This window comes from Mus musculus, chromosome 12 (genome assembly GCF_000001635.26).
Source record: "Mus musculus strain C57BL/6J chromosome 12, GRCm38.p6 C57BL/6J".
NCBI lineage: Eukaryota > Metazoa > Chordata > Mammalia > Rodentia > Muridae > Mus > Mus musculus.
In genome coordinates, this window is record NC_000078.6 from 23,858,762 (window position 1) to 24,002,940 (window position 144,179).

At 44.1% G+C, this 144,179-nt stretch overlaps 1 protein-coding gene across 2 annotated transcripts; it reads right to left on the minus strand.

Moving 5' to 3' along the window:
• Positions 1-25,982: 25,982 nt before the first annotated feature.
• On the minus strand, positions 25,983-110,691 carry Gm17330 (predicted gene, 17330). Of its 2 annotated transcripts, none has more exons than NM_001378694.1 (6): positions 109,959-110,437; positions 73,018-73,144; positions 72,757-72,817; positions 37,591-37,679; positions 30,809-30,927; positions 25,983-28,325 (listed from the first exon to the last, which is right to left on the minus strand). In NM_001378694.1, the coding sequence occupies exons 1-5, from the start codon at positions 110,082-110,084 to the stop codon at positions 30,845-30,847; spliced, it is 486 nt and encodes a 161-aa protein (NP_001365623.1). In that variant the 5' UTR covers positions 110,085-110,437; the 3' UTR covers positions 25,983-28,325; positions 30,809-30,844. The 2 variants fall into 2 exon arrangements, with proteins under 2 accessions (NP_001365623.1, XP_030102920.1); XM_030247060.1 differs by lacking the exons at positions 25,983-28,325; positions 30,809-30,927; positions 37,591-37,679 and adding exons at positions 67,916-69,125; positions 69,643-70,284; positions 70,372-71,420 and having other exon boundaries at positions 109,959-110,691.
• Positions 110,692-144,179: the final 33,488 nt, after the last annotated feature.

Here is a 144,179-nt window from a genome sequence, read left to right on the forward strand (position 1 = left end):
CTAAAGCCATGCTTCTCTTGTGGGGGCTGTGGGGGGCAGTAACTTTGACAGGAGCCAGAGTTTCAGGAGACATGAGAGAACTTCCATCTCATGTAGGTGAATTATCACCACTGGGTCCTGGGCTTACACCTCAGCTTGACTGGAGACCAGACTGTCTGTGTATAGCCCAATGCCCAACAGCACACAGGCTGATAAGATGACTAAGTGGGTAATGGTGCTTGATAACCTGAGGCTAAAACCCAAGATCAATGTAGCAAAACTGACTTATTCAATTTGTCTTCTGACCTCCACATTCACACACTCCACCTATGAAAGAAGTAAATGAATAAAAATTTAAAACAAAAGCCAGGCGTGGTGGCACAAGCCTTTAATCCCAGCATTCAGGATGCAGAGGCAGGCAGATTTCTGAGATCGAGGCTAGCCTGGTCTACAAAGTGAGTTCCAGGACAGCCAGGGCTATACAGAGAAACCCTGTCTCGAAAATCCAAAAAAAAAAAAAATTAAAACAAACAATTGAGCTGAGCATACAATTGCTGTGAGGTCCAACCATCGTGCTCCCGGGCAGTTATCCCAGAGACTTGAAAATTCGTGTTCACAGATACATCTTTTTGTAAGTGTTCACAATGATTGTGTGTGCCAGAAGCAGCTCTCCAGCTTCAATAGTGACTTGGTAACCGAACTGCCATGCATTGGTGCTGTGAAATGCAACTTAGCCATAAAAAGTGTCTAGGGAATTCTATGGAGTACAAAAATATCCCAAAAAGGAAGTGAGGAAGAGAGAGAGAGGGGGGTATATAATTATTAAAATGCAATGGGAGGATCCTGAAGGGGCTGGAACCATCTGGAGAATTTTTTGGACGGGGGAGGGGTTGAGACAAGGTTTCTCAGTATAGCCCTGGCTATCCTGGAACTTACTCTGAAGACCAGGCTGGCCTCCAACTCAGAAATCCACCTGCCTCTGCCTCTCAAGTGCTGGGATTAAAGGTGTGTACCACTACTGCCTGGCTTATTTGAATTTTTACAAGTGTCATTTATTTGTTTGTTTGTTTGTTTCCAGAATAAGGTGTATATACCCCAAAGTGGACCCAAATTTCACACTTGCTATACAGATGATGACAATGACCTTAAATTTATATTCCTCCTGCCTCCACCTCTGAGTTCTGGGACTATAGATGTGTGCAACCAGGCCTAGTTTTATGTAGCACTGAGTACCCCACCCAGTGTCATGAAAGTTAGGCAAGCCCTCGACCACCAACTTCACTACATGCCAGCCTGAATATGATTTATTTTTGTAACTACAAAGGAGATTTTGCTTTAAAAATAAACCTCTTCATATTAGTAGCAGTTGCTTAAGCCTTGCTAAGCTGGAGCCTGAAAACTTTCTCAAGCTGCTGAGGGTGATGAGAAGGTAGACACTTCTATTGCAAATGAGGACTTCTAAATTTCTACCCAACAACTTCCATCTCCACCTGGGTTGGTGACACATGGTTTCTGAGAGTCAGCCTCAAAAGCCACAAGGATGCCTGTACCTCACGAACTATAGGCACAGGTTCTTATTCTTTGCCCTCACCTCTTTCTAAAATCCCTGGCTGCGGGAAGATGTATTAACTGCTGGAAGATGTATCTGCTGCTGGAAGATGTATCAGTTGCTGGAAGATGTATCTGCTGCTGGAAGATGTATCAGTTGCTGGAAGATGTATTGAAAGACTCTGAAAGGAGCCCCTCGCTCAGGCCTCAGGACAATAGAGGACACCCAAGAACTCAAAATAGACCTAGCTTGATGTAAACCACATGAGGCTTTATTCGGGGAAAGCCAGAGCTCTGTGGACGATCATATCCCACGCAGGGGTAGAGGAGACGACCTCAAGGGGAAAGAGGTCCCAGTTTTTATAGGCCCTCAGGGGGGAAAGGAGAAGGGGGAGAGTAGGGGATTTCCAGATCTAAACAATGTCTATTCTCAAGAAATGGGTATGGGAGGGGTACAAGGAAAGAGTCTGGTGCAGGTGTAGCAACTTAGGATTGGCCGGGTTGTGGTTGCTGGGGAGATTTTCTGACTCTTTCTCTGCAACCAATATCACAAACACCTGGCAATGGGCTTCATCAGTGGGCACACACATGGGTTCAAGGAACATTCTAAACATTGGAAGACACACGGGTTCAAGGAGTGGACAGAACATTGTGCGCCTCTATTTTTCTAAATCAGTGAAGCTAGATCTGCTAACAGTGACATCTATCTTGCCAATTTCAGGGCTTCTGTGACCTTTTGCATTCTGTCAGGATCTTTCAGTATCTGCTGCTGGAAGATGTATCTGCTGCTGGAAGATGTATCAGTTCCTTACAGATGTATCTGCTGCTGGTGTTCCTGTTCATACCCATCTACAGGTCTTTTTATTATCTTCTCTGTCCCTCTCCTACTCCAAACATCCTCTTAGGCTCTATCAGGGCCAGGTCTCTGCCTGCTGCATAAGCATGACATGTTTGTTCTTCAGAGGTTGCCTTGCCTGAATATTGTAACCAGCTCCCCCAGGAAAGATAGGACCCATCTCATTGCTAACAGTTTTCCCTTCTGAATTCCCATGAGCATGTCTGTTCTGCCCATGGCTCAGCTGTATCTGTGAGTAAGGAAGAGAGTTAGTTAATACTTAGTTGAACTCAAGCTCTTGGGTGAGACTCTATGGGGCTTGTGTCTTCTGGGGCAAAGTCAAGAAGCAGCCCCACATGTCAGTGTTCACACATGCTGCCATGAGTGTGCTGAGAAAGCCTATTCATCAGTCTAGTGTAGACTGACAGCACCTCCTCTCCTGCCTCCTCACTTGGAAAATGTCACTGAGCTCGCTTTGTGGGGAAAGCAGGAGCTGGGAATTTCCTAGGTCTGTGCCACTTTGTGCGATGGAAGGGGGCCTGGCTCTTTTCTGATGATGAAAATAAGGACATGTTGCTGTCTTGGATTACCCACTTCTGGATCTTGTTACTATGGAAGAAAGGTTCTTTCTCAGCTGCAAGTGAGTAGCTCAAATGAGAAAGCCATGTCCAACAGAAGCCCACAAAGGAGGAAGGACAGGACACTTAGGACTTAATATGGAGGTGTCAAATGCGCTGTGGAAGACAGGTGATGAAATTGCTTCACATCAATTCTGGTTTCTGTTTTAAAACATTTGATTTGTTGCTATGAAAACAAATATATGGAAAGAATGCAGTTCGGTGACACAAAAGGCATTTCTTCTTCCTAACTTTAGATGCTGTTTCCCTCTACCCTTTGACAAGTCGCTGGCCAGCAGAGGAGACAGTTGTGGAAGGGCAGCAAATGCTCTTTCTGGAGAAGTGGCCTCAGCCCAAGCTCACAAGGTGTGTGGGGTGGGTCAGGTGCAATTTTAAACTAATTGATGAACTGCTGTGTGGAGTCTATTCATTAAGACACGCTCTTGGTACTGATGAAACCCTAAACTACAGGGACCAGGAGGAGGCTTAGAGACGCTGGCCAAGGGGACATCTTCATGGTTCTGTGTGACTCACCAGACTGTCTTCTGGGGACTGGGGACAGCCCAGTTTTGGTAGCAGGGAGACTCTCACTGTGACTGCCTGTCTATTTAAAGCTCATGAGGAAACCGAAAGAGGAAACAATTGTCCCATAGGATAGTCTTCTGTAATGTCACTGCTACAGACCCTTCTACATAGGACTCATTAAAGGTCTAGCTCTGAGGACCAAAATGGGGCAAGGGTGTCTGGGATGGAGGAGAAGTGCAGGAACAGTGTGGCCCCTCTAAGTCCCTCCCTTGGTAAAGAGAAGGTTTAACTTACATTGATGTATTAGGTCTATATTTTGCTGTGAGAAAAGATATACCATACAAATCAGAGACCTTTTAAAGCAGGTGGACTGTGGGTTAGACACTCCTAGGTTCCAAACTGGCCTCAGAGCACACAGCAGAGGGACAACTGCAGTCCCAGGTGAGCTCCCTAAGGGCCCTCTCCCCACCCTGAGGGAGGTGACTTCCTCATAGTCCCTGCCAGGATGGGAGCCCACCCCACCCAGGTACTCCTAGCAATGCCATCCTTTCTGAGACCAAATGTTTCTCTTTTCTCATACAAAACCCATAGACAGTCAATTGTTGTGCTTCCTCTACTGATCCCACCTCTCAGATAGGCAGGCCCACCTCACTATCAACTCTGGAGTAGGCGAGAGGGCAGAGGAGGCAGTGAGATGGGCTCGTGTGTGTGTGTGTGTGTGTGTGTGTGTGTGTGTGTGTGTGTGTGTGTGTATGTGTATTAGTGTGTGTGTGAGAGAGAGAGACAGAGACACAGAGAGAGATAGAGACAGACAGAGAGAGAAAGAGGTAGACAGACAGACAGAGAGCTGAGAGTACTGAGCACCTATCTCAGTGTGTCTTTAGAAATTCTTGAGACTGATTCTCCCTCTGTTACTTACTGGCCAGTCTGTGTTGGAGACCAGCAGTTGGCATGGTGGGAAATAGGATGGGATGAGTGGGCCATTCTTTACTTCAGCCCAATCTTCTCTCTCCCCCTCCCTCCCTCCCTCCCTCCCTCCCTCCCTCCCTCCCTCCCTCCCTCCCTCCCTCTCCCTTCCATCCCTCCTCTCTCTCTCTCTCTCTCTCTCTCTCTCTCTCTCTCTCTCTCTCTCTCTCTCTCTCTCTCTCTCTCTCTCTCCTCTCTCTCTCTTCTTTCTCTTAACGCAGACCAGGTCTCTCTATAATGTAACTTTAGCTGTCCTAGAATTCTGTATGTAGATTCAGGCTGTAGATCAGGCTGTATCTTTGTGTGTTGGGATTAAAGGTATATGCCACCGTGCCTGGCTTCTGCTTTTTTTAAAAGAGATTATTAATTTTATGTGTTAAGTATTGGTCTGCATGTATGTAGGTGTGCCACATGAGTGCAGTACCTCTGAAAGACAGAAGAGGGAGTCATTGGAGAAACTGACAGTTGTGAGATGCTGTGTGAGTGCTGGGAACCAAATGGGGTTGTCTGCAAGAGCAGCCAGTGCTCTGAGTCACTGAGCCATCTCTCCAGCCTGTTTTCTTTTTTTGTTTTAAATATTGTCTGTGACTGTTGAAGAGCTCTTAGTGACTGTCAGCAGCCCAGGACTTCTCAGAAGCAGTCACATTCCCCACGGGTCCCCACAGGTGTGCCTTCAGACAGTGGACCTCCTCCCAAGGTTACCCTTAAAGTCATGTTTGCTCTCCCAGCATTCCTGTTGCTCAGGAATGCAGTAGCTCAGTTGGCACAGAATCTGGGCTGGGGCCAGGGCAGCCTTCTCTCTGTGTGTTTTCAGGTGGCAGCTGGCAGGCCCTGTTTCTTGTGGGCTGTTGCTACCTGGGCCTCTCTATAGGGCACCTAACACTGGCAGGTAGCTTCCCTCCTAATAACGAGTGGGCAATAAGTTGATAGAGACCAACTCAGGGGCCTCTTTTATCACCAGACCTTAGATGTCACCTGTAGGTTGAAGTTGGAACCCTTGGGGACCCCTAAGGAGGTTGCCTCTCATCTCTCTCCTTTATTTCTATTATTTATTTGTTTGTTTGTTTGTTTATTTATTTATTTATTTATTTATTTATTTATTTATTTGAGATAGGGTTTCTCTGGGTAGCCATGGCTGTATGGGAACTCACTCTGTCAACCAGGCTGGCCTCGAACTCAGAGATTCAGCTACTGCTGCTCCTGTTGAGATTAAAGCCATGCTCCACCACTACCTGGTGCCTTATTCTTATATACAGAAGCATGCCAAGCTTTTTCATGTGGCTATTTAGATATATCTTAGTCTTGAGACTATATGTACCTATGTCTGTGTATCACACATTCTGCATACTGCATTCCATACCCCAAAATTGCTTGACTGCATCTCTCGCGATTGATATTCAGTACTTATGTCAAAGAATGCTCTAGTGAGCGTTTGCCAGTCATGTCTGTGTGGCTGAGGGAGAAAGCTCTGATGTCAATCTAGTCTCCTTCCTTTCTCCCTCTGACCTCTAACTGACTTGCACCCTGGCTCATCTCATAGCTTGTTAACAAGTACCAGCAAGGCCAAGGCAGTTGTTTCTCCTCCCCTCTCCTCTCCTCCTCTCCCCTCCCTTCTCCCTCCCCTCTCCCTCTCCTCCCCTCCGCTCTCCCTCTCCTCTCCTCCCCTCTCCCTCTCCTCACCTCCCCTCTCCCTCTCCTCCCCTCCCCTTTACTCCCCTCCCCTCCCTCCCCTCCCCTCTCCTCCCACTGATCATCTTTCTTCTATCTTATGCTTCTTGTTCTTCCCCAGGTGGCCCTGCTTGCAGCCTAAGCTCCATAACTCCCCTTACCAGCTTCAGGCAACCTGTATGAACATTCCAGGTCAGACTGGGCATCTCTCTTCCAGGTCCCACAGTGAGCTGAGCAGGGTTCCATTCAGAACTTGGAGGCTACCTCAGGACTATCTGCCATGTCTGTCTTTCTGGGCCTGGAAGATCTCCACTAGCAGGTATCAGCTGAAACTCCGAATGGAAGCCTTGTATAAACCTGGCCTTAGCTGCCATGCTCTGATACCTAGTGCAGGAATAATGGATCAACCACACCTTGACAATGAACACCATTGTTAACAGAGTTGCCTTTCAAGGCTGGAGACAAACATAGTGAACAGTCAGTTCTAAGTACTTGTGCAGTGTAATTGCATCTCTGGACTGTGGCTCTCTGACCTCCATTCCTTTTCCATGCAGCTCTGAGCACGTTAGAATTTTCTTCCTCCTTTGGTCCTCTGACATTGATTTCTGCTCAGCCCCAAGACCTGAAGGGGCCTTCATCTCCATGCTGAGTTACAGTGCCTAATGTTGGCCTTCCTCACTCCAAGGAAGTGACAAGCCATGCTCACAGTGGCTGCTGGTGGTAAGGAAAAGCATTTATCTCCCTGTAGGTAGTCTGTGCCCACTGGGGAGACACATTGGTGGCAACTTTTCTTCTACCCAAATTATAAGAATCAGCACAGTGAGGCTCAGTGGGCCAGGTATGGATGGAGTTCCATTGGAAGAGATTTGTGATTGATCCTCTGTGGTTGCATAATATTAGTTGTTAGTTTGACAGGATCTAGAGTAGCGATTCTCTTCTCAGCCTTCCTAACACTACGACCCCTTAATATAGTTCCTTGTGCTGTGGTGACTCCAAACCACAAAGTTATTTGTTGCTGCTTCAAACCTTTATGTTTTTATTGTTACAAATCAGATTGTAAATATCTGATATGTAACCCCACCCCAACCCCAAAGGGGTTGAGACCCACAAGTTGAGACCCACTGATCTAGAATCACCATAGAGCTATGCCTCAGGGTATGTCTTCAGGGGATTATCTGTTAGGTTAATTGAAATGGGAAGAGCAACCCACCTTAAATATGGACAGCAGTGTCCCCCCCGCCCCTCCGATAGATTTCCAGAGAGCATAAACAGGAGAAAGCCAGCTGAGTCCCAGTATTCATCTCTCTGTGCTCCCTGCTGCCATGATAGACTGCATCCTTTTAAACCATCTGCCATAGAAATCCTTTCTCCCATGAGTTGCTTTTGGAAGATATTTGGTCACAGACACCAGAGAAGAAATCAGCACACCCTGCCAGCTCTGGGTGCAGTACTCAATTCTCTAAGCTGAGGAACTATCTCTAAGAGATCTGCCCTAGGGAATGTCAGAAGGGGCTCAGTGAAGGACTGTTGGGAGCCATTAAGGCAACGCTATTGTCCTGATCTCTGAATTGGGCCTCTCCCCCCCCCCCGAGAAGAGGGTCAAAAGCGGGCCACCGACACATGGATTCCGAGAACCATGGGAGGTTCCAGCCCTAGGTCATCACCGATGTCCTGACCACACCCTGATACCACCAAGTTCCTGCTTCCCCGTGTAGCTGCCAAAAGAAAGAATTTCTATTGCCCCCCTCCCACTGATAAATACTTCTCCTTTTGCTTGTATTGCCCTACCCCTCCCACTGATAAGTATCTGTACTTCCCCCTTTGCTTGTGCATTTAAACCTTAGACCTTTCTCAATACATTGGGGTCTTGATACAACTTCAGAACGTTTCCGTGTCGTTATTCGTACAAGACCCTCGTCTCTCTCTACCCCCCATTTGGTTATTAGGAGGAGGTCCCCTCGAGATCCTCGAATAACTGGACCTGCTGGACGGGTCAAGTGGCGCCCGACGTGGAGCACGAGGTACGACTGCCCTCCGGACAACGGATTAAGGATTAAAGAGGTACCGCGCAGACAGAGAAACAGTGAGACAGTCCACTGACACTTCACTTGAGTGTCGAGTACGGACGTCAGGAGGTAAGCCTAGGCATTCAGTTGTTGTCCCATTAACCATGGGGCATTTAGTGAAGAGATAAAGGGTTCTCTTAAGGAGAGAGGGATAAGAGTTTTAAAAAAAGGGAAATTTAATAATATATTTTTGTTTTGTGGACAAGAGATGTCCATGGCTGGTATTAAATGGTTCTGAAACTTAGAATAAAGTAGGCAAAGAAATCAATAGTTTAATAAAACAAGGAGGAGATGTCCATGAGTCCTTTTTTAGTTATTGGGGAATCATCAGAGATCTCTTTGAGCAGGCAGAAAAGGGCGGAAAAGGTGCTCGCCTCCTAGCCCTTACTGAAGATTTTTTAGAAAACGACCAATCGCCATCTCACAAAAGCAAAACTAAGCTGCCAGCGCACAGTATCTCTATTGGAAGGTTTAGCAGAAGGCTACTTGGTACCCAATAAATGAAATAAAGTTATTCAGTCTGTCCTCACTAGAGGCCAATATTTAACTTGAAAGTCAGAGTTTGTGGAAGACAGCCTCCTGGACTGCTGACAAAATCTGTGGTTAAGGCAATTTCGCTACAGACATAAAACAATTAGGGCTCTCCCCTGGTGTCCTTGCCCCGGCCGCACAAGCGGCCCTGAGAGCTTGGCGCGCTGTCCCTGCTACAGGGGCACTAACTATGCCCCTAACCAAGATTATACAAGGGCCCCAAGAGTCCTATGGGCAGTTCGTTGCCAAATTGCAGGAAGCAGCTGAGAAAATTTTGGGACCTGAGGGTCTGTTAGTCCAACAACTTGCTCTTGAAAACGCCAATTCAGCATGTAGGGCTGCTCTGAGAGGTAAAACCAAGAGTTTAGATATAAATGGTATGATCAAGCTTTGTAATGAGGTAGATGTGTTTTCTCAACAAGTTTCTAAGTCTATTAACCTGGCCATTGGGGCTGCTCTAACTCCAGCTCCAAGATTGGTGTCAAGCCCCATTGGCCCAAGTTAAAAGTAGACATCTGTGTCCTCACATTGGGTATAGATGCCGCCTGGGGCACCCCTGATTATTATATGCCTCAATTAACAGCAGTTAACACAGGTAAATTTGAGCCCCCTCCCCAAAAGACGTTTTTTCTCATCATCGGCCGAGTGTCCAGACTTTTACAAGGCCTAATGGTGACTCCTACAGTGGTTGACACCGATTACCATGGGGAGATAAAAATCTTAGTCACCGCCACGCAGGAACCACTTACCCTTAGGGCTGGAGAGCGCATAGCCCAAGCCTTACCACTCCCACTATTCGGCCATTTCCCTTATATGAAAGAGGAGCGAGGACCTTCCTCCCTGGGATCCTCAGAAGTCTACTGGGCACAGAAAATAACTGATTCATGGCCCATGCCGACTTTGTTTCTAGAGGACAAACAGTTCAAAGGGCTCCTAGATACCAGGGCAGATGCGACAGTAATTTCCTCAACACACTGGCCTGCAGCCTGGCCCTTACAGCCCACTAAGGGATGGTGTAATCCACTGATCATAAAATTTACTGCTAAGAGGAGGAACTTAGAGGCTTGAAAAAGTTCTCGCCCTCTCACCTGGGGCCTAAGATTGTATCAAGATAACTATGACAATGGCCTGACCTTTAAGGTTCCGCTTCCTAAAACCATCCCTAATAATCATAAAGCAGCCATAGGACTTCCAGGCACCCGCCCCCCTGTTCCTGCCCCAGGGTGTGCTACGACCCTGTTTCGGCCCACTCTCCCTGCGGGGAGGCCCCCCTCTTCCACTGATTTACTGTGGTCTATATTAAATGCTTCTGCTTTAGCCTTGTTGTATAAGACACAAAGAGATAATGCATCAGAATCTGAAGATTGTTGGATGTGCTTTTCTGCTTCCCCGCCCTTTTATGAGGGCATAGCCTTATTTGAAAATTTTACCCTGCTTTCAGACGCTAGGCAGCTTCCCCTTGAGTCAGTTCAGCTTACCTTGACAGAACTCTCTGGGGTAAGAAGTTGTGTGTTGGGCCCAGGCATGCTTCGAGGCCCTTGCTAGAGATTTGCAATAACACATTTATAGTAAATAAAAGTGGGTTTTAAAGAGACTTCGTAAAGGTCAAAAAATTCATAGATTAGGTTTTATTGGAAGTTAAGAAATCATTTCCTAAAACTATATAATTCATTTTGTCAATGGTGTTTTTGTTGGTTGCAGAAAATAGAGAGCGTTTTTACAGATGGCTATAAATTATTTAACTAAGTGTGGACTGATAATGACTTCAAAAAAGATTTAGCATGGTAAACTTTTAGGTTATTTGAGACATTTAGTGTATAGAGATTGTGTGTTTTCTCAAAAATTTGCCCTCAGATTAAATAAATTAAAAGTTTTAGATGCTTGCCAGAAACTGTTAGAAAATCTTGGATTTTAATCTTGGTTTGACAAGCTACCTCTTACAAGCAGGAAAGGAAAGGAAGGAATAAAGGAAAATGGATTTTAGAACTCTCCCAGGGACAGAGAGAAATCGGGGGACGCCCTGTTTTATTCTCTCTGGCCCCTACAGGAGAAGCTCTCTACCCTCTTTTGCACCAATCACGTCAATTCATGTATGTTTTTTGTCTCGTTGTCTAAATGATTGTTTCGTTGTCTGAATGACTGGCTGTTTTATGTTTCATGTTAAAAAGAAGAAAAAAAATGGTTAAAACTTTACCTGCTGAATCACTCTCAGTATGCACAATTGAGGCTGAGAGGCCCTTCCCTTTAGCCAAAATCAAGCACAGCAGGAGAGGTCCTGCTGAAAAACTTCGAATCTACAACCTCTTAGTTCTAAGGCAAATAAGCTGATAGTTGTTCTTTCCTAAAAAATTCTCTGCAATTTTGTGATTATTGTATTTAGCAAATGACAAAGTGTGTTTTTATCTTATAAGTATAGCTATAAAAAGTAAAAGTCTTTAATTGATCTAAATTTATAATATTCGTGAAGCCACTTCATTTGGTTTTTGATTGGTCTTAAAGATATAAATATGATCTACATATTTTGGTCATAGAAAATTGGCTTATAAGTTATTTGGGTATGATTAAAAAGGTATAACACTGGTTACAAAGTTAGCTTAAGTAATAACTCAAGGCTAGAGTCATTTTCAAACAAAAGCACCTGGCATAAAACAGCCCAGAAAACTAGTCCTCTAAAGATACTCCTAAATTGAGATAAAATTTTGTGTAATTCTTATCCCAGAAAGTAGACTTATAGAGATAAGATTTTAAAACAATGTCTCTTTAATAGAACATTAAAATTTACACTGTCATGCATTCATAAATTAGCAGCCAAACTTTATAACATGATAGTGATGTTTCTAGTATTGACTTTAAAGAAAATAAATTGTTTAAAATTGGGTCTTGCTTTCCAAAAGTTATAGATATATTCTAATATTACAACGGAAACTTAAAAATTAGGGTTAAAATTGCCAGTGTTCCATTGACTGCCACTTGCAGTTTGATTACAAATTTAAGGTCTTTAATTCACCTGTATATTGTAGTTAAGATAATTATAAGAGTAATCATCCTTAAGAAAGAGTATCAAAAATTAGAGGCATAGATAGTTAAATTGTTCCTCTAAAACTGGTCCTTATTACAGGAGGGCCAAGATGCTCAGATTAAAAAATATTCTACGTTTAAGTTAATGTAGCCCAGAGAAGATTGCGGCCTTCTTTTATTTTTGCAAACAGTGCCTAAGAAAGTTTTTCCCTGTGTTCAAAAAAAAGTTCTTTTTAGCTTTGTTACAGATCTATTCAAATGTTTAAAATAATGCTTAAATTCAAAGAGTTTTACTTTTAGTGAACTGGTGATCACTAGATAATTTTGCCTGTAGGTATGGCTAACATAGCTTTACAATATGTATGAAATTTTTATTGTCTGCTTCAATACAAGAAACAAAGTTTAAATCTTTCAGTGTATATTGTTTCCTAAGTGAAAAAAAAGTATTCTATTAGCTAATGCCTCCAAAGAGAAGTTTAAAGTTCTGAAAAGTAATTGTTGCTCCATAAGATTTAGAGGCAACATATTTTTAATATTTAGGATTTTAGTTACAAAAAATCTAAAAAAGAAAAATTTATTTGCTTCAAAATTTTTATTTTCAAAACCTCCAAAAGATGTTTTGTCAACAATTTAATGTTACACATGTTACTGAGATATTTTATAATTCTCAAAGACAAGGTATTGTAAAACTTTAAAAACTATACCTTCTTTAAAAACAAAGAAGGGGGGAGGGAAATTATATCCCCGTGCACATTATTTGGATCACATATTTGTTTTGGAAAAACTGGATAAAATAGTGTCTATGGCAGATAAAAAGGATCCACTTATTGGCACTTGCCATGATCCTGTTCAGATACTTAATATGGGGAAAAGGGGGAATGTTTCTGTTTTTTCCACAGAATGCTACAAGAGCATACTAGCTTCCAATGTGACAGGCAGACCTGTGACCTGTGAGTGCCCTGACAGTGGTGACCAAAAAGCTGTGCTGAGTGCACAAAAGAGGAGAAATCGGAGAGCATCCACTTACAAACAGATAAAGAAACTTCGTATCTCCACCATGGGTTGCAGCAAGGAGTACCAACCTGGTGCCAACCTAAAATAAAAACAACTAAAAAAGCTGACTCATGAGGCAAAAAGACTGGTACAGAGAATGTACAAGATGCTTTCGTCAGAGACACTGTTTTTGAGCATTCAGGCCAGCTCCTTATAGCTATGAAAGTTTGTACCTTACCTATATGCTTATTGTTAGATAATTTTAAGAGTTAAGATCGCCAATCTTGGAAAGTCTTTTCATATTCATTGTAATTCTTGTCAATTAACTAATTGTGTAAATCCTAATTTAGATAAGGAATCTACTGTTATGTTTTTGTAAGAGACCTGCTTATGCTTTGCTGCCCATTAGAGTTAGAAAATGATCCTTGGTTTTAAAATCTGAAAATGCAAACTTTAAAAAGGTATCTACCACAGCTTTAGATCAGCAGCTACATACTGCCCATTTTGCTAATGATAAGCATAGGGATATTTCTATAGCTTTGTCAGAGCAACATATTATATAGATAAAAATTTAGAGGCAAAAGATGTCTTAAAAGTAGTAGTCTTAGTAAGAAGACAGGATATAACATACATTAAGGCTAGAAAGGTAGAAATTTTAGACATAGCCAAGCCTTGACCGGTGTTCCACTGTCCTAGAAAGTCCTTGAGCAGACCATGGGCTTAGAATTCAGGAAGAAAGTTGACTATTCAGTGACATTCAGAATTGCCTCTGGCATTACACTATCACTTTAATAAAAGCTAGGTCACTGCCTTACACAGGAATTTAGCATCAACTAGGAAAAAGGAAGTTTAAGACCTAAAGAGGAACCAGAGTAGATACTTAGAACTGTAGATAGCTGAGTTACACCCATACACAAGTATTTACAATGGCCTAGAGGAAAGGTGAACTACCAAAACTGGTTTTCAACCTCCCCCTGGCTTTCGACCTTGTTGCCCTCCCTTTTAGGGCCCCTATTGGAATTCCTATTATTGATCTTCGGTCCTTGGGCATTTCAGAAATTGACCCGATTTGTTAAATCTCAAGTTGATTCATCTCTCTCAAGTGCATTTGTTTCAGTCCATTACCATCGGCTGGATGTTGGCGATAACAAGCAGGTTACTGGAGAAGAGACAGACTTGGATACCGCTTCATCACCCTCTTCTCGGGGAGAGAGACTCAATTTCCATAAAATGCTTAGTAAGATCATTCCCCTCCCCCTAAATTCGGCCATCAGTCTCATGCCACAAATCATTTATAGATTGCCGTAGTCTGTGCTTCCGACATGGTAATATACGTTCTCGCCACATTGGAAACTAAACAGTCATCCCAGGCTAGACACATCAAAAAATTAAAACTTGAAGCCGTCGCCCGTGAGAGTTGTAAGACTAAGTACTGCACAGAGATTAGTCTGAAAGCTGTTAGACAGTCTCTGAGAGGCATGTCTGATTGCATAAAGGTTGAGTGCCCCAGGGACCTTTCCCCAGAAAAAACGGCACAGGAGCAGGTCAGGGTTACTCTGGGCAAAAATCTGTGGGCCTGAGAGTCAATCCTGTACATGGCCCCTAACATTAAACACTGGGGATCAGACCTCTACCTCTACCCACGGAGCTTGCTTCGTTCCTAAATCCCTTGGCTGGCCCAAGTTATACCCAACAGACTGGGACCATTAATTCAAGCCTCATAGATGACTTGTCCTTGTGTCCTTCGTGGTTTTAGAGAATCATCCGGTGAGCAAACAGACGTTTAGGTGATCGTTAAAAACGTGGCTACAAATTTATTATACAATATGCCTTTATAAAAATATTAAAACGGGGGAGATGTTGGGAGCCATTAAGGCAACGCTATTGTCCTGATCTCTGAATTGGGCCTCTCCCCCCGAGAAGAGGGTCAAAAGCGGGCCACCGACACATGGATTCCGAGAACCATGGGAGGTTCCAGCCCTAGGTCATCACCGATGTTCTGACCACACCCTGATACCACCAAGTTCCTGCTTCCCCGTGTAGCTGCCAAAAGAAAGAATTTCTATTGCCCCCCTCCCACTGATAAATACTTCTCCTTTTGCTTGTATTGCCCTACCCCTCCCACTGATAAGTATCTGTACTTCCCCCTTTGCTTGTGCATTTAAACCTTAGACCTTTCTCAATACATTGGGGTCTTGATACAACTTCAGAACGTTTCCGTGTCGTTATTCGTACAAGACCCTCGTCTCTCTCTACCCCCCATTTGGTTATTAGGAGGAGGTCCCCTCGAGATCCTCGAATAACTGGACCTGCTGGACGGGTCAAAGGACTGAGTGTTTAATTGCTTGGAGTCTCCATTAGAGTGAGGGATCCACTCCCAAGCATCATTCCTCAAGACTTTGCTCTACCCCTTCAGAGACCACATCCCCACACACTATAGTTTTATATTACAGCTGACCTCCCAATGTCCATTTCCACAGTGGAGCCTGAACTCCTGACAAGAGCCAACATTGTAGCACGGCTATGGCCTCTGAGCACAGTGTCTGTTGAATGGACTGACTCTCTTCACTGCTGACCTCCTACCCAAGCTCCCTGCCACAGTTAACCCTCACTGTGCATCTCTTCCGTGCCAGCACCATTCCAGGCTTAACAAAAGCCATCCTAGTTAGTATCCAACTGGCCACAGTGAAGGAAGTGCTGCCCAGCCTCTCTTTACCCCCATAACCACTGATCTTTGCTAGTTATCTTGACTTCATCTGGCAGCAACTAAAATCCAAACTTGTTGGCTATGTCTGTGCACCAGCAGATTATACAACTGCAAACACAGATGAGAGAGTTAGGGTGTTGTTGGTCCCTGCTTGCTCTTTCTGTCCTGCATCCCAGCCTGCACATCTGTGGGTTTGAGGTAGACTGCCCCACCCTGGCTTAAACAAACACCCTCCAAGATGGCCAGGACATCTGGGAAGACTAGGGGCGGGGCTGCGTCATCCATATGGCTATGGAGAAGAACTGGTCCCTGCAGGATAAAGGCTTTCTATGTGTAGCCTTTTGGGTGAGGAGCACCCACACTACTGCAAACACCTCCCACTTATGTTCTCTAAGGAAGCTCAATAAACTCATTGGCTTTACAGAATGAAGTTCAGCAAATCTTGTTTCCGTTTGACATGGAGACCTTACGGGGAACTGTAACATTTTGTCTCCCCAGAGGAAGGATTTTAGTACTGCATGAGTTTAGTTAGTTTCACTTCACAAAGGAAGGAGCAGAGATTTGGAAAGTTGTGTGACTTGTGGGCTCACACATAGGTCACACGTGTCCTAGTTGTGGGTGAGAAGAGCAGCTGAGGTACAAAATGTCCTTAAACTCCAAACTCCCCAATCACATGTCCACCTGCTCCCGTGGAAGCTTGCTCCAGGCCTCTTATCTGGTGCCTAAAGCCTGAGAGGTGCTGAGTGGACTTTTGGAGCCAGCCCTGGCTCTGGAACCAGAGGATCAGGTTTGGCTAGTTCGTTCTGACCAGATAAAACCTGGTCTCCCTAGAAACTGCTTGTCTTTCAGCCTGAAACTCTCCTTAAATTTTCATGTCTTTTGCTTCAGACACTTAGTTTGTCTAAAATTTCCACAAAATAGGAGATCATTACCTACGGAGACAAACCCTGTATCCACCATAGGGCTACCCTCTAAGGCAGGTGCCCAGCCCACAGGGAGCTATGCCAGGTGATTTTGGTGCTGGGAAAGGCTTCTGGCCAGGGTGATGGGTCTGGACTTTGGGTCTATTCTCAGTGTCGATTGCTCAAAAAAACAATTGTCAAGAGCCTGAAGTCTTGCCAGATCTAAAGATGGAGAAACTAGCCCCAACCGGAGCAAGGCAGATTTATCAGTTCTCAACCTGAGGGTTATGACTTTTTGGAACCCCTATATCTCCAAAAATATTTATATTAGAATTCATAATAGCAGCAAAATTGCAGTGATGAAGTAGCAAGTTAAATAATAATTTTTTGGCTGGAGGTCATCACAACATGAGGAACTGTATTAAAGGGTCACAGCATTCGGAAGGTTGAGAATCATTGTTTTAAGTGGACATAGAAGGAGATGCTAAGGAGGACTCCAGTTTCTAGCATGGAGTGGCCCTGAAATTCAGGACCAAGACAATGATAGGTTTCCTTCATGCCAAGCTAGTTGGAGAAAGCAATATGTAGAGTGGAAAGGGCCAGATATACAAACCTCAGCTGAGGTCAGAAGAATGGCTTGGTCACAGACTCATGGGCCTACAGATTTCTTTTCATTTTTGATTTTAATGTTTTTGCATGTGTATGCATATGCACTGTGCATGTGTATTTCCATATGTATGGGCACATGTGCATGTGTGGGCAGCTCAGGGTAGACATTGGGTGTCTCCCTACCCCACTCTCCACTGTATTTATTGAGGCCAGTTCTCCTGAACTGTAGCTTGCTGATTCCAGCTAAGCTAGCCAGGCAGCTGGCCCAGAGGATGTCCCCTCTGTCTTTCAGATGTTGGGATTACAGGTAACTGCCATACCTGCCCAGCTATTACATGGTTCTGGAGATCTACATTCCGGTCTTCATGCCTACACAGTGCATGTTTTAAGCACTAATCCATTGTCTCCCCACAGCCCTGTTTAAAAAAATAAAATAAAAGTTTTGATGTTTGAGTAATGACAGACCCAAGGGAAGCTGCAGCTGGGTCCATGCATCTGTCCTTCAGGTTCAGCCCCTGGTCCTGTCCTGCACAGCTACAGTGACATTGAAGTCAGGGATAGGGACACTGCTACCATCCACACAGCTTTGTTATTGTCATGATTGTGTGCACGAACAGGCACATGCATGCTGTGTGCATGGTATCTGATGCAGTTTCAGAGCAAGTGTAGATCTGTGTTGTCACTGTCACTGATGGCTCTTCCAATGGTTAGAAAATTGCAGAGAAAATTCTGTGGAGAGGTGACCCTATGGTCTCCTAATAATGAACCTTCCTGCCCCATCCTCGGCTCTGCACCCTTCCTTCCTGCCCCATCCTCCTCTCTGTACCCTTTGTCCTGCGGCTTTCTGCTCAGGCTCACTTCTGAGTACCCTCCCCCTGTGGTCCATCCTGTGGTAAATAACCAGCTTAGAAATCACAATGGACTAGTTTCTAAGCTGCATTTACCAGAAAAGTCTACATGTCTTGAAGGCTTTGCTGGGCCTTGTGTTAATTTTAGCTTGAATCAAAGAAAATGCACTTTCATGATTTGTCGATTACATTTAACAGCTGCAGCTGACGCTGGAGTGACCCTGAAGTCCGTGTCATGAGGTTAAAGCATAGCTCTGTACACAAGTGACACCATTGGTGGTGCTTCTGTTTTTTGGCTAAATTCTACACTTTGAGGGGTCTTTCCTTACTGAGACAGTCTCTGAGAAACCTAGTAAGTGAACTCCCACAGAAACAAGGGGGAGGGAAACACCCATTCTTTTTGTTATCAATTTTCTGCTCCACATATTTTTAGTCACTCAGTAGCATATAAATTCTTCCATCCATGAACTCTGATGTTGGAGGTCTGTAAACAGAAGCCCCAGACTCACCCAGTGGAAAAACAGTTCTGCAAACTGCAGAAGCAGCAATTGAGTAGTGCACCACTGCCATCTAGGGGTCACGTTTAGTGTTGCCACATATGATGGCTCTTGAGTATCTTGTTAGTCTGTTCCTGGGCCTACCAATGGGAACTATTCAGTCAACTTCAATGGCTCCCAGAAAAAAGAAGTCTAGTGTGGAGAAGCTGGGGTCAAGGGGACCCTGAGATGAAGCTGACAAAGCTTCCCACACTCTTTGGAAGGGGACAGAGGCAAGCAGTGGTGACAGTATCTAGGGGCTCTGGGTCAGGCAACACAGGGTTTGAGTCCTGAATCTGTCCCTTGTCAGTTACTGGACCTAGAACAAGCTACTTAGGCCTCTTCATTCATTCTATGAGACAGGGTGTACTTGGGGATGCAAACATGGCCGCAAATTTGAGATTCTTCTGCCTTAGCTCCTCTAGTGATGGGATTGGAAGGTTGAACCATCATGACCTGACCACTTAAACGTTTGGAGATTGGTGGTTTTAATACCTAGTGGGAAACAGGACTAGTGATTAGGCCAGCATGGCCATTAAAAATATGTGAACCACGAGGAACATAATAGAGCCTCCAAATGGAAGGCATATATAGTTCTTACTGACTGGTAGGTAATAAGACTAAGCAGGAGAGGTATGGGGGACAGGGAAGGCTACACAAATGAGACAAAAAGACAACGTTTCACAGGGTCAGTAGGAGTTCTCCATTCAAAGGGTAAAGGACAATCAAGATGCAGGAACCGTGTGTAAAAAGGCATTTTAGTAAGAATGGTCCCACTGTGCTGAGTGCATTTCATTGAGTTTGGCCTGGTCTAAGCTTAAAGTGGATGAGGTGTGGCTGGAGAGAAGCTCACCCACAGCCACAGAAATGCAAAAGCCACATTCTGCAAGGCTCACCAAGAATTTGTCCCTTTTGGGTGGTGCTTCCTTCAGGTGCTGAATGGCCCTGGCTTCCTGACAGGAAGTTGATCTTTAGATTTGAAAATGGACTGTGGGATTGTAATCTTAGGGATGTGTTGGTAGTGTCCCTTAGGCTATGAAAGCTGATTAGCACCTTCACTTCCAACAAGACATCCTGTGGGTGTTCTGGGGTCCCATGGAGAAGGCTAGCTCAGGGTTTGGCCACAAGACAGCTTCTTCCTTGAATAAATTCTTCCTTTTCTTTTTAAAGGTGTATCTAAATTTATTTCACAGGCATTGGTGTTTTGCTTGTATATATGTCTGTGTGAGGGTGCCAGATCACCTGGAACAGGAGGTACAGACAGTCTTGAGCTGATATATGGGTGCTAGGGAATTGAACTCAGGGCCTCTGGAAGTGCCACCAGTGCTCTTAACCACCAAGTCCTAATAAGTCCTAATAAGTACTTCCTATGATAATTTTCAGATTTTGTTTTTGAGACGGGGTCTCACTATGGAACCCTGCCTGGCCTCAAACTCAGTATGTAGCTAGGAATGGCCTTGGACTCCTGATGTGATTGACAGGTCCCCAGACTGCTGGGAATGTAAGCACAGCTGGAGGCCAGAGGACAACTTATGGGAGTCGGTTCTTCCCTTTTACCACGTGTGTCTAGGAGATCAGACTTGTTCTCAGCTCTTGGATTTTTGAGCTGAGGTCTCGCTATGGAGTCCAGGTTGTCCTAGAACTCATGACTTTCCTGCCTCAGCCACCCCATTTCTGTGCTCTTATTTCTGCCCCTCACTGTACTCTCACATCTTGTTTGTCTTTGGGATCTCCATTCTCCATTTGAGAAGACTACCAAGGCTGGAGAGATGGCTCAGTTTTTAAGAGCACTGACTGCTCTACCAAAGGTCCTGAGTTCAAATCCCAGCAACCACATAGTGGCAGGGAGGGAGAGAGAGAGGGAGAGAGGGAGGGAGAGAGAGAGAGAGAGAGAGAGAGAGAGAGAGAGAGAGAGAGAGAGAGAGAGAGAGAGAGAGAGAGAGAGAGAGAAGTCTTCATAACTGGACAGAAACATTCATCAATTCTCTTATTCCCCATTATTTGAATAAGTGATCCTGAACTTGCTGGATGACATTATCCTGAGGGACTGTTTCTGTCCAATATCTAAAACACCTTCTAGCCAACAGCACCTTTCTTCTTGAGGTGAGGTGGGAGCAAAGACAATGTCTGGCCAATCTCAGAGTCTCCAGTGCTCACCCAGGACAGGTGCTCAGTGGGTGCTTCCTGAACATCTTCAGACGGTCTGGGGCTAAGTCTACAGGTTCTGTGGCTTTAAGCAAGAGGGCTAATGGCCTTGTTGTGTGTGGATCCCACTTAGTGGTGAAAGGCTGGCATGGAATACTCTCTGACTAAATTCTCTGCTGTTCCATACATTCAAGTAATTTCCCCATGTCTACCACTTACCTGCTTCATCCCCACACTCACTGGAGAGTGAACCATGAGCAGGGTGCTTGGGGCAACACAGGAAACTCACAGACCTTGGTTTATTTGATCATTTTAATATGCCAGGTCAATGGAAAGGGAGGACAGAGCACACAGGCATACCTGTGTTTGCAGGAAGGAGGGCAGATGTCCACAGCCTTGGGCATGCATGTATCTCCTGTGTAATTAGACAAATGACTATATAAATACCACAGCACAGCCATACTTGGGGGTGGGGAGAATCACAGGCCACAGGGGACCATGCTTTAACAGCAGTCAGAGGCTTTAAATACAGGGGCTGAACCTTCTCACTAAATACAAAATGTATATATTAAAAGTAAGGATACCACAGTATATACATGAAAGCAGCTTTGGTCAGAGCAAATGAACAAGGGAGGTGGAGCCATGCACAGGAAGGGCTTGCCTGTCTACTCTCCATCTTCTTCATCCTCACAAAGTCACCTGGGATCATAGAATAAATCAGCTGGTCTACGTAAGATACTGAAAAGTCCTGTCTGGTGTCCTTAAGGGCCTCCAGGCCCTCTGTGGGCAGGGAAGGAGCCCTACAGCTGAGAACACTTGAAACCTTGGAAGGAACCAGCCTGGACTGGATGGGGAGGGACATCTATTGGATCAGATAGAGGAGGGAGCTGCATTCAGCCAGACCAGGTGAGTGTGTTATCCTGCCTGGACCCAGGTCCCTAGAGAGGAGGAGAATTCACGGAGAAATCCACTTTTGCAAGCAAAACTGAAGATGGCAGGTCAAGCCTGTGTTTCTCACAACTGTGTAAAAGCCCATTCCACTCAGAACTGGCTAGCACTGCTGGGATCACACTGCAGCAACCGGACAATGGATGAGTCGCTCTTGGCACCTTTGTTGAATTCTTTCAGGAACATTTTAGCTGAGGAATGGAAGAGGGAGACTTAGGATTAGCCAGTGCTCTGTTTAAAGTCTGGAACCCTCTGGAAAATGGACAATGTCCAGACTCTTCTCTCTCTCTCCCTGTCTCTCTACCTCCCTCCCTCTCTCCCTCCTTTCCTCCCTTTTGTTTTGTTTATTGAAACAGGGTTCCTCTATGTAACAGCCTGGCTGTTCTAGAACTCACTTTTTAGACCAGGTCAGCCTTGAACTCACAGAGTGCCTCCTGTCTCCTATGAGCCCCGATTAAAGACATGTGCCACCATGCCTGACCAGAGGGTATTTTCTTAACTAATGATTGATGGAGCAGAGCCCAGCCCAGTGTATTGAGTCGCTCTTGGCACCTTTGTTGAATTCTTTCAGGAACATTTTAGCTGAGGAATGGAAGAGGGAGACTTAGGATTAGCCAGTGCTCTGTTTAAAGTCTGGAACCCTCTGGAAAATGGACAATGTCCAGACTCTTCTCTCTCTCTCCCTGTCTCTCTACCTCCCTCCCTCTCTCCCTCCTTTCCTCCCTTTTGTTTTGTTTATTGAAACAGGGTTCCTCTATGTAACAGCCTGGCTGTTCTAGAACTCACTTTTTAGACCAGGTCAGCCTTGAACTCACAGAGTGCCTCCTGTCTCCTATGAGCCCCGATTAAAGACATGTGCCACCATGCCTGACCAGAGGGTATTTTCTTAACTAATGATTGATGGAGCAGAGCCCAGCCCAGTGTAGGTGGTACAACCCTGGGCTAGTGATCCTGAGTTCTATAAGAAAGCAGGCTGAGCAAGCCATGGGGAGCAAGCCAGGAAGTAGCAACCCTTTCATGGTCTCTGTATCAGCTCCTGCCTTCAGGTTGCTGCCCTGTTTGAGTCCTGCCCTCATTGCTTTTGATGATGAACTGTTATGTGGAAACTGTGAGTGAATAAACCCTTTTCTCCCCAAGTTGCTTGTGGCCATGGTGTGTCATCAGAGCAATGGAAACCCTAACTCAGACAACAGGGATGAAGCCTACAGCTCAGAGGGTCTACTGACAATGCCCATGGTTATAGAGCCCTAGGAAGGGTGCAGGATGCAGGCTAGGTGTACTGAATTCTAGTCTCCCTCCCTCAATCAGAGCTGAATCAATTGGGCTGGAAAGGGCAGGCCTGCATAGGGCAGAGGGTATATCCCAAACACCTCTGTGCCATCAACAGTTTCACAGGCTCATCTACTCCCCTCTCCCCACCCCCATCCCATCCCCCCCTAGTCCCCTCCTCCCTCCCCACCTGCTCAATCCTGCCATGTTTCCTACCATCTTTGTTTGTGTCCATCTGTCTGAAGATCTTGTCACATACACACACACGATATGACTAAGCTGTGTGGATCGTAGCAGTGTCCCTATCCCTGACTTTAATGTCACTGTAGCTGTGCAGGACAGGACCAGGGGCTGAACCTGAAGGACAGATGCATGGACCCAGCTGCAGCTTCCCTTGGGTCTGTCATTACTCAAACATCAAAACTTTTATTTTATTTTTTAAACAGGGCTGTGGGGAGACAATGGCTTAGTGCATAAAACATGCACGGTGCAGGCATGAAGACTGGAATGCAGATCTCTAGAACCATGTAATAGCTGGGCAGGTATGGCAGTTACCTGTAATCCCAGCATCTGAGAGACAGATGGGACATCCTCAGGGCCAGCTGCCTGGCTAGCTTAGCTGAAATCAGCAAGCTACAGTTCAGGAGACCTGGCCTCAAAAAATTCAGTGGAAAGTGGGGTAGGGAGACAACCAATGTCTACCTTAAGCTGCCCACACATGCACATGTGCCCATACATATGGAAACACACATGCACAGTGCATAGGCATACACATGCAAAAAAATTAAAATCAGAAATGTAAAGAAATCTGTAGGCCCGGGTGTCTGTGACCAGTCCATTCTTTTGACCTCAAGCTGAGGTTTGTATATCCGGCCCTTTCCTCACTACATATCCCCCAGACTTCTCAAACTAGCTTGGCCTGAAGGAAACACATCACTGCCTTGGTCCTGAATTCCAGGGCCACTCCATGCTAGAAACTGGGTCCTCCTTAGCATCTCCTTCTACGTCCATTTAAAACAATGATTCTCAACTTTCCTAATGCTGTGACCCTTTAATTCAGTGAGGAGATGACGGCCCCTTCAGGTCTTGGGGATGAGCAGAAATCAATGCCAGAAGACCAAAGGAGGAAGAAAATTCGATCGTGCTCAGGGCTGCATGGAAAAGGAATGGAGGTCAGAGAGCCACAGTCCAGAGATGCAATTACACTGCACAAGTACTTAGAACTGACTGTTCACTATGTTTGTCTCCAGCCTTGAAAGGCAACTCTGTTAACAATGGTGTTCATGTTCAAGGTGTGGTTAATCCATTATTCCTGCACTAGCTGTCAGAGCATGGAAACTAAGGCCAGGACTGTACAAGGCTTCCATTGGGAGTTTCAGCTGATACCTGCTAGTGGAGATCTCCCAGGCCCAGAAAGACAGACATGGCAGATAGTCCTGAGGTAGCCTCCAAGTTCTGAATGGAACCCTGCTCAGCTCACTGTGGGACCTGGAGGAGAGATGCCCAGTCTGACCTGGAATGTTCATACAGGTTGCCTGAAGCTGGTAAGGGGAGTTATGGAGCTTAGGCTGCAAGCAGGGCCACCTGGGGAAGAACAAGAAGCATAAGATAGAGGCAAGATGATCAGTGGCAAGGGAGGGGAGGGGAGGGGAGGGAAGGGGAAGGAGGGGGAGGGAGAAGGGAGGGGAAGAGAGACAACTGCCTGGGCGTTGCTGGTACTTGTTAAGAAGCTATGAGATGAGCCAGGGTACAGGTCAGTTAGAGGTCAGAGGGAGGAAGGAAGGAGACTAGACTGACATCAGAGCTTTCTCCCTCAGCCACACTCTGGCAAATGCTCACTAGAGCATTCTTTGTCCTAAGAACTGAACATCAGTCCTGAGAGATGCAGTCAAGCAATTTTGGGATATGGAATGCAGTATGCAGAATATGTGATACACAGGCATAGGTACATACATTCACAAGACTAAGTATATCTAAATAGGAACATGAAAAAGCTTGGCATGCTTCTGTATATAAGAATCAGGCACCAGGCAGTGGTGGAGCATGGCTTTAATCCCAACAGGAGCGGCAGTAGCTAAATCTCTGAGTTTGAGGCCAGCCTGGCTACAGAGTGAGTTCCCAAACAGCCAAGTCTATCCAGAGAAACCCTATCTCAAATTAAATAAATAAATAAATAAATAAATAAATAAATAAATAAATAAATAAATAAATAAATGAAACAAAGGAGAGAGATGATAAATAAATAAATAAACAAATAAACAAACAAATAATAGAAATAAAGGAGAGAGATGAGAGGCACCCCCCTCCCCAAGAGTTCCAACCTCAAGCTACAGGCAACTTCTAAGATCTGGTGATAAAACAGGCCCCTGAGTTGGTCTCTATCAACTTATTGCCCACTCATTATGAGGAGGGAGGCTACCTGCCAGTGTTAGGAGCCCTATATAGAGAGGCCCAGGTAGCAACAGCCCACAAGAAACAGGGCCTGCCAGCTGCCAGCTGAAAACACACACAGAGAAAGCTACCTTGGTCACAGCCCATATTCTGGGCCAGCTGAACTAATACGTTCCTGAGCGACAGGAATGCTGGGAGAGCAAACATGAGTTTAAGGGTAACCTTGGGAGGAGGTCCACTGTCTGAAGGCACACCTGTGGGGACCTGTGGGGAATGTGACTGCTTCCTGAGAAGTCCTGGGCTGCTGACAGTCACTAAAAGCTCTTCAACAGTCACAGACAACATTTAAAACAAAAAGAAAACAGGCTGGAGAGATGGCTCAGTGACTCAGAGCACTGGCTGCTCTTGCAGACAACCCCACTTGGTTCCCAGCACTCACACAGCATCTCACAACTGTCAGTTTCTCCAGTGACTCCCTCTTCTGTTTTTCAGAAGTACTGCATTCATGTCGCACACCTACATACATGGGTACCAATGCTTATACACATAAAATTAAACAACCCCTTTAAAAAAAAAAGGAGAAGCCAGGCACGGTGGCATATACCTTTATTCCCAGCACAGAAAGATACAGCCTGATCGACAGCCTGTATCTACATAGTGAGTTCTAGGACAGCCAAAGTTACATAATAGAGAGACCTGGTCTGCTTTGAGACAGGGAGAGGGAGAGGGAGAGGGAGAGGGAGAGGGAGAGGGAGAGGGAGAGGGAGAGGGAGAGGGAGAGGGAGAGGGAGAGGGAGAGGGAGAGGGAGAGGGAGAGGGAGAGGGAGAGGGAGAGGGAGAGGGAGAGGGAGAGGGAGAGGGAGAGGGAGAGGGAGAGGGAGAGGGAGAGGGAGAGGGAGAGGGAGAGGGAGAGGGAGAGAGGCCAGTTTGGAACCTAGGAGAGTCTAACCCACAGTTCACCTGCTTTAAAATGTCTCTGATTTGTATGGGATATCTTTTCTTACAGCAAAATACAGACCTAATACATCAATGTAAGTTAAACCTTCTCTTTAACAAGGGAGGGACTTAGAAGGGCCACGCTGTTCCTGCACTTCTACTCCATCTCAGACCCCATTGCCCCATTTTGGTCCTCAGCACCAGACCTTTAATGAGTCCCATGTAGAAGGGTCTGTAGCAGTGACATTACAGAAGACTATCGTATGGGACAATTGTTTCCTCTTTGTGTTTCCTTATGAGCTTTAAATAGACGGCCAGTCACAGTGAGACTCTCCCTGCCACCAAGACAGTGTTGTCCCCCTGGTCTCCAGAAGACAGGCTGGTGAGTCACACAGAACCATGAAGACTGTTCCCTTGTCCAGTGTCTCCATGACTCCTCCTGTCCCCTGTAGCCTAGGGTTTCATCAGTACAAAGAGTGTGTTTTAATGAGTAGACTCCCTACAGCAGTTCATTATTTGGTTTAAAATTGCACCTGACCCTCCACACACACACCTTGTGAGCTTGGGCTGAGGCCACTATTCCAGAAAGAGCATTCGCTGCCCTCCCAGGTCTGTCTCCTCTGCTGGCCATTGACTTGTCAAAGGGTAGAGGGAAACAGCATCTAAAGTTAGGAAGAAGAAATGCCTTTCGTGTCACTGAACTGCATTCTTTCCATATATTTGTTTTCATAGCAACAAACCAAATGTTTTAAAACAGAAACCAGAATTGATGTGAAGCAATTTCATCACCTGTCTTCCACAGCGCAATTGGTGCCTCCATATTAAGTCCTGAGTGTCCTTCCTTCCTCCTTTTGGGGCCTCTGTTGGACACGGTTTTCTCTTTTGGGCTACTCACTTGCAGCTGAGAAAGAACCTTTCTTCCATAGTAACAAGACTCAGAAGTGGGTAATCCAAGACAGCAACATGTCCTTATTGCGATCATCAGAAAAGATTCCGGACCCCTTCAACTGCACAAAGTGGCACAGACCTAGGAAATTTCCAGCTCCTGCTTTCCCCACAAAGCTAGCTCAGTGACATTTTCCAAGTGAGGAGGCAGGAGAGGAGGTGCTGTCAGTCTAGACTAAACTGATGAATAGGCTTTCTCAGCACACCCACGGCAGCATGTGCGGACACTGACATGTGGGGCTGCTTCTCGACTTTGCCCCAGAAGACACAAGCCCCACAGAGCCTCACCCAAGAGCCTGAGTACAACTAAGTATTAACTAACTCTCTTCCTTACTCACAGATACAGCTGAGTCATGGGCAGAACAGACACGCTCATGGGAATTCAGAAGGGAAAACTGTTAGCAGTGAGATGGGTTCTATCCTTCTTGAGGGAGCTGTTCACAATATTCAGGCAAGGCAACCTCTGAAGAACAAACATGGCATGCTTATGCAGCAGGCAGATACCTGGCCCTGATAGAATGAAAGAGGATGTTTTAAGTAAGAGAGGGACAGAGAAGATAATAAAGAGACCTGTAGATGGGTATGAACAGGAACACTAGCAGCAGATACATCTTCTAGCAACTGATACATCTTCCAGCAGCAGATAAATCTTCCAGCAACTGATACATCTTCCAGCTCAGATACATCTTCCAGCAACTGATACATCTTCCAGCAGTGGATACATCTTCCAGCAGCAGATACATCTTCCAGCAACTGATACATCTTCCAGCAGCAGATACATCTTCCAGCAACTGATACATCTTCCAGCAGCCAGGGATTTCAGAAAGAGGTGAGGGCAAAGAACAAGAACCTGTGCCTATGGTTCCTGAGGTACAGGCATCCTTGGGTCTTTTGAGGCTGACTCTCAGAAACCATGTGTCACCAACCCAGGTGGAGATGGAAGTTGTTGGGTAGAAATTTAGAAGTCCTCATTTGCAATAGTAGTTTCTGCCTTCTCACCATCCCTCAGCAGCCCAAGAAAGTACTTCAGGCTCCAGCTTAGCAAGGCTTAAGTAACTGCTACTAATATGAAGATGTTTATTTTTAAAGCAAAATCTCCCTTGTAGCTATTAAAATCAATCATATTTGGGCTGGCATGTAGCGAAGTTGGTCAAGGACTTGCCTAACTTTCATGACACTCTTGGTCGGGTACTCAGTGCTACATAAAACTAGGCATGGTTGCACACATCTATAGTCCCAGAACTCAGAGGTGGAGGCAGGAGGATCATAAATTTAAGGTCATCGTCATCTTCTGAACAGCAAGCATGAAGTTTGGGTCCACTTTGGGCTATATACACCCAATCCTGGAAACAAACAAACAAACAAATGACACTTGTAAAAATTCAAATAAGCCAGGCAGTAGTGGTGCACACCTTGAATCCCAGAACTTGGGAGGCAGAGGCAGGTGGAATTCTGAGTTGGAGGCCAGCCTGGTCTTCAGAGTGAGTTCCAGGATAGCCAGAGCTATACAGAGAATCCCTGTCTCAACCCCCCACTCCAAAAAATTTCTCCAGATGGTTCCAACCCCCTCAGCAGCCTCCCATTGCTTTTTAATAATCATATACCTTTCTCTCTCTCTCTCTCTCTCTCTCTCTCTCTCTCTCTCTCTCTCTCTCTCTCTCTCTCTCTCTCTCCCTCTCTCTCTCCCTCTCTCTCTCTCTCTCTCTCTCTCTCTCTCTCTCTCTCTCTCTCTTCCTGTCTTCCTTTTTGGGATATTTTTTTCACTCCATAGAATTCCCTAGGGACTCTTTATGGCTAAGCTGCATTCCACAGCACCAGTGCATGGCAGCTGAATTACCAAGTCACTATTGAAGGACATCTGGACAGCACTTATGTCCATTACACACAATCATTGTGAACATTTACAAAAAGGTGTATCTGTGAACACGAGTTTCCATGTTTCTGGGATAACTGCCTGGGAGCACGATGGTTGGACCTCACAGCAATTGTATGCTCAGCTCAATTGTTTGTTTTAAAATTTTATTCATTTACTTCTTTCATATGTGGAGTGTGTGAATGTGGAGGTAAGAAGACAAATTGAAGGAGTTACTTTTGCTACATTGATCCTGGGTTTTAGCCTTAGGTTATCAAGCACCATTACCCACTTAGCCATCTTACCAGCCTGTGTGCTGTTGGACATTGGGCTATACACAGACAGTCTGGTCTCCAGTCAAGCTGAGGTGTAACCCCGGGACCCAGTGGTGATAATTCAGCTACATGGAACGGAAGTTCTCTCATGTCTCCTGGAACTCTGGCTCCTTTCACAGTTACCGCCCCCACAGCCCCCACAAGAGAAGCATGGCTTTAGTCACATAGGCAATGCCCCAAGCTTCTGACCTTCAGGTTAAACTCCTCCCCAGTTACTTAGCAACAGTAAAGATAACAGCATACCATAAGAGGTGCTATTTGGCCCCTCCCCATTCTCTTGCTCTCTTGCTTACTTCCCTTATACTTACTCTTCACTCTCCTCTCTTCTCTCTCTCCTCTCCTCTCCTCTCCTCTCCTCTCCTCTCCTCTCCTCTCCTCTCCTCTCCTCTCCTCTCCTCTCCTCTCCTCTCTCTCACCTCTTACTCACTCCCTCTTACTCTAGACTTTCTTCTCTCTCTTCTTTTCCCCATTCTCTCCTCTTGGCCATGGCTGGTCTCTCTCTCTTTCCACCTTTTCTAATTCTCTCTGAATTTTGATAATAAATCTATAAAACCATAGAATGTCTCTGTTCATCTAGGCCTGCTGCGCTTACTCTGGACTGCGTGGGAACCTCTCTCCCTCAGCCCTCACTCCCATTACCCCAGTGCTACAGGGTGTAGTCCTGTGTCCCCAGGTCAGGGGCTTTCCCTTTTCCACCACCACCACCACTACCACCCCTTCGAGTGGGGTCAGTGGCTTAGATGCCCACCCGGTTCCGAGTGGAAAGCATCTGGCAGCCCTCCTGAGTCTGCCTGCCCAGAGCATAGGAGGAACTCTGGCCGGACGTGGGCTATCCTTCCTTCCCCCTCCTTCCCTTGCCCCCCTTTAGTACCCACAGTGTGCTATGTTTTGTTTCTTACAAAACAGCTGAACTGTTTTCTAGGAAGGTGAATTAGGAGACCTGAACAGATAGCGAACCTATACAGAGACATAAAAGGGGTATTCATTAGAGTGTTTTTCCAGGGTGTTGTCTAGTTAGTCCAACAATGGCTGTCTATTGGTCCAGGAATCCAATAGTTTTTCAGTTCATGAAGATGAGCATCTCGGCTGGTCTTCAGTAAACACTGGAATCCCGAAGACATAGAAAGCCAGTGAAGGAATGAGCTTGCCAGTGAAAGCAAGGGTAAGCAGGCAAAGAGCAAAGGCTTCCTTTTCCATGTTCTTCCTATAGGCTGCCATGGGAAGGCGTAGCCAGATTAAAGATAGACCTTCCCACCTCAAAGGATCTAGATTACAGGTTGGTCTTCCCACCTCAGAAACCCTGGATTATAAGTGGGACTTCCCACTTCAAAAGAAAAAAAGTTCTCATAGATGTTCCCAGCTTAAACTCAAGTCATCAGGCTTGGTGCCTAGTGCCTTTACCCAGGTAGTCATTTCAATGGCTCTGATACCTTTTTTTTTTTTAAACAGTCATTGAGGCTCTGATGAATTGGAAGTGTGAGCTCCTGGAATGTGGCTTGGGAGTCAGGATGGTTTTGCAGTGACTAGTAGCATGACATGGGATCTATGGTTCAGATGGCAGGCTGAGGTTGCAGTAACACTCCCTCCCATAGATCTCACTGGGTAGATGGCTGTAGTCCCACTAAGAAGAGGAGGGTACCTCTCTCACTGTAGCCTTCTGCCTCCCTGGCTGGACTCAGGCTTCTGGTACCTTATAGCTGGCTTCTCCAGAGAGGTCCAAGGTAGCGCTGCAGGATAGGTCTGTGGACCTGAGGAGGCCTGTGGGATGGCAACACATTATCTCGCACTCCCGGTATCAGTGAGTAAAGTGATCATCAGATGCCATAGGATGCTAACTGCTGTAAATAGGATCCCTGTGTGGTGGTATCAGCTCCAGAGTCCTTGGTACTGCCCAGCGCTGTCCAAGAAATATGATAACATTCATATATAATATGAGATTTTTCTACAACCACATGGAAAGAGGAAAGAGAAATGGGGTGAACAATGTCCACAGCCTGTTAGATTTAACCCATTGTATTCCAAGCGGGCCCAATAACTGTGTATTTTAACCTAAGGTTTTACTTAGTTTGGACTAGTGGTTCTCAAACTTCTAATGCTGTGACCCTTTAATAAACTTCCTCATGTCATGGTCACCCTAACCAAAATATTAGTTTTTTGCTACTTCATAACTGTAAGTTCTGTTATCGTTACAAATCGTAATATAGATATGTGCTTTCTGATAGTTTTAGGCAACCCCTATGAAGAGTCCTGAAATCCCCAAGGAGTTGGGACCCACCCATTGAGAAGCTCTGGTTTAGACCTACTATGCTTTCTTGCCTAGTTTAGAAATTGAAAGGGGTGTGTACTGAGGGCTAGGGAATCTGCCAGCCTGCGCCCTCTAGTGTCCGTGCAGACTCAGTGCAGCTTGTGTGGCTCCAGGTGCATCTCCTATAGCTGATGGCCATTCTGCCTAGGGCTGCACTCAAGTGGAGGCTAAGGCTGTTTGAGTTTCACCTACAGCAGGATGGAGGAGGACGAGGGGGAGGACAAGGATGAGGAGGACGAGGAAAAATATTCTGCCGGTCACCATAACGAAGAGCACAGTTGAGGCTGATTTCCCCCTGCCACCTTCTGTTCCACCTGACATGGAACAGGCTCTTCACCATCCAAGTGCAGATGGTCTGATGAAGTTCAAATTCACAGAGGATGCACCCAGTCTCTCCTGAGTCCAGGACTTCCTAGAAATTTGGTACCCACGTCTCCCACCACCTTCCCTCCAGGGTCGATGTCTAGCAGTCCTTGAGGTTTGGCAGTCTGACTGATGAGATTGCTGCGTGGTGAGATGAACTGTACCATGCATGTTCCTAGCCAGCACTGAGCTGTGGTTAATGGGACATTGGAGCTCCCAAGGGCCTTTCCCAGTGACAGCACAACTGTGCTGTTAGCAAAGCTTTTTACTTGCAGTACCAAGCTCGGGTTAAATATTTCCACAGAGCTTCCCAGCTACTTGTTTGCTCTTTCCTTAATTTACAATTCAGTGTGTTAAGGACAATAAGAGCATAACAGACCCTGGGAGAAGGGGTAGGAGCTGTTAGCTCCCTCCCCCAATTCCCATTACTGTGAAATCACATGTCCTGATCTCCAAGGCTGTTGTCTGTCAAATCTAATCCCTGCTAGAATGTGAAGTGCTTTAAACAAGTGGGAGGTGGCTGTGTGATCCAGGGACCCTCATTACCCACCCCCTAAAAAGATGAAAGTAGGGCTGTCTGATCAATGAAGCCTGGGTTAGTTTCATGGCCAGGGCTGGGTAGGTATTTCTTCAGGGGAGCACACAGTGACTTTTCTGTAACTGTATAAGCATTCCTTTTTTTGGTCAGGTTTTTTCCCCCAGACAGCTAAACATCACTAAGGCTGGCTCAGTTGCTTAATGAATGACAGAGGGGTAAGGAGCAGATCTTCAAGCCATTGGGAAGGGAATGGGAAATAAGGGAAACGAATCCTCGCCTCCAACACCTCCAAGGCTGTCTGCACTGCAGCCTCCTCCCGGCAGATATCTGCAGAGCAGGTACAAGGAGTTTGGCATTTTAGTAGCATCTGTTAGATGATAAATCACAGACACAGCAGTGATGTGTGTTCAGTGAGGTGAGTGGATGCTGCGTGCATGAGCTGGAAACCAAGGGTCTGTGGCAAGGCTGTGGGGAGCAGGGCTGTTGATCATGAAGAGGAGCCACAAGCACAGGGCTGGCTATGGTGGCAATGCAGCTGTTTCCACATGGCCCTCTCTGGGACTGTCGTACCAGCACAATCCCATAGCCAGGTATCCTGGAGTCAGGTCCTGGCTCACTTAGGAGAGGTTCTGCAGTTCTCTGACGGTCAGTTCTCTGGTTAGCAAGATGTGTCTGATGGTTGAAGTTTCTTAGAAGACCCCAGTCCAGACACACGTTATAAGTCTCCCTCTGTTAATGGTTCTTTGGTGAGACATTGTAGCTACATGGCTTCACCAGGTCTAGGTCTTCTCTCTCCAATATTATTATTTGATCAGGGGACCACACACACAGCCCACAGCTTGGTCCAACCTGGCTTCTCTACCTTTCACCTCCTACCACCCCAAACTCTGCCCTGTTTTCTGGGGGCCCCCATCCACCTTGTCTCACACAGATGTATCTCCTGCCTGAAGGCCTCCCGAGGGCCTGCCACTGACAGAGACATCCAAGCAGCCACTTTCCTGGACTCAGCTCATTGTCCCTTCCTCTAGGTACACCTGTTCCCTTCTCCTTCCCCTGCCCTCCTTTCCCCTCTTCCTTCCTTCCTTCCTTCCTTCCTTCCTTCCTTCCTTCCTTCCTTCCTTCCTTCCTTCCTTCCTCCCTCCCTCCCTCCCTTCCTCTCTCCCTCCCTCCCCTTTCTCTTCTTCTTCCTTGCTTCCTTCCTTCCTTTCTCCCTCCCTTACTTCTTCTTCCTTCTTCATTGCTTCCTTCCTCCTTCCTTCCTTCCTTCCTCCCTTCCTTCCCCATCAATATTCCTGGATTGTCCTCAGACATCTCTTTTTGCATGCCTTGTCCTGCTTCACTAAGGGATTCTTTGGACCAACCATCACTAGGTGTACTACCCTCCCACTGTTGGTTGTCCTATTCTTACCTCCACTTCTGTGTTCCAGTGTGGCTTCAATTTTACGAGTGTCTTGTTAATTGAGTTTCCAAAATGAATTACCTACAATAAAATTAGGGCATTTCTATCCCTTCCCAAAGATTCATGATATGCTCTTACTCTGTGTTGGGATGTGGATTAGAGCCCTGGGTAGTGGGCTCCATGGAGAGCAGCTAGCTCTTCATCTGTATGCTTATCCTAGGCCTGTGGTGACCCCTCAGCCACCAGCAGTCGCATTTGTCCTCTTAGGGCAGACTCTGTGGATGCAGAAGTTGGTATTGTGGGCTTCTGTTCAGAGCTGGATGTAGCTAGCTTCTTGTGGTACATCTGGCCAGCACTGGCCACCCTGTCAAGCTCAAAGTCCAGTGAGGCAGGGAGAGGTTGGCTGACTCGAGGCTGAAGCCCAGGCTGTAGGTGATAAGGAAAGAGGACAGTAAACCTTGGTAGAAGCAAGGCTGTGAGATAGGAAGTGAGTGTAACAAGAAAACAGAGGATCTGGCAGTCAGCCATCACCGGGGGATTTGAGAGGGCCTGTGCCCCTCTATGCAGGTCCTCCAGGACCTTAGTTCTGCCTTCTTTGAATTTTTTTTTGTTTGTTTTCAAGACAGGCTTCTCTCTGTGTAGACCAGACTGGCATGGAGCTCAAAGTTATCTGGCTGCCTCTGACTGCTGAGATTGGAGCTGTGTGCCAGCGCCAAGGCTCTATCTCTATTTCTTGTTCCTAAAGCCCCTCCCAGACAGGGCTTAGCCTAAAGTGTTCTATCAACTCAGAGGTTCTTAGACATGCCACCAGTCAAGAGATAGAGGCTGGGCCACTGTGATTTGGCGATGCTTCTTCTTTGAGTGGAAAATAAAATCTAAGGAGAATGGGATCCTGCAGAGAGGGCTCTTGCTGTTCTTGCAGAGGATCCCAGTTCAGTCCTGTTCCCTACACCCACATGGTGGCTCACAACTTCTGTAACTCCAGTTCCAGGGATCTGACATACTATTCAGGCCTCAGCAGGTACCAGGCACACACGAAATGTATTATATAACAAGAAAAACATTTGTAACATACTATATAAGTACATATTATTAAAGCATTGAAGGAGAAAAAAGGAAATGAACACGTGGACACATTTCAACATCTTTTTTTTGGGGGGGGGGCGGTTCAAGACAGGGTTTCTCTGTGTAGCCCTGGCTGTCCTGGAACTCATTTTGTAGATCAGGCTGGCCTTGAACTCAGAAATTCGCCTGCCTCTGCCTCCACATTTCAATATCTTAAAACTGCAAATGATCCAAGCCCGGTGGATGACAGCTGTGACTGCTAGACAGGGGAGGCAGGAAGGTAAGGGTACAGGTCATCCTCAGCTACATAGTAAGGTTGAAGCCAGCCTGAGCTACATGAGACCCTATCTCAGAAAACAAATAAACAAATAAAATTACAAAGGAAAACACAACAAAAGGGCCTCTAAGGTCTCTGACCATCCAGCCAATTCCCCTCTTCACTCAACTTTACCATTTTCTGTAAGTTCTTCCAGAGGAGGCCTCCACAGACAAAGCCATCTGACCTTTTCTCAAAGATGGCAGCTGCCATCACGTGCCCTTGTGCAATTTCTTCCATTGGTAGATCTCTCTCTCTCTCTCTCCCTTCTCCACCCCATGTGTGTGTGTGTTTGTGTGTGAGAGAGAGAGAGAGAGGGGAGGGGGTCTTTGTGTAGTCCTGACTATCCTAGAACTTGCTCTGTAGCCCAGGCTAGCCTTCCTTGAATTCCTATCTGTCTGCTTCTGTCAATGAGTGCTAGAGTTAAAGGCATGCACCACTACTTGCCTGCTTGTTCTCTTTCTTTTAATATAATTTTTTTGGAGACAGGGTCTAGTGTAGCCCAGGCTAGCCCTGAATTGCTATATAGTCTTAGATGACCTTGAAGTCCAAGATAATTCTGCCCCCACCCTCTGGTTCTGGAGTTACAGATGTGTGGCACCAGGCTAGCTCAGTTGATGGTTATTTCTGATCAAGATGCTGTGGACAATTGAGTTGGTTGTTTCTACAGGGGAGAACATGTTTAGATAAGTAAATGTGTGCTTTGAAAGGCAATATTAAGCTGCCATATGTCTGTGTTGGACAAGGAACTTTAAATATCTCCTAGTCCTGTAGATAAGTAATTAAAATATGTACATAGAACGTTAACAGCCTGGGAAAGAGGTGAAGAAGACAGGGGAGGTAGCAGGTAATACTGAGTGCATGTCTCATCTTCCTTAACAGGACCTAGCACCTAATGCTTAGAATTCATAAGCCTCTGAGCAGTTCAGAGTAGTTTCCTTTGGGACTTGGGTAGAGGAGACTCACCCACACTAGTTCTTCTACACATTTCAAAAATAACAGAGCTATTGCAGGTGTGATACTGTGAAAGAAAGAAACCAAAATTGAGGTAGGGAAGTGAACGAGCATTAATGTCCAGTGGCCAATCACTGCAGGATCTCACACTTGGGCCTTGTGGGAGACTGCAGTGGGGTGTGCTGGCCAATGAAGCACAGTCCTGAATTTCCAAGGGGGCTGTTTCAGCTGGTAACATTCACATCGACATTTACCGAAAATTGATGCAATTCTAGATCTCCCTGGCAGAACAATATCTCATAGGCATAATAGAGAGTGGGGACTCCCATAAGGTTCCCAGATGTCTCTTCTAGGGTTAAAACAGCATGGCATGTGCTGGTAACTTCTACCAGTATTGTATGGAGGGGGACAGGGAGGTCTTGGGGGATCTAGAAGCCCCCTGTCAACATGATTCAAAGCTTTAATACCTGGTTCCCCATGAAACCCTACTTACCCAGATTAACCCAGAAATCTGGGTAAGAATGGGGTTTTAAAATGTCATTCATAAAATTAGGGCTGCTGATAAATGAAATTGAACTTTGAAGGGCCAAAGCCATGTTCCTGTTCTCTGGTATCATCCCTGAGTCCACTCAAGATGGGTGTCAACCTAGTTCTAAATTTACCCTAGCTGTGTTAGCTAAGAATGTGAACCACGAGCATCCACCTACACAGGCAAGATTTATTTACTATGCAACATCAGCAAATGTATCTGTGACAAGGAAACAAACACACACACCGAGTCCCCCATGAGAAAAAGAACTAGCTGTTCAAAGCGAAGAGTCAGCATTGGGTCCATGAGACCCCTTTGCCCCAAGCTGAAGAGCTGAGGGGTTTGTCTCAATCCTGACTCTTGTTTAACCCTTACAGGACATTTGACAAAGCTTCATTCCACTGATTTTAGGTTGTCTCTCCCTGTCCCCTTATACCACAATTCTGCATGCATGCTCCAAGTAGACTGTATTTAGCCATAAAAAGATATTCTTTCTGTCTTTCCTAGAGTGTTCTGGGTTTTGCCATGTTATATAGAATCATTTTGTACCTCCTGAGGAGAGCCATCCTGGAAATGCTAAAAGTCAGAGCTTGCACTATCATGGTCTAGATTTCTTCTGTCCCAGAAGATCTCAACCTGTGTTATCATAACCCCTTTGAGATCGAATGACCCTTTCACAGGGAGTCACCTAAGACCCTCATGCATATCACATATTTACATTATGATTCATAACCATAGCAAAATTACAGTTATGAAGTAGCAACGAAAATGATTTTATAGCTGGAGGTTCACCATAACATGAGGAACTATATTAAGGGGCTGCAGTTTTAGGAAGGCTGAGAACCACTGCTGTAATGGATGGCACTGGACATACAGAGGATATTGCTTAGCCAGGATGGTGGTAGGGTGTGATAGGAAGCCAGACTTGGGGTTTCAGGTACCCACAGCTCACCTGTGTCTTGGCCTTGCAGGTTTTTTTCTCCACTGCCAGATGCCATGGGCAAGCAGAACAGCAAGCTGTGTCCTGAGGTACTGCAGGACCTGCAGAAACACAGGGAGTTCACTGACCATGAGCTTCAGGAGTGATACATGGGCTTCCTCAATGACTGTCCCACTGGCCACCTGACTGTGGACAATTTCAAGATCTAGGCCAACTTTTTCCCCTACAGAGACGCCTCCAAGTTCGCTGAACATGTCTTCCACAACTTTGACACCAACAGCAACAGCACCATCGACTTCCGAGTGTTCATCAATGCTCTGAGCATGACCTCTTGGGACAAGCTGGAACAGAAGCTGAAGTGGGCCTTAGCATGTCCGACCTAGACAGCAATGGCTACATCAGCTGCAGTGAAATGCTGGAGATAGTGCAGGTACCTGCACTTGACAGGGCCTGGAGCATGGGGAGCGCAGGGATCCAGGGCCCCCATCCCCGGCCCCATACACCAGGCCATTCCTCTGCCCACTTGCTACCTGGTGTACTAAAGGACTGCCTGTCTTTGCAGAGAGTAACGATAAAAGCCAAGCATCTATCGATTGCTTGCTGGACATCAGGCCCCAGCTGAGCTCAACCATCAGGTTTATTCACACAATTCTATAAAAGGGTCTTTTTTTTTAAAAACAAAACAAAACAAAACAACCTCTAATGAGATCTGAGGCTCAGATAGGTGATTAAGAATTGTCAAAGCAAGAACTGGGAAAATGGCTCAGTGGGGAAGAACACTTGATACCCAGCATGAGGCCCTGAGTTCTGATCCCAACATCCAGAGAAAAGTCAGAAGTGGCTGAGCATGCCCGAAACCCTAGAACTAGGGGACAAGTGAGTCCCAGAAGTTTGCTGAGCAGGCACCCTAGCTAAAATGGTAAGCCCCTGCTGGGTTCAGTGATAGAGAAAACTGTGAACACCGGTATTCTTGTTTGGCCTCTACCCAGGTGGGTGTTCATCTGCACACACATGTATAACATACACACACATTAGCTGTCTATAGGACTTCCTATAGAAATCAGAACGACACAGTAAAGAATGAGTCAACAGTAAGTTCTTCACAGGAGCGATGCTTATGTGCACCCTGCATCCTTCCTGCTCCATGCTCTAAACCATCTCTGTATTTGGTCCAGTGATCTGACTCTGTGGGTAATGTTGCTTGCTACCAAGTCTGGCAGCCTGGGTTCAATCTCTAAGACCCACATGGTAGGAAAAGAGAACCAGCTTCCACAAGCTGTCCTCTGAATTCCACGTGAGATCATCTCTCCCAAATAAATAATTACATACATCCATAAAGTAAGTAAAGTAGTTATATACAGTGCCTAATACAATATCTATAGATGTTAATAATAATTTGTATTATTTGGGAAATAACAAGAAACTGTGTACCTCCAGTTTCATTTTCTAGACTATTTCCCACCTGTAGTTGTTGGATCTGCAGATTCAGGACCCATGGGTGGGCAGGGATCAATGTATTTCCCCTTTGATCTTCCCTCCAGGATTTCCCAGCTCCCCACCAAAGAACCTCCTTTTAGACAGACGCTTTCCCCCACAACCTCCCCTCTAATCTGAACCAAGGAGCCCTCAATTCTTCCACGCCCCAGCTGTATCCTGTGCTCTTGAATGTCACTTAAACTTTCCTGGCTCCCTTTGCCCAGCACCTTGTCTGTGAGACTTGTTGTGATGAGAGAAGGGTCCTTACTGTGCCCTGTCCATGCTCCTTGGTTAGCAGAGCGAGGACCATAACCCACCCTCCATCCTCCAGAGCACACTCACAGATGCCCCTTTGCAGACCATCTACAAAATGGTGTCCTCCGTGATGAAGATGCCTGAGGACAAGTCCATGCCCGAGAAGCGAACAGACAAGATCTTCAGACAGATGGACACAAAGATGGTAGGAAACATGGCAGGATTGAGCAGGTGGGGAGGGAGGAGGGGACTGGGAGAGGGGATGGGATGGGGGTGGGGAGAGGGGAGTAGATGAGCCTGTGAAACTGTTGATGGCACAGAGGTGTTTGGGATATACCCTCTGCCCTATGCAGGCCTGCCCTTTTCCAGCCCAATTGATTCAGCTCTGATTGAGGGAGGGAGACTAGAATTCAGTACACCTAGCCTGCATCCTGCACCCTTCCTAGGGCTCTATAACCATGGGCATTGTCAGTAGACCCTCTGAGCTGTAGGCTTCATCCGCATTGTCTGAGTTAGGGTTTCCATTGCTCTGATGACACACCATGGCCACAAGCAACTTGGGGAGAAAAGGGTTTATTCACTCACAGTTTCCATATAACAGTTCATCATCAAAAGCAGTGAGGGCAGGACTCAAACAGGGCAGCAACCTGAAGGCAGGAGCTGATACAGAGACCATGAAAGGATTGCTACTTATTGGCTTGCTCCCCATGGCTTGCTCAGCCTTCTTTCTTATAGAACTCAGAATCACTAGACCAGGGCTGTACCACCTACACTGGGCTGCACTCTGCTCCATCAATCACTTGTTAAGAAATTACCCTCTGGTCAGGCATAGTGGCACATGTCTTTAATGGGAGCTCATAGGAGACAGGAGGCTCTCTGGGAGTTCAAGGCAACCTGGTCTAAAAAGTGAGTTCTAGAACAGCCAGGGCTGTTACACAGAGAAACCTTGTTTCAATAAACAAAAAAAAAGGGAGGAAATGAGGGAGAGAGGGAGGGAGGGAGGGAGGGAGACAGGGAGGGAGGGAGGGAGACAGGGAGAGAGAGAAGAGACTGGACATTGTCCATTTTCTAGAGGGTTCCAGACTTTAACCAGAGCACTGGCTAATCCTAAGTCTCCCTCTTCCATTCCTCAGGCAAAATGTCCCTGGAAGAATTCAACAAAGGTGCCAAGAGCGACCATCCATTGTCCGGTTGCTGCAGTGTGATACCAGGAGTGCTAGCCAGTTCTGAGGGGAATGGGCTTTTACACAGTTGTGAGAAACACAGGCTTGACCTGCCATCTTCAGCTTTGCTTGCAAAAGTGGATTTCTCCTGCTCTCTCAGGACCTGGGTCCAGACAGCATATCACATTCACCTGGTCTGGCTGGATGCAGGTCCCTTCTCTGTCTGATCCAATAGATGTCCCTCCCCATCCAGTCCAGGCTGGTTCCTTCCAAGGTTTCAAGTGTTCTGGGCTGTAGGGCTACTTTCCTGCCCACAGAGGGCCTGGAGACCCTTAAGGACACCACACAGGACATTTCAGTATCTTACCGAGACCAGCTGATTTATTCTATGATCCCAGGTGACTTTGTGAGGATGAAGAAGATGGACAGTAGATAGGCAAGCACTTCCTGTGCATGGCTTCACCTCCCTTCTTCATTTTCTCCGACCAAAGCTGCTTGCATGTATATACTGTGGTATCCTTACTTTCAATATATAAGTTTTGTATAAAGTGAGAAGGTTCAGCCCCTGTATTTAAAGCCTCTGACTGCCCTTAAAGCATGGTCCCTGTGGCCTGTGATTCCCCCTACCCCCAAATCTGGCTGTGCTTTGGTATTTAAGTATTCATTTGCCTAATTACACAGGAGATACATGCATGCCCAAGGCTGTGGACATCTGCCCTCCGTCCTGCAAACACAGGTGTTCCTGTGTGCTCTGTCCTTCCTTTCTATTAACCTGGCATAGTAAAATGATCAAATAAACCAAGGTCTGTGAGTTTCCTGTGTTGCCCCAAGCACCCTGTTCATGGTTCACTCTCCAGTGAGTGTGGGAATGAAGCAGGTAAGTGGTAGACATTGGGAAAGTCCTTGAATGTATGGAACAGCCGAGAATTTAGTCAGATAGGAGTCCATGCCAGCCTTTCCCCACTCAGTGGGCTCCACACACAGCAAGGCCATTGGCCCTCCTATTCTGTTGGCTAGAAGTTGTTTTAGATATTGGACAGAAACAGTCCCTCAGGGCCAAACAGTGCATGTGCCTTGGCTAATGTCATCCAGCACGTTCAGGATCACTTATTCAAATAATGGGGAATAGGAGGATGGATGGATGTGTCTGCCCAGTTATGAAGACTTCTCTCCCTCTCTCTCTCTCTCTCTCTGTCTCTCTGTCTCTCTGTCTCTCTCTCTGTCTCTCTGTCTCTCTCTCTGCCACCATGTGGTTGCTCGGATTTGAACTCAGGACCTTTGGAAGAGCAGTCAGTGCTCTTAACCACTGAGCCATCTCTCCATCCTTGGTAGTCTTCTCAAATCGAGAACCCAAAGACACACAAGATGTGAGAGTACTGTGAGGAGCAAAAATAAGAGCACAGAAATGGGGCGGCTGAGGCAGGAAAGTCATGAGTTCTAGGACAACCCGGACTCCATAGTGAGACCTCAGCTCAAAAATCCAAGAGCAGAGACCAAGTCTGATCTCCCAGACCCACAAGGTGAAAGGGAAGAACCGACTCCCATAAGTTGTCCTCTGGCCTCCACCTGTGTTTACAACCCCAGCAGTCTGGGGACCTGACAATCGCATCAGGAGTCCAAGGCCATGCGTAGCTACATACTGAGTTTGACTCCCGCCAGGGTTCCATAGTGAGACCACACCTCAAAAACAATATCTGACAATTGTCATAGAAAGTACTTAATAGGACTTGGTGGTTAAGAGCACTGGTGGCACTTCCAGAGGCCCTGAGTTCAATTCCCTAGCACCCACATATCAGCTCAAGACTGTCTGTACCTCCTGTTCCAGGTGATCTGGCACCCTCACACAGACATACATTCAAGCAAAACACCAATGCCTGTGAAATAAATTAAGATACACCTTTAAAAAGAAAAGGAAGAACTTATTCAAGGAAGAAGCTATCTTGTGACCAAACCCTGAGCTAGCCTTCTCCATGGGACCCCAGAACACCCACAGGATGTCTTGTTGGAAGTGAAGGTGCTAATCAGCTTTCATAGCCTTAGGAACACTACCAACACACCCCTAAGATTACAATCCCACAGTCCATTTTCAAATCTAAAGATGAACTTCCTGTCAGGAAGACAGGGCCATTCAAGCACTTGAATGAAGCACCACCCAAAATGGACAAAGTTTTGGTGAAACTTGCAGAATGTGGCTTTTGCACTTCTGTGGCTGTGGGTGAAGCTAACCCCAATCCACACCTTTCCCTATACCAAACCTTGTAGCTAGACAGTGTTGGAGACAGTGGTAGCAGGAAGCCCAGAGAGGGAATGTCAAGGTGGGGACATGAGAGGTTGGAGGAAGGTTGGAAGCAAGATGGACTGCTGAGCCCTCCTGGAAGCTCTAGCCAAACTCACCTGTTCTATTTCACTCAGTGGATTTTTAAGATGTATTTTATTACTTCAATTGTGGGCATGTGCGTGAGAGAGAGAGACTACATGCATTTGCATATATGCATGCAGGTGCCTGTGGAGGCCCAGAGCAAGATATTGGATGTCCTGAAGCTGGAGTTACTGGCAGTTGTAAGCCCTGGTACATGGATGCTGGGAACCAAACTCTGATCCCAGCAGAAGCGGTTAGTGCTCTAACCATTGAGCGACTCTCCAGCCACACCTCATCTGCTTTGAGCTTAGACCAAGCCAAACTTAATGAAAAGCACTCAGCACAGTGGGGCAATTCTTACTAAAATGCCTTTGTACACATGGTTCCTGCATCTGGACTGCCCTTCCCTCTTTGATTGGAAAACTCCTACTGACTCTGTGAAACCTTGTCTCTCTGTCTCATTTGTGTAGCCTTCCCTGACCCCCATAACTCCTTCTTAGTCTTACTAGCTACCGGTCAGTAAGAAGTATATACGCCTTCCATTTGGAGACTCTATTATGTTCCTCGTGGTTCACATATTTTTAATGTCCATGCTGGCCTAATTAGGGTCAGATCACTAGTCCTGTTTCCCACTAGGTATTAAAAACACGAGTCTCCAAAACTTTAAGTGGTCCAGTCATGATGGGTCACCCTTCTAATCCCAGCACTAGAGGAGCTCAGGCAGAAGAATCTCAAATTTGAGGCCATGTTTGCCTCCCCAGGAACGCCCTGTCTCATAGAATGAATGAAGAGGCCTAAGTAGCTTGTTCTAGGTCCAGTATCTGACAAGGGACAGACTCAGGACTCAAACCCTGTGCTGCCTGACCCAGAGCCCCTTGATACTGTCACCACTGCTTGGCTCTGTCCCCTTCCAAAGGGTGTGGGAAGCCTTGTCAGCTTCATCTCAGGGTCCCCTTGACCCCCAGCTTCTCTACACTAGACTTCCTTTTTCTGAGAGCCATTGAAGTTTGCTGTATTGTTCCCATTGGAAGGCCCAGGAACAGACTAAGGCTGGATTCCAAAATACTCAAGAGCCACCATATGTGGCAACACTAAATGTGACCCCTAGATGGCAGTGGTGCACTACTCAATTGCTGCTTCTGCAGTTTGCAGAACTGTTTTTCCACTGGGTGAGTCTGGGGCTTTTGTTTACAGATGTCCAACATCAGAGTTCATGGATGGAAGGATTCATATGCTAGTGAGTGACCGAAAATATGTGGAGCAGAAAATTGATATAAAAAAGATAGGGTGTTTCCCTCCGAGGGAGGGAAACCATGGGATTTCACTTGCTAGGTTTCTCAGAGACTGTCTCAGTAAGGAAAGACTCCTCAAAGTGTAGAATTTAGCCAAAAAAACAGAAGCACCCCCAATGGTGTCACTGTGCACGGATCTATGCTTTACCCTCATAACACGGACTTCAGGGTCACTCCAGCGTCACCTGCAGCTGTTAAATGTAATCGACAAATCATGAAAGTGTATTTTCGGGGACGCACGCATAGAGGGGGGCGGAGCCGGAGTCCGGGATTGCTGCTCCCTGAGTGTGTGTGGAGCTGGGTGGTGTTTGGTGCGGTATGGCGGCCACCCAGTTGCAGCAGAGCAGGTGCCATCCTGTGGAAGAACCATGAAGCACTACGAGGTGGAGATTCGGGATGCAAAGACGAGGGAGAAGCTGTGCTTCCTGGACAAGGTAGAGCCTCAGGCCACCATTTCTGAAATCAAGACCCTTTTCACCAAGACACAGGGGAAGTCCCTGAAAGATGAAGATGTCTTGCAGAAGCTTCCTGTGGGCACCACAGCCACACTTCTGACACCTGCAAGGGCCCACACAGGATTCCCCACGGGATCCTAATACCTCTGGTGAGTGGAACACAGCGCCTGCCCCAATCCAATCGCGCGGAACCTGAGACAGCAGGAAATAGGGAAGCAGGCTACCCGGGGCCTGACCTGGGGCACAAGCCCCTTCCGCTCCACTCGAGCCCGAGCGTACCTTGCCAGCGGACTCGCCCGACACCCGCACGGGCCCACACAGGATTCCCCACGGGATCCTAAGACCACTAGTGAGTGGAACACAACTTCTGCCAGGAGTCTGGTTCGAACACTAGATATCTGGGTACCCTCCCTGCAAGAAGAGAGCTTGCCTGCAGAGAATACTCTGCCCATTGAAACTAAGGAGAGAGCTACCCTCCCAGGTCTGCTTATAGAGGCTAACAGAGTCACCTGAAGAGCAAGCTCTTAACAGTGACAACTATAACAGGTAGCTTCAGAGATTACCAGATGGCGAAAGGCAAACGTAAGAATCCTACTAACAGAAATCAAGACCACTCACCATCGTCAGAACGCAGCACTCCCACCCCACCTAGTCCTGGGCACCCCAACACAACCGAAAATCTAGACCCAGATTTAAAAACATTTCTCATGATGATGATAGAGGACATCAAGAAGGACTTTCATAAGTCACTTAAAGAATTACAGGAGAGCACTGCTAAAGAGTTACAGGCCCTTAAAGAAAAGCAGGAAAACACAACCAAACAGGTAGAAGTCCTTAAAGAAAAACAGGAAAACACATCCAAACAGGTGATGGAAATGAACAAAACCATACTAGAACTAAAAGGGGAAATAGACACAATAAAGAAAACCCAAAGCGAGGCAACGCTGGAGATAGAAACCCTAGGAAAGAGATCTGGAACCATAGATGCGAGCATCAGCAACAGAATACAAGAAACGGAAGAGAGAATCTCAGGTGCAGAAGATTCCATAGAGAACATCGACACAACAGTCAAAGAAAATACAAAATGCAAAAGGATACTAACTCAAAACATCCAGGAAATCCAGGACACAATGAGAAGACCAAACCTACGGATAATAGAAATTGATGAGAATGAAGATTTTCAACTTAAAGGGCCAGCTAATATCTTCAACAAAATAATAGAAGAAAACTTCCCAAACATAAAGAAAGGCATGCCCATGATCATACAAGAAGCCTACAGAACTCCAAATAGACTGGACCAGAAAAGAAATTCCTCCCGACACATAATAATCAGAACAACAAATGCACTAAATAAAGACAGAATATTAAAAGCAGTAAGGGAGAAAGGTCAAGTAACATATAAAGGAAGGCCTATCAGAATTACACCAGACTTTTCACCAGAGACTATGAAAGCCAGAAGAGCCTGGACAGATGTTATACAGACACTAAGAGAACACAAATGCCAGCCCAGGCTACTATACCCGGCCAAACTCTCAATTACCATAGATGAAGAAACCAAAGTATTCCACGACAAAACCAAATTCACACAATATATTTCCACGAATCCAGCCCTTCAAAGGATAATAACAGAAAAGAAGCAATACAAGGACGGAAATCACGCCCTAGAACAAGCAAGAAAGTAATCCCTCAACAAACCAAAAAGAAGAGAGCCACAAGAACAGAATGCCAAACCTAACAACAAAAATAAAAAGAAGCAACAATTACTTTTCCTTAATATCTCTTAATATCAATGGACTCAATTCCCCAATAAAAAGACATAGACTAACAGACTGGCTACACAAACAGGACCCAACATTCTGCTGCTTACAGGAAACCCATCTCAGGGAAAAAGACAGACACTACCTCAGAGTGAAAGGCTGGAAAACAATTTTCCAAGCAAATGGTCTGAAGAAACAAGCTGGAGTACCATTCTAATATCGGATAAAATCGACTTCCAACCCAAAGTTATCAAAAAAGACAAGGAGGGAAACTTCATACTCATCAAAGGTAAAATCCTCCAAGAGGAACTCTCAATTCTGAATATCTACGCTCCAAATGCAAGGGCAGCCACATTCATTAAAGACACTTTAGTAAAGCTCAAAGCACACATTGCACCTCACACAATAATAGTGGGAGACTTCAACACACCACTTTCATCAATGGACAGATCGTGGAAACAGAAACGAAACAGGGACACAGTGAAACTAACAGAAGTTATGAAACAAATGGACCTGACAGATATCTACAGAACATTTTATCCTAAAACAAAAGGATATACCTTCTTCTCAGCACCTCACAGGACCTTCTCCAAAATTGACCATATAATTGGTCACAAAACAGGCCTCAACAGATACAAAAATATTGAAATTGTCCCATGTATCCTATCAGACCACCATGGCCTAAGACTGAGCTTCAATAACAACATAAATAATGGAAAGCCAACATTCACGTGGAAACTGAACAACACTCTTCTCAATGATACCTTGGTCAAGGAAGGAATAAAGAAAGAAATTAAAGACTTTTTAGAGTTTAATGAAAATGAAGCCACAACGTACCCAAACCTTTGGGACACAATGAAAGCATTTCTAAGAGGGAAACTCATAGCTCTGAGTGCCTCCAAGAAGAAACGGGAGAGAGCACACACTAGCAGCTTGACAACACATCTAAAAGCTCTAGAAAAAAAGGAAGCAAATTCACCCAAGAGGAGTAGAAGGCAGGAAATAATCAAACTCAGGGGTGAAATCAACCAAGTGGAAACAAGAAGAACTATTCAAAGAATTAACCAAACGAGGAGTTGGTTCTTTGAGAAAATCAACAAGATAGATAAACCCTTAGCTAGACTCACTAGAGGGCACAGGGACAAAATCCTAATTAACAAAATCAGAAATGAAAAGGGAGACATAACAACAGATCCTGAAGAAATCCAAAACACCATCAGATCCTTCTACAAAAGGCTATACTCAGCAAAACTGGAAAACCTGGACGAAATGGACAAATTTCTGGACAGATACCAGGTACCAAAGTTGAATCAGGATCAAGTTGACCATCTAAACAGTCCCATATCCCCTAAAGAAATAGAAGCATTCGAGATCCTCGAATAACTGGACCTGCTGGACCGGTCAAGTGGCGCCCGACGTGGAGCACGAGGTACGACTGCCCTCCGGACAACGGATTAAGGATTAAAGAGGTACCGCGCAGACAGAGAAACAGTGGGACAGTCCACCGACACTTCACTCGAGTGTCGAGTACGGACTTCGGGAGGTAAGCCTAGGCATTCAGTTGTTGTCCCATTAGCCATGGGGAATTTAGTCAAGAGATAAAAGGTTCTCTTAAGGAGAGAGGGATAAGAGTTTAAAAAAAGGGGAATTTAATAAAATATTTTTGTTTTGTGGAGGAGAGATGTCCATGGCTGGTATTGAATGGTTCTAAAATACACCCTTTAACTTACAATAAAGTAGGCAAAGATGTTAATGCTTTGATAAATCAAGGAGAAGATGTCCCTGAATCCTTTTTTAGTTATTGTGGAATCATCAGAGACCTCCTTGAGCAGGCAGAAAAGGGTGAAAAAGGTGCTTGCCTCCTAGCCCTTACTGAAGATTTTTTAGAAAACTCCCAATCGCCATCTCACAAAAGCAAAACTAAGCCTCCGGCGCACAGTATCTCTATTAGAAGGTTTAGCAGAAGGCTACTTGATACCCAATGAATGGAATAAAGTTATTCAGTCTGTCCTCACTAGAGGCCAATATTTAACTTGAAAGTCAGAGTTTGTGGAAGACAGCCTCCTGGACTGCTGACAAAATCTGTGGTTAAGGCAATTTCGCTGCAGACATAAAACAATTAGGGCTCTCGCCTGTTGTCCTCGCCCAGACAGCACAAGCGGCCCTGAGAGCTTGACGCGCTGTCCCTGCAGCAAGGGCGCTAACTATGCCCCTAACCAAGATTATACAAGGGCCCCAAGAGTCCTATGCGCAGTTCGTTGCCAGATTGCAGGAAGCAGCTGAGAGAATTTTGGGACCTGAGGAAAGTGAGGGTCTGTTAGTCCTACAACTTGCTCTTGAAAACGCCAATTCAGCATGTAGGGCTGCCCTGAGAGGTAAAACCAAGAGTTTAGATATAAATGGTATGATCAAGCTTTGTAATGAGGTAGATGTGTTTTCTCAACAAGTTTCTAAGTCTATTAACCTGGCCATTGGGGCTGCTCTAACTCCAGCTCCAAGATTGGTGCCGAGCCCCATTGGCCCAAGTTAGAAGTAGACACCTGTGTCCTCACATTGGGTGCAGATGCCGCCTGGGGCACCCCTGATTATTATATGCCTCAATTAACAGCAGTTAACACAGGTGAATTTGAGCCCCCTCCCCAAAAGACGTTTTTTCTCATCATCGGCCGAGTGTCCAGACTTTTACAAGGCCTAATGGTGACTCCTACAGTGGTTGACACCGATTACCATGGGGAGATAAAAATCTTAGTCACCGCCATGCAGGGACCACTTACCCTTAGGGCTGGAGAGCGCATAGCCCAAGCCCTACCCCTCCCACTATTCGGCCATTTCCCTTATTTGAAAGAGGAGTGAGGACTATCCTCCCTGGGATCCTCAGAAGTCTACTGGGCACAGAAAATAACCGATTCACGGCCCATGCTGACTTTGTTTCTAGAGGACAAACAGTTTCAAGGGCTCCTGGATACCGGGGCAGATGCAACAGTAATTTCCTCAACACATTGGCCTGCAACCTGGCCCTTACAGCCCACTAAGGGATGGTGTAATCCACTGATCATAAAATTTACTGCTAAGGGGAGGAACTTAGAGGCTTGAGAAACTTCTCGCCCTCTTACCTGGGGCCTAAGATTGTATCAAGATAACTATGACAATGGCCTGACCTTTAAGGTTCAGCTTCCTAAAACCATCCCTAACAATTATAAAGGATCCATAGGATTTCCAGGTACCCGCCCCCCTCTTCCACTGATTTACTGTGGTCTATATTGAATGCTTCTGCTTTAGCCTTGTTGTATAAGACACAAAGAGATAATGCGTCAGAATCTGAAGATTATTGGATGTGCTTTTCTGCTTCCTCGCCCTTTTATGAGGGCATAGCCTTATTTAAATATTTTACCCTGCTTTCAGATGCTAGGCAGCTTCCCCTTGAGTCAGTTCAGCTTACCTTGACAGAACTCTCTGGGGTAAGAAGTTGTGTGTTGGGCCCAGGCATGCTTCGAGGCCCTTGCTAGAGATTTGCAATAACACGTTTAGACGTTTAGAGTAAATAAAAATGGGTTTTAAAGAGACTTCTTAAAGGTCAAAAAATTCATAAATTAGGTTTTATTGGAAGTTAAGAAATCATTTCCTAAAACATATATAATTCATTTTGTCAATGGTGTTTTTGTTGGTTGCAGAAAATAGAGAGCGTCTTTACAGATGGCTATAAAATATTTAACTAAGTGTGGACTGATAATGGCTTCAAAAAAGATTTAGCATGGTAAACTTTTAGGCTATTTGAGTTATTTAGTGTATAGAGATTGTGTGTTTTCTCAAAAATTTGCCCTCAGATTAAATAAATTAGAAGTTTTGGATGCTTGTCAGAAGCTGTTAGAAAATTTTGGATTTTAATCTTGGTTTGACAAGCTGCCTCTTACAAGCGGAAAAGGAAAGGAAAAAATAGAGAAATGGATTTTAGAATTCTCCCAGGGACAGAGGGAAATCGGGGGACGCCCTGTTTTACTCTCTCTGGCCCCTACAGGAGAAGCTCTCTACCCTCTTTCTATTGTCTATGGTTGGTGCACCAATCACGTGTCAATTCATGTATGTTTTTGTTTCGTTGTCTGAATGATTGTTTTGTTGTCTGAATGACTGTCTGTTTTATGTTTCATGTTAAAAAGAAAAGAAAAAAAATGGTTAAAAACTTTACCTGCTGAATCACTCTCAGTTTGCACAACGGAGGCTGAGAGAGGCCCCTCCCTTTAGCTAAAAATCAAGCACAGCAAGAGAGGTCCTGCTGAAAAACTTGTTTTTAAAGAAAAAGAATCTACAACCTCTTAGTTCTAAGGCAAATAAGCTGATAGTTGTTTTTTCCTAAAAAATTCTCTGCAATTTTGTGATTATTGTGCTTAGCAAATGACAAAGTGTGTTTTTATCTTATAAGTATAGCTATAAAAAGTAAAAGTCTTTAATTGATCTAAATTTATAAGATTCATGAAGCCACTTCATTTGGTTTTTGATTGATCTTAAAGGTATAAATATGATCTACATATCTTGGTCATAGAGAATTGGCTTATAAGTTATTTGGGTATGATTAAAAAGGTATAACACTAGTTACAAAGTTAGCTTAAGTAATAACTCAAGGCTAGAGTCATTTTCAAACAAAAGCACCTGGCATAAAACAGCCCAGAAAACTAGTCCTCTAAAGATACTCCTAAATTGAGATAAAATTTTGTGTAATTCTTATCCCAGAAAGTAGACTTATAGAGATAAGATTTTAAAACAATGTCTCTTTAATAGAACATTAAAATTTACACTGTCATGCATTCATGAATAAGCAGCCAAACTTTGTAACGTGATAGTGATGTTTCTAGTATTGATTTTAAAGAGAATAAATTGTTTAAAATTGGGTCTTGCTTTCCAAAAGTTATAGATACATTCTAATATTACAACGGAAACTTTAAAATTAGGGTTAAAATTGCTAGTGTTCCATTGACTGCAGCTTGCAGTTTGATTACAAATTTAAGATCTTTAATTCACCTGTATATTGTAATTAAGATAATTATAAAAGTAATCATCCTTAAGAAAGAGTATCAAAAATTAGAGGCATAGACAGTTAAATTGTCCCTCTAAAACTGGTCCTTATTACAGGAGGGCCAAGATGCTTAGATTAAAAAATATTCTACGTTTAAGTTAATGTAGCCCAGAGAAGCTTGTAGCCTTCTTTTATTTTGCAAACAGTGCCTAAGAAAGTTTTTCCCTGTGTTCAAGAAAAGTTCTTTTTAGCTTTGTTACAGATCTATTCAAATGTTTAAAATAATGCTTAAATTCAAAGAGTTTTACTTTTAGTGAAATGGTGATCACTAGATAATTTTGCCTGTAAATATGGCTAACATAGCTTTACAATATGTACAAAATTTTTATTGTCTGCTTCAATACAAGAAACAAAGTTTAAATCTTTCAGTGTATATTGTTTCCTAAGTGAAAAGTATTCTATTAGCTAATGCCTCCAAAGAGAAGTTTAAAGTTCTGAAAAGTAATTGTTGCTCCATAAGATTTAGAGGCAACATATTTTTAATATCTAAGATTTTAGTTACAGAAGATCTAAAAAAGAAAAATTTATTTGCTTCAAAATTTTTATTTTCAAAACCTCCAAAAGATGTTTTGTCAACAATTTAATGTTACACATGTTACTGAGATATTTTATAATTCTCAAAGACAAGGTATTGTAAAACTTTAAAAACTATACCTTCCTTAAAAACAAAGAAGGGGGGGAGAGAAATTATATCCCCGTGCACATTATTTGGATCATATATTTGTTTTGGAAAAACTGGATAGAATAGAGTCTAGGGCAGATAAAAAGGATCCACTTATTGGCACTTGCCATGATCCTGTTCAGATACTTAATATGGGGAAAAGGGGGAATGTTTCTGTTTTTTCCACAGAATGCTACAAGAGCATGCTAGCTTCCAATGTGACAGGCTGACCTGTGACCTGTGAGTGCCCTGACAGTGGTGACCAAAAAGCTGTGCTGAGTACACAAAAGAGGAGCAATTAGAGAGCATCCACTTACAAACAGATAAAGAAACTTCGTATCTCCACCATGGGCTGCAGCAAGGAGTACCAACCTGGTGCCAACTTAAAATACAAACAACTAAAAAAACTGACTCGTGAGGCAAAAAGACTGGTACAGAGAATGTACAAGATGCTTTCGTCAGAGACACTGTTTTTGAGCATTCAGGCCAGCTCCTTATAGCTATGAAAGTTTGTGTACCTTACCTATATGATTATTGTTAGATAATTTTAAGAGTTAAGATCGCCAATCTTGGCAAGTCTTTTTATATTCATTGTAATTCTTGTCAATTAACCAATTTTGTAGATCCTAATTTAGATAAGGAATCTACTGTTATGTTTTTGTTAGAGACCTGCTTATGTTTTGCTGCCTATTAGAGTTAGGAAACGATCCTTGGTTTAAAAATCTGAAAATGCAAACTTTAAAAGGTATCTAGCACAGCTTTAGATCAGCAGCTACATACTGTCCATTTTGTTAATGATAAGCATAGGAATATTTCCATAGCTTTGTCAGAGCAACATATTATATGGATAAAAATTTAGAGGCAAAAGACGTCTTAGAAGTCTTAGCATAGGACAGGAGATAGCATCCTAGAAAGTCCTTGAGCAGACCATGGGCTTAGAATTCAGGAAGAGTGTTGCCTATTCATTGACATTCAGAATTGCCCCTGGCATTACACTATCACTTTGAATAAAAGCTAGGTCACTGCCTTACACAGGAATTTAGCATCAACTAGGAAAAAGGAAGTGTAAGACCTAAAAAGGAACCAGAGTAGATACTTAGAACTGTAGATAGCTGAGTTACACCCATACACAAGTATTTACAATGGCCTAGAGGGAAGGTAGACTACCAAAACTGGTTTTTCAACCTCCCCCTGGCTTTCGACCTTGTTGTCCTCCCTTTTGGGGCCCCTATTGGGACTCCTATTATTGATTTCCTTCGGTCCTTGGGCATTTCAGAAATTGTCCTGATTTGTTAAATCTCAGATTGATTCATTTCTTTCAAGTGCATTTGTTTCAGTTCCTTACCATTGGCTGGACGTTGGCGATAACAAGCAGGTTACTGGAGAAGAGGCAGACGCGGATGCCGCTTCATCACCCTCTTCTCGGGGAGAGAGACTCAATTTCCATAAAATGCTTAAGTAAGACCATTCCCCTCCCCCTAAATTCGGCCATCAGTCTCATGCCACAAATCATTTATAGATTGCCGTAGTCTGTGCTTCCGACATGGTAATATACATTCTTGCCACATTGGAAACTAAACAGTCATCCCGGGCTAGACACATCGAAAAATTAGAACTTGAAGCCGTCGCCCGTGAGAGTTGTAAGACTAAGTACTGCACAGAGATTAGTCTGAAAGCTGTTAGACAGTCTCTGAGAGGCATGTCTGATTGCATAAAGGTTGAGTGCCCCAGGGACCTTTCCCCAGAAAAAACGGCACAGGAGCAGGTCAGGGTTACTCTGGGTAAAAATCTGTGGGCCTGAGAGTCAATCCTGTACATGGCCCCTAACATTGCACACTGGGGATCAGACCTCTACCTCTACCCACGGAGTTTGCTTCGTTCCTAAATCCCTTGGCTGGCCCAGGTTATATCCAAAAGACTGAGACCATTAATTCAAGCCTCATAGATGACTTGTCCTTGTGTCCTTCGTGGTTTTAGAGAATCACCCGGTGAGCAAACAGACGTTTAGGCAGTCGTTAAAAATGTGGCTACAAATTTATTATACAATATGCTTTTATAAAAATATTAAAACGAGCCGGGCGTGGTGGCTCACGCCTTTAATCCCAGCACTTGGGAGGCAGAGGCAGGTGGATTTCTGAGTTCGAGGCCAGCCTGGTCTACAGAGTGAGTTCCAGGACAGCCAGGGCTATACAGAGAAACCCTGTCTCGAAAACTAAAAAAAAAAAAAAAAAAAAAAAAAAAAAATTAAAACGGGGGAGATGTTGGGAGCTATTTAGGCAACGCTATTGTCCTGATCTGTGAATTGGGCCTCTCCCCCCAAGAAGAAAAGAGGGTCAAAAGCGGGCCACCGACACATGGATTCCGAGAACTACGGGATGTTCCAGCCCTGGGTCATCACCGCTCTCCTGACCACACCCTGACACCACCAAGTTCCTGCTTCCCGGTGTAGCTGTCAAAAGAAAGAATTTCTATTGCCCCCCTTCCCATAAGTACTTCTCCTTTTGCTTGTATTGCCCCATCCCTCCCGCTGATAAGTATCTGTACTTCCCCGTTTCCTTGTGCAATTCTACTGCCCCATCCTTCCTGCTGAAAGGCACTTCCCCTTTTGCTTGTGTATTTAAACCTTGGGCCTGGCTAATATATTTGGGGGTCTTGATACAACTTCAGAATGGTTTCCGTGTCGTTACTCGTACAAGACCCTCGTCTCTCTCTGCCCCCCATTTGGTTATTAGGAGGAGGTTCCCCTCGAGATCCTCGAATAACTGGACCTGCTGGACGGGTCAGGGAGGGAGGGAACAGGGCATTATCTACAACCGCAGAGCTGTCACTCAGTACAAGTTGAGCTCTGAACTGCAGCTGTGATTCATTGCACCCCCATCAGCCTGACCCATCTTCCCATCCTCTTTGGCCACGAATATCTCCACTGCTTCTGTCTCCATCCCTATGGCTGCCACTGGGCCTTTGCTCCCACACCTTCTTCAGGCTCTCTCCATGCTCACATCTCTTAGCCTTGCTGGAATACTTGGTTGAAAAGTGAAGCCTCTAAACACAACCTTCTAAGCCTAACCTCTTTCCAGCTTTACTTTTCCCAATATTATAATGAATTCAATGCCCAGGCTTTAATTTGCTTTTCTTTGCCATTAGAAGCCAGAGCCCTCTAGCTCACTGGGGATAGAGTATATTCTTAATACATGCTGAGCACAGCCATACTGCCTGCCAAGGTACACAGCTGGCAGCAAGGCTGTGCCCCAGACTTGTACATGCTTTCAACCACAGGCAGGTGGGTGGGAATGGAGGAGGTCCCATCTTCAGAGGGATCTTTCTACTGATCATCCTCTGACTTCTGACACCATAGCAAAGTTCTGACATAAGATTAAGAACTATCTGACCCAGACTCTCCTCATTCAGTGCTGCGGTGTGTTTGGCTATAGAGGAGTCACTGGGTATACACCAAAGCATCCAAGGGCCTCAGGATGAAAAGAGACACTATAGGCTAGAACTTGTACTCCTCTGACCTCTTTCTCTGCTCCAGCTTCCAGACATCAATTTCCAGACTTGACTGGACCCTACCATGCACTTGTGCACTTATAGCATCTGGAGTCGAGGACCCTGGGGCCTGGAAGCATGTATGCAGGTGACATTCAGTCATATAGACTCAGGAACTGCTCTCTTTATCCCCAGCAGTGCACACCATATTCCGTTGTGTCTATTTTCGATTGAGGGGACCCAAAGACTCTCTTTGCAAAGACAAGGGCCTCTTTCTAGGTATCTCCTTCAGACTCACTGACAACCTGAACAGAGTGTCTATGTAATGTGGGGGAGTGAAGAAAAAGGCAGCAGGAAATATCCTCTTCCTCCAGAAGATGAAGGCCGGAAAAGGAACTCCACCCACAGGAAGTCCTGAGGACACCCTGTGCTATGAAAATCCCTCGATGAATGCTGTAGGAGCTAGGGTGTCTGGGGGCTGGGGATAGGTGTGAGGGAGACCCAGCCACCCCCAGGTCTGCTGGGAACTGCTGGTCTAATATCTGGGGAACTAGCTGCATTTATCAGAGCCAGGGACAGAAGTACTGCTTGACATTTGCCTCTTCATGTTGCAGAACTCTTGAGGTAGCAGCCATTGGGATTAGAAAGAACCATGACACATGCACAAACTCTGAAACAATGGTGGTGATGCTGGCCTCATGGTTAAGTATGCCTGGCTCATCCTTGTACTTACAGGGTTCTTCTTACCTCTCAGCCTCAGTTTCCTGACCTGTCCTCTGAGATCACTGAAGAGACTGTCCCCACAGTCTCTGCAAATGGCACCCCTTTCATAAATAGCTCTAATGCTCTGCAGGCCTATTGGCCTTGGGGTGACTTTTCTAGGACCAAGTGGAGGCCAAGGCAAAGCAGGGATCAGAACCACTGGGGGATGATGCACAGGCTTGACAAGCTGCTAGACCATGCCTGTGGAAAAGAAGACCACAGGTCACATAGGGCACTAGCACCTGGGTGAGCTCACAACATCCCTTCACTTACCCCAAGTACCCAAACAAATCTGACTGTGTGTGTGTTTACGTGAGTATGCACCTGTGTACCATTTGTGCATTTGTGTATCCATGTTCTCTCTCTCTCTCTCTCTCTCTCTCTCTCTCTCTCTCTCTCTCTCTCTCTCTCTCTCTCTCTCTCTCTCTGTGTGTGTGTGTGTGTGTGTGTGTGTGTGCGCATATAATTCCTATGATCCCCCATTAACAGAAGCCTGGTGAGATACTGGTCAACCTCAGCTGGAATAACATTGTCACAAAGCAAGTGTGGGTGATGGTCATAGCCATGGCTCTCTGGACTCAGAATATTAATTATAACTCAACTGGTGACTGGGCTATCCAGATGCAGCTGTGTGTGGCTCCTGGACCTATTTCCCTTCTGGTCATTAGGATGCTTGATAGAGCATCCTGGCTGGGCTTGGGAAGGCTCAAAGGAGCACCCAAGGTCCTGCTCTGGACCTTATTGGGGCTGACCCCAGCTAGGCCTTTCCCTCAAAGCCCATATTGTCCAGACATGCTTCCCTGGTTCAGAAAATGGAACATAGAAGATGTACACATGGAGTAAAAATATATCCCAACTCAGACAGCACACAAGCCCTCACCAATCTGGTCAAAGATACACACAGTCAGCATCATGAATAAACCTTAGGTCCCCTGTAGAGCCAGGTCTGAAGACCATCTCTTTCCTCCCTGTCTGCTCCACACATGGGTACTGGAAGCCTATTCCCAGTGAACAGTATTATGGGACTGTTAAATAGTCTTGTACCCCACTCAAAGCTGTCATTGTCCCCTGAGATCCTCAGGACAGACCAATGAGGGAGGCCCAGTGTTACCTCCATTTCCTTGAGAGGGAAAATGGGGCTCACAGGGAGGCTAGTAATTGACTCAAGAACTAAGTGGCAGTCAGTATGGGACAGGAAAGTCCTGTCACCCGAGCACAACTTCTCTTCCTAGGCTACAGCACTGTCTCAGTTTCCCCTTATGGTGCAGAGTCTCTCTATTCACAGCAATGATCATACTTGCATGTTCTTACTGAACCAAGCACTGGTTTGTCCCAGAGTCTGTTCTAAAGAGCGGAGGACCTAGGACTTCCCTTGATCTGCACACTGGGAGGAGATGTGGGGCCTGTGTGTCTGCTCTCCTCCCACACAGCTAGGTTGACTGGGCACCATGAAGTCAAGAGGGCATCACTTCATTCATTACCTTGCATAAGTGCCTAGCCAGGAGCTATAAACAAAGCAGGCACTCAATACTCAGTGCTTTACAAAGGACTACCCCTGAATTTGGACTCAGACCAAAAATCCAAGATCTGGACTAGAAAAGCCATGCACTTCCCTAACAGATATTTGCAGATTAGGTTGGGAATATGCACGTTAGTGCAGGTGCCCATGGAGGCCAGAAGAGGGCACCCGATCCCCCAGAGCTGGAGTTACCAGTGATTGTGAGCCTCTCAAATTGGGACGAAATGAACTAGGGTCTGCTCAAAGAACAGTAAGAACTCTTAAGCATGGAGCCACCCCACCAGTCTCCATATGTATTTTTATTAGATATTTTCATTATTTACATTTCAAATATTATCCCCTTTCCTGTTTCCCCTTTGAAAATCACCTTTCACTACCCCCCCTTATGCTCCTCAATGCACACACTCCTGCTTCCTGGCCCAGGCATTCCCCTATACTAGGGCTTATCACTATCAAATGACCAAGGGTCTCTCCTCCAATTGATGACTGAGTAGGCTATCCTCTGCTACATATGCAGCTGGAGCCATGGGTTTCTTTTTGGTTGGTGGTTTAGTCCCAGGGAGCTTTGGGGGTACTTGTTGGTTTATATTGTTGTTTCTCCTATGGGGCTGCAAACCCCTTCAGCTCCTCGGGTCCCATATGTATTTTTAACTGACTTTATTTTAGGGCAGTTTTAGATTCGTAGAAAAATTGAGGGACAGGCATAGAGACATTCCCTGGGTCCATCTGGTCAACACCCTCCACCAGAATGGGGCATCTGTAGCATGGACAATCATTGCCCTCATTCGGTCTACAGCCTTCACAGCATTCATGCTTTGAGCTGCATGTTCTGGGTTTACAGATGCATGTGTTCTACAATGTATACAGACCAGCTTCACTGACATTGGATATCCCGTGCTCCACCTTGTCCATATTTTCTCAAAGTCCTTCTGTGAGGAGCTGCCCTTGCAATCGCCATTACAAGATGGCACTGATATCCGGTGTTCTAACTGGTAAACAAGTAGTCTGCACATGTGCTAGGGTATTTTTCCATTCCTTGTGCCCTGCCTGTCCCATGGCGTCATCTGGGCTCATAGTGAGCAACCAGTCAGGGTGAAAAACGTCTCCAACCGCTCTTGTGGTCTATTTAAGGACCGAGTTTCCTGTGTTCTGGGCCTCCTCCCCGAGAAGCTGAACATCTTTCTCTCGAGATGGATTAAAGCTATGCTGCAGAAGGACCCGTGTGTGTCCTGTGTGTGTGTGTGTGTGTCCTTGCCGGCGAAACTCCTTATCACACAGGGACATATGGTTCCAAAACCCGGGAATTCTACATCACCGGCATTGAGGAGGCCCCCAGAAATGGGGTGGGTTCAGAACTGCAGTGGAAAAGATAAGATTCGGAGAGGTATGTCTGACCTTGAGCCTGTTGTTCCCTTTGAGAGGAGGTTCAGGACAGCATGTCAGAAACTGAACGGAGCAAGAGATAAGGAGCTCATAAAAAGAAAAAAAAGACATGTCTAAGGAAAAAGGACCTCCACGGAAGTTGGAAGTGGGGAGTGAAAAAAGGGGAAGGTGAAAACGTGCCCCCTACAGATAAACTTAGTAATATTTATCCCACCTGAGAGCTAAAAGCCCTAGAACTTGATAGCTCAGATCCTAATGATTTAGACCCTAGTAAAAAGGCAGCCTTCATTTAAGGCTTAGAGATAGCTCTCAGGGTCACTGTGCCTCTTCTCTCTTCTCTGGCAGTATTCCCAGAAGAAGGAGATAAGGAAGTAGAGTCTGAACATGAGAGAGAGAAAATAAGTTTTTAAAAAGGCAGTTATTCCCTGTTTGGGATCTTTTAGCAAAAAAAGAGAAAAAAATGAAAATAAGCTATTTCAGAGCTCTTAGCTCTGGTTAAGATATCTGTGTCCCTTTGAGACACCAAGTTCTATTCCATGTCTGTCTATTGTCTGCTTTTGGTGCACCAAAACGAATTGTCCATGTGTCTGTCAATTCATATATGTCTTTTGTTTCTTTGTCTGAATGATTGTTTCGTTGTCTGAATGACTGACTGTTTTATGTTTCATGTTGAATCTGCTGGCTGTCTCAATTTACACAGCAAAAAGCGCTGTGGCTGGGAGCCAAGTACAGCTGAAAAAGCCTTGCTGAGGACCGATTACAAACGGAGCTCTTAAAGGGGCAGGCAGCCTTTTGCTTGTAACAGAATGTTAGCTTAAAATTGGGAACTCAAGGTTAGAGTCTTTCTAAACAACATGAACAAACACAAGAAAACAGGTCTTTAAGGATACTTCAACATAGGGATAATCTTTAAGCCAAGACTCTGGCAGAGTGTTCAGATTGAGAAAAGTTTGCATTTGGGTTAAGGCTGAGCTTGGAGGGGAGCAGCCTCAGCTCGGCTTGTGTGGCACTTCTTAGAGCCTTATTACAGACCTAGCCAGATGTTGTTCTAAAAAAATTTAAATTCAAAGTTCATAAAAGGTCAATTAGGCTGTGAAATTTATCAATACATTGCGATTTGACTTACCTACTTTATATAAAGTTATAGTGTACAGAGTTTGCTTACATGTATAAGTGTCTGTTCCTTGTTCCAAACAGCCATTAATTTGGTTATTGCAGAATATTGATGTTTGATCTATTGCATCATATGAAGTAAAATTGATCATCATTATCCTAAGATAAGTTAAAATTTTATTTTCATGCATGTTCCCATATTTCCTATAAATTTATGCATGCATGCATCCCATTTACTGTGCTTAAAAAATAGCCTTTATATGAGAGAAAAGTATATGTGAACTAAATCACATGAATATTCTTTTGAGTTTCCTCCTGTTTCACCACAGATAATTAAAGATGCTGAAGATGGTGTTTAAAAATGTTGAAAAATCAAACTTTAAGTTGTATATTAATAGTCAATATTATATCTCAGAGCTTGCAATTGCTTATGCAACTTATAAGAAAAATACTGTTCCTTTAAGAAAATTGTTTTTGGGCAGTTAAGAACTTGTCCTGGGTTGCCTGGAAATGACCCCCAGGATTTGCTTTTGTGTTGTAGAGGTTTACATAAAGCTTTAACTGATAAAGATTACAGATAGCTCCGGAAAAGATACAAACTCAGGATTCTTATATTTATTTGGGTTGTAGAAGATAGTTATTTGCAGAGACAACTTAAAGATTTTCTCTAATTTCTGATTAATAAATAAATATATTATACACAAGTGACTATAATGACTTTTCAAGCATTCTAGTTACAATCTCTCATCAAGAGAAACAATTGAAAGTGTAATTAGTCACTGTTCATGTTATATTAAAACTAACAGTTCAGTATCTAAAATTTTGATGAAAATACAAGATTGTATTTTGATGCGTGAGCACCCCTTTTTATATCCAACATATTAGAGCACATACATCATTACCTGGCTCCTATTCAAGGGAGAAATTCCTAAGCTGAAGTTAGCCACTGGCAAAAAAGACTAAACAGATAAGTCCTAGCAGTTTATTTTGTAAATCTAAATAGTATATATGACTGGGCTGAAAAGCCACCCTAGAAACAAATGTTCTGTTCTTGTTAGTCAGAAACATCATGATCTACACCTAGCATCAAGGCAACTGACTCCCACAGGCTATGTCCTGGGGAGGACACGAAATGTATATAAAGGCCTCTAACTCAAACTGGTCATTAGGTAACTAGGAGAATTAAAACTTCTTTAAAAAACAAAAACAAAAAGGGGGGATAGAGGCTATGACGCCAAAGATGGCTCTATCCCTTATAATATTTACTCTTAATTTTTTAAAATTGGATGATGCTGGGAGATCACCAGCTGAAAGGCACGGACTATGGCCTCAATCGCCCAGTGAAATGGTCAAATGGAAGAATGTCCTTGATAATAAATGGTATGGCCCAGATCCTATCTTATTCAGATCCCGGGAAGCTATTTGTGTTTTTTCCACAGGGTGAAGATAATCCACTTTGGGTTCCGACGCGACTGACAAGGACCATAAAAGAGCAAGATGAATCTCAAGATGATCCTGTTATTCTTACTCCTGATGATTGAGACAGGGATAAGTATAGCTTTGTGGGCCATAGTAAGATCATGGCCGGTACCTTTACCAGTACATTCCAATTCTTCTACCTTGCTTTTGTTTTTGGCAACTGAATATTTTTAAAGAAAAAGATTATCTCTAATTGGGCAGATTTCATTAGCAAAAATAAAGTGAGATCTGGAGTGTTATTTAATGCTTTAACGCAAGTTGCTCAAGGAGCACAGTCAGGCTCAAGTGATGTTGGAAATAATGTAACTTCACCTATAAACATCACCACGATTATGATAAAGGGAAATGCGACTATTCCAAAAAGATCACGATGGCCTGTTGACAATGCTACTGCTATACACAGCATGCCTTGGTGTCATCCGGACCTTGCATTTCCTATAGTTTTTTCACCTTGTCAATCAAATATTTTTTCCTCGAAAAGAAATAACAAAGGGTTTTGTTTTGTCACCTCCATTGGATTTTTGCTGTAATGAATGATAAAGGAGATGCTACAGAAAAAGAAAATATTTGGCCAAATTACCAATGGGTTCTAAGAAATGAGACAGGTGCTAGTGCCCAGTTGAAAGGAGGGCTGATGATTTTGAATCAGCGCCTTGATCTGGTTGAGGAACAGATAGGTGTCCTATACCAGTTGGCCCAGTTGGACTGTGAAAGAAAATTGGGTGCTCTGTGCATTACCAGTGTTCAATATGAAAACTTTACTCATGCAGCTAATCTATCTAGGCAGCTTTCTTTGTATCTTGCAGGAAATTGGTCTGAAGGATTCGATGAGACCCTTGAGGCCTTGAGGGCAGCCGTTCTAAGGATCAACTCGAGGCAAGTGGACCTGTCATTGACAGAGGGCCTCTTCTCCTGGATTTCATCTGCATTTTCTTATTTTAAGGAGTAGGTGGCGGTAGGCTTGTTTGCCGTGATCCTATGCGGTAGAGCATTGCTTTTGCTCTGGATGGTCTGTAAAGTTAAAGCCCAAACAAAAAGGGACAAGATAGTGATAACCCAAGCACTTGCAGCATTAGAACATGGTGCCTCCCCTGATATATGATTATCTATACTTAAGCAATAGGTCGCTGACCACTCAGCTCTTGCACCCCACGAGGCTAGTCTCATTGCATGGGATAGAGTGAGTGTGCTTCAGCAGCCCGAGAGGGTTGCACGGCTAAGCACTGCAGTAGAAAGGCTCTGTGGCATAAAATGAGCCTATTCTAAGGAGACATGTCATCTTGTATAAAGGTTGAGTGTCCAAGTGTCCTTCCCCCAGGAAAAAACGACACGGGAGCAGACCAAGACCCCTCCGGGTGGTGAGCCTGGGAGAAGGTTTTGTGTAATGCCCGTATTTTTGCACACTGGGGATTTGACCTCCATCTCCACTCTCAGTACTGGGTGGCCTGTTGCCTTTTAAATAAAAGGGGGAGATGTGAGGAGGCGCCCTTGCAATCACCATTACAAGATGGCGCTGATATATGGTGTTCTAACTGGTAAACAAGTAGTCTGCACATATGCTAGGGTATTTTTCCATTCCTTGTGCCCTGCCTGTCCCGTGGCGTCATCTGGGCTCATAGTGAGCAACCAGTCAGGGTGAAAAACGTCTCCAACCGCTCTTGTGGTCTATTTAAGGACCGAGTTTCCTGTGTTCTGGGCCTCCTCCCCCAGAAGCTGATCATCTCTCTCTTGAGATGGATTAAAGTTATGCTGCAGAAGGACCCATGTGTGTCCTGTGTGTGTGTGTCCTCGCCGGCGAGACTCCTTATCACACAGGACAGCTTCAAAGCCCCCAGATTCAATAGGTTAGAGGAGTTCTCATTTAACACTCATGGGGTCAAAGTGCAGGCAGATGGTGGAGCCTGTGGAAGGTCATCAGACAAACAACCTGGTGGTTGCAGCAGAAATCACCAGGCAAGTAGGTACACAAACAATGTCAGCTACTGATTTCCTCATCCTGCCTTCCCCACAACCTTGGCCAAGAGCCATGGTCCAAGGGGCTCACTGGGGGAGAAGAGACTCTGGGACATTCCATGTCACTCTTGGCTAAGTGGAACACCCAAAATGCAAATTCCTCAGCCCAGGCCCTGCTTTATGCGTTTACCCTTGTTAACCAAATTGACTACAGAGTACACATGACATGACTTCATGCAATCAGGAAGAAAAGTGAAATCATGATACTTGCACAGAAACAGAAGGAACTAGAAATCATTGTTAAGCAAAATGAAGCAGAATCAAAAAAGGGAGGTATGTGTGGTGTGTTTGTATGTATGTGTGTGAATGAATGTATATGGTGTGTGTGTGCATGTGTTGTGTGGTGTATGTGTGTGAAAGTAAGTATGTGGTGTGTGTGCATGTGTATGTGTGGTGTATGTGTATATGTGTGAATGTATGTATGTGACTGTGTGGGGTTATGTGTGGTGTATGTGTGTTACTGTACATGGTGTGTGTGCATGTGTATGTGTGGTGTATGTGTGTGTGAATGTAAGTATGTGGTATATGTGCGTGTGCGTGCTTTTGTGGGGGCATGATTATGTGTGTGTTTGGTGTATGTGTGGTGCATGTATGCAGTATGTTTGTGGTGTGTGTGTATATGTGTTAATGTATGTATGTAGCATGTGTGTGTGCATGTTTGTGTGGGGGTATGTGTGTGTGTATGTATGTGTGTGACTTTATTATCAGAGACCCCAGAGGAGTTTCTTCCTGTATCCCAAGAAGATAACTGTTGGCCATGTTTCTGTTTTGTCTGTTGGGTTCTAAGGTTACAAGTGTGTAAAACCACATCTTACTTTCAATTGCATTTCACTCATTGGGCACAAGCTGTTTTTACAGCCAACTTGTTGTGGTAAATATTACTTGTGGATTTCTTACCACCACATAAATTATAGAGGTATGAAATAATAATAATAATAATGATGATGATAATGAGAAGAAGAGAGGAAATGATAATAAATTAATAACAAGAAATAATATGATATAAAAAGAAATTATATGAAATAATAAAATAATAAGAAATAATTATATGAAATAATAAGAAATATTAAATGTGATATAATAATATAGTAAATGATAATGTGAAATAATATGAAATAATAAAATAATTAATAATTATTATTATAAGCATTAAAGCACCAACATGTGGCAGATACCATTCCTCTATGCTAATTTCTCTACTTCTTTACTAAGAACAGTGAGATATCACTTCCCATATTCTTTTTTTTTTTTTTCCGAGACAGGGTTTCTCTGTATAGCCCTGGCTGTCCTGGAACTCACTTTGTAGACCAGGCTGACCTCGAACTCAGAAATCCGCCTGCCTCTGCCTCCCAAGTGTTGGAATTAAAGGCGAGTGCCACCACGCCCGGCGCACTTGCCATATTCTGCCTAGGCTGCTCATACTCTCAGGCTCACCCACCTGGCCATGCTCTCCCAATCTATCCACCCATGGGACCCTTTTCCTGCTTCTTCTTCCCTCTCCTTCATGGTCTCTTCCAAAGACACCAAGGCTGGGAACTGAAGTGCCATCAACCTTTCTTCTTGCCAGCTGCAGGCATTAGATGTGTTTACTGATTGATTACAGGAGGTAGGACTGATGTAATCACAATCTCCAAAATTATCTAAAATATGGGTCCAGAGTCGAGGATCTGGTATCAGATCAAATGTTACTCATACTGTTTCCTCTCAGACTGAACGTCTGAAACCTAGAAAATAACAGACCTTTTAGACAGGGGTAAATCAAGCTAAACATATGGACAGACTTATAGATGGATGGATGGATAGATAGATAGATAGATAGATAGATAGACAGATTGATTTATATATATAGATTTTTATATATAGATTTATAGATATATAGATTTATAGATACTATATAGATATATAGATGATATATATTTATTGATAGCTATATAGATGTATAGATATATACATATAGATTTGTAGATATATAGATTAATAGGTGATATATAGATGTAAGGATGTATAGATTGAAGATATATAGATGAATAGATAGATAGATATAGAAACATGTAGATCAATATACCGATATATTGTTGTAGGTTGAAATGTTACATAAGGGCAGGTCACTGTACTGACTTAAGGGGGTGAAGAAGATGGCAACCCGATAAGAAGAACAAAACTGTGAGCTAACCTGGACACTTCAGACCTCCCAGCCAAAAACCAAGCAGCATCCAGGGACTGGCTCATTGCCCCAGGCACATATGTAGCAGAGGACTGCCTTGTCTCTCTGTCCACAATGGGACACAAACAGGATGTACATAAATAAATGAAAAAAAAATAATTAAAAAAAATGAAATATAATTGAATATAAATATATACATATATATAGGGAGAGAGAGAGAGAGAGAGAGAGAGAGAGAGAGAGAGAGAGAGAGAGTGCTTATCTGGCAGAAAAAAATGGCATTAATACATTACTCTTTGACCTGGCTCCTGTGTGCAATATCAGTTGCTGTGATCTGTAACATGACACACAACTACAGCCAATGGCTTGTGTCACAATCATCTGAGCTGACCAAACCCTGAAAGTGCATTGGACATATCTCCAAAGTAAAAAATTCAATATTGCTTGAACCAAGCTAAAGTCCCCAATTTACATATCTATCAATCTGGTCTGTCTTCATTCACAAGACATGAATAAATACATGCTGGAAAATTACAAAGTCAGTCACCCTGTCACCATCAGTTTTTTGTTTTTTTTTTAAATGGTGACTCCAAGGTTAGTGATAAAAACAGGTGTCTCACAAAAAGTAACTCTATCAAAAAGTGCCTCACTTGGCTACCAGTCCAGTGTAAGGAGAAAGAACAACCTTGGGATAAATCACACATCGAGTTAAATCTAAGCTGAGTGCTTAGCTTAGATAGCACCATTCCATTCCATGATGTTGGTACTTGATAATGTAATAAGGACCAGCATTTATCACTCTCTGGCTAATGACTCTGAGCTCATTTATATTGTCAAAGAAGGTCTTAAATATTCCAACAAAGCTAAATTACAAGAAAAACACTATAACCCCAAATGGATGGAGAGGACAGAGTTCCTTAAAGAGGAAATGACCAAATCACTTAGAGAAATCCAGGAAAACAGAAAAAAAATTAGAAAAAAATCAATAAATTCCACAAAGAAGGCCAGGAAAACACAAACCCAAAATAGAGGAAGCCAAAATTCCTAAAAATAATGCCAAGAAACAACAAACCAATGGGTGAAGTAAACAAAACTATTCAATACATAAAAGTGGAAATAGAAGCAAAAAAGAAAACTAAAACTTAGGAAATAGTGGAAATAAAAATTTAGGACTGCAAAAAGGAACTACAGAGGCAAGGTTCACCCACAAAACAGACATGGAAGAAAAATCTCAATCATTGAATAAGCAAAAGAAGGAATGGGTAAACCAGACAATGAAAATGTTAAGTCTAAATCTTCCTGATATAAAGTATCATGGAAATCCAGGACATTGTAAAAGGACTAAACATAAGAATACTTAGGAAGAGAGGAAAAAGAATCCTCGCTCAAAGTCTCAGAAAGTATTGACAACCAAATCTTAGAAGAAAAACTTCCTAACATAAAGAAAACACAAGAATCATCAAAACACCAAACAGAAGGGACTATAAAATAAAGTCTCTTCCCTGTGTAATAATCAAAACATACAGTTCAAGGAAAGAATACTAAAAGCTGCAAAGGTACAAAGCAAGGAAAAACATAAAGGAAGATCTATTAAGATCACAGATGTCTTCTTGGAGTCTGTAGATGCCAGAAGGGTTTGTACACATGTGCCGCAGAAACAACACATGCCTGGATTTTAATATGTAAAAAAATGACTACACCGTTAATGGAACAAATTAAGATAGTCCACGATAAACTCAAACTTAAACAACCTCTCACAAAATATACAGACCAACACAAAGAGATAGAGGTAGAATCTAACCCGCGGAAGTTAAGGATATACATGAAAACACAGGTAGTAAATAATCTCTTACTGTCTACAAAAGAAGGGAAAGCACACACCCAGCCCAACACCAACACCACCCGCAGCTGCAACAACAACAACCAAATAGAAAGAGTTAGCAATCAACATTTATTGACTCATTCAATAAAAATAAGTTTTGATTTGGGAGAAAATGTAGCTGTAAATTGGCCTAGGACTTTGAGGCTTTTGTGTTTGAAAATTATACAACTTTCTGTCTCAGGTTGGGTGTGGGCGGTGGGGTTTTGAAGATAAACTTCTGAGTATGTTTCCAATAATTTTTTTTTCTGAGACAGGGTTTCTCTGTGGAGCCCTGGCTGTCCTGGAACGCACTCTAGACTAGTTGGGACTCGAACTCAGAAATCTGCCTGCATCCACCTCCAGAGTGCTAGGATTAAAGGAGTGCACCAACACCACCCAGCCCAATAAATTCTTATCATTTGCATTGTCCTGGAGTGTGAGTTGTGTTGAACCTGACTGGACCCAACAACTTAAAAGCTTTACCACATTGCTGATATTCATAGCATCTGTCTCCAGTATGAATATTCTCATAAAAAGAAAAATATACATAAAAAGAAGTTCAATGAAAAAGCTTCACCATACTAAATATATTCACAATGTTTCTACCCAGTTCAATTTCTTCCATGATGAAAATGACTACAAAATTGTGCAAAGGCTTTACCATACTAAATATACTCAGAGGGTTTCTCCCTCAGCCTTTCAATGGCTAGGAACAGATCTCATGACCAAACCAACTCTCAGAAAAGCAAACATTTAAATTGGACTTTCTCTGCAGTGTGATTTGTCTTGTGTATGCCTAAAGAACTCTGACATGCAAAGGTTCTACTACGTTCATAACATTCACATGGGTTCTCACTTGTATGTGATCTTTTATGTCATCATAGATGACCGTGACATCAAATGCTTTACAACACCGATTACCTTCCAAAGGTTTCTGTCTTCTATGTGTTCTTTAAAAATAATGGAGACTATAGAGTTGCAAAAAGGCTTTACCACATTGATTACATTCATGAGGTTTCTTTCCAGTGTGGAATCTTTAACATTTTGAAGAGGAGTGGGATATGCACAGGCTTTAGCACATTGACTACATTCATAAGGTTTCTATCGAATATGGGTTCTTTTATGATTATAGAGACAATAACTTTGTGAAAAGGCTTTTATAACATTGATTATATTTCTAAGGTTTCTCTCCATTATGGATTCTTTTATGATATTGGAGATGATTGTGACCTGCAAAAGCTTTACCACATTGATTACATTCATAGGGTTTCTCTCCAGTATGTGTACTTTTATAACATTGGAGACTACTGAATTGTGAAAAGGCTTTACCACATTGATTACATTCATATATTTCTCTCCAGTATGTTTTTTTTATATTTCAATTTTTATTAGATATTTTCTTCATTTACATTTAAAAAGCTATTCAGACAGTTCCCCTATACACTCCCCCCCCCGCACTGCTCCCCTACCCACCCACTCCCACTTCTGGGCCTTGGAGTTCCCCTGTATTGGGGCTTATAAAGTTTGCAAGGCCAAGGGGCCTCTCTTCCCAATGATGGCAGACTAGGCCATCTTCTACTAGATTTACAGCTAGAGACATGAGCTCTGGGGATTACTGGTTAGTTTATATTGTTGTTCCACCTATAAGGTTGTAGACCCCTTCAGCTCCTTGGGTACTTTCTCAGGCTCCTCCATTGAGAGCCCTGTGTTCCATCTAACAGATGACTGTGAGCATCCACTTATGTATTTGCTCAGCACTGGAATAGCCTCACAGGAGACAGCTATATCGGGAAAGTATGTGTTCTTTTATGACATTGGAGATGACTGTGTTGTGAAAAGACTTTACCACATTGATTACATTCATAGGGTTTCTCTCCAGTATGTGTTCTTTTATGACATTGGAGATAACTGTGACGTGCAAAGGCTTTACCACACTGATTACATTCATAGGGTTTCTCTCCAGTATGTGTTCTTTTATGACGTTGGAAACTACTGAGTTGTGCAAAGGCTTTCCCACATTGATTACATTCATAGGGTTTCTCTCCAGTATGTGTTCTTTTATGATGTTGGAGATTACTGTGACGTGCAAAGGCTTTACCACATTGATTACATTCATAGGGTTTCTCTCCAGTATGTGTTCTTTTATGACATTGGAGACCATTGTGACTTGTAAAGGCTTTACCACATTGATTACATTCATAGGGTTTCTCTCCAGTATGTGTTCTTTTATGATGTTGGAGATGACTGGGTCTTGCAAAGGCTTTACCACATTGAATACATTCATAGGGTTTCTCTCCAGTATGTGTTCTTTTATGAAACTGGAGAAGACTGGGTCTTGCAAAGGCCTTACCACAATGAATACATTCATAGGGTTTCTCTCCAGTATGTATTCTTTTATGACATTGGAAACTAAAGAGTAGTGCAAAGGCTTTACCACATTGATTACATTCATAGGGTTTCTCTCCAGTATGTGTTCTGTTATGAAATTGGAGAAGACTGGGTCTTGCAAAGGCTTTACCACATTGAATACATTCATAGGGTTTCTCTCCAGTATGTGTTCTTTTATGATATTGGAGATTAGTGAGTTGTGCAAAGGCTTTACCACATTGATTACATTCATAGGGTTTCTCTCCAGTATGTGTTCTTTTATGATACTGGAGAATACTGTGATCTGCAAAGGCTTTCCCACATTGATTACATTGATAGGGTTTCTCTCCAGTATGTGATCTTTTATGATATTGAAGACCACTGTGACTTGTAAAAGCTTTACCACATTGATTACATTCATAGGGTTTCTCTCCAGTATGTGTTCTTTTATGACGTTGGAGATAACTGTGACTTGCAAAGGCTTTACCACACTGATTACATTCATAGGGTTTCTCTCCAGTATGTGTTCTTTTATGAAATTGGAAGCTACTGAGTAGTACAAAGGCTTTCCCACATTGATTACATTCATAGGGTTTCTCTCCAGTATGTGTTCTTTTATGACATAGGAGATTATTGAGTTGTGCAAAGGCTTTACCACATTGATTACATTCATAGGGTTTCTCTCCAGTATGTATTCTTTTATGACATTGAAGATAACTGTGACATGCAAAAGCTTTACCACACTGATTACATTCATAGGGTTTCTCTCCAGTATGTGTTCTTTTATGATATTGGAAACCACTGTGACTTGTAAAAGCTTTACCACATTGATTACATTCATAGGGTTTTACTCTAGTATGTGCTCTCTTATGATATTGAAGATGACTGGGTCTTCCAAAGGCTTTACCACGTTGATTACATTCATAGGGTTTCTCTCCAGTATGTGTTCTTTTATGACGTTGGAGATGACTGCATTTTTTAAAGGCTTGACCACATTGATGACATTCATAAGGTTTCTCTCCAGTATGGGTTCTTTTATGATATTGAAGATGACTGGGTGTTGGAAAGGCTTTACCACATTGGTTATGTTCATGTGTTTTCTCTCCAATTTGTCTTTTTTTATGACATTGCAGATGACTGGGACATGAAAAGGCTTTAGAACGTTCATTACATTCATAGAGTTTCTCTCCACTATGATTGCTTACATACCTGCAATGAAAATTGGCACATGTGATATGTTTACTACATTAATTTCCTTGTTCACTCATTTCATCAAGATGAATAAAGTTTACAAATTGGTCTACTGATAAAGGTGGACCAGATCATCTGGTTTTATCACTTCATATGTTCATGGGGTTCTCCCTCATTATGGGTTGTTTTGCGTCTTTCGAGATATCTGTGATGGTTATTACATGGCTGACATTTATAATACCCTTTTTATATGGGATTTTTATATGATGTATTTCATCTATATGAGGAAAATAGAACAACGCATAGCTTTATAACAGTAATTGCTTTCGTAATTTTTCCTGTAGTGTGAATTGTACCACATTTGACTGTGAACCAGGACAAACAAAAGAATTTCCAAATTCCTAGTACCCATAAAGATTTTCTACAGTGTGAGCTTTGGGAAGTTCCCAGTAAAATTAGAAAACCAATTGATTGCAACTTTTCTCATATTCAGAATGTCTACCAAAGGCAGAATCTGACAATTAGCTCCCAGTTCTGGGATAGAAAGAAGTACATTGCTTCTTTCAATATCCCTATGCTCACATGGCTTTTATCTATTGTGACACATGATATATATATTAAAAAAAGAATAACAGATGAAAGGTTTCCACATTGCATTCACACTGTTTGACTTTTTGTTCCTCATAGACCTGTAATATATGAATTAAGGTTTCTCCTATGACAACAATCTTGACTCTCATAAACTGTACCCTAAACAAATGATCAATTTCACTATAAGACTATGAGTATCACCAACTTTCCCATGGATTATTTGCTTATTGGAAGGTTTTGGATATATATTTATCACTATTCGATGTGCAATATCTGAGTCTTGTAAGTCTATACACATTGTCAGATCAGTATAGCTCTAATAGAGCTACAAATTGAATAAAGGTATCTCTTAAGGCAATGTTTCCTCATCTTTTTTTAAAAAAGAGGAATGCTTTGATAGATAAATCAGATAACTACATGGAGGCAGTATATATTTTTTTTAAGAATAGTGTAATTAGGGCTGGCGAGATGGCTCAGTGGTTAAGAGCACAGACTGCTCTTCCGAAGGTCCTGAGTTCAAATCCCAGCAACCACAAGGTGGCTCACATTCATCCATAACGAAATATGATGTCCTCTTCTGGAGTATCTGAGGACAGCGACAGTATATTTACATATAATAAATAAATAAATCTTAAAAAAATATTGTAATTATAGTTACACTTCAAGTATTGACATTTTACACTCCTGCTTTTCTTTAGAGCTTCCGTATCATAGTAAAATTTCCTTAGAGGCATAATTGCATCAGCTTTCACATGAAAATTACCTTTCATTTCTTCTTGAACTTTGACAATGTCTTTCAATATGATGGTTTTCCCAAGTGTAGCCTAAAAGACAGTATGAGAAAAATGAATGATCCAGTATTGGGAATAGGCAAAATTCAAGGTACTGTGAATTTTCACATCACTGGACACTATTTATTCAGCTCAGTCTTCCTTGTTCTCAGTTGTAATAACAGAGCACCATCACTAAACAAGAGACATGTTTTCCTACTATTTTGAAAAGCAAAGAAAATTTACAGTCATACCTATAACAGTGAGGTTCCAGTAGGTCTCCAGCATCACATCTTTGTAGAGACTCTTCTGGGAAGGATCCAGCAAATTCCACTCTTCCCCAGTGAAGTTCACGTGCACATCATCATAAGTCACTGCATCCTAAAATATCCCATACATGTGTACATCACAAAACATGGTACTGACATCACTCTAAAGTAAACATATGCTTCCTTGACCATATATTCATGTAATTCTGGTGCTTCCTCCACTGACTTCTTGACACAGAAGTTATAATCTAAGTACCATAACATTTTAAAGGAAATTGAGTTGAAGGTTCACCTGTGTTGCTTATGAACATTTTAAATAAATAGGGTAAAGTCTTTCGAGAGGAATTACAATTGAGAGGGAGATGTAGGGTGAAACAGATCAACAGTACTGAGCACATATCCCATAATTTGTAAGAAGAATCACTAATGAGAAAAATCATGGACAAGCAGGGTGTATTTGTTCATGTCTTTAATCCCAGAGTCACGGGCAGGTATATATCATTGAGCTGGATCCTAGTCTGTTCTATGTAACAAATTCCAGGACTGCAAAGGTTACATATTAAGATCCTTACTCCACTGCAAAAATCAACCACGGAGACAAAAATGATAGAAAGAACTCAGTTGTTTACTACAGTTCCTTCAAAGAAGTATACATTCCCTGCACTTCTGTACTCATCTAGCAGAAACAGGAAGTGTACCGCTTTAAACTGCAACATTAGTAAACTTTACTGGCAATCAAGGCACATTTAATGGACCAATGGACAGATGAAAATATTAGTAATATAAGTGTTGAACATAAAAAGCAACATAAGGCAGGAGAGAATGATAAATCAGCCATGGACAGCTCTTGCAGGTCTTCCAGATAACAGTGGTCAATACTAGCATTCACGTGACCCATGGCTTTATGAACAAGAGTTCTGAGTCCACCTTCAAACAACACTAACGATGAGGCACACATGATATTCATATTCACGCATACAAGCAAAACACCCCTATTTATTTAAAAATTTCAAAACAAACACAAGAGTTTGGGGAAACATCAATACCCAGAATCCAATGACTCTGAAGCCTCAGGCAGTATTGATGTCATGAGCATATGCCATCCTAAAAAATAGACTATAACCTATGTGCCCACGGGGTACATAGGGGGCCACAACCCCACTCAAAAAAGAAACAGAGGAGATTGGGAGGAGGGAGTCTGTGAGGGCAGGGACCTAGAGTAGGGACAGTGATCAGGGTGATAATGAATATCTAAATTATAGGATAAACAAAAAAAAAAAAGGAAAGAAAGAAAAAGGAAATTTTTTGAGTGTATATACACTTTCACCTTCCCCAAGATGAATCTAGAAAGGCTCTCGCACTGTTCAAATATCTAAAGTCTCTGCTGACACTCAAGACAGTATCTTGACAGCCACATCAGAAAGCAAAGTTGCAAAATCAAACAGCAAGTTATATCTTTCCAACATAAACTGGCACTGAATACCTCTTTCCATTCCAATCGATAGGAATGTGCACGTAGGGAGAGAAGATTGGTCAAACGTAAGAAAAACAGCAGGGCAAACACCAAATCCTATAGCTTTGTCTCAAACACATTGGACTTCAATTGCTTAAGGCATAGATGGTGCTCTTCCTGTAACTTCTCATACATCTCTCAGTTTGGGTACTTCATCTCCCTGTAAGCATCTCTCCATGGCAGATTTCTCAATGCGTTAGTTTTCTCCACAACCTGTGGTCACAAAATGCAACTCAAGCATCAACCTGAACCACTTAAAGGCAAGGAACTCTCACAGAGTCTTCCCTGGGATCCTGACTCTGTCAAAAGATGGCTGGAGTGGTGCTAAACTGAAACCATAGAGAAAGAATATATGACTATGCTATTTTCATCTTTCAGTTTCTAGAAGCAGCACAATATGGATGATCCTGTGAAGTTTGGCTTCTAAATTAATGGACCCTGCCTCCCTTGGACCAATTTGCAGCAGGTTTTGTTTAAGGTTCCATCCTGGGATGAGGAAACACGTTGAATACTCCTTCCATTAATTAAAAACATAGCAAGCAGGAGGAAGTACTACACTCAGGGTACATTCATAGGCGTATAACCACAAGGGCATTTGCTCCACTAAGTTCACAGCCACTTTATTTGTAACAGTTAGAAACAGGAAAGAATGCAGATGTTCCTCAACTGAAATGTGGACACAAAAACCATGTTTCATTTACAAAATGGAGTGCTACTCAGGTATGAAAAACAAGGACATCATGAATTTTGCAGAGAAATGGGTACAATTAGAAACTAATATCTGGAATGAGGTAAGTCAGGCCCAAAAGGACATGCATGTATGTACTCACTTACAAGTGAATAATAACCATAAGTACAGGATATCCACAGTTCATTTCATAGACCGAAAGACACTAAACAAGACAAGGCACAAATGAGCATGGTTGAATCTCACTCAGAACGGGGTTGAAAGAGACAGAAGAGGCAGATGGAAGGGAGAAAACTGGATGGGACTGTAGTTAAGAAAGAAGAAGGGGAGTTTTAGGGATGGGTGAGAGACAAGGGAAGGCCTGAGAGCCAGGAAAATGAAATGAAATTAGCAGATGCTGAGAGGGAGCGGGGTTAGTGTGGGGGCATCTATAGAATGTGCCTGAGACTATGAATGGTAGGGCACAAATGCAGCTAGGGAAGTGATCTTAGCTGAGATAGATAGCATTGAGTTATGGACCATGAAGAGGTGACATCTTGCAGTCAGGCAGAACTACCAGTGAAGTGTTCAGTACACCAAAAAAACCAAAAACCTTTTCTCCCAAAATTTGTTCTGTCTGCAAGTAAGGCAGGCACAAAGTTGAAACAGAGACTGAGGGAATGGCCAAACTATACCCTGCCCAACTGGTAACCCATCCCATGGGCAAGCACCAAGGCTGGCATTACTGAGGATAATTTGTTATACTTGCAGATAGTAGCTTAGCATCATTGTCCTCTGAGCGTCTCCATTCAGCATCTGACTGAAACATATGCAGAGACCCACAGCCTAACATTTGACAGGGCTCAGGGAGTATTTTTAAAGAGTTGGGGAAAGAATTGACGGTCTCTGAAGGAATAGGAAGTCTATGAGAAGACCCTCAGAGTCAACTAACCCAGAACCTAGGAGACTCTCAGAGATGGAGCCACCAACCAACGAGCACACACAGGCTGGGATGAAGGCCCCCACCATATATGTAGTGGATATGATGCTCAGTCTTCATGGGGTCCCCAACATTGAGAGTGAGGCATGTCCCTTAAGCTGTTCCTGTCTGTGCAAACTGTTTCCATAACTGGGCTGCCTTGTCTGACCTCAGTGGGAAAGGATGTGTCTAACCCTGCAGAGACTTGACATGCCATAGTTGGGAGATACTCAAGTGGTTCCCACCCTCCCTGGGGAAATAAAAGGGAGTCAGTGATGAGGGACTATGGAAGGTGGAATGGGATCGGTGTAACAATTAGAATGTAAATTGAATAAAGAAATAGGGGAAGTCGGGTCGTGGTGGAGCACGACTTTAATCCAAGCACTCAGGAGGCAGAGCCAGGGGGATTTCTGAGTTCGAGGACAGCCTGATCTACAAAGTAAGTTCCTGGACAGCCAGGGAGACACAGAGAAACTCTGTCTCAGAGGGAAAAAAAAAAAAGAAATAGAAAGATTGAACAAATACTTATCAATCGCGTAAAAATATACAAATCAGGCAATATTTTTGTTTGTTTGTTTGTTTGTTTGACCTACTCAATATCTCAGGGCATAAGCCAAGTACAAAAGTTTTCTGGTTTTTTTTTTTTTTTTTTTTTTGGCCAAAATATCACAGAAATGACCTCTTCCTAAAGTTTTTCAGTCTATTTTCTACTGAAATAGTATGACCTCAACTTCGTGTGGCTGCATTGCTGTCAACACTCCAATCTTCCAGACCCTATGGGAAGAACCAATTAAGCTCCATGTACAGCTTTCTACGATTTTGCCATCTCAATTTCTGATATTTTCTATATTCCTTCAAAAGAGACCAGAGATTCTGTCCAGCAGCAAAATCAGCTTTTGAAACAATTGTTGTTGTTGCTGTTGTTGTTGTTGTTGTTGTTGTTGTTCTACCTTGCAACTCTGCTGCTGTGATGGTTTCCTCTGAGCAGAAGCATCTCAGGTAATAAATGTTTGTTTTACACGGTTCTGTCAGATCACAGCCCACCACACTGGGAGCTCAGACTAGAAACTAAAGCTAGAAAATGAAAGCAAAAACATTTGACAAACACTACTTCCTGCCTTGCTTTCTTGCTTGGTCACTCTCTCATGCTCTGTAGCCTCCCTCAGCCTTGGAGCAGGCTGATCCAGACTTTGACCTTGCTGCCACTAAGAAGGAGATTACCTAGTGTCTTAGTCAGGGTTTCTATTCCTAAACAAACAGCATGACCAAGAAGCAAGTTGGGGAAGAAAGGGTTTATTCAGCTTACACTTCAATACTGGTTCATCACCAAGGAAGTCAGGACTGGAACTCAAGCAGGTCAGAAAGCAGGAGCTGATGCAGAGGCCATGAAGGGATGTTCACTACTGGCTTGCCTCCCCTGGCTTGCTCAGCCTGCTCTCTTATAGAACCAAGACTACCAGCCCAGAGATGGTCCCACCCACAAGGGGCCTTTCCCCCTTGATCACTAATGGAGAAAATGCCTTACAGTTGGATCTCATGGAGGCATTTCCTCAACTGAAGCTCCTTTCTCTGTGATAACTCCAGCTGTGTCAAGTAGACACATAAAACAAGCCAGTACACCTAGAATAGAGCCTTTGACCTTGATGGCTCTATTTGATCTTCTCCAATACTCTGCTTCCTGCTGAAAGGTTCTGGAGACTATCTGGAGACAAGCCCTGTAGATCGCCTATGGGCTGGCTCCAGGCACAAAGAATGGGCTGGCAGATGGGCTTACCCTCTTTATAAGCAGGGACTCTCAGTAAACTTCAGAGGCTTTGAACAGAAAGGTTTGTCTTGGCCTCATTCTTTTGTTGCCCTCTGATCTCTTTCAGCCCCGGGCTGCCTTTCTGGGGAACCCAGTTCACATGGCCACAGGCAGCTACAATGCTTACCTAGCTCTCTCATCCAACCCAAGTCCACTTGCTTCCCTATATTGCCACCCTTCATGGAAGAGTCTTCCTATATCAATTATCAACACTATCTCTCAGAGACAGAAACCAGCCATTCTGATGAGGGCACACCTGCAACTGAGGCTCCTTCAGATGACTGTAGTCTGAAATGTTGAGTTAAAACAACTATGACACAGAGACAATAATAATGAGAAATAATAATAATAATGAGAAAGTTGTAAAACTCCAAAACCAATGATCTAACCATATCAATTACAGGACCCCTGCCACCACATCAGAGAGTTGGAGTAGTGTCTGAGCCAGGATAAAATGGGAAGGGCTCCTGGCTCAGAGCATGGAAGGATACAGTGGAATGGGGAGAAGGGAGGCTGCACTGCCCTGTGGTGAGGTGTCCTTAACCCTGGATTCCCAGGCCAGGGAGACAAAAGAGGTGGCCAAACAGCTGGAAGGTGAATGGAGGAGCAGATTGTCCCACAGACCTGGAAATAAGACTCTGGTCTAAGGAAGATATGCTAACTTTGCTGGAAGGGATGAAAAACAACCTACCATATACTGACAGCTCCAAGTTCAAACCTACAGAGTCACATATAGACTGAGAACAGGGTTGTTTAGAAGGGGGAAAAATGAGGTCTTTGTCCTTTCCACCATGTTTTGCAGAGTCTGATTTTGCCCTGAATGCGGTCATAAAGAGTTCTCTGTCAGGGGCAATTTAATGGGTACAGGTCCTCTTGATAAGAGGGATTTAACCCAAGCTGGAAGATGAGTAACTATATAAATTGGGATGGAAACAGTCTCACTTCCTCTCTCAGTAAGAGAATACTAAAGTGGCACAAACATAATAGAGGGCCACAAGGTGTCGGTGAAGGCTAAGCAGCAGATCCCACCACTTGTACAGAGTAGAAAATGAAGACAGGATGGCAGCTGTGAGACATGGAGCAGGGTTCCAAGACTGCTGTAACTTCCCAGAAATTAGGACCAGGGGCACACGACCCCTGTTCCAGGGTCTGGAACATCTTCCTAGCCCTTTGTAGCTATGACTCTCCAGCATTTCCACTTCACTGGAGTTCCACATTCACTATGTTCATCTCCCTCCACGAGTACTCAAGAAAATTAAAAAAACCAAGGTACAGAGACACATTTCTGACAGACAGGTCACTGATACAAAGAACAGCAATGACACATCCTAACAGCAGTCTTTCAACCCTTCAGATGGGAGTCCTGAGGGTCTTGGGGTTCCAGTCAAGCATCAGGTTTTATGCCTAAGTCACAGAAACTGCAATGACCTGCACAGAGCCGATTGCAAAGCAAACACACAGAGGTCTTTTTTATGAGCTCAGTAACAAGGACTCTCAGCAGTCAAACTCCCATTAGGTACAAACTGAGAGATCAAGTCTAGAGGTTTTGAGTATTTATTGTAGTTACAACAAGATTGGGGAATTTGCATCGAAATCAGCATTGTAACATTTTAAAAAGTGTATGTCTGGCATAATGTGCAGGAACCAGGCAAGGGTGGCAAAAAAATTCTGACAACCATGATGGGTAAGCTGTTTTTGTTTTTGTTTTCTATAGGAGGTCTTAGGTATCTCTATGTAGCTGACCCTGCTGATGTACCTTAACTGGCTGTTCATAAGGGGATTTTGTCATGGGATTTTTGCTGGAATGTACAAATGTACATTCTCAAAAAGCAAACTGTTTGGGATTTACAAACTCATCTCTGTTCCTAACCCCCTGATTATAGACAGAAACTCCTGGTTAACCACAACCATGCCTGTCTGTAGACTAGACTTTGTCCAAAGACCTACCTCACTATCTGTTACTGCAGACCCTAATATCAGCTGCCCTTAACACTGGAACAGAATACCACTGGAAATTTCCTCTCCTCCTGTGCAAGCCTCCTATAACACCATAGACAATTCCCTCCTGGCCATCCATTCCTGGCTCATCCCTGTGTCTCAGCCCGGACTTGGGCAGATACTCCCTGTTCAACCACATTCCATGCCTGAAAGGACACAAGGTAAGCTTCCATAGATCAACTTCATGATTGATTGATTTACCCCAGATTCAATTTTCCCAGTTGTTCCAACATTGTATTAAACACCATGGGTTGCTTGACCTCTCTCCTATGTCTCCTTGTGGATTACTAAGATCTTCTGTTCCTGCCTATTTCTTCTCCCAGCTTTTAAAATCACAAAGCATCCACTGTTGCCCATACCCACCAAATAGGTCAGTAAAATAGGAAACTGTCAATTAACACTCTCTTCAAATCCATGCATCAAACAGTAACCCAGGAACAAAACTCCCACCCAAAAAGACAAACCCAGAGGCCAGTACCTAGGTCAATAATCACCCAAACAGAGATGGCTACACACCAGCATAGCAACATAGAGAGTAACAGCCAGGAACAATTGCAACCAAGAAATCCAAGCTATGCCATCACAGCAGGTCTGAGAAATTAAAGCATGCAACAGATAAAGTGCAAAAGAGGTTGTTTGGGGGAAGGGAGAGGAGTGAGAACCTGGGGAAGGGATTGAAGTACACAAGAGGACCTGCAGACAGACACACAGACAGGGAGGAGAAAGAGAGCCATGAGGGGAGAGATGACAGAGAGTGTGCATGTGCAGAGAACAGAGACAGGGAACAAAAATAGAGAGCTGCTATAGCTGGTGGTCCATGTATATAAAGCACGCCTGACAACAGACACAGGGGATGGAGGCAGGAAATGACATAAGCAGTTGCTAAGTCCCTAAGAGCAGGACATGAGATTACCTGTACACTGACAACTACAGAGGCAAGGGTCACCCGTAGAACAGGAAAGGAAGACAGAATCTCAGGGATTCAAAGCTAAGAGAAAAAATTGATATCTCAGTCAAAAAATGTGGATTCTAAAAGTTTCATGGCAATAAACAACTGGGATTTCTGAAAAATATGTGAAGGCGAAAATTAGAAACGATTGGAATAGAAGAATATCAGCTCAGAGCTCTATCATTTTTCAATAAAACCACAAAAAAATCTTAAATTATTAAAGTCCCTTTGCCAAATGATAATCAACTCACTAAACATATGATGCAAAAAACATGAAAAAACTGCAACAGAAAAAAAAATTAACAAAACCTAAACAAAACAAAAACAAGTATAATGTATGAAATCAAACCTATTAGATTTTTACCTGTCTTCTTAATGTATACTAAAAGTCAAAGGGGTTTGGACATGTGTGCTACAGACTCAAAGAAACCACCCTTCTTTTCACAAGCCAGCCTAACTAGGTCCAAATGATTTGGGCAATGATAGGGAAGTTATCAGAGGTCACCCCCTGATGGAGCAAGTGAGGAGCAACACGAGAGACCTCACAGATGCTCACATATGGCCTATACTTCCCATCCAGCCCCAGAGAGGACTCACCACCCCAGCTTCCACTACTCAGCACCCTGCCCCTACCCTCTGTGGGCAGTAACCCTGTGCTCACCATGTCTCGAATTCAGAGCTTCCCTGAGGTCCTCTCACAGCACCCAACAGCAGAGCTCAGAGCAGGACACAGAACCATTCAAGCCTGCACAGGCACAGTGAACTTGGGGAAAGGCACCCGTAAGATCCCGCCTCCTTGTCAGACTGGCAGGTCTGCCTGTGGAGACCTTGATTGGCCAGTGGGTCTCACCCATCCTCAAGGTTAAAGTGTGCTTCATGTCTAGGGCCACACCTTTTCCAGATCTCAGGTGTGGTTTGCACTACATTAGCATTTGAGTCAGTCCCCCAAGATGACTCTCAACTCTCCCAGCTCTGGGGGAGAACTCACCATTCATGTGGGGCATTTGACTATGCAGACAGGTTGGTCTCCAGTTGAGCTGAGGTCTGAGTGGAAAGCTCAGGAATTTGAAACTACAAATTCTGGGCAGCAGAGCCAATTAGAAGCCAGACATAGTGAGATCCTATTTCTAGAAAACAAAACAAACAAACAAAAAATCCCTCTTCCTTCAGCGTGTGGATGCATTCATAGGTTTCTCTCCCTCTCCTTTAGATGGGGCAGGCATTTCTCAAGTGTTTTCCTATTGTCTATGAAATAAAAGTGAAGCTCTTGATTCTACTCTAGCCCTTCCCCCAACCCTTCTCACAGCTACCCTCTAACCTCTAAGGACCTCCAAACCCTGCCTACCTTTGTAGGGGCCTTCCACTAAGAATAACTTTGACAGTTTCTGTGGGACTCAGCCATGAATGACTGGGAAACTTTTTTTATTATGCATTTCATAACATGCGCATAGTATATAATATGCTGCATAGCCTTCTAACAGGAACAGATGACCATAGCTGAGTGATTTTTCTCATCAGCCAGGAAAACATTTTCTTAGTCAATGTTCTCCAGACCCTTGGGACTGAACTTGAGCAGCTGTTTCCTTGCCCCTGTTGGTGAAATTGTGGATGTATGCAGTGGACACCCCAGAGATGATCAAGCACACCCCCATAATGGCAAGACCAGGGAGAATCTAGAACCACAACTCCACACCATTACTCAAACTCCAACCCCCCGTCACTGGCTCCTCAGAGTTGACCCGCCTTTACCTCTCTTCCCCTGAGAAAGTTTCTTGACCACAGCATTCATTCACCTGTAGAGCGTTGAGAAGTTGCAGCACTCACCCAAGAGCCCCACACTAAAGCATCTGCAGTACACTAGACCTGCTCAGCAGAGAGTGTCAGCCACATCCTTGAGACTTCAAGCTGCCCTTCCCCACAGCTCACAGTGCCCCTCTGTGTTTCCCCCACTGAGAGCAGCTCTGCTCCTCATTGGCTTCCTGTAGGACAGGCTAGCTAGCTTCTGACCCTGGAACATTGTTGGGAGCTTCCTCATCTTCACACACCTTCATACCCTCACACCAAATCCTTGGCCTGGAACAATTTCTTTTTCTTGACTGCTTGGGAAGTGTCTTGGTCATCTTTCAGAATCAACCCCAAACCTGAGCCTGAGGGTCCAGTTTCTCAGACTGTCTGTGCAAAATTCGTGGTCTTGGCTACTCTCCTTCCTTCAAGCATTAGACAGAGAATCTGTAAGGCAGCAGAAAGAAACAGAGCAGAGCACAGCACTAAGTTCTTGATACATGGGGGCAGCGGGGAGGGACATCCTCTTGGAGACTGGGAAGAGGAAAGGGATGAGAAACAGTCAGAGGTTAGAACAGGAGGGGGATAATGACTGGACTGTAGAAAAAAGAACTATTATTAAAAAGAATAATACTAATAGATCTTGGTGCACAGTGAGACGCTGTCTTAGTCAGGGTTTCTATTCCTGCACAAACATCATGACCAAGAAGCAAGTTGGGGAGGAAAGGGTTTATTTGGCTTACACTTCCATGCTGCTGTTCATCACCAAAGGAAGTCAGGACTGGAACTCAAGCAGGTCCGGGAGCAGGAGCTAATGCAGAGCCCATGGAGGGATGTTCTTTACTGGCTTGCCTCACCTGGCTTGCTCAGCCTGCTTTCTTATAGAACCAAGACTACCAGCCCTGAGATGGTCCCACCCACAAGGGGCCTTTCCCCCTTGATCACTAATTGAGAAAATGCCTTACAATTGCATCTCATGGAGGCATTTCCTCAACTGAAGCTCCTTTCTCTGTGATAACTCCAGCTGTGTCAAGTTGACACAAAACTAGCCAGTACAATTGACCCCTTGTCAACTTGACACACAAAAACATCACTAGTAAGCCTCAACCCTTACAATCTTATTCATCCCCATTCTAAATAAATTTAAAAGTCCCACAGTCTTTACATATTCTTAAATTTTCAATCTCTTTAAAATATCCATCTCTTTTAAAATTCAAAGTCTTTTTACAATTAAAAGTCTCTTAACTGTGGGCTCCACTAAAACAGTTTCTTCCTTCAAGAGGGAAAATATCAGGGCACAGTCACAATCAAAAGCAAAAGTCAATCTCCAACCGCCCAATGTCTGGGATCCAACTCATGATCTTCTGGGCTCCTCCAAGGGCTTGGGTCACTTCTCCAGCCACGCCCTTTGTAGCACACACATCATCCTCTAGGCTCCAGATGCCTGTACTCCACTGCTGCTGCTGCTCTTGGTGGTCATCTCATGGTACTGGCATCTCCAAAACACTGCATGACCCCTTCAGTCCTGGGCCTTCATTTGCAACTGAGGCTGCACCCTCACCAATGGCCTTCCATGGCCTCTCACAGTGCCGAGCCTCAGCTGCTTTGCATGACCCCTTCATGCCTTCAAAACCAGTACCACCTGGGTGACCCTTACATATTACCAAGTCCTGCTGCAGCAGGAGTACAACCTTGGCCATCTCTGGAACACAGCCTCTTTGTGCTTTCAGAAAACACTTCCCAGAAGTTGTCACCTCAATGATGCTGGTCTCTTCTTAATCACCGCTAATTTCTTAGCTCCAGCTAACCAGCATCAATAGTCCCAGTAATGCAAAGGTTTTGCTTTAGTAGTTCTGGTATCTTGTTAATCACAACTGATTCTTCAGTCCCAGCTAACCAGAACCACAGAATAATCAAACTCCAAAATAGCAATGGCCCTGAAAAGAGTCTTTAATTTTCCCTCTGAAACTTCACAAGCCAGGCCTCCATCTTCTGCACTGTTCTCAACATTATCTTCCAAGCTCCTACACAACATCCGACAGAGCTCTTAACAATGGATGGATCTTCAAGCCCAAAGTTCCAAAGTCCTTCCACAGTCCTCCCCAAAACATGGTCAGGTTGTCACAGGAATACCCCACTCTGCTGGTACCAATTTGTCTTAGTCAGGGTTTCTATTCCTGCACAAACATCATGACCAAGAAGCAAGTTGGGGAGGAAAGGGTTTATTTGGCTTACACTTCCATGCTGCTGTTCATCACCAAAGGAAGTCAGGACTGGAACTCAAGCAGGTCCGGGAGCAGGAGCTAATGCAGAGCCCATGGAGGGATGTTCTTTACTGGCTTGCCTCACCTGGCTTGCTCAGCCTGCTTTCTTATAGAACCAAGACTACCAGCCCTGAGATGGTCCCACCCACAAGGGGCCTTTCCCCCTTGATCACTAATTGAGAAAATGCCTTACAATTGCATCTCATGGAGGCATTTCCTCAACTGAAGCTCCTTTCTCTGTGATAACTCCAGCTGTGTCAAGTTGACACAAAACTAGCCAGTACAGACGCCTACCACCCATTTCTCTGCCTGTCTCCATCCTCACTGAAATGTGAAGTGATTGGTTTTTGGACAATTACTGAGTCTGACAAGGTGAGAGCACTCATTTCACTGAACGTACAATACATCTCAACCCCAATCTGTTCTAGAAGCTTCCATTATACAACAATTTGCACTTATCGCCAAAGCATCTGCTTCTTAATATTTATTTATTTATTTATTTATTTATTTATTTATTTATTTATTATATGTAAGTACACTGTAGTTATCTTCAGACACTCCAGAAGAGAGCATCAGATTTTGTTACCGATGGTTGTGAGCCACCATGTGGTTGCTGGGATTTGAACTCAGGACCTTTGGAAGAGCAGTCGGCACTCTTAACCACTGAGCCAGCTCACCAGCTCCAGACTCTGCTGCTTGATGCTCACCTCTTGCACTCAGCTTCTGGGAAGCTCTAAATTGGGGCAGACACAGAGTAGGACCTCCATAAATTTCATTTTGTCTTTTTGAGACTGGGTCTTTCTATGGACTCCATAAACATTACTAGAAAACTAATTGCATGGCACCACTTAGCTTTTGGAAGGCAGAATGAGAGGCGACATGAAATCCTTACTGAGAAAGCCATTGGTCTGCCATCTGCCAAGACAGAATGGGGTCTTCACCCATGATAGGTTAGGCAAGCTGCTCAAGTAGTCTGGGAAACTTATTTATAGAGGAATGAACATGCTAGTTGGGAGGGTGGTGATTGGACCACCTTGCACTTCCCCACACTGCCCCCAATCAGACACAGTAACTTTCAAGATTCCTCCTCCTCGATGTTGGAAGCCTAAGGCTCAAGATGACAGTCATGAACACAGTTCCATATGAACAAAGGAACTCCTGCCTCAATCTGTGATGTGCCAACTGTGGTCTGGAGAGCAGCAGCTGCCTGGGAGCCTGGTAGAAATGCAGAACTCACTCCTACCAAGACTTAGGGAGACCTCGAGCTAACTCGTTTGCACTTAACCTTTGAGAGATGTTTTTCTAGCTTACACAGGTATACACCAAAAACAAGGACTTTGTTTTCTCATCTTGTCAGAAGGCTACAATTTCAAAGTGTGCAAACTCTATTGTACTATTGGGATTTAATCTAAGAAAACAGAGGTTTGGGTCTCTATCATATGAATGTGTCATTTTGAAGTTGTGTGTATGTGTGTGTTTAGGCTCATGTGTCTCCCAGGTTTTCCTCTAAATTGATACGTTGCTAAGGATAACCTTGAACTCCTGAGCCTCCTGCCTCTACCTCTCATATGTGGGAATACACTCTATGCACAGTTTATTTTGTTCTGGGGTCAGGGCGGGGGCGGGGATGGGCGGAGTTACAACTCAGAGTTTTGTGCATGCTGGAGAAGGACTCTATCACTGAGCTACATCTACAGTCCTCCTGTGAGTCCTATTGAGAGAAACAAAATGAGGTGATGTAATAATAACTGGGGCAGGGGCAGGACATCAACAGTGGCAGTCAGAAAAGGCTTCCTAGAGGAAGCAACTTTAGAGCTAAGTCTGAGATGAAGAGAAGAAACAGCTGAGCCTAAGGGGCTGGGGAGAGTCCTCCAAAGGAATGTAGAGAGCCAAGGCCCTGAGGTGGGAACTTGTTAGCTGTGAGAAAGATGGCCTCACATGGGTTAGAGTCCTGCCCGCAAAGGAAAAGAAAGCCTATCCCATCCTGCCGTATTCAGTCATTCCTGGTTGCGAGGGGGACCACACCCTAGAAGGAGATGAGAGGAAGGGAAAGAAAGCAGGAGACCAAGCAAATTTGTCCAGGTCTCGTTTATTAGGCTGAGGTGCCTTCTTTTTAAAGCATACATCTCGGGGAGTAGAGGAGGGGTCGAGGGGGAATTTTACAAAGAACAAAGAAGCAGGCATCTGCTGACATGGGGAGAGAAGTCAGGCACCAGGCAGCGGGCACTCTGCATATAATCTTTGGAACATAGATCCTCCTTGACAGCCTTGGGTGTCAGGCTGGGCTCAGGCGTAACTCCTGTCTTTGGATGGCATGGGAGTTCAGGAAGAGATAGGGAAGAGGGGACTATAATTCAGCTTTTACAGCCTCAGGTGCCAGGAAGGGAATAGGGAGGAGGGGATGATAACCAGCTCCTAGCAAAGGCCATTTCGCCTAGGGAGATTGTGAAGGGCTTGCTTTCTCACGGGATGGTCTCTGACAAAAGCTGGTGCTGCAGACATTGGCAGGCACTGACTGCGCAGGGACCTAGAACCTTCTAGAGTGTTGTTTTTCATGTCTGCAACTAACACAACTTTCCTTTCACTTTAAAAACAAAGAAGACTTGACTCTGGGGAGATGGCTCAGCAGGTAAAGTGGTCACTGCTCCAGCATGGGGACCCCTAACACTCAGGAACAAACTGGGTGTGGCAGCTTTTCATCCAGGTGTTGATAGACAAGAGGCAGGAGAATCCCAGGGACACACTGCTCAGCACTGTAGCCAATTGGTGAGCATCAGGTTGAGCAAGAGACCCTGTCTAAGCTTAACAAGACAAGAGGGCAGGGGAGCAATAAAAGGGGATAGCCAACAATCCAATGTTAACAATACTCCAGAAACTCACACACATGCATACACCACACACTACACTCACTCACACACACACACACACACACACACACACACACACACACACACACACACACACACACACTAATATTCCTTTGGCTGCTTATAGAGAAATGATTTCATGGGTTAAGGGTGGAGCCAACACAGATGGTAAAGCACTTATTAGTGATAGAAAGTCAGATTACATCCACCTGTTAAATTAATTACCTTATGTTATTTGTACAAAATGACAGGGTTCATTATCAAATTATACATGGGTGTTCTTTGGCAGGACACATCAAGGAAGTAAAGGTAGGAGCCACAGTGGGCTCCAGATAAAGGGGGCTCCAGGCAGTGCTGACCTTGCTGCCTGCTGCTAAGCAAGAAAGCGATGGAGGTGGGCATTGTGATGAGCTACAGGCCGCAGAATGCAAAAATTTGAAGCTTTTGTTGGATGCTGGGTTTTAAGAGCCTATCGGAGCTCTGGAATAGTCCCTCCTGACCAAGCACTAACTTTTCATTGGACTCTTAATTCTCATCATGTGTCTCCTCCAAGACCAAGATGGGACTTCCTAAAAGCTTTGCTGAAAAATAGCTGGCATAATCAACTGCATGTTAATCACTGACTAATTAATTATTCACTAATTAAAAAAATGCCCTACAAACTTGCCTACGGGTTATATAATGTATATGATTTGGATAGCTAGAGAATACAAATCTGGAGATATACATATACACAGATATGAATATGTGTGTATATCCATATAGAAATATTATCACAATCAAAATTATAAATCAAATGGGTTGGGGTATAGCCTAAAAAAATTTAGAAATGACTGAAAATTCAAATTAAAGCTCAGTGGAAACAGTAGGCTATTTAGCATGCAACAAACCCTGTGTCTTAGTTAGGGTTTCTGTTGCTGAGACAAAACACCATGACCAAAGCCGGTGATGGTACACACCTTTCATCCAGCACATGGGAGGCAGAGGCAGGCAGATTTCTGAGTTTGAGGTCAGCTTTGTTTACAGAGGGAGTTCTGGGGCTGCTGGGCCTACATGGAGAAACTGGTCTCTGTGTTGAAAAACAAACAAAACAACCCCGAACAAACCAAAGAACAAAAGCAAATTGGGAAGGAAAGGAAAGGGTTAATTCCATCTTTTGCTTACACATCACTGTTCCTTATTAAAGGAAGTAGGTGCAGAAACTCAGAGCAGGTATTGAAGCAGAGTCCAGTGAGAAGGGCTACTTACTGGCTTGTTCCTCGTGTATTGCTCGGCCTGCTTATACATTCCAGGACCACCTGCCCAGAGGTGCCCAAATGGGTAGGGCCAACCCTAATAGTCACTAATTAAGAAAATTCCCTACAGTCTTGCCTACAGGTCAGTTTTCTGGAGGCATTTCTTAAAAATTATGGTTCACTCTTCCAGCTTGCGTCAAGTTCATATAAGAAAAGAGATAGATGAATAACTGATACATTTACCCAGGAAACCCTGGCTTCATCCCCAATACCAAAAAATAGTAAAGTAGATAATGGTTGACAAATATGGATTACAGATGATAGTGGTGAATAATAGAAGACAGATGACCAGATAGATAGATTGATATATGAATTATAGATAGATAGATAGATAGATAGATAGATAGATAGATAGATAGATAGATAAGATGATAGAAAATAATGGTATAGGTGATAGGTAAAAGACAATAGAAGAGAGATGGATGACAGATACGATACTATCTATAGATGATAGGGAATAATAAGGTACATGACCGGTAGATGAAGAGGTAAGAAAAGAGAAGACAGAGCTAGGAAGATAACAAAGACAATAGATAAATAAAGTAGCCGAGCATGGTACCCTGATTCTTTAACCACAGTACTCAGGGGCCAGAGTCAATAGAATGCTTGTGAGTTCAAAGTCAGCCTGATCTAAATACTGAGTGCCAGGATAGGCAGGGCTATTCAGAGAAAGCTTGTCTTGAAAAACTAAAACTAAAACAAAACCAAAATGCAGATGAAATAGATGACAGGTCTAGATCATAGAAGAAGATATCACAGAGATTGATTGTCATACAGGAGATCTGTAGTTAATAGAGACAGATACTAGAAGATAAGATTAGCTGGATAAGTAGATGAAGATAGAAAGAATTTCAGGGAAGGTCTGGTAAGGGAGCATGGGAATTGTTAGACCACAGAATGAGAGGACAGCCTAGTTGGAACTGGGCAAGCATTCCACATTTCTCCTTTCATAAGGACAGCAGTCATATTAGTTACTTCCTATTGCTGAGAAAAAAGGATCTCCATGACCAGCAATTGAGAGCTCATGTCTATCTTTTTTCATCATTTTTCCACAATAGTTTTCTTTTTTTAAAAAAAATATTCGTTTTCATTCTAGTGCACTGGTATTTCACCTGCATGAATGTCTGTGTTAGGATGTCCAATCTCCTTGAGCTAGAGTTACAGACAGTTGTGAACTGCCATGTGGGTGCTCACCTCAGGATTCATTCCATCAACAGCAGCCCCACGTTATTTCAGAAGTATTATCCAAGGATGGGCTATGAACTCCAACACACAGAATACTCCAGCAAAACCTCCCCTCTCCACCTGTTCAGAATGCTGTGTCTTTTCTAATGGCCAGCCTAGGCATCTCCACTCCTGGGTTGCCATAGGTACAGTCCTCAGCATCTTTTCTCACCTACTGGGGCTATGGTTGCAATGACCACGGTCCAAGCCATTATCATATTTTGGATGTGATCCCGTGCCAGAGCTGCCATGCTGCTGAATTAAAATTCCTCTCCACATGTGTGCTAGGCTTTGAACTCAAGTCATGCTTGCCCAATAAGTACACTTGCCCTGACCTCATTTTCCAAATCTAGATTCTGGGAAGCCTTATTTAGACCTTTAAAATTAGTCTTCAGTAGAGGAGATCAGGTAGCTTGTATGCTTAATAGGATTTACAGGATTTTCCATCAAACAAAATTTGGAAGCTTTATGTGGCAGTTAGGTGGAGAAGCTCAAAGCCAGAGTGTTGGGAATTTCTTTATGAGTGTAAGCAGGCATGGGGTCATTCTTGGAGGTAAGTGAGCAGTGAGCCCATTCCAGAGCCCACAGTCCAGCAAACCTCTGAGGATCCGTCTACAAAATAATGACTGGAGAATAAATATGGCCAAAAAGTAGGGAAAAACACTTGCCACAAAGCCTAGTGACCTAAGTTCAGTTCTCAGAACCAACATGGTAGAAGAGAGAACCAAGTCCTGCAGAGTGCCCTCTGATTTCCACATTAGTGCATGCGCACACAAAGATAATGAGAAATACTTTTAAGACCAAAAGCGTTCCCAGTGGAGCTGAAAGTGTCTAATATCCATGCTTGGATCACTCTTTTGCTCTCCTGGTATGTGTTTGAGGCAGGGGATTTGCTTGTAGGATTCTGAGCTACCTGTAAGTGGAAGCAATGCCCAAATCACAGAGGCGACCTAGTCCCTACAGACTGTTTTCTCAGTGCAGTGGAATTCCTAGTGTCTGATTCCCTGTGGGGGGCTTTCTTTGTGAAAAGCTTACACATTGTTTTCCTGAGGCTTTTTGATTTGCTTGGAAAACCAACTCTAGCAGCCTGAGGGTTGGGCATATTCCCCTCAGACAGCAGTGAGGAGCCAGGCACTTTGCCCCCAAACTTTCCCTTTTCTGTTAGTGCTTAAAAAACAGGGTTACATTCTGGTTCTGTTTGTTCCAGTACTCCTCTCCTCTCTCTCCTGACCTCTCCCACTCAGCTTGGGCTTCACAGCCAATGCTGATCTCACTGGCTGACTCTGCATTGCATTTTGGTGAGTCCCACTTACTAGTGCCAAGAAGTAAACGCAGAAGCAGCTAGCTCCTGTCCTGGTCAAAGTTTCCTAGGGGCTACCAGCCTCCCCAGGGCCATGCCCTGAACCCTCCCCTGGGTAGAACCCCTGAGTGTTGCAAAGAAGGCCCCTGCATGGGCCAGACCTGTAGAAATGTCTGGTTAGGCAGGCTCTCTGGGTCCCTCTGAGTAATTAGCTGGAGATGGGAGCCCAGCAAGGCCAACACCAAGGGATTTGACAGCAGAGTTGCCAGCTGTTCAATGTGGTCCTTGTCCCTTGTTCAAAAAAGATGACACAGTGATCCAGCCTGGAGCTTTTAGGAACAAGCAGCATCCCTGGAAGATGCTGCTCACTACTGTGAACCAGGAAGAGCACTGATGGCAAGCCAGGAGTAACCTCCATCCTTCATGTCTCAGGGGACTCGTAGCCCATATAAGCAGGCAGCTCACTTGTCTGAAGTCTGAGCTCAACAGAACAAAAGACCCTACAGATCCTGTCCTGGCTACTTTTATGTCAACTTAACACAAGCTAGAGTCATCTGAGTGGAGAAATCTAGATTTAGAAAATGCTTCCATAAGATCCAGCTGTAAGGCATTTTCTTAATGAAGAAATTAAGATACAATTTGCTAAACGCATGAAACTCAAGAAGAATGAAGACCAAAGTGTGGACACTTTGCCCCTTCTTAGAATTGGGAACAAAACACCCATCGAAGGAGTTACAGAGACAAAGTTTAGAGCTGAGACGAAAAGATGGACCGTCTTTAAACTGCCATATCCAGGGATCCATCCCATAATCAGCTTCCAAACGCTGACACCATTGCATACACTAGCAAGATTTTGCTAAAAGGACCCAAATATGGCTGTCTCTTGTAAGACTATGCTGGGGCCTGGCAAACACAGAAGTGGATGCTCACAGTAAGTTATTGGATCACAGGGCCCCCAACGCAGGAGCTAGGGAAAGTACGCAAACAGCAGAAGGGATCTGCAATCCTATAGCTGGAACAACAATATGAACTAACCAATACCCCCACTGGAGCTCGTGTCTCTAGCTGCATATGAATCATAATATGGCCTAGTCGGCCATCAGTGGAAAGAAAGGCCCATTGGCCGTGCAAACTTTATATGCCTCAGTACAGGGGAACGCCAGGGCCAAGAAGTGGGACTGGGTGGGTGGGTGGGGGAAACATTTGGGATAGCATTGGAAATGTGATTGAAATAAACACCCAATAAAAATATAGATAAAAAAAAGAAATTAAGGCAATTTCATAATTAGGTGGGGGAGGGCCCAGCCAATTGTGGGTGCTGTCATCTCTGGGCTGGCGGTCCTGGGTTCTATAAGAAAGCAGGCTGAGCAAGCCAGGAGGAGCAAACCAATAACTAGCACTCTCTCCTTCATGACCTCTGCATCAGCTCCTCACTCCAGGTTTCTCCCTGCTCAAGCTCCTGTTCTGACTTCCTTTGATGATGAACTGTGAGGTGGAAGCCTAAGCCAAATAAGCCCTTTTCTTCCCCAAGTTGCTTTGGTCATGCTGTTTCAGCACAGTAATGGTACCCCTGACTTCAACAGGTCCCTCGTCAGATGAACTACTTGGGGCAGTAAAACATGCTCACTTTCACGGAGGTCCCAGTGGTTGTAAACCCACAGGGAGTGGACGCTTCTCTTGCCCACTGTTCACTGTCTTTGTTCTTCTCCCTCTAGTTATCTAAGCAGAAGCTTCAGCACCACTTCCTGGGCTCTTCCTCTTCAACTAATGACAATCAGTTGGCAACGAATCCACGTGTCGTTGGATTGGATATTTCAGTTTATTATCCACGGGCACTGTGGTCCTGAGCCCTCATTTCCCACTCTGCCCTTATCCATTTAGGTCTCTCCTCATCTGCAAGTGTTATTTTATAATAAATCTTCCCATCTCTGGGTTAATGAACTTTCCAATCACCGTGTTTACTGGGTGCCAGACTCTTTCCCATAGTGATCCTTCTAAAAAGCAAATGTAGTTTTAAGTGGCTCAAAATCTTCCAGGGTCTCCCTACAGTCTACTAATGAACCCTAAATTCTTCAATATGCTCTAAGAGATCCTTCATGGCCCAGAATGCCTGACTGTGCTGCCTCACTTCTCCTCCAACCTTGCTTGTACCCAGAGATTGAACCATAGTCTATTGACTCAGGCATTTCCTCATTCAGTTCCTGCTTTATTTTTTTTTTTAAGGTGTATCTATTGTATGCATAGGAGTACACTGTAGCTGTCTTCAGACACACTAGGTGAGGGCATCAGACCCCATTACAGATGGTTGTGAGCCACCATGTGGTTGCTGGAAATTGAACTCAGGATCCATGGAAGAGCAGTCTGTGCTCTTAACCACTGAACCATCTCTCCTGCCCCAATTCCTGCTTTATTTATCATTACACAATTAGTGTTGGGAGCGGGGGCTGGAGCATACATATAAGGGAGTGTGCATTTGCCCTAACATGAGGTTAGAGGGCAACTTGCAGGAATTGGTTGCTCTATCTACCCATGATTTAGGTCACAGGATCAAACTCCTGTTGTCTGCTCATGGAAAGTCACCAAACCACTTCAAGAAAGTTTGCATTTTCAAAGTATCTCCCTGATTGGGAATGAAAGAACATTTTGAAATCCAGGCATAGTGGTACATGCCTTGAATCCCAGCATTTAAAGAGGCAGAGGCAGGTAGATCTCTGTGAATTTGAGGCCAGCCTGATCTCCATAATGAGTTCCAAGTCAGCCAGGACTACATAGTGAGACTCTGTCTCGAGAAAACAAAATCCAAAACGAATGCCTTGAACCCAGATTACCACATGGTCTTCTGCACTTAACAGAAGCCAACCAACCTTTTATCCACTAGGGTTGACTTCCACTTCAGTCTACCTGATGAATTCATTCCCACAGTCAAAACTCAGCTTGCAAGCTTTAAAATTCAAGAGCACACCTTCCCTTCTTCTCGTGCCAAGTTGAGCATATCTTCAACACTTCCCAAGGCACCTTGTTCTGTTATAGCATGTGGTAGTTTAGATGTGAAATGTCTGCCAAAGACCCAAGTTTTGAAGAATTGCTCCTTTAGTTGTGGCCTGAGGAAGAAAGTTAGGTCATTGGGAGCATGCCTTTGAGGCACTGTTGGGACCTTGCTCCCCTTCCCCTCCCTGCTTCTCTGCCATGGTAAACCTGCTACAAGCTGCTATCATGATGCACTAAGTTGCTAGATGCCCAAAGCTACAGGGCTAAGAAATCATGGACAGAAACCAAGAGCCAAAAACTAACTCTTTCCTCCTAAATTGATTCTTTCATTTTGTGACAGTGATGTAAAAGTAAGTGACACACAGCACTCTCCACTCACAGGTCTGTCTTTGTCACTAGATGAGTTTGCAGCAGATCAGGCATATAATCCTTTCAGCTTTATGTCCCCAAAACCCAGCACTTGATTTAATTGTATCCTTTGAATGGATACATTTATACTGGTGTTTGTGTGTGTGTGTGTGTGTGTGTGTGTGGTGAGAGTACAGAAAGGTCCTCCTTTGAATCATAGAAAATGCCTTTATTCACAGTCTTTCTCTACTGGAGGACCCTGTCCATCTAAGTCCCAAAAATCTTGTAAGGGATAGGTGGGCCCTGTGTGTTGTTCAATATTCCACAAACAGCCTTCTAGAGGAAAGGGGAAGAGGGTTTATTTTTATTGAGTTGGTTAGGTTTGGCTGTTGCTGTTGATGTCCTGGGGAGTCAAACCCAGGATCTTAAGCTTGCCAGACAAACACTCTGCCATTGAGCTGTTCCTTAGCCCAAGGAGGGGGGTTTTGAGCATTCTCCCAATATTGCATGATTTGGAATAGAAGTCTCTTGAACACAGACCTACATGGGAGGTGTAAACTCACAGTAGGCTTCAGTGAAGCAGGGCAGAAGGCCATGCAGACGGTGTGACATGGAACTATGGGGAGGAAGGGTCCCCTTGTCCTTGACAATTGGCAAGATCGACCTGCAGAATTCCTGGTCTCCATGGCCTATGGGTGACATTGGAAATAAGAGAAATAGGTAACTTCCCCATGATGAAAACAGCCCCCCACAGACTAGACATAGTAAAGCTTGTGAGATTTGAAAACCAGAAGGGGTGTTTGGGTGAGAAGCTTGACTGAATTTGTGACTAAATCCTGTCAGTCTTTAGTTGAGATTAATCAGTTTAGGAAGAAGCAGGTTGGGACTCGAACTCGGAATGCACCTAACAAATTTGCTGAAATGGTAAGCGCATTTCTATATACGAATCCTTAAAAACTGAGATTCACTCATTCTTTCATTCATTTCTTCATTCATCCAGTCAACATGTTCATGAAGGACCGCGTTTCTAATAGTTTTATTTTATTTAATACCTTAAAAATTATTATTTTATCACTTTTATCATTATTGTTTTATCACACACGTACCACACTATGCATGCAAAAGTCAGGGGACCATTTTCTTTTCTTTTTTCAAAAATTTTTTTTATTTTTAAAGTTTTATCTATTTATTATTTATGTGTACACTGTTGCTGTCTTCAGACACACCAGAAGGGTGCATCAGATCCCATTACAGATGGTTGTGAGCCACCATGTGGTTGCTAGGAAGTGATCTCAGGACCTCTGGAAGAGTAGTCTCTGCTCTTAACCACTGAGCCATCTCTCCAGCCCCATCTGAGGACCATTTTCAAGAGTAAGTTTTCTCCTTCTACTCTGGGTTCCAGGGATTGAACTCAAGATGTCAGAATTGCATGTGGGCACTGTTACCTACTGAGCCATGTTACTGGTCCAAGCATCACTTTTGTGCCTAGCAATGACTCTGCACAGTTTATTCTAACAAAGCCTTTTTAGTGCATCTATTATAATCGCCACCGTGCTACTTACAAAGCTAAATAAGTGTGCTTAATTTAGGACATAATGTAGGGTTTCAGTGTGGGTCCTCTCCCTTTAAGAACTGAGGCATGTCAGGAAATACCAATGACCTGCAATAGAAGGTCCTATCCTGGACCTCACTATATAGACTAGGGTGGCCTCGAACTCACAGAACTCTGCCTACTTCTGCCTCCCAAAGTGTTGGAATTAAATTTTATACCACTATGCACTTTGATTTTTTAAAAAATTTTCTATTATGTGTGTGCGTGCATGTGTGTGTGTGTGTGTGTGTGTGTGTGTGTGTGTGTGTGTGTGTGTGTGCTCACCTGCAGGTACTTTCATGAGTGCGCTTTCCCATAGAAGCCAGAAGCCAGAGCTTGGTTGTGATCCCCAGTTGGGAATGCTGGGAAATGAACCCAGATGTTCTGAAGGGGCAGTAGATCTTAATTGCTGAGTCATCTCTCATTGATCATTGATTTATCTCCCTGGCTCCAGGAAGAACCTTCCAGACTGGCAACCTGTGAGGCAGCTTCTTGGCACTGACAGAATTTGGAGATGCAGAGAAGAGGATGAGATCACAGAGCAAGTGATTGCATGCAGCTCTGGTTCTCAAGCTCTATCATCCTGGAAGGATGCAAACATCAGGAGGTGTTGAAAACAGAAGGGTGGAAGGACTGAGTTATGCTAGCGCCCCCACACCCACGCCCACCCCTGGCACTAACCTTTGAAAAGTCATAGCCTCTGCTCCAGTGATCTAAAATTTAAGAGGCTAAGAAGGGGCCCTATGCCATCCAAGCACACATCAGGTAGGAGGGCTTCAAATTAGCAGAACAACCTCCAGATCAGACTCAGTGTTCTATTTTATCTTCCTAGGCAATAAAACGTGAAGCACATTCTTTGGCAGCGAGGAGAAAGGCAGACTGTGGGCTTTTCCTAATTCTTTGGAGTTTTATAGCATGTCAGTTATTATAGCTCTACTTACCACAGAGCCTGTGTCTCTGGAGCTGGAGTTGTGGATGTAAAAGGAAGTGTGGTCAGAACAGTAAAGCTCATGGTGGAGGGAGCGCTTGGTATCCAGGCTCTTAACTCTTTCAAGATCTGTTCAGCGAATAAATGCATGTCTGACTGACTGGGGTTAGAGCTCACTCAGTCCTGGCTTCAAGTCCCAGCACTGCACAATGTGGGTGTGGGGATGATACAGGCCTGTTATGACAGCCCTTGGAGGGTGGAGGCAAGATCAAAGTTCAAGGCCATTTCCCTCCTTGCAGCAAGTTGGAAGTCAGCCATAGTTGTATTGAGATCCTATTATTATAAACAAACAAATATAGAATACAGTTTGTATCTACATTACATACCAGGACTCCCCTGGGAAACACTCCCTAGTCATTAGGGATCTATTTTACATGAAACCTGTTACCCTAGGCTCTCTACTGTTATGGATGCTTTAGTGTGGTCTATGGTGTTCATGTCTATGGGGTTTGCTACCATTCAAATTTATTATGCTTTCAAAAGTACTTGGTAGATGGGATTGCTTTCAATCTTATAATTTCATAGCTATCTTTTGAATAGAGTTTAGCATATATAAAATAATTATACTATGCAGCCTGATGATTATTCCTTCATGATAAGCATCTGCTTACAAGGATCAGTTCTTTTATAGAGTAATGCTAAGTTTTCCATGTCTGAAACACTAGTTCTCAGAAAGAAAAAAAGATGGGATTACTGGATGAGAAAATTTTTTGGTGCTAAAACACTGGTGTCCAAACCTCTGTCTTCAGGCTTACTAAAGTGCTGGACTCAAGATGAAGAACAGTTGGCATGAGAAGTAGAAAGGAGCCTTCAGAAGATAGACCTGGGTCCTTCAGTCCTACACCTGTTGCTGCTACTGTGATTGGAGCTGATGTCTGACCCTAACCCAGAGGGCTGGATCCCAAGGACTGAGCTGAATGGTAGGAATCATGGTACTGGAATGCTGGCCAGAGGGCCTTTAGCAGGTGAACATTGTTGTAAAACACAGCCCTTTGACCAAAACAGACATCATCTTTATCATGCATTCTCCCTCATCAACCATGCATTCTCTCAAGAGACCATCAGAAGCAACCTGTGGAATGCTGACCTTCCTCAGAAAAGGAGTCCCCGGATCCTTAGGTGAGACTCCAGCTTCTTCTTGCAGCCATTTTCAATTCGGCCCAATTGTACTTAGTCTGGGGCTTAGGGATTATTAAACCACAATGGCTGGGGAGGGGATGTAGTTAGATGGGATGTATCAGATGTGCTGTGTAAAGAGTTTCCAGTGTGCCTTCTTAGGGTTCACCCGTGTACCTGCTTGTAACTCTTCACCCCCACACTGTAAGGAAATAGTTTGCTTAGTTTGTTTTCTATTGGTGGGATAGACTGCCATTAAAGGAAGTGACTTGGGATGGAAAGGGTTTATTTCATCTTACAGCTTGTAGTCCATCATGACAGAAAGTTGGGGCAGGAGCTAAAAGCATGGACCTGGAAGCAGGAACTGAAAAAGAAGCCATGGAAGTATGCCACTTACTGGCTTGCTCCCATGGATTGCTCAACCTCTTTTCTTATGCAGTTCAAAAGCATGTGCTTAGGGGAACACCATCCATGGTGGGCTGAGTCGTCCTCTCTCAATTATCAGTCAAGAAAACCCTGCAGATTGCGTATAGTAAATCTGATGGAGGCATTTTCTCAATTGTGGTTCTTTTTGTTGACTCCAGCTTGTGTCAAGTTGAGAAAAAAACTAACCAGGACATAACCTCAGTAAATTCATTGGTTCTGCTGGATGATCCTCAGTAGAAACATATGTTGGTTTGTCACTGGGGCCTTAGGAGGAGGGAGTAGATGCTGCTTATGTTTCTCCAGAGAGAAACCAAGGCCTATCATTGCATATCTAGCCATAGAGTAAGAAGGAGGAATTTCCAGGATAATAAGACTAAGCTGGCATGCTAAGCCTCATAGAAGCAAAAATCTATGTTCTGTGTGTTTTCCCCATCAATTCCTTAGAAAGCAGATCCCTTGGGATGATAGAAAGGGAAAGTGGGTTCATTGCTTTTCTGTTGCTATAACAAAACCCCTCACCAAAAACAACTCAAGGAAGACAGGGTTCGTTTTAGCTCATAGCTACAGTAGGATACAAGTCTCATGGCGGGAAGGCACAACAGCAAGTGACAGGCACAAACGGAGGAAGAGGAGGTTGAAAGATCAGATCTTCAACTCCATTCAGAAAGAGGAGAAGAGCAAAAGTGGAAGTGGGGAGCATTTATAAACTCTGAAAGCCCACCCCTATGCTACGCTTGCTCCAGCAAAGCTATACCTCCTGAACTTCCTCTGACAGCACCACCAACTGGAGATTTGCTGTTTAAATCCCTGAGCCTATAGGGCAGTGATTCTCAACCTGTGGGTGGCGACCACTTGTGGGGAGTCATATGACCTTGTCATATGGGTCATATATAAGATATTTACATTATGATTCACTACAGTAGCAAAATTACAGTTATGAATTAGCAGTGAAATACTTTTATGGTTGGGGGTCCCCACAACATGAGGAACTGTATTAAAGGGTCACAGCATCAGGATGGTTGAGAAGCACTGCTCTAGGGGATATTTCTATTTCAAACCACTACAGAAAGGAGGTGTGGCCTGTGTTCTGTCATACTTCACCATGTTAACTATCTGTGAGGTAGGCTCTCCATGCACACATTACACACAAGAGTCAGCTGGCTCTGTGAGCTAACATCACTTCAAAGTGGTGCTCGCCCATCTGTAAGCACAGGAGCCCCTTGTTCAGACCCAAAGATTGGGTCAAAGGCTTAGATGCCCACCTGGGGCTGAGCAGAGAGTGTATGGCAGCTCTCCCACATCTCTGTCCAGAGCATAGGTGGAACTCTGGCAGGGTGTTAGCCTTCTCCCCTTTCCTGTCTTACCCAGGGCCCCCTTTTAGTTCCCAACACATTCCAGCTCAGGCTAGTCAGCTGCCTGCTCCTGTTCTCTGTGAGCAATGATCCTGCATTACCAGGACCTGACTTCAGACCTTGCCTGAGCTGGCCTCACATCACTTCCCTTCTTCTTCCTGAAATCCAGGGGAAGAACATGCATAGCCCATTACCCAAGGTGCAGTGGGGTTATCAACCTGAGTGGGAGGGTGCCCAGGCAATGAACATTAAAGAGGGATTTTAGGAAACAAGAGTTTTGTTTGTGGCTCAGTGCTGGGCTCAGGGAGACTGCAGCTCCCTTTCCCAGATGATAGGTACCAACCAACCCTGGGAGGAAAGCCAGGAACGTAAGGGAAACACTGTTGAGCCCTCTTGTTAGCCAGCACATCGCCATCAGTGGCAAAGTAGAGAAAAGCCACAGTTGTATTAGGACAGGTTCTCTAGATAAACATATCTCAAATCAGAATGAATTTCTCCGTGGATACAGAAAGGAAATTTAATAGAATGTCTCTCTAATGTCTAATATAGAAAGGTTCTTGGCCAAGGGAACTTAGAAAAATCAAGGACGGGTTATCTCATGTTGCATGATATTACAGCTGATATTTAGCATGTACCAGAATTCTGAAGAAATAAGTATTTTCCAATGCCAATTTTAAAACTCAAACACGCAAATCGCCTTTTCTAAAATACAAAAATAGGGCAAGTATAAAAAAATGAAAGAACAACCCTGTTCATTGTCTTTTATGTATGTAGGATGCCAAAAGAATCTATTGCCTAGATTGGAGGTGGATCTGATGATCCAAAAGATCAAGATTAAGAAATGGTTTCTCACTTCAAAAGGTATACTGAAGACATTTCCCTCATAGTAAGCAGGGTTAGACTTAGGGTTAGGCTATTAGAGGGTTAGGGTTAGGATTAGGGTTCTTAGTGTTAGGGTTGTTAGAGGCAAGGCAATAGTCAGGAAGCAGGGGTGAGCTGAACTGGAAGGTTTACTACTTATTTGTTAGTAATTTATTCTTTGACAATTTCATATGTGCACACAGTATATCTTGATTGTTTCTATCTCTCATTCCTACCTCTACCTACATCCTCTGTGACACTTGCACCTTCATGTCTCCATTGTGTCTTTTTTTTCCTCCTAGTTCCCCCATTTCTCCTCCCTCTCCATCCCCTCCTCCTCCTCTTATTCTCTTCTTCCTCCTCTTCTTCCTCCTCCTCTTTCTTCATCACCATCATCATCATTACTAAGGTCACTTAGTGCTGCCTGATGGAATATTACTCAATATCTGTTAGGCTGGATCTTGTGCATATAAATGGAATGGCACTGCCCAGGGTGCAATGGTCGCATTATATCCAGAAAACAAGTGTTTTTCGCATTATATCCAGAAAACAAGTGTTTGACCAAATGTATCCTCTGATGCTCTTTTTAGCCACTCTTCTGCCATGTTCCTGTGGGTATTAGTTTTGGAGACTTTTTCTTTGATCTGAGAAGAATGGATCCTGATGATTAGGACAGCCCTAGATGGAAGGTCTGTTCCTAACAGTTACCTTAATTGGCATGGTTTAGCTTGTGCCCCTCTAAGAAGCAGCAGCCACCACACACAGATCTCCTGGCCTAGAAGACCCAGCCTGAGTCCATTCACTATGAGGCCTTTATGTACACAACCCAGATGGTTTTCTGGAACCCACAGCCCTAAGGGACCAGGTGTATTATTAGACAACTCACTCTGTAGCAGTGAAGGACTCTCAGTAAACGCCTCTAGAGGCTACAGAGGCAGCTCAGTTGGTAGAATGTTTGCCTGGCATTCAAGACGCCTAGGGTTTGATCCCTGGCACCACATAAAACAAATATGATAACACATGCTGTAATTGCAGCCTTCGAAGGTGGAGGCAGAGGCAGGAGGATCTGAAATCCAGTTATATTTGGTACATAGAGTTCAAGGCAACCCTGAAGCCCTGACTAAAAAGTAAAACAAGAAAAGAAAAGCCTCTAAAAAAGGGCCTCTAATGCCTCCCCAGGGGTTAGCACTTGATATCTCTGGAGTTGTCAGTCTTGGCTCCTCTAAGTTGACAACAATGGAAGCTGGCCTGCAGAGACTCACTGGACACCAGCTTGCACTAAGGAAACCCACCTCTGTACAGTGAAAGGACATTGAAGAACCAACCAGAGTGGTCAAAACTCCTGTTTTGTCAACTGCTGAAACCCAGAGTCACATGACTCCATGGTGCCAATATAACTTCTCTCAAAAAGAAATAATCTTAAATGAGCCCATTTAATGCTTTCTTACTTTACAATTACTTTTCTTTATTTTTTGAAATTGTAATATAATCTCATCATTTCTATTCTCCAAACCAACCCACATATCCTCGCTTCCTCTCTTTCAAATTCATAACCTCTCTTTTCCTTTGTTATTTTATACATATATGTATATTCCCTAAACATGTAAACACAGCCTGCACAATCTGTATAATATTATTTGTATGTCTGGCTTCGGTGCTGACCATTTGGTATTAGGCAACCAACTGGCAAAATCACATTTTCTTTTTTTTTTTCTTTTTTTTTTTTTTTTTTTTTTTTGTGACCCACTTCCCTTCCCAGTGGCTATTTCTTGGCAACTTTAAATGCACTTGCTTTATGGTCCATCCTACTATTTGCTTATTTTTCCCTCTCTGGTAACCATGACGGTCTGTCCCTCCAGCTTGTATTTTGATGTTTCTCCCACCTTTTCTTACTACATAGGACTATTTTATACTCACAAAGAACCATTTTAGACTTAGCTGGAAACATTCTTATCAAATGCCATTCCTATGTATCCGTCCGTATACATGGCTAAAAACAAAACAAGTTGCCTAAGCATTGCAAAAATTTATCATATACAGAATTATTTTTGACTCACTTATCCAGAATTTTCCAAGTAACATAACCTGAAAAGCACATTTTCTTAACATAGCATTAAAGTTCATAAAAATGCTAGTTATAGCCAGGTGTGGTGGTGCACGTCTTTAATACCAGCACTCAGGAGGCAGAGGCAGGTGGATTCCTGGGTTCGAGGCCAGACTGGTCTACTAAGTGAGTTCCAGGACACCCAGGGCTATACAGAGAAACCCCGGTCTCAAAAAAAAACCCACCCCACAAGAAAAAAAAAAAAAAAACAAAAACAAAAACAAACAAACAAACAAAAGACAAAAACAAAAAAAGACTGCTTTCAATACAAGGCCTCCAGCCAGCCAATCTTCACAGAAGACCTTGTCTCTACCACTAAGGCATGCTGGACAGTGTCACTTTTACCTTGGGGATGATAGGAGACCCATCCTTCAAGTATCAGGGAATGACACCCAGCTCAAAGGACACTTCTGCACTGCCACCACCGCAGCATCCAAATGAACCCCTACTCCTTTGCTGGTCTCCCCACTTTCCTCCAAGGCCTAGGAACAAGCACTGAAATGTCTTTAAACTGTGAAGCAGTGGCTGGAGAAATGGTTTATTGTAAGAGAACTTCCTGCTCTTCTGGAGGTACCAAGTTTCATTCCCAGCACCCACAACCAAGTAATTCACAGCTGCCTACAACTCCGGCTGCATAAACTCTAAGGAAATCTGCATTCTGAGTGTCACACACAGATACAAATCAATAAAAAGTAAATCCTAAAGAGGAAATCAGACCATGGGAGTCTGAGCCCCAAACCCTCTAACAGCTTCGCCCCACGCCACAGCCAAAGTGCAAACACTCTCCCCAAGGTAAAGCCCAGTGCTATCTGGACCTAAGCCACCCCTCCACACAGGCCCCTCTGCTCTCCCTCACCTCTGATCACAGGCCTTCTGTCTGCCCTGATACTCACATCTCAGCCCTTTTCCAGGACTCATATATGCCTAGGTCTTTGCAAGCAGGCAGCCTCTACATTCCAGACTGCTCAAAGGTCACCTCTGCAGAGATGCCTGTCTTGACTTCAGTTTCCTCCCCTCCAAAACCACATCCTATCCCCAAGTTATGCATAACCTTGATTCATCACTACCTGGCACACAACATGGCATAATCACCTGTCTATCAGTGATGATCAACTAGGGAGGAGCCTTTTACAAATATAAAAGCTCCAGGCCTCACCCAAATCTTATGAAATCAGAATTCAGGAGAGCAGAACCAGGTTCTTCCAGTCCACAGACACCCCCTCCCCCACCAGGCAACTCTGAACACAGCCAGGACTCAGGGCAGCCTACAACAGTACTTTCAAACCCTGGTGCACACAGTGCTCCTGAGAGTGCTGTTAAAATGCAGACTCTATTTCCACAGCTCTGCCATGGAACCTGAGGCTCTGCAAGTTCCACACCACACTGAGTGGTGCTGTCAGGTGAAGCATTTTACAGTTGCAAGGGCCTAAAACTGTGCTCATCAACAGGACTTCCTACAAGTATGGAGAACAAAGTCCTGAATCTACATCATGCAACAGAGTGGCCACCAACCAATGTGGCCACCAAGCATCTGAGACAGAGTAATGTTAACAAAGAGCTGACTTCATTCTTGGGCTACAATGCTGACCAAAAGCCAGAAGTGCAGTTCCCCACCATGAAAGGCCTCTGTAAATTCTTGGCCTAAGGAGCCTTCTGCAGTCTGGATGGATAGGAAAATTCCACCAAAGGCCTAGTTGATCACCAGCCCAAGAGTAGATAAATATTTCCCTAAGGTAGGGACATGGATATGGAAGACTGGATTGAACCACCTTGGAGCCTCTTACACCAGGCTTCCATTCAAGGCCTTTCATCCACATCCCTGATCACATGTAAGCAGTCCAGTCTTCCTGTTCTCTACATCATCACCATAGATGCTCTGATCACATGTAAGTGGTCCCAGTCTTCCTGTTCTCTACATCATCACCATAGATGCTCTGATCACATGTAAGTGGTCCAGTCTTCCTGTTCTCTACATCATCACCATAGATGCTCTGATCACATGTAAGCGGTCCCAGTCTTCCTGTTCTCTATATCATCACCATAGATGCTCTGATCACATGTAAGTGGTCCCAGTCTTCCTGTTCTCTATATCATCACCATAGATGCTCTGATCACATGTAAGTGGTCCAGTCTTCCTGTTCTCTACATCATCACCATAGATGCTCTGATCACATGTAAGTGGTCCAGTCTTCCTGTTCTCTACATCATCACCATAGATGCTCTGATCACATGTAAGCGGTCCCAGTCTTCCTGTTCTCTATATCATCACCATAGATGCTCTGATCACATGTAAGTGGTCCCAGTCTTCCTGTTCTCTACATCATCACCATAGATGCTCTGGCAGACATGACCTCACGTCACTGATCTGCCTGGAGAATCGGTTTCTCACCACGGAACCACAGATTCTTTCAAAGAGAAGAGATGTCTAATCCCTTCACCTAACACACAGCAGCAGGTCCCAAATGAACCACAGCAAGAGCTGGGATGCACAAGGAGTGGTATCATAGTAACTGCACTACTAATCATAAAAGAGAAATTGAATTCAGCTGGAGGGAAACCAATTCCACCCTAACTGATTCAAGACGTTCCAGAGACACCAATTCAGATTTCAGAGCAGCATAAAATGATCACCTGTTAACCTACTCCCTTCCAAGGATACACTGAGAAAAAGGGGGCATCCTTCTGACCATAGATTCAAAATCTGTTAGCCTGGGATTCTTAAGGAGCTGGTTTACAAACAAGTCACAAAGGACTACAACTCAGAATCAAATGCAAGGCCAGTTCCCACTGTAAATGCTGGGCAGAGCCTGGCCCCATGAACAGCATCCCCCTGAGAGTCTGTACAGTCCAGAAGGTCATTTTCCTTTTGCGGTTAGAACAGCAAAGTGATTTCCAAGGTAACCAAGGACAACAGAATAAGAGACTCATGGCATGGAAGGAAAAAGTTAAATTTTAATACTTAAGAGTCAATATCAAATTTATTTTTAAATCAATGCCAAATAAGCAAGGTAGGAATGAATGGAGCTATGAAGAAGTCCTAACAAACAACAGGAGTGTCCCAAGAATGCACACAATGTTTCTCTATTTCCAGAGTATTTTGAAGTAACCAGAGGCTTAAAAAAACTAAGATACAAAAATCAAAGCTGGGAAGAGGGTGGGGGGTGGCCCAGCACAGTTTTCAGATTTATGCCACAACTATTTATTTTCTCCCTTATTTCCAAAGCACAAAGCTGACACCAGTTGCGCTCTGCACTTTGTAAACTGTGCAAAGTAAGTCACCCAGAGAAAGTCATCAGGAAGTGAAAAGTTTCAAACCAGCTACACTCTCACCTGTTACCAAGACAATAAGCTCCTTAGAGAGAATGCATGGGGGCTGGGAAGGCAGCTTAGGGGGTCAGGTGCTTGCTGCACAAGCTTGTGAACCTGCATGGGGATCCCCAGGATTAAGGGGAAGCAGAGACAGGTCCTGGGGAACTGATTCAGGAAAGCTTTGCAAGATCAGCCTCTGTGCTCGGTCAGCACAGGAGCCATCACACACACACACACACACACACACACACACACACACACACACAAACACACACACACACACCCATCCACACACAGGCACACCTAGGCGGAGGGACAACAATTTCCATTTATATGCACACCTTCATCCATTCATCCATTTTCTCCTCCCCTGCTCCATTCTCATTCCAGGGTCTATACAGTAACTACAGTGAAATCTGGTAAAGCAGCTACCATTTATTAAGTCTACTGGGTACTGTACCAGAACCTTCAGAAATAGACATGATTATCTAGACTGTGAACTGGACTGAAAACGGTAAAGGTATATATGAGCAGGGAGGGTCTCATCCCAATTCATACAACTGGAAAGTGATGGAGCCTGACTTGGAGGTGGCTGATCTAGCCTTGGGCAGTTTTGAGAAAGCACCATAACTAAGCATTAGATAACACCCTGCAGTTTGAGAAAGCAGCATCCAGCCAAGTTTAAACTCCACTTGCTGTGTTTATAACCTCAACTAATGTCCTAGCCTCAAATTCCTTATCTGCACAGCAGGGATAGAGATTAAACAACAGTTTGATATCTGTAACACAGGTCAGGGACTGGCTAACTACTGACATTCTAGCTACAGGTGTGCAAGTCAAGAAAGCCTATTTCAGTCAGAAAATGACAACAGCTAGACATATTCTCCATTGGGAGCAATCAGTTTTGCCAAAGTTAATCAGATAAGTTTACTAATTCCATAACTCATTTAAGTAGAAGGCCAGGGACTTATTTTTTTAGTTGTATTTCTATGAAATGCTTAACTTTTTGTATGTCACAAAACCTACCCTAATATCTCATCTGACCATAAAAAGACATTTGCTTAAAGTCTAAGTATTGTAAACATGGTGTGTTATTACACTAGACAGAGAACAACTTTTTGTTTTGGAAGTAAACATTAAATAATGTAGGAGGAGAAAGACAGCATTATTTTAAGTAATCCACACTGAGTCCTTTCACCCTTCAAATCAGTTCATACACACTATTATCTTAGAGTGGATGCTGGCCTCACTTAAAATGAGATAAGCCTGCAAAGAGTTCAGGTTTTCCCTGTTTCCAACTCAAATCCATTTTCTGCTTTGGAGGCTGAGTGAAGCCAGCCTGCAATTTGACAGAATGACCAAATCCAGTCTCTTTAATCTACTCAGTAACTGAGCTCTTGGGTAATCTCCTACACTGCATGCAAAGGCAGCTTTGGGTTCATCCACTATAAACTAAAATTAATGAGAGAGAGGCCATGCCAACTTTAATTGCAACTCCTATTTGCCAGGCTTTCCAACATCTGCCAGTATTACTGACACCTAACTGATTCAATACAATGAGAGAAGCGTCCTAACTTTATAAACATGGGCTGTCTTTTAAGGACATCACACACAAGTGTCCTTTCCACAGAGGGAATCCCACCTTTTTGGATGTAATCATTTTCATAAGCATTAATGATGTATTTTCAAAACACTGTGACTATCTTCCTAGTGCTTTTCAAGGGCCCTCATGGGGGAGGGGCTCTCATCCCCCTCATCCCCCACCTGCCTCATTAAAGGCATCAGTGGCACCTAAAGGCCAGGCTGAGAAAAGTGGACTAAAGCAATCTGCTCTCACTGAATTTGCTACAAAAAATTTACAAGCAGATCTTTGGGAAGACAGGAGAGAGAAAAGAAAGGGGACTAGGGTGAAGGAGAAGAACGGATACCCTAGCTCACTTCCAAGAGCAGGATGCTGAACCGAGTATTTTTCATTGAGTCTAGTCCTGACTGTGTAGACATTTTACACGTAAGAATAATAGTCTAGTCCCCCACCCCACCCCACCCCCCACCCCCGCCCAGGCAAAGCCTAATAGCGAATGCTTTGTTCAAGCAAGGGGAAAGGATATAATGACATAGCTTAATTTAAAAGCTCTCCGAACACCAATCTCTGGCACAAGTATTTTAAAATGTCTACCTTGATCTTAAAATTCTGAGCAAAAGAAATATAGTCATCGGTTCACTACTGCTACACATGTGTGTCTCGTTCTCCAGCTACCTTTTGTGAGTCTAGCTGGACGCACAAAGCCTACAGAGCTGAAAACACGAAACTCTAAATTCTGTTGGGGAGGTAAAGAAAATGATGTAAGTGAGGCTTTCCCAAGCTGTGGACAGCCGTGGTCTCTGGACTCACACAGCCTCTTCCAAGCCTGCTTTATTTTCAACCCAAACTGCTTCCTTCTCGCAGTCCCTCTTCCCCAGGGTCTGGAGAGCTCACTGCTTAGCCACTCAATACAATGACTATGCAGTTATCCAGGTGGATAACTTACCCAGGTTAAGGGCAAAGGAGCTGATCATACTGTCAACAGGCACCACACAGGTAGCCCAGAAGTGGCCACCAAAGACCTTTTGTACCTCAAAGAGACCATTCTCCACATCCCTCTACAGCGCTGCTCTGTGGCACATTGTGGGAACTGCCAGGCCTCCCAAGATGGGATGGGCACCCGTGCCTAAGCAGCTTGGGGTCCCTGGATCTGCTCTACATGTTGGCTCAGAAGCCACAGCTGCCCCCGCCGGGCTAAGTCCGGAACAAGTTGGAGAGGTCCGCGCAGGGAGACCCATCAACCCGGGGCCGCAGAGCTCGCAGGGTTCCCCGGCTCGAAGCCGCCACAGACTCTGCAGCTGAAGTTGACCTCTCCGAGGATGGGAGCAAAGAACCTGAAACCCTGCGCTGGAAATGGGAATAGAGGAGCGTTCCCAAAAAAAGGCCCAAGGTGGCCAAGCAGCCTCTCCCTAGAGCAGGGAACAAAGGGCTTCTGTGTCGGGCACTGCTGGTCCGGCTGCGTCCGGCTTTGGGGGACCAGAAACTTTTCCCGGGTGAGGGCGCAGGCGGAGGACACTGGGTATCGGGCACCAGGCGCGGAAGCCTAGCGGGTGGCCAGGGCGCAGCCCGATCCCCGCGACCCTAGCCTCCCTCAGGGCGCGGGCTACGCTACCGCTCACCTCATCGATGGCCGCCACGGTGTCCCGGCACTGGGCCGTGCCCGTGGTGAAGCAAGAGGCCGTGGGCGCCTTATAATCTTCAAGGGTCTCGGCCACGAATTCCGACACGGAGATCTGGTCCAGCATCGCCAGGGCGCCGGGGCGCGGACTGCGGCCGCCTCAGTCGCCCAGGGCACGGGCTCCGACCCCGCCGCCGCTCCGGGACTTGAACAAAGGGGAGCGCGGGCGCGGAAGTCGCCGCGGGGCGCGGGAGCCACCGCGGGACGCCCGGTGGCAGCAGGGGCGCGCGCAGCCCGCAGCTCTGCCCGCTGTGCTCCGGGAGCTGCAGCTACCGAGTCCTCTGCAAAGGAGCCCAGATGCGGGGACGCACAGTCAGGGGGAACTACGCGCCACCAAGCCGCTGTCCGGGACGCCTCCCGCGGAAAGGGGAGGGCCCGGCTGGAGAGGGCGCGGAGGCCCGCTCGGCGGGGCGGGGCGGGGCGGGCCGGGGCGCAGGCCTGGCCGCCAATCGGGTCGCCCGCCGCTACCGCGCCACCAGGAAGCGGAGGCCTCAGCAAGGAGGGCTACCTGCGCTCAGGGCCTGTCAGTGGCTGTGGGCTGCTGCATTACCTCTGCCTTCCGGACCTGCTTGGGTTCGAGGGCGCGCCCTCTCGTAAGCTGCGATGCCCGGCTCCCACCCCGCACCCGCCATGACCTCTAGCAACATTGCCCAAAGGGCGTGGAGTGGAACTGGGGATACTGGCTTCCCGGCTGGAAGGGAGCCCACCCTTTTGCTCCCCAATCCCACTGTTAGCCTCAGAACCCCCTGAGTCCCCCACCAGCACCTCAGGAAAGGGCCAGTGAGATAGTGTGGGTAGCTCGCCCTCTACAAGACAGTGAAATCCTCCAGGGCACTTTAGAGGGACAAGATGTAGGGACAGTTAGTTGGGGATGCAATGATAGGGACCATGTTCTGTCTGTGCTCCTTCTCACAGCCTTAAGAAGCCAGGGATAAGGGGTAAAGGCACGTGTTTTGCATAGGGAGTTGACCATGGTACAAGCCGAATGGAAATTCAAACCCATGACCTTCGAATTGGAAGAATACTCCAACCCCTATTAAGCATCCTGTCCCCTAAGCTTGTACAATTAGGGACACTCCCAGTTACCTGAAGACAGTTTTAGGGTGCTAGGCCAGGCTTCACCCTGAGAAAAATCATAGAATGCAGTGATGTGCTGTGGGAAGTGGGGGATACCCAAGAGAACCAGAGGTACAGATGGTTCTCAGAGAGTACTCCAACCCACAGCTGACTGATCACAGACAAAATTGGGCCAATAAATCATCTGAATTAGGACATTTTCATCTATATATCATTCAGAAATTCTCAGCTGTATTTTAAAAACCCAGAGGTTCTGAAGACACTAGTCAAAAATCACACCCTCTAACTCCCTAGGCAAGAGGCATGGTTACTGCTGCTGCCAACAATACAGCCTAGAGAAACTTTACAAAAACCTTTTGTGGGTCTGAAAAAAAGGGAATGTGAGGGACATTATAAGCCCAACATGGGAAATAAAAGTGGTCTCCTGCTGCCATAGGACAGTAGACCAGTCCATCTTTTTAAGGCTCCTATGTACAAATATGCTGTATGAGGTAGCAGCTGAGGTCAGACATTATGTATGGCTTCTGGTATTTTACCAGCACTGCCTGTGAATAAGTTCAGCCTTCAAAAATAGCTGTGCCAGTGAGTAGCTTTTATTCATGCACAAGGCAATAAACTGCAATCCCAAAACTCTGCAACTCTCTGCCACTTTCCACTGTTGTGAACATCCTTCCATTTAGTGTCTCAGGGACACACCTATCTCAGCATGTATAACTCGAGGATATTGTGTTATAGTACAGGCTCTCCTTCACAAGGCAATTTTCTGATCCCTCTGCCTCTCTTCCCACCTATAAGTCCTTTTGTTCTTCTCTGAAATTGAAGAATATTCCCTGTAACTTTTCAAGGTTTTATTTTTGGAAACCTGGTCTCTGTGATGCTTTGGGAAGTTGAAAGTTGTGTTTTTCCTTAGCATAATATAGTACCAGTCAAACGAATCAATGTGTCTAAAACACACCCACAGACACACATACACAGACACAGACAGACACACAGACACACACACAGACACACTAACACACACAGACAAACATACACACACACACACAGAGACATACACACAGACACACACAGACATATACACAAACATACAGACACACACACACTCAGGCATATAATACACAGACACATACACACACAGACACACACACAGACACACACACAGGCACACACAGGCACATACACACACACAGAGAAACACACACACACTCAGGCACATAATACACAGACACACACACACACAAACACACACACAGACACACACACACAGACACACACAAAGGGACACACACACAAACACAGACACAGACACACACACACACACAGACATGAACATAATTTAAAGTTTAAATGTTGAACAGGAATCAAGAGAACACTACCCACTCCTTTGTATGTGGTACTGAGGATTGAATCCAAGGCCTTGAACCTATAGGCAAGTGCTCGAACACAGAGTTACTACCCCAGCCCTCATTTACATATTTTTAATGCATCGAGAAAAGAAAATGCTGATATTACCATTAGAGACATGGACACCACTAACTTTATTTTTAAAAATATCTGAAATATCTATTTTTAAAAATCATTCTTGTTGGGCAAGGTGTCACATCCCTTTAACCCCAGCACTCAGGAGTCAGAGACAGGTGGATCTCTATGAGTTTAAGGACAGCCAAGTCTACAAAGTGAGTTCCAGGATAGCCAGGGCTCTATACAGACAAACCCTGAGTCAAAAAATATATATAATAATTCTCAAGGATAAAATTGTCCTAAAACTGAATTGTGGCAATATACAATTTCACTTATCCCATACCATACAAACATTTATGTTTTGCTGTAAAATATAAATGCCTTTGATCATACAGTATTCTTGTAGACCTCACTAGGGGCTGGTTCAAAATACATACCATGTAAAACTATGTTACTTTTAAAGTCTGAGAAATTATGAATCCATAGATATTTGAGCCTATATTTTTCATATAAAAGACTATAGTCCTATTTTTTTTTTATCTTGGGTGTACTGGTCTGGTTTTGTTGCTCTAATATACCTGAGGTTGAAATTTTTTTTTAAAGATTTTTTATTTAACTACACTGTAGCTATCTTCAGATGCACCAGAAGAGGGCATCAGATCCCATTACAGATGGTTGTGAGCCACCATGTGGTTGCTGGGATTTGAACTCAGGACCTTCGGGAAGCAGTCAGTGCTCTTAACTGCTGAGCCATCTCTCCAGCCCGAGGTTGAAATATTTGAAGAAGAGGTTGGCTAGGATGTTGCCCAAATGGTACATTGTTAGTGCTTGTCTGGAGTATATAGAGCCTGTGGGTTCATCTCTACACCGGGAGATAATAAGAACAGCAAGGGGAGGGGAGAGGGGAGGAAGTTAGCTAGTGGTTTTGGAAGCTGCCCTGGTTAGTTTTGTCAACTGGACACAAACCTAGATATAACTGGAAGGTGAATCTCAGTCAAGGAATTGTTTCCATCAGATTGGGATTCAGACATGTCTGTATGACATTTTCATGATTATTAATTGATGTAGATGGCCCAGTCCACTGTGGGTGGCACAATTCCTAGGCAGGTGAGCCTGGCCTGTGTAAGAAAGAGGCTAAGTAGATCAAGGAAGGCAAGCCAGTAAGCACCATTTCTCTCCGGTCTCTGCTTCTGCCTCCAGTTCCTGCCTTGGCTTTCCTGAATGATGGTCTATAACCTGTAGCCCAGTTAAACCCTTTCCTTCCTCGAGTTCCTTTTAATCAGTGTTTTATCACAGCACAGAAAACAAACTAGGACAGAGGTGTACAGTCTAAGATCAAGCAGCCCCTTCCATGTAGCTTCACGTAGGTGGTAGCATAATGTTGACATTATTTACTTGTAAAATTAATCACAGGCTGGAAGCCAGAAAAACAGACATCAACTCCCTACTTTAGAACTCACTTTAATGAGAACTAATGGAGGTTCCCAAGAAAACTCCCTTAATTGCTTCCAAGGATAGTACCCTCAGTGCCCTAACTCCTCCTAGTCCCCACCTGAGCCCCACCATGACACCAAAGCCAAGGCTCCAATACGAGGACCATTAGGGGACAAACCACATAAGAGCAGTAGCAGAGAGAGAAAGGGTTTGTTATCCCAGAAGTTGGGATAAGCAAGAACTATGCATAAATTCATACAAGTTCATTTCAGATCAGTTTTATTTTGTTTTGTTTTTGTTTTTGTTTTTTCTTTGACACAGGGTTTCTCTGTGTAGCCCTGGCTGTCCAGAAACTCACTTTGTAGACCAGGCTGGCCTCAAATTCAGAAATCTGCCTGCCCCTGCCTCTCGAGTGCTGGGATTAAAGGCATGTGCCACCACGTCCAGCACTTCAGATCAGTTTTACCACTGAGAGTTATTTTTAAAAACTAGACCTTTGCCAGGTGTGGTGGCCATACCTTTAATCCCAGCACTCTGAAGAAAGAAACAGGCAGATCTCTCTTAGGCTGTGGCTAACCTGGGCTGCAGAGTGAGACCCTCTCTCAGACAAGTGGATTCTTTTTGAGACTTTGAAGAGCTAAAAAGGTCTGGATAAAGACTTGTAGACCTCTGATGACATCATCAGCATCCTCTCAACAGTGCTTCTGGGAGGTAATGGAAGCTAGCAGACAGGCCTTTGTTGGGGAAGTGTTACTAGATCCTTTCAGGGAAGAAAATACTGGAAGTCTGGCTTCTCTCCTCTCTCTGATTCCCTTCTGTCATGCTGTGAGCATCTCCCCTCCCCTGCATTCTTCCACCACAATGTCTTGCCTCACCTAAAGTCCCCTAACCAGCAAGACCAAAAGACAGAAATCTCTAATCCTGTGAGCCAACATAAGCTTCATCCTTTACTCAATCCAGCTAAGGAAACCAAAGGAAGAAGGATAGAAAAGCCCATGCCTGGTGCACAGTAAGATTGGCTAACAGCCCATTTTCCAGAGGAATGTTCTGCCTCTAGTAATTCCCAAGAACCTGAGATTTCTCACTGTCCAGCCAAGAGAAAAGGTAATGTTCTCAGCTCCAGAATTTTCTGAAGGCTTGGCTGGTTTAACACAGACATTTCCAGTTTGCTTGAAGATAACTTGTAAATGATTACTCTTGGAATGAAAGGTCTGGGTCTTAAAGGAACTTTGTGGTAAACAATGCAATAAAATAGGGACACCCACAAGGACCCGTGATGTGAACAGGGAAATGTCACTGGGACTTTCACCTCCACCTCATAGAGTACTTGCCCCCAGATAATGTTGTGAAAGCAACACATTTACACCCCAAGGTGAGAGACAGCCACATGTATGTGTCACTCACCTCATGGTTTGTGCTTTGGGGACAGAGGCAGGGAAGGATTTGGCAGCACACAATTATAACACAGATGGAAACTTAGATCTGGGGGTCAATTTTTTGCTGGTGTGCCCAAAGACCAGAGAGGGTGTCAGATCCCCTTGAACTGGAGTTACAGATAGTTGTTTTGGGTTTTTGGTTTTGGTTTTGGTTTTGATTTTTTTTTTCAAGACAGGGTTTCTCTGTATAGCCCTGGCTGTCCTGGAATTCACTCTATAGAACAGACTGGCCTCTAACTCAGAAATGCACCTGCCTCTGCCTCCCAATTGTTTGGATTAAAGGAATGTGCCACCACTGCCTGGCCAGATAGTTGTAAGCCACCATGTGAGTGCTAGGAACTAAACCCCATTCCTCTGGAGGAGCAACAAGTGCTTTTAACTGCCAAGTCATCATTTCTCCACCCTACCACTATCTTTAAAACACACTCACACGCATGCACACACATGTACAAGTGCACACATACACATGCACACACACATGCACAAGTGCACACATATACATGCACACATACACACACATTTTAAAGTTTTTGTCATTATTGTATGTGGTTGTTTGCTTTTATGTATGTCTGTGCACCACATGCATACAGTGCTCTCAGAGACCAGAGAGGGCATCACATCCCCTGGAACTGGAATGACAGATGATTGTAAACTTCTGTGCTGGGCGTTGAACCTGCTCTCAACCTCTGAATCATCCCCCCTTTAAAAGGTGTTCTTCCACTGAGCTATGCCCTAGATGTTCTCATGTCTACACCACGAGTCTTTGCTCTAGTGTTCATGATCCCTTTATCCATGTTTTGTGTTTGTTTCTGCAAAGAAAGAAAATACCTTAGGAAGCTCATCCTTGGGCCCAGACACTTGTGTTTGTTCTTATTTTTTGAGACAGGGTCAACTTTGTAGCCTGGATAGCCTGGAATTTTCCTGTAGACCAGGCTGGCCTCAAATTCACAGAGATTTGCCTGCCTATACATTCCTGAGTTCTGGGATTAAAAGTAAGTGCCACCATGCCCAGTTTAGGCCTCAACATTTGAAAATGTGTGTTTTCTGGATCACCTTATGGCTGACTTTAGAAAACGAATGACAAGCACATCTATCCTCAGCTTATTTAACAGAACAGCACACAAAGACTGTTTATTTTGTCATTTTAATAAAGTCTGTAGACTCTCTGTGCTGAAATAACGTAGTCAGTCCTAGATAAAGGAGCCTTAAACTAGGGTCTGTGGCAGCTAGTCAGGTGAGCTCTGCTACCCAGTCAGGAAAGCTGGGTTTGGGAACTTGTGTGTGTGGTAGAAATACTACATGGTGGTATGTCACTGTGCATCTCTTCCCAGTTCCATAGTCTGGCAGCTTGAAATTGCTTCGTAGGTGTATTTACACCAGAAAAATGGGCAGCCGCTGACCATGACTGGACTTCTTGCTTAAGTGATTGTCTGAGCCAAACAAGGCAGAGGAATGTTGTGACTTTGTTGAGGATTATATTCACAGGCAGGCACATCTGAGCCACTGCATTGTGAGTAGCAAAGATGTTTGTGGAAAAACGCTGCCAATCCTCTCTGTTATAGCAAGGAGCCACAGGTGTCATAGGCAGATGAAGTTACACCAGACATCTTTACCAGCCTTGCTTGCTCATTAACATAAACAAATGCCAACTGACAATGATGTCGGAAAGAGACTCATCTGTCAATGACAGCAGCTACTTCTTTGCTGACTGAGCTGGATAATAAGCATTTCTTCTACGTCTTATTTTGTCCAGGCATGGTTAAACTGCAGACTGGGTATTGATGCAAGCACTTGGCAAAAATCAATGGAAGCATCTATGAGAATCAATCAGCTACATCGGCTTCGCTATAGAGTAGCAGTTATCTCTGAATCCTTTGCAGGCTGGGTGCTGTCCAGTCTGTAAGTCAGAAAACATAAAATAAGTGTATTTATGGATATACACACACATCTATTTTCAGAGACTAGGCTTTCAGTATTTACCAGCCCACTTTGAATACAATTCTACCTTTCCTGCCAACAGGCAGAGCAGTGGCCCTCCCAACTCTGATTCATGCTCCTGGAATTAAATACGTATAGGAATAAAGCCCTGATATGCTGAAATGCAAGCAAAGACAACTAGTGTTATAAATATTTGTCTTTCAGCAATTAAGGGAATGCCATTTGTTGTTTTCAAGCACTTAGAATAATACAAACAAGTGCCAGCGAAGGGCGGGGTTTGTTTTCATGGGAAAGCAAAACAAAAAATGAATAAATAAGAGTTTAATTAGCACTCCATATGCAGATAGCTCTTGCTAAAGCTTTTAAAGAGTGCTTGCAATACTTTATTTTTTTCTTAGATCACAGCACTCTCTTCATAGCTGAGTAAGGTGGTGCATGCCTGTGATCCCAGCACTGGTGAGGCTGAGTGGGAAGCTTAGGAATTTGAAGCTACAAATTCTGGGCAGCAGAGCCGATTAGAAGCCAGACATAGTGAGATCCTATTTCTAGAAAACAAAACAAACAAACAAAAAATCCCTCTTCCTTCAGCATGTGGATGTATTCATAGGTTTCTCTCCCTCTCCTTTAGATGGGGCAGGCATTTCTCCAATGTTTTCCTATTGTCTATGAAATAAAACTGAAGCTCTTGATTCTACTCTAGCCCTTCCCCCAACCCTTCTCCCAGCTACCCTCTGACCTCTAAGCACCTCCAAACCTTGCCTGCCTGTGTAGGGGCCTTCCACTAAGAATAACTTTGACAGATTCTGTGGAAATCAGCCATGAATGACTGGGAAACTTTTTTTATTATGCATTTCATAACATGGGCATAGTATATAATATGCTGCATAGCCTTCTAACAGGAACAGATGACCATAGCTGAGTGATTTTTCTCATCAGCCTGGGAAAACACTTCCTTAGTCAATGTTCTCCAGGCCCTTGGGACTGAACTTGAGCAGCTGTTTCCTTGCCCCTGTTGGTGAAATTGTGGATGTATGCAGTGGACGCCCCAAGGATGATCAAGCACACCCCCATAATGGCGAGGCCAGGGAGAATCTAGAACCACAACTCCACACCATTACTCACACACCAACCCATCACTGAATCCTCAGAGGTGACCCAGCTTTACCTCTCTTCCACTGAGAAACTTACTTTCTTTCTTTCTTTCTTTCTTTCTTTCTTTCTTTCTTTCTTTCTTTCTTTCTTTCTTTCTTTCTTTCTTTCTTTCTTCCTTCCTTCCTTCCTTCCTTCCTTCCTTCCTTTCTTCCTTTCTTCCTTTCTTCCTTTCTTCCTTTCTTCCTTTCTTTTGTTTTTGTTTTTTGAGACAGTGTTTCTCTGTATAGCCCTGGCTGTCCTGGAACTCACTTTGTAGACCAGGCTGGCCTCAAACACAGAAATCTGCCTGCCTCTGCCACTCGAGTGCTGGGATTAAAGGCATGTGCCACCATGCCCGGTTTGAGAAACTTTCTTGACCACACCATTCATTCACCTGTAGAGAGTTGAGAAGTTGCAACACTCACCCAAGAGCCCCACACTAAAGCATCTGCAGTACACTAGACCTGCTCAGCAGAGAGTGTCAGCCACATCCTTGAGATTTCAAGCTGCGCTTCCCAGCAGCTCACAGTGCCCCTGTGTGTTTCCCCACTGAGAGCAACTCTGCTCCTCATTGGCTTCCTGTAGGACAGGCTAGCTATCTTTTGACCCTGGAACATTGTTGGGAGCTTCCTCATCTTCACACACCTTCATACCCTTGCACCAAATCCTTGGCCTGGAACACTTTCTTTTTCTTGACTGCTTGGGAAGTGTCTTGGTCATCTTTCAGAATCAACCCCAAACCTGAGCCTGAGGGTCCAGCTCTTTTCAATTCTTTCTCAGCCTGTCTGGGCAAAATTTGTGGTCTTGGCTACTCTCCTTCCTTGAAGCATTAGACAGAGAATCTGTAAGGCAGCAGAAAAGAAACAGAGCAGAGCACAGCACTAAGATCTTGGCGCATGGGGGCAGCAGGGAGGGACATCGTCTTGGAGACTGGGAAGAGGAAAGGGATGAGCAACTGTCGGAGGTTAGACAAGGAGGAGGATAATGACTGGAATTGTAGAAAAAAGAATTATTATTAATATGAATAATACTAATAGATCTTGGTGCACAGTGAGATGCCTACCACCCTTTTCTCTGCCTGTCTCCATCCTCACTGGCATGTGAAGTGATTGGTTTTTGGCCAAATATTGAGTCAGACAAGGTGAGAGCACTCATTTCACTGAACTTACAATACATCTCAACCCCAATCTGTTCTAGAAGCTTCCATTATAGAACAATTTGCACTTATCGGTAAAGCATCTGCTTCTTAATATTTATTTATTTATTTATTTATTTATTTATTTATTTATTTATTTATTATATGTAAGTACACTGTAGTTGTCTTCAGACACGCCAGAAGAGAGCATCTATTGTACTATGGGGATTTAATCTAAGAAAAATCAGAGGTTTGGGTCTCTATCATATGAATGTGTCATTTTGAAGTTGTGTGTGTGTTTAGGCTCATGTGACCCCCAGGTTATCCTCTAAATTGATACATAGCTAAGGATAACCTTGAACTCCTGAGCCTCCTGCCTCTACCTCTCATATGTGGGAATACACTCTATGCACAGTTTATTTTGTTCTGGGGTCAGGGCGGGGGCGGGGGTGGGTGGAGTTACAACTCAGAGTTTTGTGCATGCTGGAGAAGGAATCTATCACTGAGCTACATCTACAGTCCTCCTGTGAGTCCTATTGAGAGAAACAAAATGAGGTGACATAATAATAACTGGGGCAGGGGCAGGACATCAACAGTGGCAGTCAGAAAAGGCTTCCTAGTGGAAGCAACTTTCTAGCTAAATCTGAGATGAAGAGAAGAAACAGCTGAGCCTAAGGGACTGGGGAGAGTCCTCCAAAGGAATGTAGAGAGGCAAGGCCCTGAGGTGGGAACTTGTTAGCTGTGAGAAAGAATGCCTTACAAGGGTTAGAGTCCTGCCCACAAAGGAAAACAAAGCCTATCCCGTCCCACGGGATTCAGTTATTTGTGGGTGCGAGGGGGACCACAAACCTGGAAGGGGATTAGAGGAAGGGAAAGAAAGCAGGAGACCAAGCAAATTTGTCCAGGTCTTGTTTATTAGGCTGAGGTGCCTTCTTTTTAAAGCATACATCTCGGGAATTAGGGGAGGGGTCGAGGGGGAATTTTACAAAGAACAAAGAAGTGGGCATCTGCTGACATAAGGGGGCGAAGGCAGGCACCAGGCAGCGGGAACTCTGCATCTTATCTTCGGAACATATATCCTCCTTGACAGCCTTGGGTGTCAGGCTGAGCTCAGGCGTAACTCCTGTCCTTGGATGCCATGGGAGTTCAGGAAGAGATAGGGAAGAGGGGACTATAATTCAGCTTTTACAGCCTCAGGTGCCAGGAAGGGAATAGGGAGGAGGGGGTGATAACCAGCTCCTAGCAAAGGCCATTTCGCCTAGGGAGATTGTGAAGGACTTGCTTTCTCAAGGGATGGTATCTGACAAAAGCCAGTGCTGCAGACATTGGCAGGCACTGACTGCACAGGGACCTAGAACCTTCTGGAGTGTGGCTTTTCATGTCTGCAACTAACACAACTGTCCTTTCACTTTAAAAACAAAGAAGACTTGACTCTGGTTAGATGGCTCAGCAGGTAAAGTGGTCACTGCTCCAGCATGGGGATCCCTAACACTCGGGTACAAACTAGGTGTGGCAGCTTTTCATCCCGTTGTTGATAGACAGAGGCAGGAGAATCCCAGGGACACACTGCCCAGCACTGTAGCCAATTGGTGAGCATCAGGTTGAGCAAGAGACCCTGTCTAAGCTTAACAAGACAAGAGGGAAGGGAAGCAATGAAAGGGGATATCCAACAATCAAATGTTAACAGTACTCCAGAAACTCACACACATGCATACACCACATACTACACACACACACACACACACACACACACACACACACACACATACACACACTAATATTCCTTTGGCTTCTTGTAGAGAAATGGTTTCATGGGTTAAGGGTGGAGCCAAAACAGATGGTAAAGCACTTATTAGTAATAGAAAGTCAGATTACATCCACCTGTTAAATTAATTACCTTATGTTATTTGTACAAAATGACAGGGTTCATTATCAAATTATACATGGGTGTGCTTTGGCAGCACGCATCAAGGAAGTAAAGGTAGAAGCCACAGTGGGCGCCAGATAAACGGGGCTCCAGGCAGTGCTGGTCCTACTACCTGCTGCTAAGCAAGCAAGCGATGGAGGTGAGCATGGTGATGAGCTACAGGCCACAGAATGCAAGAATTAGAAGCTTTTGTTGGATGCTGGGTTTTAAGAGCCTATCAGAGATCTGGAAGAGTCCCTCCTGACCAAGCACTAACTTTTCATTGGATTCTTAATTCTCATAATGTGTCTCCTCCAAGACCAATCTGGTACTTCCTAAAAGCTTGGCTGAAAAATAGCTGGCACAGTCAACTGCATGTTAATCACGGACTAATTAATTAATCACTAATTAATTACTACTAATTAAGAAAATGCCCTACAAACTTGCCTATGGGTTATATAAAGTATATGATTTGGATAGCTAGAGAATACATATCTGGAGATATACATATACACAGATATGAATATGTGTGTATAGCCATCTACAAATATCACAATCAAAATCGTAAATCAAATGGGTATAGCCTAAAAAAATTTAGGAATGACTGAAAATTCAAATTAAAGTTCAGTGGAAACAGTAGACTATTTAGCATGCAACAAACCCTGTGTCTTAGTTATGGTTCCTGTTGCTGAGACAAAACACCATGACCAAAGCTGGTGATGCTACACACCTTTCATCCAGCACATGGGAGGCAGAGGCAGGCAGATTTCTGAGTTTGAGGTCAGCTTTGTTTACAGAGGGAGTTATGAGGCTGCTGGGCCTACATGGAGAAACTGGCCTCTGTCTCCAAAAACAAACAAAACAACCCTGAACAAACCAAAGAACAAAAGCAAATTGGGAAGGAGAGTAAAGGGTTAATTCCATCTTTTGCTTCCACATCACTGTTCCTTATTAAAGGAAGTAGGGGCAGGAACTCAGGGCAGGTACTGAAGCAGAGGCCAGTGAGAAGGGCTACTTACTGGCTTGTTCCTCATGAGTTGCTCGGCCTGCTTATACATTCCAGGACCACCTGCCCAGAGGTGCCCAAATGGGTAGGGCCTGACCCTAATAGTTACTAATTAAGAAAATGCCCTACAGTCTTACCTACAGGTCAGTTTTGTGGAGGTATTTCTTAAAAAATATGGTTCACTCTTCCAGCTTGCGTCAAGTTCATATACGAAAAGAGATAGATGAATAAATAAATACATTTACCCAGGAAACCCTGGTTTCATCCCCAATACCACAAAATAGGAAAGTAGATAATTTTTGACAAATATAGATTATAGATGATAGTGGTGAATAATAGAAGACAGATGACCAGATAGATAGATTGATAGATAAATTATGGATAGATAGATAGATAGATAGATAGATAGATAGATAGATAGATAGATAGATAGATAGATAGATAGAGAAGATGATAGAAAATAACGATATAGGTGATAGGTAAAGACAATAGAAGAGAGATGGATGACAGATACAATACTATCTATAGATGATAGGGAATAATAAGGTATATGACCAGCAGATGAAGAGGTAAGAAAAGAGAAGACGGAGCTAGGTAGATAACAAAGACAATAGATAAATAAAGTAGCCAAGCATGGTAGCCTGATTCTTTAACCACGGTACTCAGGGGCCAGAGTCAATAGGATGTTTGTGAGTTCAAAGCCAGCCTGATCTAAATACTGAGTGCTACGATAAGTAGGGCTATTCAGAGAAAGCTTGTCTTGAAAAACTAAAAATAAAACAAAACCAAAATGCAGATGAAATAGATGGCAGGTCTAGATCATAGAAGAAGATATCACAGAGATTGATTGTCATACAGGAGATCTGTAGTTAATAGAGACAGATACTAGAAGATAAGATTAGCTGGATAAGTAGATGAAGATAGAACAAATATAAGGGAAACTCTGGTAAGGGAGCATGGGAATTGTTAGACCACGGAATGAGAGGACAGCCTAGTTGGAACTGGGCAAGCATTCCACATTTCTCCTTTCATAAGGACAGCAGTCATATTAGTTACTTCCTATTGGTGAGAAAAAAAACCCATCATGACCAGCAGTCCAGAGCTCATGTCTATCTTTTTTCTTCATTTTTCCACAATAGTTTTCTTTTTTTAAAAAAGAAAATATTCGTTTTCATTCTAGTGCAATGGTATTTCACCTGCATGAATGTCTGTGTTAGGGTGTCCGATCTCCTCGATCTAGAGTTACATAGAGTTGTGAACTGCCATGTGTGTGCTCACCTCGGGATTCATTCCATCAACAGCAGCTACACGTTATTTCAGAAGTATTATCCAAGGATGGGCTATAAACTCCAACACACAGAATAGTCCAGCAAAACCTCCCCTCTCCACCTGTTCAGAATGCTGTGTCTTTTCTCATGGCCAGCGTAGGCCTCTCCACTCCTGGGTTGCCATAGGTACAGTCCTCAGCATCTTTTCTCACCTACTGGGGCTATGGTTGCAATGACCATGGTCCAAGCCATGATCATCTCTTTGGATGTGATCCCGTGCCAGAGCTGCCATGCTGATGAATTAAAATTCCTCTCCACATGTGTGCTAGGCTTTGAACTCAAGTCATGTTTGCCCAATAAGTACACTTGCCCTGACCCCATTTTCCAAATCTAGATTCTGGGAGGCCTTATTTAGACCTTTAAAATTAGTCTTAAGGAGAGGAGCTCAGGTAGCTTGTATGCTTAATAGGATTTCCAGGATTTTCCATCAAACAAAATTCAGAAGCTTTATGTGGCAGTTAGGTGGAGAAGCTCAAAGCCAGAGTGTTGGGAATTTCTTTATGAATGTAGACAGGCAGGGGGTCATTCTTGGAGGTAAGTGAGCATTGAGCCCATTCCAAAGCCCACAATCCAGCAAACTTCTGAGGATCTGTCTACAAAATAATGACTCGAGAATAAACATGGCCAAAAAGTAGGGAAAAACCCTTGCCACAAAGCCTGGTGACCTAAGTTCAGTTCACAGAACCAACATGGTAGAAGAGAGAACCAAGTCCTGCAGAGTGCCCTCTGATTTCCACATTAGTGTATGCTCACACAAATATAATGAGAAATATTTTTAAGACCAAAAGTGTTCCCAGTGGAGCTGAAAGTGTCTAATATCCATGCTTGGATCACTCCTTTGCCCTCCTGGTATGTGTTTGAGGCAGAGGGATTTGCTTGTAGGATTCTGAGCTACCTGTAAGTGGAAGCAATGCCCAAATCACAGAGGCAACCTAGTCCCTACAGACTGTTTTCTCAGTGTAGTTGAATTCCTAGTGTCTGATGCCCTGTGGGGGGCTTTCTTTGCAAAAAGCTTATAGATAGTTTTCCTGAGGCTTTTTGATTTGCTTGGAAAACTAACTCTAGCAGCCTGAGGGTTGGGCATAATCCGTCTAGACAGCAGTGGGGAGCCAGGCTCTTTGCTCCCAAACTTTCCCTTTTCTGTTAGTGCTTAAAAAACAGGGTTACATTCTGGTTCTCTTTGTTCCAGTACTCCTCTCCTCTCTCTCCTGACCTCTCCCACTCAGCTTGGGCTTCACAGCCAATGCTGATCTCACTGGCTGTCTCTGCATTGCATTTTGGTGAGTCCTACTTACTAGTGCCAAGAAGTGAACACAGAAGCAGCTAGCTCCTGTCCTGGTCAAAGTTTCCTAGGGGCTACCAGCATCCCCAGGGTCATGCCCTGAACCCTCCCCTGGGTAGAACCCCTGAGTGTTGCAAAGAAGGCCCCTGCATGGGCCAGACCTGTAGAAATGTCTTGTTAGGCAGGCTCTCTGGGTCCCTCTGAGTAATTAGCTGGAGATGGGAGTCCAGCAAGGCCAAGACCAAGGGATTTGACAGCAGGTTTGCCAGCTGATTAATGTGGTCCTTGTCCCTTGTTCCAAAAAAGATGACACAGTGATCCAGCCTGAAAATTTTAGGAATAAGCAGTATCCCTGGAAGGTGCTGCTCACTACTGTGAACCAGGAAGAGCACTGATGGCAAGCCAGGAGTAACCTCCATCGTTCATGTTCCAGGGGACTCATAGCCCATATAAGCAGGCTGCTCACTTGTCTGAAGTCTGATCTCAACAGACCAAAGACCCTATAGATCCTGTCCTGGCTAGTTTTATGTCAACTTAACACAAGCTAGAGTCACCTGAGAGGAGAAATCTAGATTTAGAAAATGCTTCCATAAGATCCAGCTGTAAGGCATTTTCTTAATGAAGAAATTAAGGCAATTTCATAATTAGATATGGAAGGGCCCAGCTAATTGAGGGTGCTGTCATCTCTGGGCTGGCGGTCCTGGGTTCTATAAGAAAGCAGGCTGAGCAAGCCCGGAGGAGCAAACCAATAACTAGCACTCTCTCCTTCATGACCTCTGCATCAGCTCCTGTCTCCAGGTTTCTGCCCTGCTCAAGCTCTTGTTCTGACTTCCTTTGATGAGGAACTGTGAGGTAGAAGCCTAAGCCAAATAAGCACTTTTCTTCCCCATGTTGCTTTGGTCATGCTGTTTCAGCACAGTAATGGTACCCCTGACTTTAACAGGACCCTTGTCAGTTTAACTACTTGGGGCAGTAAAACATGCTCACTTTCACGGAGGTCCCAGTGGTTGTAAACCCACAGGGAGTGGACGCTTCTCTTGCCCACTGTTCACTATCTATGGAGAGCCGCAATAACATTTACCATCATAAGATGGCGCTGTCTCTGCAGTGCCTTATGCCACCTAAACAAAGAGCAAGCTATGTGTGCATGTGCTAGGAGCAAAAGGCTGCCAAAGTCACTAGCCCACCCTGGGACTTGGGAGATAGTGGGAGAAGCTACCAGTCGTATTTAGACATGTCACACCAGAGGGTAAATGATCTTTTCTCATACCAATCTTTTGTGGGGAAACACATCTGAAGCAATAGTGGCTCCCAAAAAATCACTAACATTAGACTGTTGTACCTTTTTTCGTGCAATAATCAAGTCATTATTTTTTAAAGTTTCATTAAGCAAGCCATAACCTTGCTAAATATTTTCTTCTTTAGGTCCACAAATTACAATATCATCTATATAATGACAAATTTTTAATGAGGGGAAACCATCTTTAACTGGTTGTAAAGCTTTTCCTACATCTAACTGACACATGGTAGGGCTATTTGCCATTTCTTGGGGCAATACTCGCCTTTGATACCTTTTATCAGGCTCTATATGATTAATAGAAGGCAAGGTAAATGCAAATCTAGGTTTATCTTTCTTATTTAATGGAATGGAAAAGAAACAATCCTTAATATCCACCACTATAATTCTCTAATCTTTAGGTAGACCTGAGAGTAGGGGGAGTCCTCTTTGTACAGGACCCATAACTTGCATTTGTGAATTAATGGCTCTTAGGTCATGTAACAATCTCCATTTATCTGATTTTTTTTTCAACAAAAATAGGGGTATTTCAGGGTGATTATGTGGGTTTTACATGCCCCAGGTCTAATTGTTTTTGTACTAATTTTTTAGCTGCTTTTAACTTTTCAGAGGGTAAGGGTCACTGAGGCACGTTACAGAATGGGCAAAGGCTCCTTAGTGGCCTCTAGAAAAAACTCAGCCCTTTCCTATCTCCTTTTTTGTGGCTTTAACTGGAGAAACTCTACCTTGTAAAATTTTTTAAGACCTAGTCCAGGTATATATCCCATTCCTTTCATCATTTCCTTGCTTTTTTGAGAGTAATCATTAGTCAGTATAAAGTTCATGGTTGACAACACATCTCTTCCCCATAGATTCACAGGTAAATGGAGTACATAAGGTTGTAAAAGCCTTGTCCTTACTTCTTTATCTTTCCATTGTAAGGATTTTGCACTTATAGTTGGGGTAGCCTCATATCCTAATCCTTGTAAGCTATGTGATGATTGATTAACAGGCCAAGAAGCAGGCCACCAGTTACTGGATACAATGTTTTTATCAGATCTTGAATCCATTATACCTTGAAAGGTTTTTCCTTCTATCTGTAATTGTAAAGTGGGACGATTATCTAAATCTAAAGATATGTAGGCCACATTAGTTCCTGTAGAACCAAGTCCCTTATTCCCTCTGGGATTTTGGCTACTAGAGAACATGTTATGCAAACTAGGAAGAATCAACAATTGAGCAGTGCGATCTCTAGGAGAAATGGCCACAATACCTCAGGGTGTAGAACATATAATATTAACTTGTCCCTCATAATCTGAGTCTATAATTCTAGGATGTATTACCAATCCTTTCAAAGCAGATGAGGACCTTCCCAACAGTAGCCCCGCTGTATCCTTCGGTAAGGGACATTTAAAATTTTAGGGAATAGGTTGACACCCCTTTTGTGGTGTAAGAATTACTCTGGAGGTGGCACAGATGTCCAATCTTGCTGAACCCGGAGTGGCTCTCTTTGGTCTTTTGGGTGGCCTCATGGACACTGTGGTCTGAAGTGCCCCATACATTTGAGGGCCCTGGGGATGGGGGCCCCTCACTCTGTTTTTTGAATGTTGCACTTTAAACTGAGGTATTGGCCCTTTTGTTGCATCTTTGGTTGATCTGCATTCATTTACTCAATGTCTTTTTTTCCCACATTTTGAGCAAATGCCTGGTAATTTTTTTTTTTTTAAAAACCTATTCTTTCCATCCTTTGTACACTGCTTTTGCACATGACCTGTTTTCTTGTGTTTGTTCATGTTGTTTAGAATTAATCTAACCCTGAGTTCCCAATTTTAAGCTAACTTTCTGTTACAAGCAAAAGGTTGTCTGCCCCTTTAAGAGCTCCATTTGTAATCAGCCCTCAGCAGGGCTTTTTTAACTGTACTTGACTCCCAGCCACAATGTTTATTACTTTTTGTTGTGCAAATTGAGACTGCTTTTTTTTTTTAAAAGATTTATTTATTTATTATATGTAAGTACACTGTAGCTGTCTTCAGACACTCCAGAAGAGGGAGCCAGATCTCATTACGGGTGGTTGTGAGCCACCATGTGGTTGCTGGGATTTGAACTCCGGACCTTCGGAAGAGCAGTCGGGTGCTTTTACCCGCTGAGCCATCTCACCAGCCCCCGAGACTGCTTTTTAAACAAGTTAAAGGATGGACGGCCAGCAGATAAAGTTTTAACCAATTATATTTTTCAACATGAAACACAGAACAACAATCATTCAAACAACAAAACAAAAACAAACATGAATTGACAGACATATGGACAATTTGGTGCACCAAAACCAGATTATAGACAGACAGGGAATAGAACTTGGTGTCTCAAAGGGACCCAGATATCCTAACCAGAGCTAAGAATATCTCCATAGGAGCCAGAGAGGAAACAGGACATCTCTCATTTTCCTTCTGTCCCTAGGAGAGCTCTGAAATAGCTTATTTTTATTTTTTCTCTTCTTATATTTCTTATTTTACTTATATTTTTGTGCATGCCTTCTTTTTTATTTCTCTCTGTTTCTGATATGCTTCCCTGGTGTTCTTGTAAAAGTTGCTACCTTTCCTTAACAGCTGGCTCACATTTCTTATCCTGGATAGACTGGCCTTAATCAGCTTCTATAATGGCCTTGCTCTTGTTTTCACTTTTTCTTTTGCCTCCTCTCTCGCTATATCTCTCCCTAACTTTTCCCAACTAAGTAGCATCAGCGAACCAGTGGGGGAAAACCAAGGAGCAAGTCTGTGTATTTCTTTTAAGAACCCTCTCACTGTACTTTCAGAAATCTTTAAACCTCGTTCTTTGAGCAAGGCTTGTACCGGCCCCACTAACGGTGTAGACTGGCCAGTACCTATCTTCGTCCTGGACTAAAGCATCTTTGAGATACTCACTTATCTACGTGAGGTTCTTAGCCCCAAGGTCGATCCACGAGTTTATGTACACTCAAGTTACGATCTTACGTGTCTGTCGAGCTACTCCCAGCAGATACACTCGTGTCCAGGGAGATGAAAATTAAGGCAATAGAATAATATCAAGGCAAGAAAGCAAGCAAGCAACACAACCCCAGCGACAATTATCGGACCTACTGCGTGGGAAAGCATACCTCTCAGAGACTTACATTAATTTCATTTTACTTACCGGTACCACTGTTCCCCAGCTGAAGAGTTTTGAATCTACACAGTTGAATCTTTCTTAACAGACTGCTTTATGGGAACACTTCATTAACTGCTCAATCCCCGTGATGTAGTTCTGAATCCTCCTGTAACAGGGGGTCTTCGCTCATGACTGAAAATGTTACTTCCCGGGTTTCGGCACCATTTGTAGACTCCCACTCTCCAGCAAGTAAGACACCACAACAGGATCCTTCTGCAACACGTTTATTGGGAGAGCATGGACTGTGTAGGCAAAAAACCCTGAACCCCAGAAATGGCACTGCTTATATAGGCCTAGGAGTGACGTGTCCAAACCTGACTGGTTATGCTACCATTACCTCATTAATATGCCTCAGGCCAGGCAGTGACTCAGCAAAAAAGTCTTATGCACATGTGCACATTGGTTGTTTACCCATGTTCATGGGCGGTGGCCACTTGTACACAGTGCCATCTTGTAATGGCGTTTGCAGCTTCCCACAGGGAAGACCCAGGGTGTAACCACAGTCTGAACAAAGCAAAGCTAAACTCCAACCATGCAAATAACTCAGTCCCCAGGGCCTGGCACTCATGATCTTCTGGGCTCCAGAAATCCTATGCAACACTGCTTCACAGGTTCTGACATTTAAAACACACAAATTCAACTCAACTCACAGACTCAGGCCAGCTCTACTCTACAGCTTCTGCTCTCACAGGCAGTGGCCTCACCATCCTGACATCTGCATCTGCTGGGGGCTCCAAAAGCTGCACCTTCACATAGCCTCCTGATCTCTCTTTAGGGACCCTGACCCTGACATATGGTGTAAATCCCCAGTCTCCCTCCATGGCTCCTTCAGTCTTTGGGTTCCCACCACAGCTGAGGCTGCACTTTCACTGATTACCTCTGCTGGCCTCTCAGAGTGCCAAGCTTCAGCTGTTCTCCATGACCCTACTGTGTCTTCAAAACCAGTTAGATGTGAGATACTCTGACATTACTGAGTTTGTCTACCAGCATGGCCTATGGGCTTGGCTCCCTCTGAACAACAGCTTTAGTGTGCTTACTCTCAGGAAACACTCCCAAACCTCACCTCACTGATGATGGTCTCTTCTTAATCACCACTAATTTCTCAGTTCCAGCTACTTTTGATCAGTTCTCTATTTTCCCAGTAAAGCAAAGGTTTCAGTTTAGTTTCTTATTCATCACACCAGATTTTTCAACTCCAATTGACAAGACACACAAATTCATGAATCACGTATATCATACAAACTACCCTGATAGAATCTTCAAGGGATTATCAAATATCCCTCTGAAAGCCCACAAGCCAGGCCTCCATTGTCTGCATTGCTCTCAATATTCCCTTACAAACTCCCACAGGGCAGCTCAGTAAGTCCCTACTACTTGATGGCTCTATAAAAATACATTTTTATACATGTATTATTATTGCAAGATGTGTGACAGAATCCCTGTCTGCTGTGTTTGTTTGTTTGTTTGTTCGTTTTTTGTCTACTTGGCACAAGCTAGAGCCATCTGAGAAGAGGGAACTTCAACTGAAATAATGCCTGTATCAGAATGCCTATAAGCAAGACTTTCCAACATATTCTTGATTTCAATTGATGTGATGCTGTGGGATATAAAAAAAAAAAAAGCAAACTGAGCAACCCAGGGGGAGCAAGCCAGGAAGCAGTCCACAAACTCCCAGGTTCCTGCTTTGGGGTTTGCCTGACTTCCCTCCCAGATGGCCCATAAACTGTAAGCTGAAATAAACACTCTGTCCTCACATTGTTTTTGGTCAGTGTTTTATCACACTAACAGAAAAGTAACAAAGACAGAAACTGAAATTGGTACCAGAGTAGGGTATTATTAAGAGCTGGCCCCGTGTTTTGGGAAGGATTGTGGAAGGAGTTTGAAACACTGGGATAGAAAATCTACTGGGTACATAATGGGACTACCTGCGCTGTTATTTGGGACCTGTTATGTGAGGTAGAGAATGGTCCTGGGCTGGGACCATTCACTGAATGAGCTGGGTAATATGTACTGCTGCTTCTCATGGCTGTCACACCAGAACTCTGAGGTTGAGTCTCCTCTCCCTGCTTAATGTTTCTATGTTTTGCCTTAAGAAAATAAATGGCCCTGTAAAGCCTGTGAGAATGCCCAGAGATAAAGATACTTGCTGCACAAACTTGACACCCAGAGTTCCATCTCAGAACTCACATGGTAGAAGGAGGGAACCTACTCCTGAAAGTTGTCCTCTTACTTCAATGTACCATAGTACATGCATACACACATGTGCATTTGCATGCACAAAGAAAACAAACACACACACAAATAGTAATAAAACAAATTTTTAAATGGCCTTGAAAACTCAGAGGTACGGAAAGGATGCTCATTTGATTTTTTTTTTTTAGGAGACAAGTTTCTCTTCCCAAGACAGGCTTCTCTGTGTAGCCCTGGCTGTCCTGGAGCTCACTGTGAAGTCCAGGTTGGCTTCGAACTCACAAATCTGTCTGCCCCTGCCTCCCAAGTGCTGTTATTAAAGGCATGTGCCACCAGTGCCTGGCTCATTTGATAATAATATAAACATTCACATGTTTTAAATTCAATTCTTGGGCCATGTATTGTGGCACGTGCTTTTAATCCCAGCACTTGAGAAGCAGAGACAGGTACTCTGTGAGTTTCAGGCCAGCCTGGCCAACATAGTAAGTTCCAGGCTAGTCAAGGTTATATAGAGAGAACCTGTCTCAGAAAGAAATAAAATCAATTATTGAAAGGGAGTCAGGATGTAGCTCAATGGAGTGAACGCAAAGCATACCTGAGGTCCTGACCTCTACCCTCAGCACTGCATCTACAGGGTATAGTGGCCAGACTGAGTTACATAGACCCTGTCTCACAATAGATAGATAGATAGATAGATAGATAGATAGATAGATAGATAGATAGATAGATAGACAGATAGTTGGATAGAGAGACAGACAGATAGATAGATAGATAGATAGATAGATAGATAGATAGATAGATAGATAGATAGATAGATAGATAGATAGATAGATAGATAAACAGACAGTCAGAGAGAAAGGAAGAAAGAAAGAGAGAAAGAAAGAGAGATAGAAAGAAACAAAGAGAGAAAGAAAGAGAGAAAGAAAGGAGGGAAGAAAGGAAGAATGGAAGAAAGGAAGAAAGGAAGAAAGGAAGAAAGAAAGAAAGAAAGAAAGAAAGAAAGAAAGAAAGAAAGAAAGAAAGAAAGAAAGAAAGAAAGAAAGAAAGAAAGAAAGAAAGAAAGAAAGAAAAAAAGGAAGGAAGGAAGGAAGGAAGGAAGGAAGGAAGGAAGGAAGGAAGGAAGGAAGGAAGGAAGGAAGGAAGGAAGGAAGGAAGGAAGGAAGGAAGGAAGGAAGAAAGGAAGGAAGGAAGGAAGGAAGAAAGAAAGTAAGTTACCAAGTACTTCTTATACATCCTTGGCCCAGTGAAGAGATATCACACAAATTAGGGATGGCAAACCCTTGCCATCTTATGCCTTGCGACCTGTGCCTACTGCCCCAACTCTAGGAAACCTTCAACTCAGAAGACAGTGACCAACAACCAGTGAGTGCAGGTCCCGGTTGCCCTTGTCAGCAGCTTGTTCACACAGTACAGAGCTGAAACTTAGAATCTAGGCTTGTCACTGTAATCACGGGCTCCCCACATGCACTCTGTGCTTACACCCTGTAGTGGCTATTCCTGGTTGTCAACTTGACTATATGTGGAATGAACTACAATCCAGAATTGGAAGGCTTACCAGTGAGCCTTATCTGGAGGCTTGGAGATAGAAGTTTCTGATCTGGATCTTGGTATGGAGACCTTGAGCCATAGTGGCTATGGATTCCAGAAGATTAAATCTCCGAGTTTAAGGAACACACCTTTAATCTGGGCTACACCTTTCATCTGGGATTAAAGGTGTGGTGGAACACACCTTTAATCTGGGCTACAGCTTCTGCTGGAGACAATATAAGGACATTGGAAGAAGGGAGTTTTGCTCTTGCTCCTTCGCCTGCTTGCTGTGTGAGACTGAGTAACTGCTAGATCCTTGGACTTCCATTCACAGGTGTTACTGAACCATTGTTGGGAATTGGGCTGCCAACTCTAAGTCATCAATAAATTCTTTTACTATATAGAGATTATCCATAAATTCTGTGACTCTAGAGAACCCTGACTAATACACACCCGGAAATCATTTAACATCTGTATTCCCCAGAAAAGAGCTTTGAAGAAGTTGGCCCTAGTGACTCAGTGTATGGCCTTATTTAGAAATAAGACTTTGGCTGAAGTGAGCACAGTGTGTCTGTCCTAATAGCATCTGTGTCTTTCTGAGAAGAAAAATTTGCCTTTCTTCTTTTTCATTTTCATTGTGGTTTAAAAGCCATTACTATCAAGGACTTCTAAAAATTACTGTTTTAATGTATGAGGCAGGGGTTATATCACTGAAGTTGGTGCTAGGCAGGTGGCCAGTGCTCCAGGTGATCCTCCTGTCTCCACCCACCACAGTGCTGGGTTTACAGGGCCACTCCTGGCTTGTTATGCTGGTCCTGGGAAAAGGATACCAGACCTCAAGCTCACACAGCAAGCACTCTGTCCACTTTGTCATCACTTCAGCCTACAAGGACTTTTGCTCCATTTGTTTCACAGGAAAGGCAATTTTGACACTGAAGCAAATACGGATAGAAGAAGGAAGACACAGGAAGATGGCTAAACACAAGTCAAAGAGAGACGTGGGCAAAATTTAGCCTCCAGGCTTGTCTTAGGGTTTCTATTCCTGCACAAAACATTATGACCAAGAAGCAAGCTGGGGAGGAAAGGGTTTATTCAACTTATACTTCCACATTGCTGTTCATCACCAAGGAAGTCAGGACTGGAACTCAAGCAGGTCAGGAAGCAGGAGTTGATGCAGAGGCCATGGAGAGGTGGTACTTACTGGCTTGCTTCTATGGCTTGCTCAGCTTCCTTTCTTATACAACTCAAGACCACCAGACCAGGGATGGCACCACCTAAAATAGGCCCTCGCCACTTGATCACCAACTGAGAAAATGCCCCACAGCATGATTCATGGAGGCACTTTTCCAACTGAAGCTCCTTTCTCTGTGATAACCCTAGCTAAGTTGACAAAACAAAACAGGCCAGTACATGGCCTCATATGGAATCAACCCCTTCAGCACATTGATCTAGGCCCTTAGTGTCTAGAATGCTAAGATAATACATTACCATGTGATTCACCCTAACTGTTAACCTTTTTTTTTTTAACAGTACCCCAGGAAGTGAAGAAGACACTGATTAATAGTACAGTCATCTTAAACTAACTACTGTCATGGGAGACGCTGGGGTTTTTTGTTTGTTTGTTGTCTTTTGAGACAGAGTCTTATGCATCCCAGGCTGGCCTGATATAAAGATAATCTTGAGCTGGGTAGTGATGGTGCAGGACTTTAATCCCAACACTCAGGAGGCAGAATCAGCTGAATATCTGATTTGGAGGACAGTCTGGTCTACAGAGTGAGTTCCAGGATAGCCAGTGCTACACAGAGAAACCTTGTCTTGAAAAACAAACAATAACAAACTGTTTGCAAGTACTAGCATCACAGGCATGTTCACCCAAACCCATTTTATATGGTGCTGGAACCCAGGGCTAAGTAAGAAGGACAGCAGTCTAGCTGTTTCCCACAAGTGTGACTACCAGAAAGGCCATTGCCAGAACAAGGTCCCTTGATGCCACATCCAGTGCTCCCACTAACGAGGATCACTACCTACTCACTGATGGCTCTGTGACTGTGGATAATGATTGTCAACTTGATGGAATCTAGAATTACCTAGACGATAAACCTGTGGACACATCTGCAGGAGAATTTCTAGGTAGCACTATATAAAAGAAAAGACTCACCCTAAGTGTTGGTAGCACCCTTCTGTAGGTTGGGATCCTGGGCTGATTAAAATTGAGAAAGCAGGCTGAGCACCAGGATCCATCTCTCTCTACTCCTGACTACAGATATGTTTAGGTTTGGCCGTCATGGTCAAGATTCAGCCAGTGGTCGACCCAACCTTGTCTCTCCTCTGCACACAACCCTTCCCCATATCTGTCCTGCAGGCTGGCAGCACCAGAGACAGACTCCTGTTCTGGCTAGTGTCACGGTCCCAGCACTTTCCCTATGTCAGCTTGAAATTCCTGGTGAAAATTCCAGTTCCTTGGGGTCCATTGTCACAGTCCTCAGAAAGCTGAAGGGAGGGCACAAGTGTGTCTTTAGAACAACCCTGGTCTTGCCACGACAGTCACAGTTTCTTCCTGCTTTCCAATCTGATAACTCCAACAGAGTTTGCATCTCCAACCTGCCCTATCTATACAATGAACTCTGTGCATTTCTAGTGAGGTGCAATCTAGGGTGATTGCTGTGGACTCCCTTTTCTCAGAACAATGCTCCTATCTTGTAGTATCCTATGGTCTTCACTCCCACTCACAAGAATCAACTGCTCTTGAATAAACCACTTGGCTCCCCAACTTCAGTTTTCTCATTGGAAAATGAAGGTTTTTATGTTGGGAGACTTCAGTCTCTTTTCATTAGGAGAGCCCTGCCTTCTCAAGGCATGCTCCAGGCTTGCATTGAAGGCTAAGACCAAGGCTCTCAAGCTTCAGCTCCCAAAGGAATTGCCTTAGGAGAGGTATAGGAATCAAGGTGCCACACTCCAATACTGTGATGCTCTGGCCTGGGGCCAGGCACAAGGAGCTGCATCCCAGGAGACCGAACCTCAGGTACATTGCTGCCTCTCTGACTACTGAAGACTGACAAGCCTACAGGCCAGGAGATGGCTTGAAGAACTCCCAGAACCCTCCCTAGATCTGAGCATGCTCTTCAGACTGGCTGGTCCCATGAAGGACAAGTGTTTTGTTTTGCTTTTTTTTTTCTCCTTCCTCTGACTTCACAGCCAACAGGCTCTTTGTTCCAAGGAAGGAGCATCCTAATTTGGCTAATGGAAGTAGTAGGGAGTTTTTTTTGTGAGATATGGGTGATTCCCAGATCTCCAGAGGGTTCCAGACTAGGTCAGGCACTACACAGCCAGAACCACGTGTCAACTGTGTACAGTGGTCTTTGTCCTCTCAGGACCCTGCTGCCCAGCCATGGCTTCTGAACATTCTCTGATGGTAGAGGGGGGTAGTTAGAACTTTCTTCTGATTTCTGCCACCCCAGTTAAGATTCTTGCCTCCTTTTCACAATAAAATCCCAGTTCAAGACCAGGACCTAGGCACTGTACAATGTATCTGGGACTGTAGTTCTGGAATTTCAGTTTCTAAAAACAGAAGGGTTTTTGCTTAATGGAAGGATCAGTGGCAGACAGATACAGGTACAGAAACTTCTGCTTTATAGGGCAGAAGAAAGTTTGTCACTAGCACTGCTGCCTATCTTGACAGAAGATTCTACCTTCAAGAGTCCAGGTCCCCATGCTCAGGGGGAAGTCATGAGCACATGATCCAAGAACAGACTTAGGGTCTCTAGGAAACCAGGGAGGAGTGTTGTTCAGTGCCTGTGGTTCCTCCTAGCTCTCCCAGCTCTCTCAGCATCCATCAGTACCTATGGTTCCTCCCACTCTCCCAGAATCCCTCAGTACCTATGGTTCCTCCCACTCTCCCAGTATCCCTCATTACTTATGGCTCCTCCCAGCTCTCCCAGCATCCTTCAGTACCTATGGCTCCTCCTAGCACTTCTCACCCCATCCCCTACCCTAAGCTTCTCCTTCCTGGGAGCTAGACTTTAGATTCCCTTCCTCAAGCCTGATCCCTGTATAAATCAGCCATTTGGGTGATGCTGTTCTCTTGGCCCTGGCCACCTCTCTTTGTCAGTGATTCATATTCTCTCTCTCTCTCTCTCTCTCTCTATATATATATATATATATATATATATATATATATATATATATATATATATATCTTCCTACCTCTCTTCTCGAATGGTTTAGTCTGCCAGCAAGTTCAGTCAGGCCTCTTTCCTCTGTCTGCTTTCTTCCTTATAGCTACAATAAAAACCTTCCCCATGCTTTAGGAGTAGTTATGCTCACTGTAATATTTAATTTTACATTCTGATTCTGAAGTTGATTTTCATCCTTGAAGCCATACTAGAATCACCCAGATGATTTAAACATTCCCAGCATACGGGGATTGGACCAGAACCTTGGGAGCTGGAACCTGCCCACGGTTGTTTTTTTTTTTTTTAACATTTTGTTTATGTATTTGTATACATGGGTGGTGTGCATGGTCAGAGGACAACTTGCTAGAATCCGTTCTCTCCTTCCACCACATTTTTCCACAGGATCAATTAAGCTTGGTAATAAGCTCCTTTGCCCACTAAAGCCATCTTGCCAGACCTCATGAATATTCTTCAACATTCTACTTAACTGATCTTAGCTCATATCAGGGCTGGGAGTCGTGTGTCTTAGTGTGAAAATCTATGTTGACTGTGTTTACTTAGGAAGGAGGATTAGAGAAGTAATGGACTGGGGAGCAGTGTTGCTTACTTAGAAGGAAGAAAACAGCCAGGTAGGGCACCTGAGAAGGGACATGGGGGTGGGCCTGTCTTTGCATTCCTGTGCCTGAGCCCCAGGTCCAAACAGGAGCCAGGGAGAGCTATTTAGTTTCCCACTAGGTGGATCTGACTCAGCTTACAGAGTTTATTACATCCTCAGGCACAGGGAACAGTCAAAGGTTTTTCCTTGTTTGACAGAGACAGATTCAGTCTGGATACTCAAATCAGTGATCAGAGAGAGTCCTTGTAGCCTGGAAGAAATTTGTGATTTGGACATTAGAAAGGGTGGCCAGATAGACTGGACAGAGAGAAGATGTCAGCCGTACCACAGACACATATTATGGGATTCTGACATCCATCGATATTTAGTCTGTAGTGAGTTGCAACACCCTATAGGGGTTCCAGCTTGTTCACCTGTAAAACAAGATTGATTCTCTTAGCTGTTCAATAGGGAGCATGCTGGTTAGTGGTTTAGTCAGCTTAAATGAGTTAGAGTCATATGAGAAGTGAGAACTTGAATTGAGAAAATGCCTCTATCAGATGCCCTTTAGGCAAGTCTGTTAGACATTGTATTGATTAATGGTTGGTGTGTGTGAAGGCCCAGCCTCTGTGATTAGTGGGCCTTGCTTGTATAAAAAAATGCTATCTGAGGATATGGAGAGATGGCTCAGTGGTTAACACTGGCTGCTCCTCTAGAGGACCTGGTTTCAACTTCCAGAATCAACATGGTGCCTCAAGACCATTGGTTGTTCCAGTTTCAGGGGATCTGGAGCCTTCTGGTGCCCGTTTTGGACATAGCATGTACATGTTTTCCAGGCAAGAAAAGATAGTTAGATAGATAGATAGATAGCATCGATATGCTTAAAAGAAAGGTCTCTTAAATAAAAAAAAAAAGAAGAAAGAAAGAAAACGCACACATTGTGAGGAGCAAGACCATAAGCAGCCCTCCTCCATGCTTTCTGCTTCAGTTCCTGACTCTTGGTCCCTGCCCTGTTTGAGTTTCTGCCTTCTTTTCCTTCATAATAGACTGTGAGCTGCCAAATGAAACGAAATTATTCCTCCCCAAGTTGCTTCTGATTACAGTGTTTAACGCAACAATAGGAAGCAAAGTAGTTCAGTGAGTTGGATGTTGCATTTATTGGCATTTGGGGACCATGAAGAACCATGTTCAGTTAATACTAGAGCAGAGGTTATTCTCCATAGATCCACTCATGACCATGTGGATGTCTGAGGGTGCCACCTCAAGGCAACTAGATGCCTCCCTCACATCTTAAAGCAAAAACTGTCATCAGGGAGATCAGCAATAATTTGAGGAGGTAGGGAGCAGATGAACAGAGATGGTTTAGTTTTACCACAAATCAAATGAGAAATGTATTGAATTGGCAGGGCTTTACCCCCTGAACCTCAGGGGACTGGGCCCTAAATATAGAAAGTTAAGTCTAACCTGAACATGAAAAAAAAAAAAAAAAAACTAAAGAAAACTAAATGAACTAAGAAAACTAAAGAAAGCACCTGAGCATGCAGATAAAAGACAAGCTTTTTCAGCCAGGCTGTGGTGATGGTGGTGGCTGCCCTCTCACCTTTAATCCCAGTACTTGGAGTGTGGGGAAGAGGAAGACAGATCTCTGAGTTCAAGGCCAGCATGGTCTACAGAGTGAGTTTTAAGACAACCAGGGTTACACAGAGAAACGGTGTCTTGAAAAACAGAAACCCAACCAACTAACCAAACACACAGCCAAAAAACAAACACAAAAACTCCAACAAAAAAATCCAGACAAACATACAAAAACCAACAAGCTTGCCAGGCGGTGGTGGCACTCGCCTTTAATCCCAGCACTTGGGAGGCAGAGGCAGAGGCAGGCAGATTTCTGAGATCAAGGCCAGCCTGGTCTACAAAGTGAGTTCTAGGACAGTCAGGGCAACACAGAGAAACCTTGTCTCGAAAAAACAAAACAAAACAAAAAACCATCCAACCAAACAAACAAAAAACAAAAATAAACAAAAAAAAAGAAAGAAAGAAAGAAAAAAGAAAAGAAAAGAAAAGAAAAGAAAAGAAAAGAAAAGAAAAGAAAAGAAAAGAAAAGAAAAGAAAAGAAAAGAAAAGAAAAGAAAAGAAAAGAAAAAACCAACAAGCTCTCCAGGACAAGAGAGATGTATCAATGAAAGTCTTTGTTTTTCTTGCAGAGGACCTATGTTTGATTCCCTGCACCTGCTCACAACCATGGAAACTCCAGTTCCAGATGAGGGGGGGTGAGGTTTATGCTCTCTTCTGTCCTCCACAGGCAGCAGACACACATGCACTGTACACCACTAGCATGAATGAATAAAACCTGTTTCCGGACATTTTACATCGGTGAATGTTTCATTTAAATTTTCCTCAATATTTAATTATGTCGAGATTTGTGTTGTTGTTGTTGTTGTTGGTGGTGGTGGTGGTGGTGGTGGTGTGTGTGTGTGTGCACGCAATGGAGTGCAGTGCCCATGGAAGGTAAAGAGGCAGTTGGTTTCCTGGAGCTGGCCTTACACTTGGTTGGGAGCTGCCTGATGTACTTGCTGGGATCTGAACTCCTGTCCTCCGGAAGAGCATCAAATGCTGTTAACCACTGAGCCATCTCTTTCACCTCTTCTCTTTGTTTTTAAATCAAATAAACTCCACAGTGAACTATCATTGCTTATCTGTCAAAATGGTTAAAATAAAAACAGTGACACACCAAACACTGGCAAAGGTTCACAGTGACTGAATTTCTCATAAATTGTGGGTGTGGATGTACAATGTCCCAGCCACCTGTAATGGCAACTTTTGGATGTCAACTTGACTTCATCTGGAATGAAGTAAAACCCAAGCTGCTGGGAACACCTGTGAGAACTTTTTTTCTTTGAAGTGGAAAGTCCCACTTTTAACCCAGGTGTTTTGAGGTGGGAAGACCAACCTGTAATCTAGATACTTTGAGGTGGGAAAGTCCACCTTTAATCTGGCTATGCCTTCCTGTGGCAGCCTATAGAAAGAACATGGAAAAGGGAAGCTTTTGCTCTTTGCCACTCATACCCAGGTAGGCATCTAAGCCATTGACCCCACTCGAAGGGGGGGGGCGGTTGGTGGTGGTGGTGGTGGAAAAGGGAAAACCACTGACCTGGGGCCCCAGGACAACACCCTGTAGCACTGGGGTTATGGGAGTGAGGGCTGAGGGAGCCAGGTTCCCATGCAGGTGAGAGTAAATGCAGTGGGCCTAGATGAACAGAGACAGTCTATGCTTTTAGAGCTTTATTATCGAAAGGCAGGGAGAATGAGAAGAGGTGGAAAGAGAGAAGACCAACCATGGTCAAGAGGAGAGAAGGGAGAAAAGAAGAGAGAAAAGAAAGTCTAGAGTAAGAGGGAGTGAGTAAGAGGTTAGAGAGAGAGAGGAGAGGAGAGGAGAGGAGAGGAGAGGAGAGGAGAGGAGAGGAGAGGAGAGGAGAGGAGAGGAGAGGAGAGGAGAGGAGAGGAGAGGAGAGGAGAGGAGAGGAGAGGAGAGGAGAGGAGAGGAGAGGAGAGGAGAGGAGAGGAGAGGGCAAACAGAGAGAGAAGAAGAGAGAGGAGAGTAAGTGTAAGGGGAGTAAGAGCAAGAGAATGGGGAGGAGCCAAACAGCCCCTCTTATAGTATGCTGTTATCTCACAAACCTTAAGCACATGTCCATGTTCTTTGCCCTTACCTCTCTCTGAAATCCTTTGTTGCTGGAAGATGTATCTGCTACTGGAAGATGTATCTGCTGCTGGAAGATGTATCAGTTCCTTACAGATATATCTGCTGCTGGTGTTCCTGTTCATATCCACCTACAGGTCTCTTTATTATCTTCTCTGTCCCTCTCCTACTCTAAACATCCTCTTTGGCTCTATCAGGGCCAGGTTTCTCCTTGCTGCATAAGCATGTCATGTTTGTTCTTTAGAGGTTGCCTTGCCTGAATATTGTAACCAGCTCCCCCAGGAAGGATAGGACCCATCTCACTGCTAACAGTTTTCCCTTCTGAATTCCCATGAGCATGTCTGTTCTGCCCATGACTGAGCTGTATCTGTGAGTAAGGAAGAGAGTTAGTTAATATTCAGTTGAACTCAGGCTCTTGGGTGAGGCTCTGTGGGGATTGTGTCTTCTGGGGCAAAGTCAAGAAGCAGCCCCACATGTCAGTGTTCACACATGCTGCTGTGAGAAAGCCTATTCATCAGTCTAGTCTAGACTGACAGCACCTCCTCTCCTGCCTCCTCACTTGGAAAATGTCACTGAGCTTGCTTTGTGGGGAAAGTGGGAGCTGGGAATTTCCTAGGTCTGTGCCACTTTGTTCGTTGGAAGGGGGCCTGGCTCTTTTCTGATGATGGCAATAAGGACATGTTGTTGTCTTGGATTACCCACTTCTGGGTCTTGTTACTATGGAAGAAAGGTTCTTTCTCAGCTGCAAGTGAGTAGCTCAAAAGAGAAAACCATTTCCAACAGAAGCCCCCAAAGGAGGAAGGACAGGACACTCAGAACTTAATATGGAGGCGCCAATTGCGCTGTATAAGACAGGTGATGAAATTGCTTCACATCAATTCTGGTTTCTGTTTTAAAACATTTGGTTTGTTGCTATGAAAATAAAATATGGAAAGAATGCAGGTCGGTTACACAAAAAGCATTTCTTCTTCCTAACTTTAGATGCTGTTTCCCTCTACCCTTTGACAAGTCGCTGGCCAGCAGAGGACACAGACGTAGGAGGGCAGCCAATGCTCTTTCTGGAGAAGTGGCCTCAGCCCAAGCTCACAAGGTGTGTGGGGGTGGGTCAAGTGCAATTTTAAACTAATTGATGAACTGCTGTAGGGAGTCTATTCATTAAAACACACTCTTGGTACTAATAAAACCCTAAGCTACAGGGACCAGGAGGAGGCTTAGAGACGCTGGCCAAGGGGACAGTCTTCATGGTTCTGTGTGACTCACCATATTGTCTTCTGGAGACAGGAGACAGCACAGTCTTGGTGGCAGGGAGAGTCTCACTGTGACTGCCCGTCTATTAAAAGCTCATGAGGGAACACAAAGAGGAAACAATTGTCCCATAGGATAGTCTTCTGTAATGTCACTGCTACAGACCCTTATACATGGGACTGTTTAAAGGTCTGGCTCTGAGGACCAAAATGGGGCAAGGGTGTCTTGGTTGGAGTAGAAGTGCAGGAACAGTGTGGCTCTTCTAAGTCCCTCCCTTGGAAAAGGGAAAGTTTAACTCACATTGATGTATTAGGTCTATATTTTGCTGTGAAAAAAGATATCCCATACAAATCAGAGACCTTTTAAAGCAGGTGAACTGTGGGTTAGACTCTCCTGGGTTTCAAACTGGCCTCAGAGCACACAGCAGAGGGACAACTGCAGTCCCAGGTGAGCTCCCTAAGGGCCCTCTCCCCACTCCGAGGGAGGTGACTTCCTTGTAGTCTCTGCCAGGATGGGAACCCACCCCACCCCGGTACTCCTAGCAATGCCATCCTTTCTGAGACCAAAAGTTTCTCTTTTCTCATACAAAACCATAGAAAGTCTATTGCTGTGCTTCCTCTACTGATTCCAGCTCTCAGATGGGCAGGCCCACCTCACTATCAACTCTGGAGTAGGCGAGTGGGCAGAGGAAGCAGTGAGATGGGCTCATGTGTGTGTGTGTGTGTGTATGTGGGTGTGTTGGTGTGTGTATTAGTGTGAGAGATACAGAGACACACAGAGAGAGATAGAGACAGACAGAGAGAGACAGAGACAGACAGACAGACAGACAGAGAGCTGAGAGCACTGAGCACCTAAGTCACTGTGTCTTGAGAAACTTTTGGGACTAATTCTCCCTCTGTTACTTACTGGTCAGTCTGTGTTGGAGACCAGAAGTTGGCATGGTGGAAAACGGATGGGATGAGTGGACCATTTCTTTACTTCAGCCCAATCTTCTCTCTCTCTCTCTCTCTCTCTCTCTCTCTCTCTCTCTCCCTCTCTCTCTCTCTCTCTCTTTCTCTCTTTCTCTCTCTCTTTCTCTCTCTCTCTTAAAGCAGACCAGGTCTCTCTATAATGTAACTTTGGCTGTCCTAGAACTCGTTATGT

What these genes read in the sequence shown, in the direction of transcription:
- Gm17330 (XM_030247060.1), bottom strand. Translation starts at nt 110,084, where the DNA reads ATGCTGGACCAGATCTCCGTGTCGGAATTCGTGGCCGAGACCCTTGAA. An exon ending in CCGTGGCGGCCATCGATGAG is followed by an intron (nt 73,145 to 109,958) that starts GTGAGCGGTAGC and finishes GGGATATTTTAG; the next exon opens with GATGCAGTGACTTATGATGA. An exon ending in CTGGAACCTCACTGTTATAG is followed by an intron (nt 72,818 to 73,017) that starts GTATGACTGTAA and finishes ACTGTCTTTTAG; the next exon opens with GCTACACTTGGGAAAACCAT.